General features: G+C 45.1%; 12 protein-coding genes and 1 long non-coding RNA gene across 22 annotated transcripts; 4 read left to right on the plus strand and 9 right to left on the minus strand.

Annotated features, from left to right (window-relative positions):
• Positions 1-1,842: 1,842 nt before the first annotated feature.
• fam83d (family with sequence similarity 83 member D) lies at positions 1,843-5,872 on the minus strand. Its single transcript, XM_079296927.1, has 4 exons — positions 5,206-5,872; positions 3,540-3,707; positions 3,239-3,363; positions 1,843-3,053 (listed from the first exon to the last, which is right to left on the minus strand). Exons 1-4 carry the CDS (start codon positions 5,689-5,691, stop codon positions 2,216-2,218), a joined length of 1,617 nt encoding a protein of 538 aa, XP_079153053.1. The 5' UTR covers positions 5,692-5,872; the 3' UTR covers positions 1,843-2,215.
• Positions 5,558-6,778, plus strand: LOC306797590. Its single transcript, XR_013773137.1, has 2 exons — positions 5,558-5,673; positions 5,851-6,778. It is a non-coding gene; the product is annotated as an uncharacterized lncRNA (long non-coding RNA).
• A 1,682-nt stretch (positions 6,779-8,460) lies between these two features.
• Positions 8,461-21,959, plus strand: zhx3a (zinc fingers and homeoboxes 3a). 4 transcript variants are annotated; one of them, XM_079296924.1, is made up of 3 exons: positions 8,461-8,590; positions 16,450-19,348; positions 19,889-21,958. In XM_079296924.1, exons 2-3 carry the CDS (start codon positions 16,647-16,649, stop codon positions 19,920-19,922), a joined length of 2,736 nt encoding a protein of 911 aa, XP_079153050.1. In that variant the 5' UTR covers positions 8,461-8,590; positions 16,450-16,646; the 3' UTR covers positions 19,923-21,958. The 4 variants fall into 4 exon arrangements, with proteins under 4 accessions (XP_079153050.1, XP_079153047.1, XP_079153048.1 ...); XM_079296921.1 differs by having other exon boundaries at positions 16,450-21,959; XM_079296922.1 differs by lacking the exon at positions 8,461-8,590 and adding an exon at positions 9,133-9,193 and having other exon boundaries at positions 16,450-21,959.
• A 162-nt stretch (positions 21,960-22,121) lies between these two features.
• top1a (DNA topoisomerase Ia) lies at positions 22,122-33,358 on the minus strand. Its single transcript, XM_079296926.1, has 21 exons — positions 33,232-33,358; positions 32,747-32,771; positions 30,549-30,645; positions 30,287-30,389; positions 29,292-29,338; positions 29,092-29,187; positions 28,917-28,989; positions 28,645-28,733; positions 28,390-28,505; positions 28,184-28,305; positions 27,956-28,078; positions 27,463-27,650; positions 27,211-27,355; positions 26,831-26,974; positions 26,431-26,616; positions 26,282-26,350; positions 24,784-24,898; positions 24,576-24,703; positions 23,888-23,982; positions 23,642-23,791; positions 22,122-23,478 (listed from the first exon to the last, which is right to left on the minus strand). Exons 1-21 carry the CDS (start codon positions 33,244-33,246, stop codon positions 23,376-23,378), a joined length of 2,229 nt encoding a protein of 742 aa, XP_079153052.1. The 5' UTR covers positions 33,247-33,358; the 3' UTR covers positions 22,122-23,375.
• A 1,622-nt stretch (positions 33,359-34,980) lies between these two features.
• cyld2 (cylindromatosis (turban tumor syndrome) 2) lies at positions 34,981-40,277 on the minus strand. The gene is made up of 14 exons (XM_079266021.1): positions 40,250-40,277; positions 39,413-39,919; positions 39,179-39,308; positions 38,492-38,739; positions 38,229-38,397; positions 37,611-37,743; positions 37,328-37,432; positions 37,048-37,127; positions 36,846-36,912; positions 36,630-36,762; positions 36,424-36,532; positions 36,197-36,315; positions 35,905-36,109; positions 34,981-35,625 (listed from the first exon to the last, which is right to left on the minus strand). Exons 2-14 carry the CDS (start codon positions 39,848-39,850, stop codon positions 35,393-35,395), a joined length of 2,169 nt encoding a protein of 722 aa, XP_079122147.1. The 5' UTR covers positions 39,851-39,919; positions 40,250-40,277; the 3' UTR covers positions 34,981-35,392.
• A 1,544-nt stretch (positions 40,278-41,821) lies between these two features.
• On the minus strand, positions 41,822-45,309 carry LOC306775571 (glutathione hydrolase 7-like; the record flags this gene model as incomplete). The annotated part of the gene is made up of 12 exons (XM_079266025.1): positions 41,822-41,965; positions 42,043-42,160; positions 42,582-42,670; positions 42,766-42,896; positions 42,987-43,074; positions 43,199-43,380; positions 43,501-43,574; positions 43,659-43,726; positions 43,796-43,913; positions 44,008-44,159; positions 44,232-44,402; positions 45,277-45,309. 12 exons carry the CDS (start codon positions 45,307-45,309, stop codon positions 41,822-41,824), a joined length of 1,368 nt encoding a protein of 455 aa, XP_079122151.1.
• tp53inp2a (tumor protein p53 inducible nuclear protein 2a) lies at positions 45,044-47,552 on the minus strand. 5 transcript variants are annotated; one of them, XM_079296938.1, is made up of 5 exons: positions 47,408-47,552; positions 47,136-47,244; positions 46,423-46,627; positions 45,877-45,976; positions 45,044-45,709 (listed from the first exon to the last, which is right to left on the minus strand). In XM_079296938.1, the coding sequence occupies exons 3-5, from the start codon at positions 46,529-46,531 to the stop codon at positions 45,460-45,462; spliced, it is 459 nt and encodes a 152-aa protein (XP_079153064.1). In that variant the 5' UTR covers positions 46,532-46,627; positions 47,136-47,244; positions 47,408-47,552; the 3' UTR covers positions 45,044-45,459. The 5 variants fall into 5 exon arrangements, with proteins under 5 accessions (XP_079153064.1, XP_079153063.1, XP_079153065.1 ...); XM_079296937.1 differs by having other exon boundaries at positions 46,423-46,630; XM_079296939.1 differs by lacking the exon at positions 47,136-47,244.
• A 1,543-nt stretch (positions 47,553-49,095) lies between these two features.
• On the plus strand, positions 49,096-52,543 carry snai1a (snail family zinc finger 1a). The gene is made up of 3 exons (XM_079296934.1): positions 49,096-49,403; positions 49,900-50,418; positions 51,058-52,543. The coding sequence occupies exons 1-3, from the start codon at positions 49,328-49,330 to the stop codon at positions 51,240-51,242; spliced, it is 780 nt and encodes a 259-aa protein (XP_079153060.1). The 5' UTR covers positions 49,096-49,327; the 3' UTR covers positions 51,243-52,543.
• Positions 52,544-67,469: 14,926 nt separating this feature from the next.
• On the plus strand, positions 67,470-81,554 carry myh7ba (myosin, heavy chain 7B, cardiac muscle, beta a). Its single transcript, XM_079296920.1, has 44 exons — positions 67,470-67,498; positions 67,804-67,967; positions 68,379-68,482; positions 68,580-68,723; positions 68,906-69,062; positions 69,179-69,206; positions 69,482-69,578; positions 70,094-70,117; positions 70,211-70,303; positions 70,414-70,477; positions 70,575-70,673; positions 70,757-70,860; positions 70,933-71,071; positions 71,167-71,285; positions 71,627-71,776; positions 71,926-72,096; positions 72,178-72,357; positions 72,454-72,586; positions 72,667-72,743; positions 73,065-73,152; positions 73,239-73,356; positions 73,451-73,574; positions 73,713-73,849; positions 75,561-75,816; positions 75,907-76,149; positions 76,319-76,495; positions 76,580-76,725; positions 76,805-76,895; positions 76,971-77,360; positions 77,446-77,572; positions 77,661-77,779; positions 77,902-78,098; positions 78,185-78,368; positions 78,571-78,736; positions 78,864-78,988; positions 79,097-79,212; positions 79,311-79,503; positions 79,614-79,817; positions 80,061-80,186; positions 80,370-80,540; positions 80,630-80,734; positions 80,825-80,920; positions 81,038-81,172; positions 81,418-81,554. The coding sequence occupies exons 2-44, from the start codon at positions 67,871-67,873 to the stop codon at positions 81,427-81,429; spliced, it is 5,826 nt and encodes a 1,941-aa protein (XP_079153046.1). The 5' UTR covers positions 67,470-67,498; positions 67,804-67,870; the 3' UTR covers positions 81,430-81,554.
• Positions 81,555-83,370: 1,816 nt separating this feature from the next.
• trpc4apa (transient receptor potential cation channel, subfamily C, member 4 associated protein a) lies at positions 83,371-95,740 on the minus strand. Its single transcript, XM_079296925.1, has 18 exons — positions 95,608-95,740; positions 91,332-91,460; positions 91,088-91,204; positions 90,900-90,957; positions 90,720-90,775; positions 90,403-90,531; positions 88,608-88,809; positions 88,311-88,496; positions 88,071-88,213; positions 87,827-87,958; positions 87,681-87,739; positions 87,409-87,594; positions 87,147-87,237; positions 86,903-87,043; positions 86,365-86,476; positions 86,136-86,248; positions 85,704-85,910; positions 83,371-84,419 (listed from the first exon to the last, which is right to left on the minus strand). Exons 1-18 carry the CDS (start codon positions 95,731-95,733, stop codon positions 84,282-84,284), a joined length of 2,325 nt encoding a protein of 774 aa, XP_079153051.1. The 5' UTR covers positions 95,734-95,740; the 3' UTR covers positions 83,371-84,281.
• Positions 95,741-96,420: 680 nt separating this feature from the next.
• On the minus strand, positions 96,421-99,477 carry sla2a (Src like adaptor 2a). The gene is made up of 8 exons (XM_079296935.1): positions 99,297-99,477; positions 98,663-98,760; positions 98,467-98,566; positions 98,284-98,370; positions 97,810-97,913; positions 97,536-97,688; positions 97,308-97,437; positions 96,421-96,825 (listed from the first exon to the last, which is right to left on the minus strand). Exons 2-8 carry the CDS (start codon positions 98,733-98,735, stop codon positions 96,702-96,704), a joined length of 771 nt encoding a protein of 256 aa, XP_079153061.1. The 5' UTR covers positions 98,736-98,760; positions 99,297-99,477; the 3' UTR covers positions 96,421-96,701.
• Positions 99,478-100,912: 1,435 nt separating this feature from the next.
• On the minus strand, positions 100,913-127,266 carry ndrg3a (ndrg family member 3a). 3 transcript variants are annotated; one of them, XM_079296928.1, is made up of 17 exons: positions 127,126-127,266; positions 117,300-117,383; positions 115,231-115,263; positions 107,825-107,930; positions 107,575-107,695; positions 107,396-107,458; positions 107,240-107,300; positions 106,212-106,298; positions 105,191-105,247; positions 104,674-104,777; positions 104,291-104,356; positions 104,151-104,202; positions 104,017-104,064; positions 103,891-103,926; positions 103,751-103,802; positions 102,419-102,457; positions 100,913-101,888 (listed from the first exon to the last, which is right to left on the minus strand). In XM_079296928.1, exons 2-17 carry the CDS (start codon positions 117,354-117,356, stop codon positions 101,716-101,718), a joined length of 1,155 nt encoding a protein of 384 aa, XP_079153054.1. In that variant the 5' UTR covers positions 117,357-117,383; positions 127,126-127,266; the 3' UTR covers positions 100,913-101,715. The 3 variants fall into 3 exon arrangements, with proteins under 3 accessions (XP_079153054.1, XP_079153055.1, XP_079153056.1); XM_079296929.1 differs by lacking the exon at positions 102,419-102,457; XM_079296930.1 differs by lacking the exons at positions 115,231-115,263; positions 117,300-117,383; positions 127,126-127,266 and adding an exon at positions 111,700-112,014.
• A 1,029-nt stretch (positions 127,267-128,295) lies between these two features.
• phf20a (PHD finger protein 20, a) lies at positions 128,296-139,207 on the minus strand. Its single transcript, XM_079297002.1, has 17 exons — positions 139,072-139,207; positions 136,986-137,092; positions 136,325-136,496; positions 135,904-135,988; positions 135,476-135,552; positions 134,812-135,385; positions 134,644-134,694; positions 134,301-134,552; positions 133,929-134,123; positions 133,744-133,839; positions 133,012-133,161; positions 132,468-132,649; positions 132,278-132,377; positions 131,090-131,285; positions 130,518-130,959; positions 130,074-130,254; positions 128,296-129,686 (listed from the first exon to the last, which is right to left on the minus strand). Exons 2-17 carry the CDS (start codon positions 137,066-137,068, stop codon positions 129,544-129,546), a joined length of 2,979 nt encoding a protein of 992 aa, XP_079153128.1. The 5' UTR covers positions 137,069-137,092; positions 139,072-139,207; the 3' UTR covers positions 128,296-129,543.
• Between the last annotated feature and the right edge of the window lie 153 nt (positions 139,208-139,360).

Here is a 139,360-nt window from a genome sequence, read left to right on the forward strand (position 1 = left end):
TGAAGAACATGACATGCATGTGAAACTAAGGGATCACATCCTGCCCTGTCCTCAAAGCTTTCACTATGTTGATTAATGTGAACAAGACCAACAGGGAAAACCTCATTCCTTAACCAGAGAGTTGCTCAGAAAGAAAAGCTGTAAGCTACGATAAAAGAATGAAGTTAAAACATCAAATCCTGAATCCCTGTCGAGATAAACAATATCTCTATGAAACAGTGGGCAGGTATCACAGATCAAACAGCTCTGGATGTTAGAAGGTTGTGGGTTCCATCCTTATGAGGCACAGTTCATTTTGAGTTTCAACACCCAAAGGTGAAGAAGTGAAATATGCTTTGAAGCTGTGGTGAAGTGTGTGAGATCAGACGGTGTTGTTAAATCCGTATGTGGTGCTGTGAATTTTAAGGTTAAACACCCGAAGTGAAAAAGGCAAATATGCTGTGAAATTGTGGTTAATTGTGTCCTCAAATAATGCAGTGAATTTGAAGATCTACCACCCAAAGTGAAGAAGTAAAATACGTTACGTAACACAGATGAAGTGTGTCATATCAGATAGCAGGTCATGGGTTCAATCATAAAAAAGTCAGAGGATGTCGAGAAAAGTCATTAAAAAGTCAGAGAACATTGTGTCATAAAAGTCATAAAAACGTTATATGATAGCATGTCGAAAAAGTAATAGTATAATGTCAAGGTCACTGTGGAGCATGTTGAAAACACTCATAGTATGATATTTCACAGAAAAACAAACAAATTGAGTAGCATGCACAGTATAGTATGTTTAGCAAAATCATAGAATAGCATGACAAAAATTGTATAAAAAATAAATTAAAAAAGTCACAGTATAGCATGTCGAAAAAAGTCATAATGAAAGTCAATGTACTGTCGGAAAAAGTCAAAAGATGCGACAGTATAATTTGTCAAAAGACGTTCATAGTATAGTTTGTCGAAATAAGTGATATTAAATATGTAAAAAAAAGTCACCATGCAAAGATCCGAAACATCACAATAACGTCTAATTTGGACCGGATTTAAAAAATAAAATACATAACAGAAAGCTTTTGAAAAATGTGACTCTTAAAATAAAGTACTTAATTAAAAAAAATGAATTTAAATAAATTGTCCTGAAGATTTCAATTTATTTGATTCAGGTGTGAAACCACTTGTTTCAGCTCTATTCTCTCGGTTTACATCATTGTTGGACAGTGAACTCATGTTCGGATTCTGATCATATTGGGCTCTTCGGTTTATTTTTCTGTGCCTTCGTATGGATTCGTTTGCTCAAAAGATTTGTCTCGTTGTGGCGCTTCACATTGCTGCTTCTAATAATCGTCACGATCACTGAACACATGAGACATACTGGTTTTAAACGGTCTCAGGAAGAATGAAGATACGAGAGTCACTCCATTCTTGGTTAAAGGTTCAGGTTTCTCTGGTCTCGTTGTCCACTTCTCTCTTCTTGGAGAACGTCATGTGAAATAACTTCTCTGACTCACGTATTTCTCCAACTGTTGGGTCTCCGTCCCGTGTGTGAATATCACACTCGAGTCGAGGGCGGCGCTCACCAGAATACACGTAATTGATCGGTTTTAAATAGTCATAGAATAGCATGTAGAAAAAAGTATTAATAATAAGTAATGATGCATTGGGTCCAGTCTTCGAGTCGACTTGACACATTTTGTCTTAATCAGTGATTGCTGCACTGTTCAGGCAATCACTGATAAAGACATTAAAGGTGGTGGTGCCATCTTTAGGAAAAGCTCATGAGCTTACAGTGAAGCTTTATGAAAAGCTGAAATGGAACACAAATAGTTTGAAGAGCCAAAAATACAATAAGCATTCATCAAGCCAAATACGACTGTTTATTAAGAAAGCACAGTGAGAGACAGCTGCTCTCTTGTATGTTGTTCGGATGCAGTTATCGGCTGAAATGTGATTCAATTGTCAAAAAAAAAGAGCTTCAGTGCATTTTCACTCACACTGCAGCAGATATTTTCCAGTTGGAACCGGCTCAGCAAATCATTTTCCTTAAACTGACATGAACAAACGATGAATATTGCACGTGTCCTTGGACAAGAAAAAAAAAAAGATATTACCGATGCTGCCTTACCATTACTCGAAAAATAAGACAAATAGAAGAAAGCTAGAATTCTACTGCACAAGCCTAAACCGTTTATATGAAACAGAAGATCCGTCTCCGAAAATCCCTGAAGACAGACTAGTGTACACATCTGGTTCTTGGCCAGGTGCCCATGCCCGCACTTTCAACAAGCAGTCTGGGGTTTGGTTCCTGCTCACAGCTTTTGTGCACCCTCTGCCCGCCGTGATCGCCAGGCCCGTGAGTCACGTTGGTGACGTCCGCTAGCTCTCGCCTCTGGGACAGGGCGGTCACCATGTGCTCCAGCTTGCAGCGGATGGTGGAGTAGTGGTAATGGCGCTCTTTGGTCAACATGTGGAAGGAGTCCTTCAAGGCGGCATCTGGAGCTGCCTGGGCGGGCGAGCTCTGTCTGGGAGAGGTGGCCTGGTTTAGCGCTGTACTCTTTGGTGCGATGAGGTCGGGGCGTTGTGTGAGCGGGAGGTCAGTTTGAGTGTCGCTGTCCGTCACCGACCGGCTGGTCTGAGTGGCGGCGTGGCGGGAGACGGTCGCTGGCTCTTTCTCCGCTAGCTGATCTGCGGGAAAACGTTGCGTGGTGCTGCCGGCCAGGATATCCTCCTGCATGTCCTGCTGCTCCGTCCAGTCCTCACCGATGGTGGAGGAGTCGGACGCTGGGCCGGTTTTAGGATGATCGGGAGTGGAGGGTTCGCACGGGGGCGGGACAGCTAAGTTCAGGGTCTTACGGCTGGGTGTGCTGGTCAGGTGAGGGGAAGAGGCGGCCGAGTGTTTGATGAGGAGATGCTCGTAGATGCCGCTGTTTCGGACACTCGGAGGCCCTCGAGTGTTCATCGGTAACGACTGGGCGTAGAGGATGCGGAATTCCTCGTCAAATTTCTCCGTTATCTGACCGGAAAGCTCGATTAGGTTGCTGCTGTTTAGTTTGCCGTCAGTCCAGTTGTACCTGCACAGGAATGAAATTCAACATGCATGACTTACTGAAAAGTAAGCAGCTACAATTATCCAAACCCAGCAAGAAAAATGCATGAACTTAAAGCCTGTTAAATCTGCGGGTTTGAGGCATCGCCATGCCGCACAATCAGCAGCTAAAGCATTTAGATTTAGGTAAAATGGTAAGCAGTCTGTTACCTGTAGGAACCTGTCGCCACTCTGTTCCCATCAATCAGCATGAACCTCTCATGAACCTCTCCAGTGATCCTCGCTCCAGATCTCATGTAATAAGTTGTACCAGTTATGGTTCGCACTCTCATTTGCTGAAAGGATTTTAAAAAAAAAAAGAAAGAGAAAGAGCAACAACAGGATTGAGAGATAAGTGCAGACCCACCCAGTGTCATATCAAATATTAAAAGACGTTATTTTAATTTGATGCCATGTGATGTTCGTGCTGTGCACACAGAGCCACACCCAGCTTCACTGAAACAACACGCACCAGAAGGTCATCCAGGCGAACGCCGACATTTTTGCACATCTTGAGGAAAGCAGGAGCACACGATTGGTCGAGCAGGATGTAGACGGGCACTTTGCGGCGGGAGCACGCCTCCTGAAGATCCTTAAAGATATCCAGGTCTGTCAGGGAGTCTGTAACTATGGCAATCACCTGCAGTGGAAAATTACAGAGGTAATATAATAGAATTCTGCGGCCGTGCTCTCACAGATGTAAGCACGTGACTGTGTTTTTTTTATTATTGTCAAATGCGAGGCCTTATTCAAACAGCGAATCGCTCCGACACACACTCCCGGTGACGAGCGTGCTATTGACTGTGGTCTGTTACCATGGATATCGACTACAGTAACACTTGGGTCAGCAAACAAGTTACTTTCATGCTGGAGACAAGAAGGTTGGGCACGCCTCCATTTTTCTTTTCTTGAGCTTAGGTTCGCACTGAGAGATTTCTCTCTTTTCTTCACAAGGAAGAATGGAATTTCACATGCTGCAGTAAAGGTTGTGTGTCGAGGATTAGACACGGATGTTTATGTAGCTCCGATTTAACCGGTGTTTATCCACAATGCAGTTGTCAGGAGTTCACCACCTTATCTGGATGACAGCGTGTGGGTGATTCTTTTTAGGAGAAATGTGCACAAACAGATTTCAATTTCACAGAAATACAGGATCAGGCTGTTGCTGTGAGCCAACGTACTGTAGATGCGTTGTTACGGTCAGCGGCCTCGTTGCACAATAAAGAGTGTGTGCAGCGAGTGGTTTAACATCACAAAAAGACAGACGACCAAAAGGTTAAACTCGGCTGAGAATATTTGACGAAGGCTTCAACTGGTTGCCGGCACACCGTATATATACACACACACACACACACACACACCACATTTTAGCTGTAAACGAGAGGAAATCCAGCATTTAAAGCTCTCTAATGAGGAGGGAATGCAAGCTGTGATAGAAGGGAGCAAAGCAAGTCGAGGCACATCTGGCACGCAGGCCCTCCTCAGGCCTGAGGTGCTGCTGGAGCCACGCACTCCCTTCACGCTGGAATGTTTCTTTTCAAAAAACAGGGGCGAGACTGACAGCTCCAGTCAGGAGCATCAGCATGAATATTCATGCGGTTGTTTTGTTTGTTAACCGTTTGATCCTTTTGATCACTGCTTTCTTTCTGATCAAGACTTCAAAAAAACCTTCCAAATGTTGGCACTGATCAAGGACATTCCATGAGGACAATCTGGCATGCGTTTTAATAACACAAAGAAGATTTAGAATTTGAGTTCTGACAATAAGGGACTACACACACTGCGTTATTTTGTGGGTATTTGATAAAATGTGAATTTTAGATTATATTTATAAAACATCAATTTGAATTTGACAAACAGCCAACAAAATAATCCTGTTTTAGGAAGATACCACACACACTATGCTGTCATCGTATCGCTGTAGAAATATTAGGCTGTAATGTGAAAGTAGGAAATACAAAAATGTACTAATATTAGATATTATCCAGCATGTCCCTTCAGGAATATCAGCATGGTGCCAGCAGAATATCTCTAAAGGAAACTATTGAATCAGTTGCCAAATAACGAATTATTAAAAAAGGTGGTGATTAGATAAAACAGGTGTGCCGCTGTTCTTGTAATACTTTATTTGTGCATACCTCTGTGGCACTTTTAATCATTCGCCTCGCCGCCTCCTTGCAGCTGTATATGCAGTCCCCGTAGCTGGGCTGGAAGTGGGCCACGGCCCGCGTGACGCCCCGGTACGAGCCGGCGGTGAAGCCGGGCCAGCCGATCTCCAGCACCGGCGGCTCCACGTCCGACACCTCGGGGAAGTAGGTGACGGTGGAGCAGTCCATGGAGCTGCCGAGCGACTGCTCCAGCGCCTGGTCCTCCCCGTGGAAGGACACGCAGCGCGGGGGCACGGCGGCGCTCCTGATCCGCTGCATCTCGTCGTCCGACAGAAAGTTGGGGATCCTCTCTTTCCCGAGGAAGTCCAGGAAGTTGTCGATCCCTCCGGACAGCAGCTCCTCCAACGCCAGCCGGTGTCTCTCGTTGTACACCTCCTGCAGGTTCAGGTCCTCGACCCCGGTGGGTTTCGGACCCAACCTCAGAGGAGAGTCGTCCAGGTACTGCGACATCGCCATTGCTGTGGATGTTGACACCCTTTCTCCTCCCAAAAAAAAAAAAGAGCTCCTCTGTTACAGGTGCCAGGTAACGTTTTGACCTACAGGGAAACCAAATTCGTATTTTCCTTTTTTCCCTCGGTTCCGGTCCGTCGTGGATTCGTATTGGCTGCTGAGAAGTTGTCGGACCAGAATGCCGTCTCCGGACTCGCTAAGGCCGACTGTCAGTCTAATGTAAAGCCGATCTCATTGGCTCATTTGGAGGCAAACAATCCTCTCGTGCGTGCCTCTGCTCTGCCCTGATCCGGCTGCACCGCAGAGAGCAGAGAGGAGCAGGGAGCGCTCACTCTGACGCTTTTTCCTGGTACCATAGAAACAAATAAAAGTACTCACTGTTACTTGCTTTCTTTCATTTTAAAGTAACACAGACAGGTAGAAACACAGAAGCAAGTCAAAGGTATTGAAGATAAGCAGCACTCCAAAAGGCAGTCGGCTACATTTGTATAGACATGCTATGGTTTTTATTTAAAACATCTGACTGGGTCATGAGAATATTCAGCCCTGTTATGGTCACAGAAAAAAAGTGTGCTTTAAAATCATGTCTGTGTTTCGTAAACCAGTGCACAAACTGTGGGTAACCATAGCAACAGTATCTACTCATCATGGATGCTGTGCATGAACTTAATCTGATCACGAACGACAAAAAGATGGTGTATAATGTAAACACATTGTCACTTCTATCTAAACATGAATGATGCTGAAGATTGGTCAAGTGTTGACACCTTTTGAGGCTATATAACCTCGAGCTTTGGCCGACATTTCTTCCAGGAAATGTAACCGTAGAAATAAACTGTCAACCTTAAACAAACTAGCATGTTTTTACATGATTAGATGATAATCAAGAGAAACATGTTCTGTACCATCCAAGCTGTATTCAACAGCCCTGCTGCTCATGGGCCGACTGGGACTTAAAATCAAACCTGCAATAGAGGAGATAGTGCCAACAGAACCAGAGGAATCCGACGGATACCCACTCCCCCAAAAGCAAAGACTGTATTGTTCCAAAAATGCTAACAAGTAAAAAATAAAATATTGTATTGAGCCATGACTGCTGGTATCCTTTCCATCACTTGATCAGTAGATATACGTATTGTTTTCACAAGAAAAGTTACATTTTGTCATAGTAGAGGCACGTGTCTTTTAGTCCTATTATACCAGATGAACAACAACACGACTCACTCCAGCGCACCTGCTGGGTTTTTGTTTTACCCTTGAGTTATTCATCTTCCTGATAGATAATCTTTGTTTATCCTGACCATACACAGCCACAGCTACAGGCACCCTCTGAACCCAGTCAGGACAAGCTGGGAGGGAAGAGCAAATCCATGTTTCCTAAACAATGGAGGCCGGTAGTAGCCCTATATGTCCATACTTTACAACGTTATGTTGTATATGCTGTAGGCCTCTGGCTGTAGTCCCCCTACCTGTTATACACATAGCTAAGTGTACGTCTAAATCCGTCATATTAGGGTACTATAATATTTCTAAGTAGGCACATAATGTACTCATAATGCTTAGTGGTTTCAGAGTAATCTCATCATACTTAATACTATTTCTGTACTAGAATCAGAATCAGAACCGTTTATTGCCAATGTATGTTTTACATACAAAGAAATGATCATGGCGGGTGGTGCATAACATTAGACAATAACATGAAACAATCAACACAGTGCAAGAAATCGAAACATATTCAAATTTACAATATAATATAGAAGAATATAAAATAAAGTGCACAGACGAACAGATAACAGTACTTTAAACAAGTGTAATGTAAGTGTAATGTAAAAGTGACAAGTGTATTTACATATGAAGGGATGTGCCGGTTTTTCTCTAATTTCTGTCCTATTAGACGCTCATTCTAAACATGTCCCTGTTTTGAGCCTCTGCACTTTACTCAGCGCGCTTTTACGCACAGAAGGCCCACGAGGTCACGAGGGTTACAGCCATATAGCCCATATTCTGCACAGCAAGACATAAGTAACTGCTGATTCTATCAAATGAAAAAGTGGCATCTTATATTTAACTATGAAAGTGGACATGTACAACTAGGCTACATTTACTGTTCATCTGCGTCGACGGTCCACCACTTTTACGCGTGTGCGTAAAATTCTATTTTAAGCCGGTGGGCTAATAGGCCTGCGCTTTAAGGCAATTCCCACAACGATCATGAGATCTTTTTTTTTTTCTAAAAACGCCAGCATTCTATTGCAAAAAAAACAACAACATGTGACCTATTTAAGATTAAGAGGACCCTTTGGTTGCTGAATCTCCCTGAAACGGCAGATCCCTAAACTCCTTTAATATCCCAAATGTGCACAATGCAATCCATCTGTTCAGCCTGCTCCGCGGCGCCATTGTAGCTATGTATAACCCAATCTGTTAGAGCACTCCCTTACCCCTATAACGACTTACCCAAATGTGCACTGGGCTCAGTATACGTCCCTCTCCCCCCTCCTCCCTTCTACACACACTCGCACACACATCCCCATCTCATCCCCGCCCCTCTCCAAAATGTTAGATGAAAGGGCTTTTGGATTTTGGATGACGCTCCGAATCACGTGTTCATAGGAAATAGGCTACACTCGCTATCATTTTTTTGGAGCTGCCTCGTCCTGCACTGCCGACCATAGTTGTTTTGCCGTCTCCATACAGTGTGGCTGAGAGGTGGAAAGGTAATGTAATGTAATGTACCTTGCCGTGGTCACTGAAGGGTTCACGCCAGTTCACCGGGTTCACTTGAGGAGAGCTCCCACCCCCTGCACGCCTCCTCTTCTTCTCCAAACGCAACGATCGGAGCGAATCCAATATTATTCATTGATATATTAATGTCGGATTCCATTTTTTCCCACCGACTGTTGAGGTAAGGACACATCTACTCTTCCAGAACGCGAATGCCTCTCTTTATTGGCGAGGTGCGATCTCCAAAGTTGTTTACTGAAATTAAGCCTCGCCACTGAATATTGAATTTGCATCTGGTGCTGTAGTCAAGGCAGTTTATATGAAGTCGCCAATGTATAAAATGGCGACAGGAGGTGGAGGAGGGGGGTGGAGGATTTTTGGGAATATTCATTAAGGTTATAGAGTGCCAGATCGGCGTTGGCAAGTAGGCTCCGAGGCAGTGTGTTGCCCCACAGCCTTGTGAATGGAGTGAAACGGGTTAATTCGTCAGTTTGTTCCAGTTACAACAACCGATCCACCGTCTGGCTGGATTTGCGCTGCTTCTCGCGCTATACAATGTGGCGTATCTGCTTATTTTATTGCACAACGCGCTGTATTTCCCCCACTGTGCCGTGAGTGTGAGTGTTTTACAGTTGTGAAATACTTCTGAACACAGTGCCATAGCAGACTTAACGACTGATTAAAGAAGCCTCCGAGTCCATGTTCAAACTGCACGCCAAGTATCAATTTTCCTCTATTGATCGCTTACTCGCTGCACATTTCTTCCACTTGCCCGAGCTGAAAGGTAGGCCTGTGTTTCTATGCATATGACTCCTTTTCTTTCATTTCCTCCTCTTCCTCCTGTCAACATGTGCTGCTGCCCGACACGCGCGCGCGCACGCACGCACACACACACACACTGAAACATATATACAGTACAGTAAGAAAAACTGCTCATTTCAGGAGCACGCAGATATTTAGCAAACTGTGGATTATCAGTTTATCAGTGAAGCATAGAATACAAAAACATCAGTTCTTGTATGTCACGTTTTCGATCTGTACATAAATATTGAGCCAGCTTTGAATGCCATGTGTCTCCCCTCTGCCTTTAGGGGAGGGACCTCTGTGCTGACTAATGTTGCCTCTGACGATCATGTGTGAGTCCAGTGTCCAGAACACAAGAGTCAACCCCATCATATTCAAGCAACCAGCTAGACAGGCATTGGTCATTTTTGGAATTTATTTGAATCATTTGTAAGCTTGTCACATGTAATGTAGGTCATGGAAATGGACCGTGCAACGCTTCTGCTGCTGAGGTTTTCCCGAGAGTGTAGGCGTTTGGACTGCGGAGAGTGACTCCAAGTGTGGAGTGGAGTCCAGCGGATGATAGTTCATTTTCAGGCGTGTGTGATGACCGGACAAACAAAAGGTAAATGAGCTCTCGCTGTGCGGATCGGGCAGATCGGGTTCAGCTCGGCCCGGTGAGTTCAGTGTGTGTGTGTGGAGGATTTCACTCCAGCAGGACACTTACACTGGGGGAATGTCAATTCCCTTTGTGGATCCCTGGGAACGGTCTTCCATCTCCCTTCTCGGAACTGCTCTAATGAGGCCAGGCATATTGCCTTTCATCCCTCACTCCCTGCAATTAGGCACAGCTCACAGTTTTCATTATGGCCACAGCGGAGTGTTTGTATACACAGACACACTGTAGTGGGCCAAGACTGCCCACTCCCCTCATCAGAACGGCGTCTCTGCTCATGCCGCCCCTCGTATACCTGGAATACTGTACTTTTCAGGATTTAGGTGTTCTGATTTCACTGTAGATGTTGTTGTGTGCCTCCCACGGCTCAAAATGAATCCCCTGCCAGAGAATACCGGGGAAGGTCATCTGGTCATGATTTGCAGATTTAGTTTACATAGAGAGTCTAACATTCCTTGAGTTCAGAGAAGAAAATCAATCTAATCTTCGGCCATCCGGATTCATTTTCTAGCCGTTTTTTTTTAAAATGCAAACAAGCATTCATGATAGCGGCATACCTCATAATCCTCGTAAAAAATCCTCCGAACCACAAATCCTATTCTCCTATTTTTCCCACCAGAAAGGACGATGTTTTATACAGGTTCACTTTCATTTGGGTCTTTCATCCTCTTGGGTGTTGCTTTTGTCATTGGACCAATGCCGCATCGAAGCCCAGACCACTCAAAAGCCTCACTAAAACAGCATGTTTGCACAGTTCCAACCAAAAGAAACGCCCCAGCACTGAGAGGGGGGGGGGGGGGGGGGGGGGGGGCGTAGTGGCTAGTGGGGAAAGAGCCCCTGCCACTTTCTCTGTCCCATGCAAGAAAGCTTTGGTCAGCGGGAGCTGGCATTTGCCAGGCTTTGGCAGTTATATTAGGCTGTGATGTCAGCCATTTTAGGATGGACAGTACAATGTGCGGTACGCCGCCATCTTTCTTCCTTTTCTTCATTAGTTGCCAAATGAATGCCTGTAGTCTTGGCTACAGAACTGAAGAAGTTATTCATCAAAAGTGATTTAAAAAGGGTCCATGACTCAGTTTTGTTTTTTTCTCCCTCTGCGCACCATGGTTTATTTGTCTGTCATTCATCTGGGCCACATATAGAAGGGTTTGGAAAAACAATGTAAGATCACAACATTGAGCGTTCCCCCTAACACAAAACAGGACCACGCAACAGCGATGCTCCGACAGGCAGAGTGCAGTAGGTACGTACTGTAGCGCCTCAGTCTCCTGCCGTAGACAATAACACTGACTGGTACAGCTGCATGCTTGCTTTCATCAGCCGCGGTCATAAACGTAAGAACAGGAGTTTTTTTTGCTGGAATTTTCTTGTCGCTACGACCTGATTGAGAAAAAAGAAGTCCAGTTCTTGTTTCGGACCTCACTCAAAGTTATCTGAAAGAGACGTGACCCATGAATGGACTTTTCAAAGATTGCTGGCAGAGCATGTGGATTAAGTTTGTCCTGCACCGGATGCAGTCCAGGGAATTCCGTGTGTGTATCTTGAGGTTGGTGGGTGTGGGCAAGTGACTCCGCTGTGTGTGTGTGTGGCATGGTGGGCAAGGGGAAGAGAGGGGTTGCCATGGTGATGTTAACACGAGTGGCACCACCGACCGGTATCCCAGTGGACGAGGCTGCAGTCATGGAGGTGAGGGTGGGGGGAGAGAGTGTGTGTGAGTCTGTCTGTCTGTGTGTGTGTGTGTGTGTGTGTGATGAGGAGGAGGAGGAGGAGGACGAGATGACACTAATAAGCACACAAACACACCCATGTAGAATTAAGAAGAGCCCGCAGTGGCGACGGGAGACTACAATGAAGGCACGGCATGTCTTCAGCTGGACAAGCGGTGAAGATGGCGCGGACCCGTGTGCTGTCTTAGCACTGTGCTAAGGACTCTGATGAGTCTGAATTGTTTTTCAGCACACGTAACACTAGAGCCCGACACTTATTGATGCTGGCAGGCGTACAGTGCCATTCACGCGCAAATATGTCCCCAAACTGAAACCTGTCCACCCTTAATGTCAATAAAAACCCACATTAGTCCACCGTGGCGGCATGATGGACACAGGAGACACCCAGACATGCTGGAAACGGAATAATCACGATTCGACAGTCCGCCGTCTTAAAAGCTCCCAGCGCTAGATCACGTTTCCTTTATAAATGAGGCGCCATTGTTCCCAATCTCTTCTCTGTGCAAGACAGTAATTGCTCTCTGTCTCTGGCTTATATTTGGGTGTCCAGCTGATCCACTCGCATGACGTTAATCTATTTAATGGACATTTGGTAGAAAATGTTCCAGTTAAACTGATTTTTTGATCATTGAAATGCATCTGTCAGGAGTTCCCCCTCTCTGCCCCAATCCCCGGGCGGATGGCAGGTCCTTTTTTTTGCTGATATTTGACGCAGACTCACAAGACAGCCCTGGATCACTGTCAATGCAAATTACACGCAAAACAAATATTGTCACAAAGTGAGAGAATTTATGCCAGTTTTTTTTTTTCCCTCACCGATTGTCGCATCAAGAGACTCCTTTGCCAGCTCTTCATTTCAAAGAGAAAGATTTTCAGAACGGTGCAGGTGCTAAATGTTGCGGAGGTGAGGAGGGAGTGTGTGAGGAGTGGTGTGTGTGTGCCTACGAGGTGTCAGCGGGGAGGAATATTGAAACAGTTGAGCCTGTCATCATCATCAGTCATCCTCGCACTTCCCTCCCAAACGTCTGAGTTTTGTTTTCCTTTGTCCTTCCTCCTCCTCCAGCCTCCACATTCTCATTCATGTGACAGGTGGCACAACAAAAACACCAATCTCTGTTTAATGCCAACTGTAGGTGACCCGACAGTCTGAATCAGTGGACTGTTTTGAATTAAATTTAAATGTTTAACAAACACTTTGCAGCCTCGCCTCCCTTTCCGCTGGTAGCAGCTCATTGTAGATCGGGCATGTTTTTCAGGTTGTAATATTGTAATTACTGCAGCAGTTTATGGGGTGATGGAAGGGAATACATGCTGCTTTCTTTCAATTGGGTTTGCTGAAATTGGAGCAGCGCACTCAGCTGTTTACCATGTAAAAGCATAAAGAATATAATTAAATATTAATGAGATGTAAATATAATATTGTCATGGAAATGACAGTGTAAGAGCACATGAGGGAGGCCCTCCTGTAAATCTTAAAAGCCGCTATTAAATGAGGCGGAGCGTATAAATCCCATCAGAATTTAAACTAGCTTAATCCCATTTGTTTTGAAACGCTTGTTTTTGTAAAGTTGAATGGTGCAGACGTGGTTTTAGTTCGGCGAACAAGGCCCCTCTGCTTGCGCTAAGCGCGGGTGTCCAGAAAGCACAACCGAGAGCTCTGCCACTTTCCCTCACTTCAGATACGACTCCCCTGGTCCGCCGAGATGAAAAGAGTTTCCTCCCCCTGTGCCACAGATCCAGTGCCAGTGCGAGGACATACGACACACTTGGGACAGTGATCGTCTGAGCGCTGGCTGAAACACAAGGCCGGGCTTTTCAGAGGCAACCATTCAGCGGCTCCCTGTCTGGGAAGCCCTCGTCTTGTGTCCGATTGCACGTCTCGCTCGCCCGATAAAGCAGCCCATTCTTTTGATAGGTGACCTGATTCTTTAGGTCTCAACTTTTAGGTTTTCTCATGCAGGAAGTGGGTTTTTTTACTGGGAGGGGAGCTTCTGTACGGCGTCTGTCTCGTCTCAGACCGGCGTCCCGTCCCCTCCGACTAGTGAAGCAGCCCGCCGCCACGACCAAGTCACCTTTTCCAACACTATATTTTCTGAAACATCCTGACATGCGGTGCGCTATCCGTGATACAAACAAAGCGAATCTCTTCAGCACAGCTAAACTGAGCCAACACCGATTTGTTCTATAGCATAATGGCATCTCTCACACAGATGTTTCAGATGTGCATGACTACATCTCTCTGCAGCGTGAAAGCCGACTCCTAAATCCCTCGTTCAGCGGTACAAACTCAATGAACGCCCGTGTCCTCAACAGGGGTTAATCGAGTGTGCCGTCAGAGGATATCATGACCTCTCTGGCGGCAAAACATACAGCACATGCCCGCATCTGGATGCAGTGAACTGGGATTACTGCATAAGATGCTGGTGACCTAGTTTTTGTTGTTTTTTTGTTTTTGTTTTTTCTGTCAGAAAGCAACAGCCGTCAGTCAGAATGAAAAAAAAGAGGTAAATACAAGGATACTGTCTGGGATCAGCGTGTACCGTTGGCCATGTGAGGGTTTTAATTCTGGAACCGGTTCATTTTTTATTTGCCGGCCATGGTGAACATGCACGCGCGGGTGCAGTAAAACGAAGGTCTGTAAAAGTGCAGGACACTGTGTACAAATGCGGCGTGACAGAAGAGAATGTGTTGACAGTATGAGAAATTGTAGTCTTTGTAACAACTTTGCCTGCAACAAGACGCGACACAAGATGTTGAGGTATGCTGATTTCAACAGAAAGCAGGTTTTGGGTGGGATCAGGGTAGAATTTGTGCAGCTGATGTTTTTCCTCAGAATGATAAATTTACTGGAGACGGTAAAGCTGGAGTGATATGAATAGATGGTGATAGGATGAGACTAGTTTTCAGCTGCGTGTCACACATCAATGCTTCTTCACTGTCAGAAAGGAAGATGAAAATGATATAGTGTGTGTGTGTGTGTGTGTGTGTGTCAAAGGTTCATGCAGAGGGCAGTGAGTGCAGCGCTACGTCTTCACTTTGATATTTTTTCCCATTTGTTTTACATGTTTTGTAATTTCCGTGTTAAAATGAAGATTAAACAACAGCTGTATCGCTAATGAACCACTGGCTGGAGCGTATCCATTGTCCTATAAGCTCTGTTAACTATTTGTGGCTTTGGTAGAGGCATTTGTTTGACTACATAATGCGGAGAAGAACGAGGAGAAATCTAGCAAGACTGCAGACAGTGTATCCGTCCTCATGACTGGAGTTTTATAGGAAGGGAAAGGCTGTGGTTTGCTAATGGATTTGTGCACCCAGTGATTGTGTTGGTATGCATGCATGCGACGCCATGCTGCTTGTTGAACATGTGAAGGATAAAATCGTTTGAGCCTGCCGCTTGTAAAAAGCTTCAATAGGTTTGCAATAACCTTCTCAGACCTTATGAGACTGTTCCAGGCCCTTAATTGTACTGTCCATGGCTGACTGCTGGCGCGCACGCACACGCACACGCACACGCACACACACGCACACGCACGATGTCTCATGATGTCTCTTCTTGACACAACATTATGCCGGGAAGGTACACTGTAACGTCCGATGTAAAACATATGGCTCCCATCCAAGTGTGGCAGTAAAATGCTCGATCTCTCCAGTGAAGTCATTGAACCTTCATATGTCTGTTTTACAACATCAAACCAAAGACAAACAGCACATCACGACACCATGTGACATTTTTTTTATCATATAAGAAAAAAAGAAGAAGAAAACAATATCCCCCTTTAAGGAAAAACACATTGTTCAAAACAATTATACCGGTAAGACAAGTTTAGGAAATATTTTTGTAGACAAACAGATACTCGTTTGCATATTTCTGCATATTTGTGGTTGCTGCAGACAATGTGAAACAGCTGGTATGGTGAGATACACCCGGCACTATCAATTGTGAGTGGTGAAGTGCATCCCACTCAATAGGTGCAAAATCTCCAAAGTAGTCTGTGGATGATATTTACTTACTGATATTGTTTCTTTCCTGGAGGGAAGCAGCTGGCAATCTGGCAACAAATAACACCGATTCAAACACACCACATTCATGTGACATTAACTTTTAGTTTTAGTCTTGGTGCCAAACGGCATTATTATGTTTTAGCTTTACTAAAAATAACTATGTGGACACAGGCCATCACTAATAAGAGGAGTCCAAACATATGGCAGCAGTGAATTCTTCATTTCTGATTTCCATGCTCTTTTTTTCTGAATTCATTAAAAGCGACAGCGAGACAGAAGTCTGTAAATCCAAGTAAATAACCAGAACATTGACAGGCTGCATTGATAGGAGTGTGTAGGTGTTGTGACCTAAAAGGTTTCTATTATGTTACTTTGCAAATGTCCTTCATGTATTTAGTGTTGAATAGTTTTCAACATTTAGGAAATCAGCCATAATGTTCATGAACTCTGAAGCCAAATTAAAAAAAGAATGTGTCTAGTGAACTAGATCCACTTTAGTTCTTCTGGTATGGTAATTTAATGTAACCTTTATTTTTGATTATTAGCATAATGCAAAAGGATTAAAAAAGAAAAGCCAGAGGCTCTTTTACTTTAGAGCTGTGATTGCTGATAAATACCACCTACACTTATCACACTGTGTGGGCCTTTTAGCTTCCTCTACACCCTGCTTACTATAGTATGTATTTATGAATGTTTCATGTTTTTAATGTTCTGAAAGCAGAGACTATAAAACTATCCATATAAGACATGTTTTTAATTTTAGTAATTTTGACAATGCCATTTTGTTCCGTAATGAAAGATGGGCTGAGAGAGAGTCACATGTCTCCTTTTTGTACTCTTTCCTCACAGGTTCCCTGGGAGCTGTTAAACTTGTCCATGTGACAGAAGTCCTGCTGTGGCAGAGGGCATGAAGCAACACTGTGATACCATAGTGGCTGGTCCATGACACCAAACTCCATTCAGCCCTCTCCACTCTCCACCCGCCCTCTGTTCTCATCATACCGAACAAGCAATCACTCACTCTGCCATCTACACAAAGCTGCACAATGGCCAGCAAGAGGAAATCCACTGTACCCTGCATGATACCATCCAAATCCAAACATGTGCGTGAGGAAATCATACTGGGCTCGCTACCAGAACTCCTACCAACAATCCCAGAAGACAGCATACTCAGCATCTCCGGAGAAGAGTCTGGCCATTTCTCTCACAGCTCCTCCAAATCAGATTGTGGCAGCGAGGTGCAGAAAGGAGGCACATACAGCTGTTCAAAGTGCCGTTTCGAGTCCAGAGATCTGAACTACTTTTTGGATCACATGCACAATTGCCACTTAGACTTCAGGGCTCAGCCCACTTTCTACTGCCTGAACTGTGGGGTGTCAGTTGTCCGCTTTGAGGCTCTGGCTCTGCATAACGCTAATGCCCACCCTAAGATAATGGAGGGCTTGGTCACTGCCTCCCTAACTGTCAACAAGAGGGATGGAGTAACCACAGTGGAGCAAAGCCTCTTCACAGACAGCGGAGAAGTCTTCAAAGAATCTGGGATCTCCGTCACCAAAACACCGATTGCAAAGATGATGAAAGCCAAGGGGGAACACAAAAAGATTGTGGTTTCTCACACCGTGGAGGTACGGAAGATAGACACTGGAAAGGATGTAGACCCCAGCATGATGACAAATGTGCCTGAACTCCAAAACGGGGCTCTCAGTCTTTCTGGCGCCCCAGCTATGCCGAGGACCACTGTCGCTCATGTGATTAAAACGACAGTGTCCAACCAAGTCTTTCACCAGCACACTCCCTCCCTTTACTCCCCCGCCTCCTCTGGTTCCAATAAAGACCTTCCAAAGGTGATGATCCCTCTCAGCAGCATCCCCACCTATGATGCCGCCATGGACACCAGCAGCTTTCTCAAGACATCCTTTGGCAAGTTCCCCTACCCGACCAAAGCCGAACTCTGCTACCTAACGGTAGTTTCCGAGTTCCCAGAAGAGCAGATCAAACTGTGGTTTACTGCCCAAAGGCTCAAGCAGGGCATAAGCTGGTCTCCTGAAGAGATCGAAGAGGCCAGGAGGAAGATGTTCAACACAGTGTTCCAGGGCGGAGCACCCCAAAAGCAACCTGCTGCACAACGGCACGTGAATCACATTGTAACCCACCACACTGTCCATGGAAGCGCAAAAGGACCAAACTTTCAGATGGCCAAAGTTCCCTACAGCACTATGACAACCGGGCCTGGCAGAGTCACAGCCACACAAACAAGCATGTCAACAAACCCACATGTCACTCGGGTTTCGTATTCTACTCCAATTGTTCCCCCGAAGTTTCCATCCATAGTCAGAACAGCACAGGTACTGACCAAGAATACTCAACCCACTGTGGAGCCAGACAAGAGGAACGGCCTCGGCCTGGACATGGCTGGAAGCAGTGGTTGTGTCAGTAGCACCAGCAGCAGTCGAAGCAGCAGTAGCAGCAGTAGTTGCAGTAGTAGCAGCAGCATTAGCAGCTATTCCAGCAGTAGTAATGGTGGTGAGATGGTGGTCACCAGGAAACTGCTGCATAACAGCAGCCCAACCAACAGCATCGCCACTTGCTCGACCAACATCAGCAATAACGATGCGCACTGTGTTGCTAACACCAACGGGAAGCCAAATGCCCAAAGCAGCAGTTTACCGATCGGATTGGAAGGTTCAAATGGTACCAAGAGCCAAGTGAACATCGATAACACCAGCAAATCCAACTTCACCTTTAACAATCATAACAGCGGCAGCATCAGTCCACAAGAGCAGGCCCACGCCGCGAAGCCTGACGACGAACGCAACAACAATATCCACAAGACCAACAACAGCAGTATTAGCGATGAATACCCCAGTACTACCTGTAATGACAATGTCCCGAACCTGAACCATACCAGCAAATCCCCAACTGAAAACACCAGCACTACGATCATTACAAAAAGCAGCTCATCTATTTCAGATGAGGGTAAATGCAACAAGGACTTTCCCATTAAAGGTATGTCAATCTTACAGCAACTCATCAACGACGAGGACCCGTTTGCTGGGGACAGAAGCTGTCCAGAGCTGAAAATTGACCCCATCAAGATCAGCTTCAAGAGGGTGAAGATGAATGAACCAGATACTACATGTGAGATTGTACATCAAGATCATAAGTCTGACAAAACTGAGGTGTCTCCTTCTCAGAAGTCTTTCTCACCCCCCTGGGCCAACAAGTCCCCCCAGCAGCTGCTCATCCTCCGGCAGGTTTTCTTCAACACCCGCTGGCCCAGCAGTCAGCAGTACGAGGACTTGAGCGTCCAGACAGGCCTTCCGAAGTCAGAGGTGGTGCGCTGGTTCAGCGACAGCCGGTACAGTCACAAGAACGGACACCTGAAGTGGCTGGACACCTATCAACGACCGCCCGCAGTAACGGAGGAAGTGAAGAGCCGCGGAGACGCTGGAGCCGAGTCACCGAAGAACTCTCCAGCTGCCAAAAAGAAACTTGTGGAGCAAGACGTGAACCAGCACCTTGAAGGAGAAGCAGGACTGAACTCGGGGCAGCGGGTTGTGTGGCAGGATTCATACTCACCGCTGCTGGGTCTGATGGGGTCCGAGGGGATTGTCGAGCGAGGCCGAGCTGAGGAGTCAGCGCAGCCGGGAGTCCTGCAGGATTCCTGGTCAGAGATCGCAGAGGACCACCACCAGCAGCCAGTGGCCAGTCAGTCACTCATTGAACAGACTGACGCCAATCAGGCCAGGTACTTCAGTCCAAATGCTCAAATTACAAAGTGTGATAAAAGCTCCCTAAAGTAAGATACACTCCTCATTCGCAGTGCCTTGCGATAATTTACCAGCTTAGTGCTATTTAACAATCAAGACAGCAAAGTCAGGGGAAGTGATGAAAGCATGACAGCTGGTTGTTTGTAGTCGTGGTTGCGTGATGTACAGTAAAAAGGAGGCAGGAGAAGTGTGTACAGGTGCTCATGCCGAGTAGCTTTTTTCAGGCAATCAAAGGTCTGTGTTTAAGAAGCTATTTTTAAATAAGTTGAAGTCTGGCCCGCTGAATTATAGATTGAGAGCGCATGCTAATAAAAGTGAATAAATCATGACGATTGTCTTTGCTGAGATGGATTTCCAAGAGGCGAGTTAACCCGTACACAGGCGTCTTGTTACAAGGCTCCAAGAAGTGCCTCACTTGTACAACAGTCATACAATACAATAGGAACTTTCGTGTCACGTCCTCACGATTTGTGCATGTTGCGTTTGCGTGTTTGTGTGTGTGTGTGTGTGGCCGATAGGGATCGCCTGAGGATGGAGCTGCTGGAGGTGTGATGAAGAAGCAGGCCCAATCTCACCAGAGGAACATGACGTTTAAAGGCTGGTTTGCTCCCCTGGCCGTGGTCTAAAAAGAGTGTTCATAATGACAGCAGATGTGATTGTAGCTGGACCGTTGGACTGACTGTAACTGTGAATACCCCCCACCCCTCCTCCTCCTCCTCCTCCTCCTCCTCCTCTTCCATCACTTCCTGCCATCGTCAAAAGAAAGAACTTCTCACCTTTGAGTCCTGTGATGTTTAAAACCTTTCATGCTTCTTTGTGGTGTGTGGGGAGGGTGCACAATGAGGTCAGTACGAGGGATCAAAGACGAGAACGAGAAAAGACGCACACTGACTGGAAAACTGACTTGAATGATGGAAGATAGGATAGAACCGAGAGATATTGTTGTTGGGTCAGAGGGAGAAGTTATATATATATATATATATTGATTGAAACTGCACTAAAGAGGGTTTGTACCAACTGGACAAACAAACGATGTGTCAAGGAAATGTTATTGTTGGCTTTGTGATATTTTTTACTTTTTTTAGCAACCAGTACTTCAGCACTGCCTTGAATTTTACTTTTTCCGTTATTTGGTTTTTCAATTCTATTTACTCTTCTATAGTCACTGTAAGTCCAGATGCAATCAAACATGGTTTCTTTAGATCTGTATAAATGTTGGTGATCACTTTGCAGTTCAGCTCCACGCAAGAGACTATATACACAATGCACTAATGAAGACCGCAATGCTAAAAATCACACTGCCCCACAGCGAAGGTATTGACAGCTCCATCAAGATCAATACACTACACTGCCCTGCAAACTGAACAGAGAGAAGCCTGCCACGCTAACGTTGCCTTACTCAGCTCTGTCCGTGTGTTTATATGGCCTGTCTGTCCATCACCTTGCTTTCCAGCTACTGTGCTGTCCTTGGAAAAACAAAAAACAAAACAAAAAAACATGCCATCAATGGTCACTGTTCGTCTATATCTGTGGGAAAAAAATAATAAAATCTTGTGCTGCTTTCTGTACACTTGGAGATGTTTAACTTTAAGCTGTAATTGTATCAAATATTGTTACTGGCAAATTGTTGTTGAAAGCAAAATTATCAATTTGATCCCTCGACACTGACGGAGTGAGATGTTGTGCTAGCTAGAGAGCCAAATGAGGAGATCTTTGCTCTCCCCTGAATTTTCTTGTGTTTATATAAGCATACAGTCACTACATGAATCCTATTAAGCTGCATCTTTGTCAAGCTGCTAATAGCTCAGAACGGTGCTATACCATCCAAAGTGAAATTGGAGGTTGATCTCCTACCAGCAGTGTATGCACTTGTGTCGAATGTTACAAATTTATTTTGGTTTGAGATAAATGGAATCTGGACTTACGGTGTTATGATCACTTAAAAAAAAAAAAAAGAAAAAAAAAAACTTTTATGAAATGGTCCGATCATAAAGCACCGTTGTATCATCCTTTCTACACTTCTGAATCTTTACAGAATAAACTGAATACTCACCAAGCAGCAACGTCTCATCACTGCTCGGCACCTTGCACCAGGAGGGAATAGGAATTAGGCCACAGACACCTTTCAAATTATTCAGTGTGATGAATGTGAAACACACAATGCACTGGTGTTGGGAGGAATGCGTACAGCCCCACCTGCTGGCGAGCCGCTGACAATACAGTGTGTGCCGAGAGCCGCATTACGGGGAGGAAACATGAATAACCTGACAGGCAATGGCTGCAGAATGACCCGTTAATCTTGTCTGCAAGGGAACGTGAGGTATTTAGTTTGTATGCAGGTGGTGACCAGAACCTCTATCAATTGAAAGGTGTGCGCGCTTGTGGACAAAAATCACAGGAATGTACCGGATAGTAATGAGTCCAGTCACACTGTGGAGCGATTATTAAAGTAATGTATTCTTTAACAGTGGCTGAATCTAAAAGACTAGATCTATTAAACTGATGATTGTTAAACCTTGCACATAATGCTGAGAATATACAGTCTGAGCTCTTCTTACAATTTGAGGATCAAATGTATTATGAGGACGCTGTAACTCAAGCAAGACCTCCGCAAAGGCTGCAGGTCCAAGAGCAGCTTTGCTACTTGGGGTCCTTGTTCTTACATCTGTGTGAGGAAAAAACACTTCCTTCAGAAAATTGAATTCCCTAAAATGTTCAAGGGTCCAAAAAAAAATATATATACATGCATAGTAAAAGGTACTTGTAGGGTTTTATTCATTTTCCAACCTACAATGAGCATAAAACTCAAAGAAAACATGATCAAAGGCTATGACAAAAGATAAAACAGGAATAAGATGTCAACTTTACAGCTACTTACATCAATGTTCCTATCATAAAATTGGAATAAAATGAACTGATAAAATTCACATTAAATGTTACATTATTTTATCCTGAATCTTTACACCATTAAAAAAAAATAAACTGCCTAAATTGTAACAGATTGGTGATTTTTTTTTGGCAAAGTCAATATCCCTCACATACCCTTTTTCTGGGAAGAAAAACACTTTCCATTTAATGACTTTAAATACATTATCTTCAAGTAACAGATACAGGAGGTTGTTTTCTTTTTTTTTCTGGGAGCATTTGTTAAATTAAAATCAGATGTAGACAGAGCTATGCAGAGATTCAGAGGATGCTTGCGACTTAAAAAGAAAAAGGACACAAATGATTGGTTCACATTTACACCGTAAAAGAAGTCCCTGATGGAGGCTGTAAAACTAAATATTCACATTCTGCTTGCTTAAGTAAATATTGACATGGTTTGCAGTATTGTCCCCCTTTGCCTGCCAAAACATCCTCTTTCATGCTTAACAATTCAACATCGTCCAGTTTAAAATAGTCACCCAATCAATCGATTCCATGGCCGAGCCCCTCACACTCACGCACACACACACTCGCACACAACTCAGGCTAAGATCTCAGTTTCCTCGAAAGGCGCATGGGTGTAGTTAAGGAATTCATTTGCTTTAACTTTGTCTATTAAAATATAGAATTCATTAATAATAATACATGGGAGGGCTAAAATACAGAGCAAGTGAACAGAGAAAATAAAATGTTTCAAAGCTTTTTTTGTGTGTTTTTTTTTTTGCTGAATACAGTAGCGATAGGACCACAGAGTTCAAAGTTCAGGCAATGTCAAGTTTTGTCCCACGAGGAGAGACAAACGGTAAAAAGGTTCCACTTACTGGGACCATGCCTTGATGCTCAGTCGTGGGTATAGTTCAGCCTTGATGCCTGATCTCAGATCAGATGTTTAGACTACCCACAACACCCTCCTGCCACGTCATTATGGCCTCATTATCTCGCATTACCGCGGCGCAGCTGTTTTCCTGATCAAACTTCCCGATCAGGTCTGGCCATCGAGCAAAATTCAGTGACGCTAAAAAACAAAGTATCCGATAAAAAAAAAAACGTGTATCATAGTTTAAAACCACAAACTGGGATTTAAAATTCAAAGTCGTCGTCGGCCATGTCCATGGCCCAGGCAAACTTCTCCCGCTGGGTTTTGTTGTAGATCTTCTCCACGGGAATGCTCCACTTCTTACACCTAGACACAGACCAGGACGGGCAGAGTTCACTTTAAACGCTCCTCATTGAGGTACTGGTTAGATTTATGTCGAACAACAGAATCCACAGAGGGAAAGTCAACCGCGACGCCAAAGCAACATGAGTTAAATTCTTTAAAAACATTTTGTTGTACATCATCTTACCAAGCCACAGAGATGCGAGGGTCCAGATAGTTGAGCTTGGAAGTGCCGAGAGCAATCTGCTTGTTCTCCTGCCGATCAGTCGCCTGCACCTCCAGCTTCATCAGTTGCTCTTCTATCCTCTCAACCGCCTTCTTCCTCGTCTCCACGGTCCTTCAGAGACAAGCGGCATACGGTTGGTTAAAAAAAAAAAAATAAGGTTGACCTCGGAGACGGCAATTTGCAGAAAGCAAACTTTTGGATGCTTACTTTTTGGATTTTTCATCTCTCCGCACTTTGGCATCAGCCTTTGAGCTCTTCAGTTCTCTCTTGGCATCAGAAAGCTGGCCCCGTTTGACATCAATCTAAGAAAGAAAGAACAATTAAGTGCCGATTCTTCTTCTTGCTAAATTGACAGCAACCTAAAAACAAACTAGATTGCTTAAAACTGAACGGGCAAATGAACGTCGTCTACAATAACTTGTAAATATGCCAAGAACTAGTTTGTAGAAATTAAAAACCGACAAAGCTGGACATGAGCTGCAATTTACAATTATTTTGACAATTCTAATCTATTAATCTGCCAATTTCTTTCTAGAATCAATCAATAGTTTATTAAAGTATTGGAAAACAGTGAAAAATGTCCATCCCAGTTCCTCAAAGCCCATCATCATATTAACATATTAAAGTGGGAAATCTCCATATTTTAGATGCCGAAACCGCATTTCCACATGAAAAATGCTTCATGGATTATTATAGTTTGATCAAAAAATTAAAAAATTAAAAAAGTGCATCTCTCTCATTAAGGCTCAGTCCTCCCCAACCGTGGGCCAGAGTTCGAGTTAAACAATTGTCATCATTTTGGTGAAACAGGAGATTAACGAAACAAACCTCCATCTCAGCTTTGCCAAAACAAAAAGAGTGAGTCTGTCAGAAGTATTCAAAAGCACTCGTTAACCTTAGCCTGCAGGTTCTGCATAGACTTCTCAAATGTCTTTGGTGGAGCCCGCTGATGGTTACACAGGATGGCCACCGCCCTGTTGGCCCTGTTGTAGGACAAGACCTTGGCTGGAACGTTCTCTTCCGCTAGAGAGAGAGGCGGAGTATGAGTTTTCTGTATGCAGATCGATTCATTTTAGATGCTTTGACTGCAGGTGGAGACGTACCACTCGTGAGCTGCTTCAGCTGTTGTTGCAGGGTGATCGAGGCGTTGTAGGTACGGAAGACTTTGGCCGTCAGTCCTTCCATCAGCTCCTGAAGATGTTTGTTCAGAACAGAAGTCTGGGGGAGAAACAATCAAACTAGTTTCTGAGTGCTAAAAAAAAAAAAAAAGACAAGACACCAGGGCCCTGTACTACGTAGCAAGTTGAAAATACCCTGGGTATCTTTTCGTTATCTGGCTTGATTATTCCCAATGACCATAATCCCTCTAAGCGGTCCTACGACGGTCATCAACCAGGGGTTTCTCAATCTGACTGCGAGTTCACAGAGAAAGGGGGCGGGGTTTGCAGCATATGACCAATCGCAAACATTGACAAGTCTGTCGTCATGTTTGACAAACAAAGAGCAAACTATAATATCAGACAAAGAACACAGTTGCACCTTACAAAACGCTGGAAGACTTTAAAAATATTGACCAATGAACTTCAAGGGGGCGGGGCTCCGCACATTAATAGACCTAACTCAATAGCTGCTGGGCCAATCAAGAAACTCACAGGATACTAACAAGAGCACCTGGAACACACCTCGTCATTCAAATTGAGTGCTACAAATGCAAAAGACAAGTGTGTCAATACACAGACTATAAATCAATACATTATGAGATATGTTGAACCATGCGTGAAAAACTATTTTTTAAGTTGCTCAACGTGGGGCGCCACCATTTCCAAATGTACAGCTTGTCCAAACATCATCAAACTTGCCGGTTATTTTTAATAAAGCTGTTTAAACATATCCCCAAATGCCAAGAGACATGATTGGCAGGACTTTGTAGTATGCAATTATTGAAAGACTACAAACACCACCATGAGAAAACGAGTGCGTGTGTGGTCCCACTCCATCAGACACAAACCATCTGAAGTGACTTCGCTCGGCTCTGAAGCCTGAAACACGCTTGCTGCTGCCGCCGTTGGCAGGAGACCCAACTTTTCTTTTTTTATATCTCAGTGAAAATGTTTTTAAACGAGAATATTTCAGACAAAAACATGTTGTGAAATCTGGAAACGATTACATCCGTCTTTTCATGAATGCTGACTTTACAACGCTCGGGAAAAACAAGTCTTAACAATCCTACGCAGCCACCACTGCAACCTACAGTCTACAGATCGTTTAATAGGCTACTCATATTAGTTTAGCCTAGATATATATTAGATATTTATCAAATTTCGATGACAACATTAAAAGTAGGACTGTACCGAATGGTTCATTCGTAAGATATGACTCGTCAGAAACGTGAGCCTCCAGCTCGCCACAGACGTGCCGAGTCATTGAGAGGAAACTGAAAATCTCCCAATCTCAGACGAGCACCTTTAGACCTGAAAGTACTGCACGACTGAATCCTGCTTTGGAGTACAGGCCTCTGGTATTTTAGAAACAGTCTTCCCAATTTTCATTCCTGCCAAAAAAGTATTTATAGTTCTCTATCCCGGGTTGTGTTTCGCTTACATTCAGGCGATCAAACAGGTCATCATCAGGCTCCTTGTTCTCCATGAACAACTGAAGATTCTTAAAAACCTAGAAAAAGGCAGAACACACATGAATACACAAGCAAAGTCTGCGTCCTCAAAACAATAACACTGATTTACAGTTCTTACCCGTTTCTCCACAGGGACTTTGTTGTAGTAGCGAATGGAGTCTTTACCAAGGAAGTCAAACTCCACCACAAACTCTTGACCATCGTTCTCTGGATAGAGTTTGGTGTGCTCGACTCTCAGCGAGCAGCAGCCCACGGTGTCCGCAGTCTCGCCTTCCTCCTTCTCGTTACCCGCTCTCAGTGCCAGCTAGAGTGGTATCAGGACAGCTGGATTAAAGCCAGCTTACAAAAGACACCGCCCTCACTGCGGCTAGCGTTTAAGCACCGACTAAACCCCCGCAAGTAACAGTCATTGTTTGAACAAAAAAAAAACTCCCTAAAGCATTATACACTCTGCACAATGTGCGAGGGATAACGTCCGGCAAGCCGGTCAGTATTTGAAACTGCATGATGCGCCTCACCTTGTCGATGAAGTAGAGGGCCACGGCCCTTTGTCTGATCCTCATCTCTTTGGACTTCCAGTCTTCGCGGTACTGGGTTCTGATGCGGTCCACACATTTCTTCAGTTGACGAGCAGTTTCATACTTCTGCCAATCCTTCTCTCCCTGCAGCCAAACAAATGAGTAACACGTTAATTACACGGGGCCGTGCTTCAGTGTCAACATGCAGACGTATGAATTAAATTAGGAGGTTTTTACAGAGCGCAGCATAAAAACAATGAAACATTAACTCAGTTACATGCAGCTTCTCGATGAAGTTGCCATGATATGTAGTCATTAAGCCCACACAGAAGGATGTCTAAAGAGGTCTAAAACGCCTTGTGGTGCAGTACTCGGCCCACCTTGATCCTTGAGCTGGGGTTCAGCATGATGTATTTGATCGAGCCTTGAATGTTCTCCGTCCACGACACCAGCCAAGTGACCTTGTTGTCGTGTCGAACCTCTTTCCACTTAGTGCCTGGAGGCGGCTCCGGGTGCTTGGAGTCCCTGTGAGGAGCACAATAATAAAAACGTCTCATTGTTGTACCAACTTAAAACATATCCGTTCACCGGCATCAGAACAGCGAGGAAAAACAAAACAAAAGGAAACTGACTTGCTGCAGTTGACGATGACGTCTTTGGGCCTGATGCGACGTTTGAGCATTCCCATCTTGGGATGGTCTCCACGGCCGCGGAACAGGCCCGGGGGCTCGATGCGAAAGTTTGCAATGCGTTCCCTGTGGTTGTCCATGACGCAGAAGCCGTACAGCTGCAAGAGCCGCTCATTCTCCTCCTTTAATTTCTGCAAAGGAAAGGAAAGAAAAAACACATAAGATCTCTGATGGTGTCAATGTGAAGGAGCCCACTCCGAGGCAAAATACTCCCAGCTAGTGAGTTTGAAAACATACGGCCATAAAGTAACCGTTTATGTATTACTTCTTCAGATCCTCATCACAAAAATGTTTGGGATCAGGGTTGACTTAGACTAATGTGGCTGCCTAGCGTTTTATCAACTATGGAATAAAACAAAAAGGTAACACATGTGACCTGTATGGCTGGTTGATATTTTGGGTGTTTTCCATAGTTCGATACAATGTAATACTTTACCAGTTTCTCATCCTTTGACTTGTTCTTCCTGGCTTCAGACTGAGCCTTGAAGTAGTCGCTCATCTCATTAAAGTCGCACTTCTTCAGGTCTGTCAACTTCGTCTTTTCCTCTGCATTCATTTCCTGCATCCGCAAAACATGATGTCAAAAACAGAAACTACTTCACAAGACTCTAACAAAGTCACGAAATCTGTGTCCTTTTATTTACAAGTGCCCTTTTCTTCCTACCTTCCTCCAATCTTTAAAGAAGTTTTTGCGGAAGATGTCCTTTGTGGTGTACTCGTGGTCCAGCATTTTGGCAAAGAACGTGGCCACCTCCTCTGTCTCTGGGCTTAGCTTCATGTGCTTACCTAAAATGAAACAAAACCAGATGTGTTATTGCATGGTTCGACGGTTTAGTATTTGACTGAATCCATTGAGAAAGACAATCTCACCGTCATAGTGAAATTTGACTCGACTAGGAAGCGGCTCGTACGGTGGTGCTAAAACGGGTCCTTTGTGTTCCAGAAACTTCCATTTGACGCCGTCTGTGTATCGCTCCTCCTCCCACCTGGAACCAAGCACATAATTCAATCCAATAAGGAGTTTGAATATACCAGAGAAACATTACGCGATCCAACAACAACACGAAATACATCCGCCTCAGCATTGATAGGCATCGTATCGTTCAGCTGGCATGAATAACTCACCATTTCCACTTCTCCTCTGGCTCTTTCTTTACTTTCTTTTTTCCATCAGTGGCTGCCCTTTTGTTTTTTGTCTTTTTGGGCTTAATATCCTAAAAAGAAGGGGGGGGGGGGAAGAGAAACAGAGTTATTTTGCTCACATGTTTGCACAAAAATGGCAGTATCAGCAAAAAAAAACACAGACTTAAGCTTGTCCAATTATGCCTCATTTTGTGCTTTCCAGAACATGTTTGAGTAAAAGGGGCTTCTTTTCATCAAAGTCAGCCTTGGCTTACCTCCTCCTCTGGTTTCCTTGTCTTGACCTTCTTGTCATTTTCAATCTTAATTTTTTTGGCCTTGATTTCAGAGCTGAAAAACAAAAACTTGCATTACAAATTTGGTCCCAGACACCTTTACAAAATACCCGAACACTCTGAAACAGACACGGAGGACATGCAAGGAGCCGCTCACTCGTTCTCGTCGTCCCGTTCTCGTTTTAGAGACTTCTCTAGTTTAGGAGAGTGGTAAAAATTATCCTGAGGCTCAGACTTCACTTGCACTGGAGGGCTGCAAAAACAAAAAACACACATTCAAAATCAGAAACGGCTTTGTATAAAAAAAAATACATCCGATGGTAAATGCAAGACTGAAATAAAAATGTACATACATACCTGGCAAAGCCATTCTCCTTTTTGACTTTACCATCAAGCGGCTTCATCTGAAAGATTTACACAAAGTTGTTAAGAAAAAACATGTAAAGCAGACAAATATGTCTGCATAATGAAAGCTTCATCACGGTCCAGTCGTTGTCAAATACTGTCATTTTGATGAGTAATCATTTTCTAATTCTGAACTAACAGGGTGGGGAGCAGGGCCGTCCATCAATCAGAGGCTCGATCCCCGACTCCGCTAGTCGCAGGTCGATATGTCCTTGAGCAAGACACTTAACCCCAAAATTGCTCCCGTAGCTGTGCCTACGGTGTATGAATGAGATAGAACCTGAATTGTAAGTCGCTTTGGATAAAAGCGTCTGCTAAATGACTGTCATGTAACATTTCAGTACTTTCTGCATCAGACACAGTTGGTTGGTTCCGAGTGGCAGAAGCTAACATCCAGACCTTTGAATCAGACGACTCCAACAAGTTTGAGTCGACTGAAACATTAACGAGTTGACAATTCTGTCTGATCTCAGGCGAAGCAGCAAGAGCATCAAAACCATTTAGTTACATCGGACTCAGAATACATTGCATAGAGTTATACAGGAGTGACCAAGAATCTGTCTGATATTATACACTAGTCGCCCTATTTGCAGACCAATTGGGTAGACTGCATTTAGCAAAGGCATTCACCAACCAAATTCTGGTGATGGGGCGGAAAAAGCGTCACACATGTAGTGATCCATTTCTGATCATATCTGTGTCCTGGCTGAAAGGACATAGGTCAAATATTTCATAATTAAAACAGAAGGTGGGAAATAAGTGTATATGTTGTACATGTGTGTACATTGCCGGTTAAACAGCTGTAAGCCAGGTAGGTACATGTGCATGATTTGACAGAGCTTAATATCGCAGAATGAGTCATGATGAACCCCAAAAAAAAAAAATCACAGCATTACATGCACAACCACATGTCCCTTCCTCCATGAATTATGTGCATGGTAATTCACCTTCTTCTCCTTGTGCTTATCCTTGTCTGTGCTGCCATCTTTCTGCTTCATCTTCTCCTTCTCCTTGTCTCTGTGTTTTCTGTCAGCGGACTCCTTGTGATCGCTTGAGTTAAAGTATAAATACAAAGACGTATGACGGTTGTTTCACCTTCCACTATTCAATGCAAAGAATAATAATAAAGTGGTGCGTCTTATCCACTTTGAGCAACTATACCACCAGAAACATGCATTTATGAAGAATGTGGAAGCACACACACCATACCTGTTGCCATGCTTTGATTTCTCCCGTTCCTTATCCTTCTTGTGGTCCTTATGTTTGTGTTCCTTCTCTTTGTACTTGTCTTTATGCTTGTGCGAGTCTGAGAAGAAAACAAGTGTCAGCTTCTTCAAGAGTAAGAGATATTGACTGAAACAACCCAACAATGTACTGAAGAAATGGTATTATTATTATTATTATTATTGTCTACCTACATGTAGGTACAATATCTATCGAATGACCATAGTATGATCATTATAATTCTATACCGAGAAAAACAATCTTATCAACCGACAACTTGGGAAGCACCAAGCCCCCCCTGCAGTGTTCTTACATGAATTAAATGGCTAGACACTAGGTCTGAACATGCACCACAATGTGAATGACTGCGTAATCTATTACGCAGTAGCACAGCGCCCCATACGAGCCTCGTTGTTTATGAGACAATATGAAACAACAGACAGGTTGAAACATGTCAGAGAAGACAGCCGGCTTTCACCCTCTTTTAGTTTGTAAACCACAGCTGGAAAAAAATCATCTTAGGGAAGGAATAATGACAATCATCAAAAGTGCAAACACTAAATGAAGCCTACGTGCTTTAGGGTATGGACCTGTCAGCAAACAGCTTTGCCAACATGTCGTAAAAATAAATTGTTCATAATGTTCCCTGTGTACGCCAGAACAAACCACCTGAGTACACGCTCACGCTGAAATTCTTTGATCGCCGAGTGATTTGTTCTCAAAAGAATCGCTAAGCCTAAAAACAGACTTGGAGCTTTGTGTATCGTTGTAAAACTAGTTGACTTTCTCATTTTCAAATCGTGGATAAACAGAGTTGATGTGTGTCGTCCTCTCAGAATTAATCCAAATCACTGCGATACAACTTCAACGAACAGGAGCTTTTGCACTCTGTTACACACGTCATCATTGTGATGAACGCTCCACAGAAGAAATAAACATTCAGAACAGGTGACTGATGCGATTGACTAGCAGACAAGTTGTGCTAAACCATCACGTACGCATTAAAGTACAATTTGTACCGGTAAATTAAATAGTTTGAAATGATGTCATTGTGTCAACGTTGGTGGTTAATCTTGTGAAGTTAGTCTAGTGAGGCGGGAATGAATATCCTTCTGGCTAATACAGGTGAAGCCGAGGTGCTTCATGTCTCAGTCAAGTGTCGCCCCACTGCCTATGAATGAAAACCAAATAAGTGGACTCCTGCTAGTTGTGTAGATGATTCTTTTAAAGCATTACAGATGCACAGATAAGTAAATGTCTGATCAATAACCCATCCGTCGCTGTAATTTATACAGAGAGCTGAATCACTTCCACTGAACCAGACAGTGCATATTAGGTAGTAAAGTGTTTATAAAGTGTATATAACTCAGGAAAGGAAAGTTACTCCTGCTTAACTGGACTTTATTAAATTAAAACTTAAGTTTTCTTGGTATAGATGTGGGTGGTGCCCACCTCGTATGCTTGATATTGGTTTTCTTGACCTTTAACAGACAAATCCTAATAGCATGAAATATTATTATAATACATTTTATACTTTTAAGATGGTCAGGATGCTCAAATAAACAAATGTTTCATCCTAACTTGTGTGATGACTTTAAGTTGTTGACATTTGAAATGTGGATCAACGTTCACTTTCTTCTTCTAGCATGTGGGAAATGTTCAGTCCCTGTAGCTATAATAAAAATAACGTGAGGCATAAAGCGTTAACGATCGTGTCTAAATAACACAACACACTTCTTCGTCACTACGTGAGATCTTAATGAAGCACTATGCCTCCTCCACACAGCCGTCTGCACTTCATAGCCAGGGTTCAGCTACAGTCAGGCCGCTACACAGGAAAAAGAAAATGGCGCAGAGACTAAGTCCTCAACCCCCAAACCCTCACTTTCAGGAGAGAAATACGACATTAAAAGCCAACCATAAAGACATTATAATCCGACAAACTGATAAAACACCTCGAGGTGTGTACAACTACCGATTCGGATCGAGACAATACGCATCGGAAAAGCTGTTATTAGACCTCCCTTTTGAACAATAGGCGCTTGAGAGTGAGACAGAGGACTTAGTCTCTGGACGCCATTTCTGTCCTCTGCTGAGAAACTACCCGTAACGTTACATTTAGAGCAGTGAAGACATGTCAAAACACCCATTGTAACCTGCCGTATTTTATGTCACAAACTTACCATTGAAACGAGAGCCACAGTCGATCTGAAAATAAATCACAAAACAGACGGATGTTAAATATCATAGTGGCTAACTAGCCGGCTAACTAACTTTGAACTTGCTGGATAGCAAAGGGAGTTTGGTAGCTACCATTGCTAGCTTAGGCTAGCATTGGTACGCTGGCTGGTAGTATTGCTTTAGCGGCTGACACCGAAGCTAACGTTGGCTAACAGCTAGCGCCACATTAAATGTGGCGCTAGCACACTTTAACCTGGAGTTAATGACCAGCTACTCAAACCTGAATGCTAACTAGACAGCACCTCTCAGTGACACCACAAACAAACACGTGATGAAACGTGTCAAAAAGCTGTTTACAACATAATGACTCGGCTAACTCGCGCTAGCAGGTACTGTACCCACAGTTAGCCAAGTTATCTTTGTCAAACCAAAGCTAATAAAACAGTGGCTACATGTTATAACCGTTCACCACGAGAGATGGCATTACCTGGTCCCCACTCATTTCCTAAAGTGTTGTTTGATTGGAACAATCAAAAAATGAGTAACGTGTAGGGTTACCACACACCGGCGAGGAGATGCAGGCAGAATGAAGAAAAGACACAGTTGTGTAAGAGATTTAAGTCCAGATTGTACGCAACTGCGCATGCGCCTCAGTTTCACTGGTGGAGAGCAGTGTAGCTCCTCCTTTCGATAAAAACGTGTTGCTCCTTCAGGCCCACGATGGTCACACACAGTCCTCCTGAGTGAGGCGCACATGTGTCAGGAGCACAAGCTGCTCCAGACTCAGTGCTCTTCTTGTTTGTAGTCACTTGATCTGATATCTGACTGACATCAAAAGAAAGAAGCAGCTCTTTGTACATGTTACTAGTAATAGTAACAACATTCACATCATCATGCCTGAAGAGGTCTGTGCTTTCAGATACTGTATATGCCCATCATATTATGCATATCAAACAATACGTATTTTAGTGATTTCAAACACGGTGTAGGCCAGAATGTGTGGCATGTAACAGACACGAGCTGTCTTACCCTCCACAACCATTAGAGTCAACAGGCCTATCACATAACTCAATAGAAAAAGACTAGTTGAGGGAATTGAACTTCAAAAGGTGTGGTTCAGAATAATAAACTGGCATGTCCTAAAAAAGTAGTGTTGCATCATCTTTAGAGGATAAATGAAGAAGTGGTGTTTTTACGGTTGACAGATAGACGACTGAATAACTTTAATTGAATCTATCTGAATACACATTACAGCATCGGGAAACACCAGCTTTTTAAAGTATTTTGTACATTTATTATGACATGGCAGCTTGCACTTTAACATTTGTTAAACAACTTTTATGGCAATTTTTATATTATCTCATCATGAAGGTTTCCCCCCTCAGAAGTTATGAAAATAATGTACATGTGTGGTTTGGTGGGCCTGTATACTTGCTGGTAATAAGAAAATTATATTAAAATAAATAAATGATTAATTAAGACGTTCACAGCAAACTCATATTTGTCCACAAGAGGGCATTGCAGTCCATAATATTACCTCAAAGGACTCACCTGTCCTCACAGAACCTGCAAAAAGTTAAATCGTTTACAGTAAGTTCAACACAAAGTACAACATGTAGGGGAGAGTAGGGTCGGTTGGGTCAGGTGGGCCGTGTCTTTTTAGCAAGTTAGAAAGAAACTATGCCGATGTCATTCACCATGCTCACTCTCAGCCACACCTTCAACCTCAAAGTGGAGACCTAAATGTTCCTCAGTGTAACAACAGTCAGACATTCAAGAGGTAAAGAAGGCATTGATGAGGAGTTGAGTGTAATATTTTACTGCGCATTCAATTCAATGTGGCATGGACGTTACAAAAAACACAATGTTGCCAAAGCATCAAAAAACAAAAGTACACAATAATATAAATATCAACACAACACGATTGTTGTGTAATAAAGATATATGTACAGTATTACAATTACATTTGAACAAACATGTATGTGTGTCTAGGTCATTCACTGTCAGATTGTGGCATGTTGATGCATATTGGGCAGCAAGATATGCCTCTAATAGGACTATTCTACATTTTGAGAAGTCATTGAGCTCTTTCAAAATCTGGGATTACAGAGTTGAATTTGTCAAAATTATCGTTCCTCATTTCATTTAATGTTTTACAATTTAGGAGGAAGTGGCTCTCTGTCTCAGCCTCCCCTGTACGACAGTGACCACACACCGTTTTACTTTGGTTGCCATGATTGTGTGTGTGTGTGTCTTCCAGTTTGTGGTCTGAGCCTGTACTTGATCTCCGACAGTAGAGATTTTCTGCCAATCCAAGGTCTCTTTTTAGGGACAGACAACATTCTAATCTACGAAAGCGTCGTCTTTACATTGTGTTGTAGTTAGTCTGACTCCGATTGGTGTTTGGAGAGCAGTGTTTAAGTGATCACAGTGTGTCTGAGAGGGGGCAGTTAGCCTCAGCACAGACTGACATTCTTTTTTCTTCTTACACATCTGCATCAACTTTAACTACGATCATTCATAGTCGTTTCTCTTCAGCAGTATTATTTTCCTCCGTGATGTTAGAAGCATCCGTTTCACTTCCTGTATGTAACAACAAACACAAAATCCAGTTGATTGCGCACAGATGCAAGGTTATTAAGGCACTGTTATTGGAACGGCATGTCCTCGTCCTCACAAGACTCCTGCTGGTTTGGCTTTGAAAGTGGCGCGGCTGGGTTTTGGTACAGAAACATGTAAGAGTCACACAGCAGCCTGCGCACTAGATCAGACGCCTGGGAGGGGTTGGAACAAGCCAGCTCATCCTCCGGCTGGGACAGGAAGTCACCCAACTCCGGACAAGCTCGGATCACAGGAATGTTGTAGCCGCGTTGATCGTCACCTGTCAGAACGAGTGGCCTTGAGATTAGATCAGTTTAAGAAGAGATAAAGACCAGTCGTAGACGTCAGTCTGACTTTATCCAACACTGTCGAAGCTGCCTTATCAGCAAATAAGGCAAGTCACGGCAGAGTTTGCACGAAGGCAGAGTTTGCATGAACATCTGAATAAAACGATTTCTTAATTCTACAATGCCACCAATGGAAGGAAAAAGATGTCTTGCTTAAACCAAGAAACAACCAATTCATTTCAATAAATAAAACAAGCTGAAATCTATCTTACCGCATCTGTCTGCCATGCTGTCGAAGAAGAGCCAGGAGTGAGGATCAGGGCCGAATTTGACGAAGGACACATAGTGGCTGGTTTGAATGCAGAGCACAGCAAACAGCTGCATCGTGTGCCTGGGCACAGGAGAACCAGAGGCCGCATCTGCTGGTACTGCCAGAGCTTTGGCGGAGTGACCCTGCCGGGAGGGATGGGCGTGCACCTGAAAGAACAATAAGTAGAGAGTTTAACATGTTTCCAGGTTTGGTCAGCGAGATACTGGACATCTACAATGGCTGTCTGGGTGTACCTGTGTGTTGCAGGTCGAGCAGTACTGTTTTATTCTCCCTGGCTGCAGTTTGCGATCTGGTAGACACTGAAGACACTCGTACTCTGCCAACTGCCCACAGACGAAGCATTCCCTTGGAGCTGTTGGGAAAAGTAATTAATTAATTAATTAATTAATTAATTAATAATAACAAAAATAATTCATATGCTCCAGGATTTAAATCAATGCAGACTAGCTCCGTTTCTTACAGTTGTACAGGAGATCTGTGACGTCAAGCTCGGTGGAGGGAATTATGTGAGAGAACATCTTATACTTGTTTCCAAACCTCGGCATCTGAACTATTAGACAGGACGGCATCTGAGACACAAATAGTAAAAAGGCACATTAATGTACAGAATAAACCTTGATAAACCACAAAAGGCTTCTTTTCCTTAGAACAGGAGCAAACGCTCACCTCCTCAAACTTGAGGTCCCCAGACAGGCAGGACGTGTCCAGCAGCTGTTGGACAGTGGGCATCTGTCCCATCTGTTCTTTCTCCAGAAAGATCTGGAAGGTGTAAGCACCCTGACATGTCTCTGGTCCCGATCTAAAAAAAAAAGGAAAAACTGAATTTCAGTCACTTTACGCAGTCACACAGGATATTTAACACTGGGCGGCTTAAGATCCTACCTGAGCTTGAGCAGCGGCTCCATGCAAAGCACCTTCTCAAAGAGGACTGTGATGAACTCCTCTGGGTCTGCAGTAAAGTAGAGCAATCAAACACATGCAGAACTTGAACAGTGGGTTTCATTATGTAATGCTGCAATGACGAAAAGACACATTGTTGGAATATCATTTCTAACAATGCATGTTGCAAGATACGAGCGCGTACCTTTCTCCTCTGTTCGGAAGGTGTCGCAGCCAAGCTCTTTACGGAAATTCATCACACTCACTGCAGGCACGAACCCGTGTCTGCAATAAATACATACAAAGCTTTAAGCACATGCACTTCTTTGTGTTCACCGGTGGATTACCCGTATCATTAAGACAGAGAGTACTTGTTTACCATCTGAGATTATGCAAGATGTCATTATGTTCCTTGTATTGCAGACTACTAGATGATAATGCAAGGCTTTTAGAGAAACAAAGTCTTGAAGACAGCGTTTATATACCTGCGCAAACGGTTGACTATTTTTCTTAGAGTGCAGGTTATGGGTTTCTCAGTGTCAGCAGGTTTTCTGCAGATGTTGTCCAGGGTCACGGATGAGCCGAACAAACTGAAGACAGAAAACCACATTGTTTTATCAACTCGCCACTTATCTGAATACAGTTCACCGTGCTCATTGAGTTGTACATGTTCTCATAATAAAACTGCCTGAGATAACGAGAGACTAAATTAAATCAGAGTGCTCCTTGAGAATCGTTTGCCCACGAGAGGCGTTGAACTGGTTTTACCTGAAGAGCGTGGCGTCGAGGTAACAGGAGTTGATGTGACCCTGAATCCCTTTCATTCGCCCCACTAACAAAGACAAGGCCTCGGATTCAGGAATAGGAGGTGCATCCTCCTCTGGGTCCTCAAATGGAGGAACTGAAAACAACACGCAAACGTACAATAACAGATCTCAAAATGGCATTTGAACGCAGACCTCAGCATTTTACTCATAGCTTTAGATTACCGGGCTTAAACAGTCACACAGGTCTCTGTGAACACTGATTAACCTGCTTTTCCAAAGCAGGAAGTTCACGGATAAAAACACTGCCCACAAACTGTGCATTGTTTCAGGAGCATTGGACTCAATTTCTCTTCAGAAGGGTGTGAAAGGAAGTCAGACGTTTAAATTTATGTTCAACCCGAGTGTGACATTACATTCTGTGAGGATGTGTGAATCGTAAATGACACGTGATGAGAGGAATGACAAACGCCTCTCCCTAAAGCTTTATGCACTAACTTTACACAATACTGGCTCCCTGATCAAAAGTTAAGAGTTTGCAAATTGTCTTGTATAACACAGCTAAAAATGTAAAATGTAAAATCAGTATGCATGTCCCACCATACTGGGAGAAGTGTCTAACCTGGAGGTGCGTCGGCGGGGTTGAGGTTCTCCGTGCCTGTAGACGAGCAGACGAACCTGCCATCGGGGCTGCACTTTGTGACGGGAACAAACAAAGCTCTGCCCATTTTGCAGGTGAAATACCTCTGGCCTCGGTGCTTCCCATCAGAGCAGCCGTTCACCTCATAGTCCTGAAACAATGAAAAAATAAAAAATAAAAATGAATCAGGAAGATGCCTAGAGCTGAAAGAAAAACGCAACTCTGCAACATTTTAAGTCACTCACCAATTCAATCCCAGCCCATTTATCGGTCTTCCCTTCCGGCACCCCCAACCACTGGATGACCCCGTACACTGTGACCCCCGAGTTGGACACCACCTCCACCATGGAGCCCACCTCCAGAGACACATGAGACGTGCTCGAACGTTGGCTCTGAATGACACCCTGCTCTGTGCAGTTCTCCCCGACTTGTCGTGCATGAGATCCTATATTCGGCATGGAATTGATGCGCGTCACCCCTTTTCTGTTTAAACCTGTGGAGAGGTACGGAAGCCGAACGGTTAGAAGTCACGAGACATCGTTTTTTTAGACTCGTCACATGCTGCCTCATCAGATTGACCTCAGGCTGACACCGCACAGGTCTACTACATATGAGGTATGCAGACAGCTGAGAGTTCACTATGTGCCAAAGCTCCAGACCATGTGATGAATCTGCGGTTTCACATATCGCAGCAACAGGACCAGTTATTCCAGTTCTGTACTGGTACCACTTCTTTTGAGCCCCCTGTGGAGTCACATGCTTCCTAGATATCTTTCAATAGAAGGATTTAATTATCTGAATGGAGCAATTTTTAAAAGGGTTCGGTACATTATCCTAAACCAAAGGGATATATTTTGATCTTGTGGGGAAGAAGTGGCAAATGTTGACGTTGAAAGAGTCAGGGAAGCTGTGGCTTTCTCCACTTTACTTACCCTCACATTGGCCGTCTTTCCATTGCAGACCATTGGGAACTGCGTAAGATGGGACCACCTGGACGATGTCTGCGGCACTGAACAGGGGAAGGGGTGCATGTTTCTTAGATGACAGATTGTGATCACTGTCCTATAGAGGAGAGACAAAGAAAAACAGACACTCAACACTCTTGCGTATTGAACACAGATAAACACCCTTGTGCACTCAAAATCAGACGGAACAACTTCACCCACCACGAACTCCACTTCAAAGGCGAGCATGTGCAGGTCGTCTTTGTTCTCCTTCCTCCCAATTTGCATGAGGTTCTTCATCAGCCCCGGCAGGTGTCCCTGCTTGTGCTTCACCACCACCAGGTCGTCCTGAGACAGCTCGCAGATCGCCGAGAACAGCTGCGGGCTGCACAGCAGCTCCAAGCGTTTGGTCGCGGGGGAAACGAAGAGCAGCAGCTGCGCCTGGTGTCGGGTCAGAGGGTACGTGTCCTCCCGCCTCACGACACCTCGGCTCTTGGGGCTCCCCGCGGTGCCGCCGCCGCCGTACAGCAGCCCCGTCAGCTCCCCGCGCTGCATCTCCGCCTCCACGCGGCCGATGCATCCTCGACAGAAGCCTTTCCTCGACTTCCCGTGTATCACGATGAAGAACTTCTCCTTCAGAACAACGGCTTTGGGCTCCATGTTGCCACTACAGTGTAGTCTGTTAAACGGCTTTGAAGCAGGTGAATGGGCTTTACAGAAGCCGTTAAGCTGTAGGAACAGCGGCACATTAGTGTACATTGTATCTAATGGCTCACAGCGACACTTTAAAAAGGTTACGACGTGGGGAGAAACTTTATTACACACGAATTACGATTAAAACTGTTCAACAGCACTCGCGATTAACTTAGCAGTTCGCCTACAATTGTAATAAGTATATGATTAATACAATTCAAACACCTCTAAGCGAGCGAAACTTAAGATACACGACACATTTAAGTTAAACCAACTTGTTCTGCAACGTTGCACATTTTTAATCATTACATTTCATTCGAGAGGCTGTTCAGCCTTTGGAAAAGTACAAACCGCTGACTCACTTACCGTTTTTATTTGTCGAGGGAAATTACTCCGCGGCGGATGAATTAATTGCCAACAAAAGCAGGTGGTTCCGAAGTCAAGAGCATCTCTTCCTCTTGGTTTGTAGATGAAAGAACCTGCGGGCGCTTAAACACTGACCTGCATCTGACAGACAACGCCCACTTAGCAGCTCACAACTTCTCCGCCCTGAAAATCTCGCAACGAGATGCATGACTAAATTAGATAAGAAAAATGGATGATGTTGACTATATGTTTGAACTAAGAGTGGCTGCTAATTTCACATACAACTGCCCATCCATATGACCGCTGGGGACAGTTATCTCACAGACAGCCAGTAAACTCTAACGGTGTGCAGCAAGTGGCCCAGAGGAACCTGGAAGGGAAATGCATAAAGCTCTGAGTTACAGCATTGATTTACTGAGACTGGACAGATATTACTGTCGTGAAGCATCTCATGACCTTTGACTCTTGTCTTCTAGTGCTTTCCGACATAAACTGCACAGTTTATCTGACATAGGCCTACATTTATCAGCTTAATTTATCAGAATAAACTTGTATAACAAGTCTTGATGTTCTGTGTCTTTAGGCTTCATTGTCATCTTAAAAAAAAAAAAAAAAAAAACACACGGGAGGTCACAGTTTCTATAAGGTACGTTGGAATATTACAAAAAGTAAGCGATTGATTGAATGCAACGTTCTGAGTGACATACGTTCGTCTGCGTGCAGGCTTAACACGTGTGACATAGCTGCACGTCCTACACGGCAACACAAATGGTATGCAGGACAGACAGTATCTTGAAGGCACATCAGCTTTGCATAACAGCCCTAATTTTCAGCATGCATGCGTGACCATGTGACCTCAACCGGCATAAAACCGTCGCCTGTTATCCAGCATTCGCAAATCCATCACGACATGTCAGCTTGGAGCTCAAGTATGATGGCGATATTCCTTTGAAGACATTGCTTATGGCTAGACAAATGTGCCCTCTTTAATAGAAAGTACATGTTGGATGACTGCCCTCTGCTGGCTGGGGATCACAATAACATGAGAGTATCAAACAGAACAACAACTATACACTTACATCATGCAGTGGAACAGTAGCTCATCCAGATGCCATAACATGCTGTTGGAAGATTTTTCACAATAAAAAGTTCATGAGAACTGTAACAAACGATCAGATAATTGAGGCGTTAGGGCAGTGATGATGTCTTTGTTCCTCAGGATCCCCTGGACAACAGAGTTTGTCTTCGCTCTCGTTACTGGGCGGCCCTTTCCAAACCGCACCCTCTCCTCTGGAAACTCAGCTGATGGTGAAGTGTTAGGAAAGTAGGAAATTACTAACATGAATAAATGATGTCGATAAAGGAAAAGGTCAACTTACGGTCAACAAGACGTCTGTTTGGCTGACGATTAGGGAGGAGTCCTTTTGGGGAGAGGCTTTCATTTTTCTCTTTGTGGAAGGACAGTGCACTGATCAACACCTAAAGCACACAAAAAGTCACAATTTGTAAATGTTGTAAAAATCCTAACTTCACCCATTGAATCAGAATCCAAACCTTTATGATGTAAAGTGGTCAAACCTGGGTGATCACACTCAAACCCTGTTGTCCACCTGAACTGCTTAGTGCCATGTAGATCCCACATTTATGCCGCGCTGGCACCACTATTGTGGGCATGAGAGATGTTCGGGGCCTCTTTCCTGGCTGGACTCTGTTGTTCTACAGCACAAATGGATAACAGTGAGCCTTACCCAACAGAAAAATACTTTGTAAAATGGTGCGATTTCTAATGGTACCCGATTGGTTAAGCGTCGCCCTGAGGTTTTGATTGGCCAGGAGAAGTCAAGGATGAGGCTGTTGAGAATGACACCCGACCCAGTCATGATTCTGCTCCCAAATGGCATGCTCAAGGAACTGAGATCACACAGACAAAAAAAAGATAAGATAAAAGAATGTCAGTGCACCCAGCAGCACATTCCACACATATCCTGCAGATCTCACACCTTCACCTCGCAATTGACACGATGAGTCCATCCGGCCCCACGACGACTACTTGTCCAGCCATCGGCTCTGTCCGTAAGGAGTGGACGTTGGAGTGATACTCAGGTGGAGAGGTACGGGAGGAATTGATCCTCTGGCGAAGCATTTCAGCTTGACTCGTACTTTGGCAAGAGCAGAGAGAAAATGACACCTGTCGTACTATATGTTACCGTTAATGTTCCTACTTTCTCACATTTCATAGACAGGAAATCAGGAAAAAAGTCTGATTAATCAATAATGAAAATAAATCTATTTGCCGCACTATTTGCAAGTGTGACTCCTACATGTAGTTTACCTCAGCATGTCAGAGAGCCGCTCACTCACTGAAGAGTTAGAGGAAGGGTCACCCAAACCACTGGCTATAGCCAAAGCTCCTTTCAGAGCCTTAATAGGGAGAAATAAACAATTGATGTGTCGGAGATCTACCATTTCAGCCAGGCCGTAATTGTGAAAAACATGCAAGCTTTGCATTCCAGTACCTCGGCAATCCAGTGTTGCGTTTGATCTTCTGTGTCACTGGTCCCATTGAGCTGGAGGCCCTCCAAAAGGTTGAGTGCCGATATCAACGCTGCACCAGTCGAGGGGGGAGGAGGAACTTGGATAATAAATTCTAAGACAAGATGAACAACAATATAGATGAAGGTATCAAGAATGCATACACGTTCATGCAGTCTATTGTGGAAGAAAGCCTGGTATTTACCATCGTACAGGCCTTCCACTGGCTGCTCTACTTGTACACTGTAGTTACTGATGTCTTCTCTGCTCAGGACTCCTCCGTTTCTTCGCACCTTTGAATGAAAACAGCATCACTGACACTGGAATAATAGCAGTCGCTAAAATATTAAAAGCTAATTTCATTCTCCAACTTTGCCCACGACACAGGAACCTATTTGATGTCTGGATGTCTTTCACCTCATCCTCCATCTCTCGTGAGAAGTTCCCGTCATAGAAGTTTGACAGACCAGCCTCGAGGACTCCAGCCAGACTGGACGACCTCAGAAACGAACCAGGAAGCAGAGCTCGGCCACCTGGCACGAACGTGTCCCTGAAGCGTTGCGACAGCCGCTCACCTTTTACCTTTAAAATGGCCTCGGCTGTAGAATTACACAAATGAGTCACATGCTGGTGTTTTCGTTTCTCAGAACACACCACCACGTTATATTGCGAGTAATGTGGTTGAGTAGGAAAATGTAAAGAGGGATGGTTTGACTCACCAAGACTGAGAGACACATTGAAACCTTCTTTGGCAACAGCTGCGGCTCTCGTGACCACATCCTCCCATGATAGCCTGCCGTGATTTTGTGGTAAGATATCCGATTTAAGGGTGGAAACTAAACACACACTCATTTTCACTCCGTCTCAACTCTTTTACCTCCCATACAAGCTGTGAGCATGTTGTAACCCTCTGAGGAAACCTGGCACGCCCACTTGCAGACCTGCCTAAAAAGGATGAAATAAATGATACGTGTTAAATAAAGTGATTGACCCCCTCCCCCTCCTCTACATTACCTTTAGTTCAGGAACCTTTTGCAGCATCTCCTCTGTAAGTGCTTTCGGTGCAGTTCCCTGAAAATTGATCACCCTGGTTTCATTCCTATGGATGTCATGAACCAGCATCAGCCCACCTCTACAGAAAGAGAATGAGCAAAGGATGAATTTGAGACCAGACGGGTCCATGTGTATTTCCCACTGAGCGTATCAGCATTCAGTCAGTCACGTACCCGCCAACACCTGACACATGTGGATGCACAACACCCAAACACAGGGCGGCAGTGATGGCTGCATCCACACCGGATCCACGATCACGGAGGACCGTCTGGCCGAGTGCAGTGCAGCGCTCGTGATCCGAAACCACCACACCTTTCACAAACACCTGAGAAGTAACTGTCATGAGGATAGACAATGCAATTGTGGTAATAGTTGCATGTTATGTTACACTACATACCAAGCTTACACCCAGATAAATACGCAGGATCAAAGCAAAGGTCACTCCAATGGCAAAGGTGACAGATACAGCAAAGACGCAAATGGCTGTGTCCTGACTGGAGCGGTCCTTGTCTGTCTCTTTGAGGTCGGACAGGCTACAGTCAAACACATTTGGGCTACCAGAGGCCAGCTGTTTCAGAGGGACGTCCTTTGGGAGATGGCTGAGGTCTGTGGCAGCAGCAACGAAACAATATTCAAACCGTTACCACAGTAGAAATATTTTGGGTTTGCAAGCCACTTAATAATTTCAGCCCAGGTGCTCAATCCCTGCATATTTCCTCCCTTGACGTCTAATTAGGTGAGTTGCACACAGCATCACGCCAGGCGTAAGTCTGGGAGAGTAATACAGCAGCATGTTGTGTGTCGATAGCTAGGATTGTAAACCATGTCTGCTACATTTGTACCCTCTCACCGTTTTTATTCAAGTCACAGGTGAAGTCATTTGAGCCATCAGCCAATTCAGATGAACCAGCAAAACTATTGTAACTGAATATCAGCTGCTTGTTAAGTTTCGTTTCAGGAGAAAATTCCATTTTCATTGTACTCGCACACAGACTAAGTCAATTCACGAACACAGTTCTTCACGGGCCTCCTGATTGTTAAAGTCCATAAACTGCACCCCTCCCTTAGCTAACCATGTAATCAAACACAGCAGGCGCAATTACCGCCCCAACCAATGAGATCTCAACATTTGCATCAGTCAAATTGTGAGCAGTTCACTGGCATTTGGACATTTTAAAATTTGACAAAAGAAAATAAAAGCACAAGCTGCAAAGTCAACATTTTTATTGCCGTATAAAAAAAAAAAAAAAAAGGTTTTCAGCAGTTACACAAAGCGAAATAAATGCACGTCGATACGCAAAGAACAGGGCTTTGTCCAAAATGCTAGAAGATACATTTTGCAAAGGATGCACTCATCCACATGCACACAAACATGAACACATGAACACACGCATCTCATTTCATGAGGTGAACATCTTCATTTCAACATTCTTATACAGTACCAGTATATCTTTAAAGTCGCTGCCTGTTGTCATGTTGTTGTGATGGGTTACATCTAGAGCAGATGTGTAGCTTAAATCTGCACGAGACAAAAATGTGTGTGTGTATACGTGTGTATTGGAGTGTGAAGTGCAATGCGTCTTAATTATTTCACGCTCAACGTTTGCAGTTTTACATCCAGAGCCTCAGTGGCTGAGGTTGCGATGTCCTGGCTGCTGGAGGTGGAAGGAGTGATGCTGCACTCCTTGGCGAACGCGGTTCTGGCGCTGAATGGCGTTACGAGACATGTGGTGTGGGTCAGTCCAGGTTTTAGCCTTCTGGATGCAGGTTAACTGTGTCACTTCTAACACAGCTTTCGGCTGAGAAACGGAGCCTGTGATGGCTTGACTGCTGCTGCTGCTGCTGCTTTGAACTGTGGGCTCTGGATTTAAAACACTGGAGGGAAACACAAGCAAGTGTGTGAGAGTCTAACAACCTGAACAAGTTGGTGCTCGCCAATATGCATTTATGTGAAAAGGAATTGGAATAAAGCTGCGTGTTCATTTCCCCCTTAAATATAACATAGTAATGATTTCTTGAAAGGATTCCTCGTGTTCCCTCACCTGATGTCACTTTCCACGTTTGCAACGGTCTCTCCTTGGAGAGCAGAGTTTGATGACTGGGTGTCCGTCAGCTCTGCACCCTGGTTCTCTGCTGAACCTGCTTCGGTGGAGACAACACCCAAAACAAATAACAGGGGAAATATTGAGGGGAAAAAAAGAATCCTCCAACATTACATATGAATGTTAAGAAATATCTCTTTAATTGGCATTATCAGCTTAAAAAGGTCCTCATCATCATGCACAGCAATATGTTCATGTGGGATGATTCTGCATATAATACCAGTTTATGATTCATGAAAATCAATACATCCTTGCTGTTATTGTAATAATGATTTCAACCATACTGCAGATGCCATACTTTGTCCAGAAGAAACACTGCATAGTGATATATATATATATATATATATATATATATATATATATATATATATATATATATATATATATATATATATATATATATATATATATATATATATATATATATATATATATATATATATTATAGTTATTAAAAATTAAAGAATGACATGCGCCATGACTGACCTTGACGACTCACAACAAGCCACCCTTCTTCCACCGCTTCACCAGACTTGACATCTTCAGGGGTCTCCTCATCTCCCCCAAAAAGCAGACGGGCGATCGTTTTGAACATTGCTATTTTCTCTCTGTCTTCCCTCGAGGTGTTAGTCTGAACTCGCTGTTGATACCGTCTTCCTTCCCTTCTTTGTTCAGCAGAAAGAGTCTTGATCTGCTGAAGACAAGAAAAATACTGCTCATTACCACCTTCAGTCCTGCTAATCCCTCTTTGACTGTTTGGGAGTGATGCAAAGGGGCCCATCCTCCATTATTATTTTTCAAAATTCAAGCAATCTGGGTCAGCTGACCAGGATGTCCAATGACATTTCTTTATGATACAGTGATTTGAATAATGATGCCCACTCCCCCAGCATATCATTGTTCGGGTCCATCTGTCTCTACATATATGGGGGAGGGGCTCCTTTTATCAAACATCTTGTCAGTGCGAAGCCTGGCCTGCACCTTTAAATGGACTGAGGTGGCTCCATGCTGAGCCATTGACCTTAATTAATAATTTACATTTTCTGCAACGTTGTTATGATGCTATAGTGTTGTATTTCCCACTTCCGGTTATGCAATGACGTACACATCACAGACATAATGAGAGAAATAACAGGATTACAAACACTACTGCAGCCAAAGGGATCAAGTGTCCGATGAATCAAACATGTCTCACTCACTGAATTAGGTAGAAATCCATTTTTAGACTTTTGTTTCAGGTCTTTGGGTCACAGAGTCCTCAGTGGTTTGCAGTAATATGACGCTCTGCTTCAAACGGCTGCAACCAAACTAAACCGAGACAACCAATGACAGTCTGCAGTATACGTCAAATCTTAAGTTGGGATCATCGAACAAAATGTCAACAAAATGTTATTGGGTAGTCGATGTATTGTCTAACCGGTATGCAGTCATGAATCTCTGTAAGTGAACTGCAGCGTTGCGGTGTCCTTACCTGCCGTTAAGTGTGTCTCAGTTTCAGTCGCAAAGCATCGTGTCACTTTGCAAATGTTCACCGGTTTCCTTATTTATTTATTTTTGCCAAGTAAATCCTGTAAGTGTCACAGTCTAACAAGAAGACTGTTGTTCTGCATTTCAAATCTTCAACCGATCACAGACAGGAGACCCGCCCTGAGTCCCCGCCCACCACGAGTAACCCACCAATCAGAGACCACGACGTACTGCGCATGCACGTTGATTTTACATTTGTTGTAACAGTCTTTGCTTTCTATATGTCCACCCCAACATCTTTGTAGGAAGACTATGGATTCATTTCTGATTTGTATTGTTTCATTGAAATAGAAAGGGTGTCAGTTGAATATGGATTTATATTGTGACAATGGAAATGGGTTTGATGTCGTACGCTGTACAAATGGCCAGTGATCTGACAAATTACTTTAAAAATTGCACAAGCAAGGCTTTTTTCCACACTGCTAAAATATATGGTATTCCTGTGGGGAACTTTCAGAACACAGTGGCAGTGTTTATGTACATAGGCTACTACTATGTCGTATTAGTCCTGTTCATCTGCCATAGCATCCCGTACAACACGATTGTATGGTCGCTGTGAGTTTTCTAATCCTTCTTAAATGTCTTATTTGACTGTTATAAATAGTTAATCTCCACAGTATACTGCAGTTCAGTTGCCCACTTTTCAGTGCTTTAGTGAAGATGAGGACAAAGTCTGGTCAGTGGGACATAAACACCCCAACAACTTTTACTGTAGCTGTCTCAAAACGTCAAAAATAAGAAGGCATATGAGACAGAGTCACAGTGAAGACACGGTTTGGTTGAGATCACCTGAATCGATGCTCTGATTGATTGGGAAACCTCTGTAACAGCGCCACCCGGTGTTCATCAGCCTTGGCCAGGTTGTAATATGACACTTTCTTCCAGAAGGTGGCGCAGTTACTCTACTGTTGTCAGAAGGCTGAGACGACATGTGTATGAAAGTGTTGCTTTTTTTTTTATCGTATTCGATGCGATAACATGTGGCAGGTCTGATGACTTACCCTGCACGAAATAATGATTCTTATCTTCATCAAAACAATGTCATGAAAACTCCAATTTAGTAGAAATAGTGTTCCACATGTTTTCATGTTTAGACCGCGCCTCTAAATCCCCCTAAAGAAGGAAACAGCTGGTGACTGAGTGCAAGGACCAAAGTTATACAAAGACATGCATGCGAGGTGAACTGGCCTTGAAATGAAAGATATATTTTAACGTGTCTGTGTTTATCTATGCACTGTGGTGGACTATCGACCTGTCTTGGTTGCAGTGGACAGTTTGATGTTTTTAAGCACACATTCAAAACAGAAGGAAGTCCGTGCAGCAGCATTCATATAAGGTGCTGCAGTGAGCTGTCCGATTGCTGTTCATCGGGTCTCTAAATAGCTGCACAAGCGGTCACTTACACAACGTAATCACAACAATTTGCTGCCGGTCTTTCACCGTTTCTGGTCTGCTGGTCAACACCAATGGACTCCCGCGGGTGGACGCAAAGACGCTCGTGTTTTTTGTTGTTGTAGAGTGCGCGAGCATGTAGGCTTCATCCTGCGCACTTGAGCAGTGATATGGGAGGTTGGGGAGGGCCCTCGGGGCGAGCACACCCCTACCGCCCGTGTCAGAGTATCTCAGAACAGGCCAGTATTTAGTCATTCTGCATGAAAGCTGCACACACACACACACACAGACACACACACACACTTGTCTGCTCAAGTCCTCTTTAACTTGTGGACTGTAGGAAGATATATTTTTTTCCGTTTCCTGTGGATCCGAGGACCAAGATTTGATTTACTTTTTTTATTCTTGTAGAAACTGTGCGTCGTGACCACAGGATACTTTTACGCACAGTTATTTAACTCTCACAGGGACAATGCCTCGATCTTTCTTGGTCAAACAGTACTTCGCGAAACAAAAGCCAAACTACAGTGAACTGGAATGTCAGAATGGTGAGTTGTGAATCTTTTTTTCTTTATTCTTTATTTTGTGTTACTTATTAAAGCGCAAGTGTTAACAACACTAACCATTGCACATTGTGTCTCTAGCGTAGTTGCCAGTTTAGTTTGGTTAAATGTACCTACATTCTGGATAAAATCACAGTGTTTAGCTTTGTGTGCCTGGTTCGGCTACAAGTCGGGGCCCGTTAGATGCACTTTCCCCCCTTTCTGCAACCAGACAGAGCTCCATTCATGTTACAAGCTCTTGTGAATACGTGGGAGGAAACGGCCCATGAAACCTCGCCATGCCTCCAGCTGTATGCTCAGTAAATGCTGAGAAAAACACGAATGAATCCTTTCAACCAGTAGACAGTATAGATGTAGTTGATGAAAGTTGATAAGACACATTTCAAATGGTGAAGTTGTCTGTTCTATATTTCCATTGAACAGCATTGAACTTGTTGTCTACTGTCTGTAAGCTTGAACCATCCTCACCCTTCTCCCTCAGACATGTCACTGGAGAGGTATCCACTTGCTGAGCTCTGCTCAGGGGTCAACACCTCCATTGCCACCTGCTTCACAACAGGTCTGGTGTGGGACCTGAGTGTCCTGCCCGCCCTCTACCTGCCCACCTCCAAAACAGAGCCCTCCGCCACCCCGGGCCCCCTGGACCTCAGCTCCCCTTCCAGCCTCAGCAGCAGCGCCAGCAGCTGCGGAGAGGAGGATGAAGGACGCACCTCAGACCCCCCCAGCCCCGAACCTGTACACACATACGCCCCTCGCCAGCGGATGAAATGCACCGGCGTCATCCCTCACATCAGTCCCCCCGAGGAGGAGGAGGAGAGGGTGGCCCCCGTCACGGCAGCCAGGCCAGCCTTCCTCTGCAAACACTGCCCCAAAGAGTACACCAGCCTCGGGGCTCTGAAGATGCACATCCGCTCACACACCCTGCCCTGCGTGTGCACCACATGCGGAAAGGCTTTCTCCAGGCCGTGGCTGCTGCGCGGCCACATCCGCACACACACAGGTAAGACCCATGTCTGCAACGTAACAAGACACATTCACCCCCCCATCTGCTTGATTCCCACTTTATTGCTAATTCACGAGCGAAGAAATCAACCCGGTGTTGCCGTAAAGCTGTAAATCTACATTTGAGCGGCTGACATTGTCTTCATCAGTTGAGCTGTGATGTGATGGTGCAGGATATCCATGACAATCAGGTTGATGAGCTCAACACTTGATCAGCAGACAGGCTATCCCATAGGGAAGCCTTCTGTAGACCCTGCACTCATTGATTCCTCATTGTGTTTAATGTCCCAGCAACAATGACTCGTCAGCTAATTATCTTATCACGGCTGCTGGGGAAGACAGCAGATTGGGGACACTGGGCTGACAAAAGGTTTAAAGAATGCCTGAAGGCTCTGCTATCACAGAGCACTTTGTACCTGCAGCAACTTGTTAGCGTGCTAATCTCATTTGGCTCTGATTGAATCATGCTAATGCCGTCAGGCTCTGACCCCTCCAGCCCACCATGTGATTCTTCATTATCTTCAGAATGTGTGTGTGTGAGGTGTTAATGGGAGGCTCTTGTGAACTCAGAGATGCTAACTGTTGTGCCGGTCAAGTTATATGACGTGTGTTTTTGCTCCCTTCTTTCTCTGTCCAGGTGAGCGCCCGTTCTCCTGCACCCACTGCAACCGGGCCTTCGCTGACCGCTCCAACCTGCGAGCTCATCTGCAGACCCACGCCGAAGTGAAGAAGTACCAGTGTGGCGTCTGCTCTCGCACCTTCAGCCGCATGTCGCTGCTGCAGAAACACAGCTCCTCCGGGTGCTGCTCCTCCGCGGTGTGAAACCCAGCAGAGAGAGAGAGAGAGAGAGACGGTACCCAGTCCGAGCTCAGGGCAGTGGAGGGCTAGTGGCCGCGGAGAGGGGGGTCTGCACAAGCCCAGCTGGCCTGTTGACGACCTGTTGGGCCACAAAGAGCATGAAGTGGCCTTCTTCAAGAGACCCGGAGGGAATCGAGCCACATTATGGATCTGACTTTACAAGCCGTTTAGCTTCTTTGCTCTGTGAAAAAAAAACCATCCGAGGTGCAGAATTTTTTTTCTTCCAATCTATTGGTCTCGAGGCCGGACCAAATCTGAACTGAGAAATGCCGACGCTCTCTTGATATCTACGCCCGTTGTTGCTATTGTGCCCATTCCAAAGACCAACTATGTAGTGAACTCATTGGGGTAAGCGGTGTCCTTTCCTGTCTCCGTCCTGGTGCCGGCCAGCTCAGGATCATAGCCTAGACACAGCTGCTGAGAGGTAGGGGTGCGTGGGTGGAATAAATCTCTCAGCGTGCCTCAAAACACACACAGACACACACACACACACACACAAAAGCAAATGCACACACAGCTGTCCCTGGTACTGTGGTGTAGATAGACGAGGTGCTAACAGGTGCTACAGCCATGACCTTGCTAGCTGATAGCAGGTGACTTCCACTGCCCTTGGTTTGCTTAAGAGAAAAGAGGAAGCGTGTCATCACGAAAGAATGGCATCAGTTAGTCCTTTTTTCGCCAGTGAGGATCATTTTAAGCCTCTTATTTTGTCTACATCCAAACCATCTCTTTAATCTGATGATTGTCCGAGATAGGAAAAGCCATGATGTCTGTTACTTTTGCAAAGAAGCTTCACTTTGCAGCAACGTGGATTTCAATGCAAGCCATGCACTCAAAGTTACCACAGTGTTAATAATACCAGCCAAAGCCATATTTTGTAACTGAATGAATTTGTGCCTTGAAATTGTATCGCTTTTTAAACCAAAAATGTGCCTTTTTTACCTCAGTATTTGTGGATTTAAAATAAACATTGATTGCAGTATTCGTAGAAAATAGCGGCAAACAGTTTGAAATGCAAAAGGCTGGGACCAAAGACTTTTAAGGTTTACACCATGGAGACATGGTCAACTAATATGAGATCCGAACCCTGTCAATGGACAGTACAAAGATACATTTTTTCCTTTCCGAAACATTTTATGGCAGTGTTTATAGTGCAATGTGCAGATGATGTGTTATTTCAATTTTGTACTATGCTTGTTTGTTCACTCCTATTTCTTGTATGTTGTAACTGATACATTTTCATCCAATAAAGTAATTTATGTTTATTACAACCTGCTCTGTCATATGCATTGGCATGGGAAATCCACACTTGTACAGTTTAATCTCTTCTTTGATACAATGTGGAGAAAAGGGGGCAGTCGATTCGTTGGTTATAAAAAAGGTCTGTTTGATCATTAACTGGGAGGCTTGTGGTCGTCATCTCGACATTAGGTGTGGAGAGTGAACTGACCATTGTTGTGAGGCTGAATTGCAGATGTGCAGGTGAGCACACTGCGTGATGGAAGGGAACAACTGACTGCACCTGCTTCCAGTTTGCACCTGCCGTCTACTTGTCACTGTGCAAACACGGCTCGATATGTGAATGTGTGCGCGTGTGCCGGTAAAAGAGAACTTGAGTGAAAGTCAACTTCTGTTTTCAATCAATCCCAAGATCTAAAATGAGTTCATACGCGCTCACCACGGCTCTTGAAATGGCCTAAAGGTGGAATTCTAGTGAGCAATATCCAGTGTGTGTGGATATTATTTTCCGTCTGAGGGAGAGTATACCGTTCTCCTCCTCCGCCTAGACAGTGAGTCAGAGTCTGCACAGGCCAGAGCTATAGGTTCCCATGGCTCCTCTGCTTTCAGTCAATAAGTCAGGCCACTAGTTAGTCAGTTTGTTTGTGTGTGTGGGCCAGCACAGAGTGAGGCAAGCTCTTCCACGGCACAGTTCCTTATTTCCTACTGAGTCAGGGATATATGCCCACAGCTACTAGCCAGGACGACCATTGCAGCACGTAGCAGTGACTCACCTTTGCACACTCACTCCTTTAAAACTAAACTGCTTATCCAGATTCCCAAACATCTGCGGCCGAACACCAACCGGGTCCAATGTGGAAATAATGTACGGGTCCTTGTTTGTGGTTCCTTTGGCTGTGATGCTGCTCACGTCTTCTACCCAGGATGCTCTTGGATAAAAGGGCTGTTAAAATCTCAGCTGTTGGAGGTTAGCTTTGGACTATGATGTCAGCTGGTATGTCCGGAGGTGAGGGTGTTAGCTTTGCTAGCAAAGACAATCTAAGTCCCTCATTTAAACTTTACTCTCAAGTTTGCTCGTTGTTTGGACTTTTTCAGATGATTTTCATCGGCGTAGTTTCTCTCGTCACCTCGTGTTTCTAGGCTACAATGATGAGGTGAGCAGCTTTTTAATTTGCTTTATTGTTTTATGTTCTACAGATCAACATTTCAGCACATCATGCCTTCTTCTTCTTCTTCTTTCTAGTCTAACATGGTCACCGTTGCCACAGAAGCAGCTGAGCCTCATTTGGCCAGTAGAACCATTTAAATCTTTGCTGCATCACAAGTTACTGTACTTATTTCTGCCTTTTTATAGGGAAAGGAAAACACAACACGCTCCCCTTCTTGTTCCTTGGGGAGATTGGAGGGCCTGGATCTGAAATCTGAGAGCGTTTTCCTGCTGTGTGCTTTACAGTGCCAGAGCACTCACTGTAATTTACCAAAAGTGGCTGCTATTTATGCCATAAAGCATGTGTTTAACATTCCTCAACCCCACTGTGTTTGTGTATTCCTCTCTCTCTCTCTCGCTCGCTCGCTCGCTCCCACTCACTCTCTTGACTGCCTCCTCGACTGTATTTCTATTTGTGTATGTGTGTGTGTAGTGAGTGGAAACGGTCCCTACAGAGCCGCAGCCCTTTCCCTCTTCACAGAAGGATCATCTCTCCCCCTCTGAGACAAGGCCGACAGGAAGTGGGAGTTTACATTGGCCTACTTTACCCAAAAAAAGCAGCCAGGGTGGAGGAGCTGCAGAGCTGTTTCTGCTGCTGCCGCCACCACCACTGCTGCACTTTGCCACGACCAGCGCCATGTCCCTTCCCCCCCCCCATCAGCTGTCCCACCCATGCCTGCTCTCTTTCTCCGAGTTTTCGGGGTGGAGTTGGGTGGCCAGGAACTATAGAGTGGCCTTCGGTGCAGCAGCAGTTAGGGCTCACGGCCTGGGAGACAGGAAGGAGCTGTCAGCATCCCATAAACAGGACTCATCCTGCACTCATGACACATGAGACCTGGAAATAATTCTCCCAGGAGAAATCCTTCAGACACCCACTTCAAATCTAGACTATGGTTCAGCCTTGTGCTTGTCAATGACTTGGTCCAGATGAACCACACTAAATACGCGCAGACTGCTTTCCACTCTTGTGACTGTCACCTGAGAGTCATTCTACTGACACGTTACAGTCACTTGATAACAAGCTGATTATCAGCAGCAGCACATCCAAATGCAGTGTGATCGCATCACCATGCTACTTGGGAATAGCTATGTGTAAGCTATTACCTTAACAGTGGGATCGGCAGGACAAGGCAGCCGTCTGTTAGCGTGGAAGCAGAGCCATCCTCGTGCTTCGCGCATAAGAATAGAAAGACTGTGCCTTTTTGATAGCATTGAAGCTATCATTCGATCCTAAGCTGTGCTCCCACAGCGCCTCTCACCTCGTGTGTTACTTGGCCTCCTCCACCAAGAATAGCGCCTCTCAATGTCTGTCACCTTGATCGACAGCACTTCATTACTCTCTAGCGTTTCGATGTGTCAAGAAGTTCAGTGGGAGTTTTTTCTGCAGTGTCGTCGCACTCTTAACACAGTAAAGTTCAGAGTACTGATGTTAATGCGGGAATGCAGAGCTAATTCCTCTCTGTCGAGCTGCAAACAGACCCGAGACACAACCGCTGCATCTGGTAAATAAGAAGGCCAACAGCGGTAACACCACAAGTGCACCTAGTGATGGATTTGATCAGGCTGTGGAGTTGCCCCAAGGCTGGATTGGAGAAGTGGCTGGGTGGGTTAGGGGATGGGGGTAGAGGGTGCATATTAAAGAGTAATGAATCACACACTCAGTCACAGGGTCGCCGGCTATGAATGTGCTCTCTGTTGGTTTTCCTGGAGCCTGGAGTTTACTAACTGATGACGCAGGCTGGACTTGATCAGAGACATGTGTTGCTGCGGACTCGATGCCAGTGAGAAGCATAGAGAGCGAGAGAGAGGGGGGGGGGGGAGGGTAGAAGGATGGATGGCGCCTGAGCTCTCTGCTTTTCCTCTGTGTGTCCTTCTGGGCATTGCCTCACACTGGGGCTGGTGCGATTGGAGAGGAGAAGGAGGGAGAAAATAAATCCTACTTCTACCCTAGGACAGGAAACAAGAGACTCTCAGAGAGTATCCTGACCCAGCTTTCTTAACTGTTCTTACTCCCAAATTCTTGTGCGGCATCCCAGCGAGCAGAGGAGCAGCCCGTCTGCTGTAAACAACAAAAACAAAAAACAAAAGCAACCAAACGTGTGACTCTTCTTCACCAGTGCACAGCCATGGTAGCGGCTCTGTGACGCTGTCCTTACAGTAGGCCTGGTGGTGCTTTGAGCTAAATGCTAAGAATGCTAACATGCCGATGTTTAACAGATATAATGTATACCATGTTCACCATCTTACTTTCGAAGAAGCTAAGGGGTCACCAGAGTCGGTAGGATTCATCATCTGGACACACTGAATGTCTGTACAAAATGCTTGGCAATCCTTCCAATAGCTGTTGAGATATTTGAGTGGTGGGCCGACCGAACAACAGGCCGACACTGCCATCCATGCTGCTAGCATGTGTCAAAACAGAGAAAGTCACCCCCACCTGTTCAGCCCATACTTAAGACTCCTCTCCACCTGACAGTGGAGGAAATATCACCTGTTTGCCACATTGGAACGCACCTGAGCATATTTTCCCAGACAAGGTGCAAAAGGACGTTGAGCTGTTGCCTGAGGCCCTGACAAAAGTATTATGAAAGACTTAATCTAGATTTGTGTCCGCCTGTCGGGGCATGTCATGGTGTAACAGTGTGTAAACAGCATTAGGCAAAGGGTTGGGAAATATCATATAAGGTTTCTGAGTTGTTGAAAAGCTCTGTGTGAAGAGGAGAAACACCTACTCGGGCAAGCAGGATCACGCCGTGACTAAATGTGTCACACACGTGTATATCGCTGACAGGAAGAGGATTGCTAATTGAGTCACGACGGTGTCATTTCCCATGAACAGCCTCACAAGTTCACAGATTCTTAACGCCACACCAGTATGAGAGATGGAGGTGTCGGCTGCTCCCCATTTGTTCCAATGGAGATCAAAGAAGGTTAAAACTGGAGATAGTGTGCACCAGGAGCATGTCCTCAAAACACTCCGAGTAAACACCAACAATCTGCTTCATGTACACACACACTCACACAGCACATACAGTACAACAGCTGTCACACTGTCTCAAACATCCCCAGAGTCAAACACACAGACGTAGGTGAACACACAGGCATATACAGTGGGGAATGCTCTTCTGTGTGGGAGGCCTAAGCAGCTGGTTATGATGGGAAACACCCGACACTCCCACCGACACCCCACAGACCGTCCCTGTCATTGTGACGCACTGGGGGCTGCTGATTCCCCAAAGCCTCCGCGGCTCCAGACCTGGGGGAGAGCTGACTATTCATCAGCAGGCCAGCTTTCAAACAACTCCGAGCTCACAGAGAACCACTTGATCCTGCACAGTTGGTTCCCAAACAATAGACACACACACACACACACAGGCGAGTGAGGAAGCACTCGCGCAATCCCAAATCTATGCACGAACACTGACACATGCGCACAGTCCTGCACATGTTGAAGCCATTATCCTGTTGCTTGTTAAGTCATTACTCTGTAGCTTGTTATTTTCTCAAGCAAGAGAAAGCAATCTATCCACAAAAGAGTGCTGAGAGATTTGCCACCCGACTGAGCCTTGGGATATGGGAAGTTACCCTGAAATCTGAGGAATGCGGTGAGGCCTGAAACCTAAGGAACAGAGAAAAAAACCACAACGTGGAACAGTGAAGCTTCTTTCCCGGAGTCTCCAGGTCGTAGCTGCAGCCAAGAGCGTATGAGATGTCCGCGGGGAGGGAGAATTATAGACATTACTGATGACGGTGCAGAAAACGTTTCAGTCCACCAATCGGACATGGAGGAACTGACATAGTCTGAGAGCTTTGACATATTCACGGTGGATCTCAGACATCTGGTTTCCATTTCCCTCCTCTCCCAAGACAGTGAGTGCTGGCAGCGAGGCCATTCAATGAAATCGTCTATTCGACTTCCTGTGCTATCAGTTTAGCATAAGTGTGTGCAGAGTAAAGCAATGCTCAAACACATAGGCGGTTATTAAAGTGAACTGCACTGCTTTCCTTCAGGGTGTTTTTGTTGGGGTGTTTTTTTTCAGCTCCCCACCCCCAAAGCCCTGACGCCACCCTCAGGGTTTATTAGTGGGAACACCCCATGAGCAGCCATTTTCACAGCATCCTCTCCACTCTGCTCCACACGAGGAAGAAAGCTGCGAGCCAGCACACTCTCACCACACTGCTAATGAGTGACACATGCCCCCTAGCTCCTCCACTGACACCTAAGATCAAAGCCCTGGAAGAGAAGGAGACTGGTTTAAACATTAAACCCGGACCCTCCGTCCCCATCCACCTCCTCTTTGACACCCGTGCGATATGTCTGAAGGCAGCCAAATGGTGACGCACCTGTCCTTTCTACATTTAACACAAGCAGCGGCGGTGTGGCTGTCTCATGCCTCCATTCACGGGACAGACGTCAGGGCGAAGCAATGTGTATTCCAGCTGTGTATGATAAGAGCTCAGATAACACAGTTCACACAAATTGCATGTCAATGTGAGAGACATGAATGAGACATTGTGCACAGTCAAAAGTATTCATAACGCCAGTAGGCCTACAGTGCAGATTAACGGAGGGAAAGGAATGATGGAAATCTGATTGCAAAAGTCTGGATCAACCCTGAATCTCTCATTACACCCCATGATCACTGCAGTCCTTTTCATGAAATCAATTGCTTCATCCATCTTCTGTCTGAGCAGTTTCCACACTGCTGAAGGGCGTCGAGAACATAGCGGGCAGAAGGGGGGGGGGGGCGGTCTGGGCAAAGGCAGGAAATCCCAGTGCAGCATGAACTATTTTCCTCCATAGTTCCACCAGAACAGCTCTTTGTACCACTCCCCCACCCCCCTCCCTCAGGCCTCTGTCTCTGACGACCAGCCACTGCTGTTCTACGAGGCAACCGCACCACCACCACCACCACCGCCACCACCGTGGAAAAAACAATCCAAACCTCTGTCTCACACACACAAACACACACATGTATTCAGTTCACTCGTGGGCCGTTACGCAGCAGTGCTGAGGTTGTGGAGTGTGTGTGGGGGGGGGGGGGGGGGAATCAAAGCTTGGGGTTCCCCTCCATCTCAGTCCAAAGTCCCGCTGTGGTTAGGCCATAGACAGAGAGGCACCTTACTCTACACAGAGCCCTCAAATGCCAAAAACACTCAAGTATACAAAAGATGAAGCACACATATCCTTTCCTGCTGCACAAATTCAACACAGGAGGAAAATGATCTGTGGTAAATCAAGTCCTTTTTCTTTCTCGTCAAACATTCCTTGGCAGTAACTCTCAATCCCCACACAGTATCACTTGATCATCGAGGACGCACATGCTCTTCATGTGACTCCAATGAGGAGATGGCTCTGTTGAGGCATATCGAAACAACACTCAATTCTGTCTGTGACTCTCCATTCACAGTGACACAAATTCCACTTCGTTAAGACGGAGCGGTTGGAGGAATGAGGGAAATTCAGGTCAGTGACACTCGTGGCGGACCGGGGAAAGCAAATATCAGCGTTTGACTCCCTGCCACAGCCCGACTACTCACTGAAAGTGTGTTTCCATATTGCAACATCTAAAAATCCAGATACAGTGCTGATTAGTTGCAGGCCTGTGATTGACTTGGATTTATTTCGTGCACCAGTGAGACCCCATGCAAAGACTGAGAGGCCTCCAAAAAAGCCCACAGCCAGGCGCTTTTTTTCTTTCTTTCCCTGAGACAAACTCCAAACTGTAGGAGAGCCAAGTGTGAGTATAGTGGGTGGGAGCAGGCAAGGCACCTTGCAACAGCTGGTCTGAATTATCCGTGGGGTCGGGGGTAGTCGGCTCTGCGAGGTGGAGGGGAGGCGTGGAGACTCCTGGCGCCAGGATCGGGCCAGCAGGTCAGGGAGGATGACGATTACCAAAATACTAGCAGCCATAGCCCTGCAGAGAGGGGGTGTTCCTGGCTCACACCGCTTACAGCTACAGGATGGGAAGGCGAGTGGACGACCGTGGGGGTGTGTGTGAGAGAGGGACGCTCCTACTTCCACTTCCTATGAGATAGCCCCTTCCTGTCATTGAGAAACACAGAGAAACACCATGTTAATGACTGTTGGGTGGAATTACCTTTATTCCACCAGTAAATACAAGGCAACTGCATCAGGGCTCGCATGAGCCCAACACAGTCTTACAATATGCTCATACAGAGGAAGTTTTATTTCGTAAAAACGTGACTTTCTTTTGTTTCTGCTAAAGCCATAAAAACAGCTGCTTGCAAGGTGCCGTTCACTCACAAGGTTCCTTTTGTGCTTCCTCTCAGACTGAAGTGACCACATGTGAAGAGATTCAAAACTGAGGCCAATGCTCACACACAGCAACATGGCGCTCTCCGCTGGTGACGAAGTAGCACTGCACCAATAGACACGGAGGAGGATTAGCGTAATGACACAAAATGTCATCGGGTAGAGTGCTGCGGTGGCATTCACTTATTCTAAAATAGATGTTGAAATAATCACACGTCAACGTTGCTTCACCAAAGACAACTGTGATAACATCCCTTCGTCCAAATTTCAAAGGCATAATGCATAAGAATTATGCTGTTATATAATTGAATATTTATGATAAAATAAGCATTTATTTCACAAGTAACAACAAATAGTGTGAATGAGGCAGATATCTTACTTATGCAACTTCACATCCACTTGTTACATCCAGATTCATAACAAGGTTGACTGGCTTGTTCATGAAATGAAAACAAGTTGACATGTGCTTGTAAAACTTCAGAAGTTACTGTTGAACAACGTTCTTTATCAAAGCTCATGGACAGATGAACAACAGTAATTGGCATCAGCCCCAAAGGCCCCTGGGTCAAAGGTCACTGGAGGAATTTTAAACCATCTGTGAGATTAAGTTCAAAACATCAGGTTCAACGGCGTATGAATGGTTCAGCCGCATCTTCATCTCGCAGGTGTCAATGACAAGATTATTGAAATCGAACAAACATCATGGCCACTAGAAAAAGAACAAATGCAGGACGACAAGCAGTTTCATTTGTTCAACAACACATTTGTGTTCTTTGCTGGTTTTAAAAAACCCAAAATTGTTCATCCTGAACATGAGAAAATTAGACATAACTTTCAAGACTTATCGGACATTGAGGGCCCAAACGATCTTCATCATCTCGTCTCACACCGACGTCATCAAAAGATCAATTTACCCTTTCGTTAAACGTGACATAATATTCGTGCTGCCTCAGTGTCATATGGAGACCTCCACTGTGGAATTGTGGATCAAACAGAGGCAACAAAGTAATATGCACAATCGAGAGGAATTGGGGACCGTGATTAATGCTCTGTGGCAGCAGAGGGTAGCATTCGTCAGCGGTTTCACCAAAAGGGCAAATGTGCTTCAAATTATACTGATATACAGTGACTAAAGGACTCGTAACACTCCCTCAAAAGGACGTATTTGACCCTCAACAAAATTCCTGCAATGTGTTTTTGCACTTTCAGTTTGTCTTTCACCTCTGTTCGGTCAGCCGCAGGTTAGAAGACTCCTCACAAGACTCCGAACTCTGATGTTCACACTATTCGGATACCGCCAATTAGCAGACGACAACAGACCGCTAACATACTGTCGTATTGTGTGCTAAATGCCGTGTGAGAGAAGAGTTGGATTGAGACACGCACACAGTGCCAGCTGCCCAAGTGTCTGGCCTGCTGCCGGGAAGTAGCACTTCTTCGAATGCCAGGCTGATCCTTCGGTTACGTCTCGGAGAGGGAAGCAGGAGCACAGGGCTTTCCCTCAGGACTGTCTTCACCTGCTCCTGCTCCAGCTTCTTACTGCTCAACATCCTGGGGCCCCACATAGCTCCGACTAGCTGTTAAATGTTGTCAGGTTCTCTAGGAGGCCTGCAGTGGAAGCTTGAGGTGAGAATGAGGCTCACACCCTCTGCTGGTAAAGCGACTGGAAAGACCTAGAGCCAGCCAGCTTAGTAAAGTTCTCACGCAAATGAAAGAAACAATCCACATCGATTAAACTTCTTCTTCCTCAATCGCTGAAGGGAAAAAGGAGGAATCCATAAAAGATTAAAAGAGAGAAGAGATGCCACATGGCAGCCGCTCCTGGCTGGAATTAAACCCAGGACGCCTTCATATCTGTCAGCTGTTGGCGCCTTAAACCAGGATTCCCAAACATTTTAATTTTTAGACCCCCCACATTCACATGAACATCACAGTTTTGATTTACTTTGCTTGGTTTATTTGATGATGAGAAGTACAGAATTACAGTCAATCACACACCACGACAACAATGTCAAGCATGACCCCATAAAATCTGAGACTTATTTCCATTGTGGTCCATAATGTAAGGCTGCAGGTGACATCCTACCACCAACAAAACAACCCAGTAAATCCATTTAAATCCATTTATCATCATCAAGTTAGCGGCCCCTGAGTGGCATATAGTCATGAAACGGGGCCCCTTTGGGCAAAGGGCTGAATATTATGTTGAGCAGGACATTTAAGTTGGTAGGGGACGGACATTTTTGCACAGAAATGACGTTTCTCGCTGGCGTTGTAAATTGGTGAGCAAGCAGCAGTACACTTGGCTACCTTTCGCTGACGTTAAAGTGAGTTAATTTGCCAGCTAAGTTAAGTTGTTAGCATGCTAGCTACTCATTTTACACAGACCCAACTTCAACATTCGCTTGTAATGCCTCAGCGTGAGTCTACAGATACACACAAAATGCCAACGATGGCCCTACACTGTAATATACTCAGCTAACGTCTGAACTCCAGGTGAAACATGAGGACGTTAACTGAGGTAGAAAGCAAACTTACCGATCAAGAAGAACAGTGTTGGCGGGTCGAAGTGAAGTTCAATTGGCCGGCTGTGAAGCTTGGTCATTGAGCGAGGAAGTGACGTCACCATTGAAGACCTGCCTTGATGACAAGACTTCAAATTGTTCGAAAATTGCATTGTAACTTTACTAACTTCAATTAAATTAAATGCCAAACAGCTTTTCCAGTTTAATCTTAATATGGTCATAGAAGGCCCACATAGTATGTGCAAATGAAAATGCAAAGTATTACATTTTAATTTTTCACTGAAATTACACCTTCATGTGTGATGATAATTTTTATAAACGTCCCCTATGGGCATATCAATATGATATTAATGAGAATGTGAGATTTAGATTCCCGAACATTTAAAAGAGAAATGACTGCTGAAGAAAGGGTCAAGAGTTTCCAACTTCATAATAAGCCGTTGAGTCTTCAGTTGTTAAATGTTAAGAAATCGTTGATACACTTCGATGACACGCTGTAACTGCAAAGTTGTTCATAAAACAATTTACGTCTGGATGCTCTGCAGCCTTTTTCTCGAGGGTTCTGTCACAATTGGACCCGTCTTTCTGATGCGTGAAGGAGATGTAGAGTATATCCACCAATTCAAATACATTTTCCCACAATCGGAACAGTTTGAGAGCCGAACCACTGGTCTCTGTTCCGTGTGCCTGCTTCAGCTGATATCCCCCCTGATGGATCTGTGTCAGTCTGCTTGCCTGGCAACCACGTGAATTAATTGTACTCGCAATCTGATGGCGTAACACATGTGCTGCCAGTCGGCCGCTTCGCTCTCTGTGTTTAAGCAGTTGCCACAGACGACAGGTGACGAGAGGTGGTGATAGTGTTTGTGTGTGCACTTTGGTGTAAGCGTGTGTGTGTGTGTGTGTGTGTGTGTATAAAGGAAATATAGGAGGGCTTGGAGCCTGTGTAAGCTGTGAAAGAGCCGCCACGCAGCTCGCTGAAATGCCTCTCATTGTGACAGCGGCTCTGTCTAAACAGCAATCACGGTCAGAGGGCAAGCATTGCCACCTGCATCGCCGGTCGTCTTTAACAGACCCGCAACAGTAAATTAGGTGAAGCTATGTCTACCCGGACAGTGAGATTCTGTAGGTCACTAACTGAAGGTCTTTCCAAGCAGCTCGACAGGTTTCCCTTCCAAGTCTATTTAAAGCCAAGCAACTGAAGTCACGGCCCGCTGTTTAGAAACGCTGATTTCACTGGAACCTGAATACGAGCGATTAAAAACACATCTTTGAACGAGTTCAACTGTTCTGTATGGCAAGGCTAGTACAAATCCACAGTGAAAACATTGGTATATAAGTTCCAGGCATGTGATGGTAAATAGATAAACTCACCGCATCATCAATCTTATTTCCATTTCCATAAATTCACAATTAGCAATACAAGGATAACATGTTGTCGTGAATTATACGAGTTCGCTTTATCTGCAAAGATCACAGAAACCTGCATCAACCTGTCAAACTGTATTCTAGAAATAAAATGGTGGATGAACTGAGTATGTGTTTACTCTTCACTACATTACTGCCTGTTATCACACATTACACAATGACTGTATCGCTCCTTGCAAAGGATTGCTCATCATAGCGTGTAGCTGCACAGGCACTGATGTGTATCAGTGCCTGTGCAGCCTTGTTAACCCTTTACTTCAGCTTTATTGGGCAGGAGGGGGGCTGCAGCGGGGCTCTCACAGGGATCCTGGAGTGCGTCAGATTGTCTGCGGGCCTGTGTTTGGATAAGGCAGCATGCCCATTGTCTCTGATGCCCCAGCTGGGTCATGGTATGCCTCCATGCTCCTGAAATAGAAAGACAGCTGAGGGCTGCCGTGCATACTGAGGGCAGGCCGGGCCCACTGACCCAGACCACAACTTAGGACAATGAGAGACGCGGTATTGTCTGGAGCCAGAGGCTAATAGCTGACGTATCAAACCCCCAAACAGCTCGCTGAAAGACTGATTAACTTCGCTGTGTGTTATTACTGTGTGTGTGTGTGTGTGCGTGTGTGTGTGTGTGGATAGATGTCAGGGGTTGGAGTGGGTGTGGAAAAGTAATTGGGGCTTTAGAGAGTTTGTGCCACGCGTCAGTCCGTCTCCACTCTGATGAACCGAGGGCTAAGACCTGAGCCCACACAGTTGCTGCAAGGTATTGTGGGCAGGCACGAGGCGATTACAGAAATATCCACCCTGCATGAATGCTTTGATCCAAAATGAAACACTGCTCCACCGCCCATTTTTAGATTACTGCTAGAGAGCAAAACAGGGATCTTAACATTTGTTCTGGTCAACATGCAAAATTATACAGCACTTTTTACAGAAGGGGAAAAAGAAAAAGAGTTCATAAAAGAGACAACGTATTACATTACAGTCATTTTAGCAGACGTTGTTAAACGTTAAATATACTCAGAGGAGAAGGAGAAAAGGCATATCTTGCTGCCCAATATGTATATTCATCATTGTGTACTTTTTATTTAGATTATTTGGCAACATTGTTTTTTCTGAAACGTTCATGCCAATAAAGCCATATTGAATTAATAGAAAGATAGAAAGATGGATAGAATGATAAAAAGATGGATGAGTGGATGGATGGGTGGATGGATGGATATTGTCCCAGCAGTCCCACCTGTGCAGAGGCCGAACATGGAGAAAGGTGTGACTGGTGCGATTACACAGTGCTGAGAATGACTGCAGTCATAATTCCCAATCTCTGGCTGCCTAAGCCTGCTGGTATTCTGTGCATGATGATCTAAAACAACTGTGACAGACCCCCAGATCAAGTCTTGGTGACCAAAATGTCGGCTCCTCACTTGCATGTCACCGAACTGTCGGCGAACCAATCCATCCGAGTGAGCTGAGGACTTCGTCCCAGCCTTTTGGGCTTGAAGACTATACAGCCGGATGCCAGTTTGGTCATTTTGTACAAATGTCTTATCATCAAAACATGAGCATAAATGGGCCTGGCCACATTAGGGTCTAAATGATTTTGAGGAACACTGAGGCCGTAAGGAGAGCTGTTGCTCGGAGGAGTCAGCTGTTGCAGCGGGCTGCAGTATAGCACTGCAGAGAGATGTGCTGCACTAACGGCTGCATACATATGTGTTTGTGTGTGTGTGGGTGTGTGTGTTTACGTGCCGGAGAATGTGGACTTATTTAAAGCCAGCAACTCCGGGGACTTTGGGATTCATCTCCTCCTCATGTGTTATCAGCATGCCAGCTTTTCAAATGGTGCAGCGAGTGACATAGTACATAAACCAGCCTCTGCCTCTCTGAAGAGCCCCTTTTCCCAGAATAGCCAGGCCCGCTCTATCTAACTGATGCCCAAGAAAGTTTGAGCCATCACGGAAACACCTCTCAGTCTGCCAGGGCAACAGATAACGGCATCAACAAAGATGGCCGTCCCTCAAGTCAAGACATCCATTTAGGAGTTTGTTTTCTTGTTTCTCAATGTGTGTGAAATTAGAACGAGAACCCTTTATGCCGCATAAAAAGCAGGCCCATCGCTTCTCAGGGTTTGTAAAAGTTAAAGCGTCTCAGTTGGCATCAGACGGGCGTCTTCGGCTTATCTAGGTGGCGTTGGGTAGAATCCGACGCAGCCAACAGTTAACAGTTACCAGTCAATCTCCCTATCAGGAATGCTGGACTCTGGCTTTGTCTATTCTGAGAAAGCGTGGTCCCGTTTCCCTCCCCCCGTGCTGCACTGTCACCCTGCTCTCATACCAGGCTCCCACCTCTCCCCTTGCTCTGAAGGTCAGATCTGGTGGAGCCTGAGTGTGAGAGGCGCAGCGCTAATGCCAGAATTAGTGGATACAGGGGAGCAGAGCGTGGATATATGTTAAAAAACAACTTTTTAACCAGGCCTTTAATGTAGTCATTAGTTTTATCATAGTATACGTGTTCAGCAATTGGAGTGGCATTTGACATGTGACTACATAAATAAAGTTTGATTGATTGCTTGATTGATACACAAAATGACAGCAGCAACATGTGACAATTTAAGACACCGTGCTACCAGTGGACAGTTTCCGAGATCGTCCATATTTTCCATCGGAGGCCCAAGGTGCTAAAGCCCTACATATTGCTGGAAACAGCTTCGTAGAAGCAATCTGAACAACTGAAATGAAATAGAAGATCGTTGAATGAATCCTCGCTCATGTTTATTGCTTTTAAATGATTGCAAGACTCTTTATTGCGTAGGAGCCCCGTGCCATGTTTCTCTCTATTAATATAATGTTGTGTATTTATAGTAGCATGTTTAATGCCGCACAGCTCCTGAAATAATCTCTTCTAAGGTTGCATCCTCTGTGGCCAAACACAATAGCAAACATCACTGTTGGCACTGAGCAACACGAAAGCTACATGGGCTGTTACTTTGAGGCCAACATGAGCTCATAAGCATCACATAAAGTGGGAAGTGTGTTTTTAACAGGAGGTCGGGGGTGAGTAAACGAAAAAGAAAATTCTAGATGTGTTCCTAAAACGACTGATTGTCACTTAAAAATGTCTTTTAATATTCCATGCACATAATTTGGTGGTTTTCCTTCAAATATTCCGTGTAATTTCCAGGTTTTGTTTTTGTGTGTGGACACACATGATGCACTGCCCTTCAAAATCTACGTAGTGAAACAATTCCCCCCAACAGGGATGCTCCAAATGCAACTCTCTCTCTCCTACTCCCTCGCAGTGTGTACAGTGCATAAAATAACTGGGATACAGAAATAGCCGGCTTGGGTTTAGCGCAATGACAAAAACGTAGCTTTCCTTTTGTGTCAATTGTGACACGCGCTCAGCACCAATCGGCGTCGGAGGAGGTGGCATATGCTAATGACGGACAAATGCCCACTGACCGTGACCTTGAGAGGCACAGTATAAAGCAGGGCACATCTCACCGAACTGTTATTTCGTTGTGGTCTTCCCGAGGTCAGCGGAGAACCATTGTTTGGTAGGTTGATCTCTACGCATTTTACGCACGGGTTGACTGCCCTTTAAAGTGTTTTGTAGAGTAAAAGTTTCAGTCAAGCAGTTTAGGGTTAACTGTTTGCCTTTGCTGGCACGGGTCAATGAACGCGCAAGAGGTTTTTATATTTGTATTCTCACTTGTTTACAGTGGATTTGCGCTCTTTACGCACAGGTAGTGATTTCATGGCCACGTATTGTTTTCATCAGACATTGAGGGCTGAAGTAAGAAAACCCAGCTTTAACATAAAGAACTACTGACTCTAATGCAACGCTTTGTTCTCTTACCAGAGGAGTTCCTCACCTCGTCTATCTCACTGGTGCGTCGGGTTGTTGGGGACGGCGAGGAGCTGCCACCATGTCGCGCTTTGACATGAAGGAATTCGGGGACGCTGCAGCGTTTTTACGCAAGTCTGACCTGGAGCTGTTGGCGTCGCACAACATCGCTTTTGACGGTAGGCCTAATGAGGAGAGTTCAACGAAAACGGAACATAATCAACAGATATTCACATCAGAAATTAATTCGGTTTTTGATTTAAACATAAATTCATACATCTGTTTTTAAATAAGGCAAACATTCAGCTGATGCGAGATTCCTGTTCGTTATTGCAGTTGCATTTGTTGCAGTGTTTTTAAAGACAAAATAGGTACAAACTATATGAACCTATTAAACAAATTAAACAATTTAAAGCAAAAGGTTACAATTCATTTGATTGTAAATGTGTTTTTGAAAGGTGCTTTATCAATATAGTTTAATAATTTGTCTTCAATAGCACACTTGAGTGAGGTGATGATTTGGTGTATTTCTTGTACTGTGGAGCGTGTTGCTACTTTCCAACATCCTCCTCTGTCTGCTGTACTGTTAGGTAAGAAGCGAGCCTGGGTCCCTGATGAAAAGGAAGCGTACATTGAGATTGAGATCAAGGAGATCACCGGTGACAAAGTGGTTGTTGATACCAAAGATGGGAGGGTAAGTGATCACCCGCTCTCTATGCAGTAATGAATGAAAACACGACAGCACGATCCCATGTTCCCCTCCTCATGTCTGCCTGCGTCCATCCCTTTAGACTCTGTCAGTGAAGGAGTCTGACATCCAGCAGATGAATCCTCCAAAGTTTGACATGATTGAAGACATGGCCATGCTGACGCACCTCAACGAAGCTTCTGTGCTGTACAACCTGCGCAAACGTTACGCTGCCTGGATGATTTATGTGAGTATCCTGTTATGGACTGACGGTACTTCCCCTCTCCCATGTTTCCATGTTCCCCCAAGAGGCAACATTATCCAGATTAAATTACAACTGCAAGCTTGAGCAATGACAGTGCTGGCCATTTTGGCTTTCGGTGATGTATCATGGTGTGTTAATGTTGTGCCATGTCCTGTGTCCCTCAGACCTACTCCGGGCTCTTCTGTGTGACGGTGAATCCATACAAATGGCTGCCAGTCTACACACCCACTGTGGTCGCTGCCTACAAAGGCAAACGCCGCTCTGAGTATCCGCCGCACATCTACTCCATCGCAGACAATGCATACAATGATATGCTGCGCAGTGAGTGCACACTGTGATATTATAACAACACACAGTGCACACAAACATACCAAAAAAACAACGCACAAACGCTTCAGTCATATGTTACAAGCCTTGTGTTATTTTCTTTTCCTCAGATCGGGAGAACCAGTCCATGCTTATTACGTAAGTATCAAAGTGAATACATGTCTCTGCCTCGTCACAAATGAGAGAATTAAGAAGTTTGTAACTGTAGAAGCAGCCAGATAACATGTACACCGTCCACACAGCCATTTTCTAATTTATTTTCTCACATTTTTTTCTCTTTAACTGAAATCTATCTTCACTTGGGTTTTTTGTTCTGTCTGTTTTGTGACATGCAGTGTACTTATTTTTGATTTACACTACTTTTGCCAGTTTTTACCTGTTGTATGTACACTTTGTTATTTTTTCACACATAGCGGAGAATCCGGTGCTGGCAAAACTGTCAACACGAAACGTGTCATTCAGTATTTTGCCATTGTGGCAGCTATTGGGGAATCAACTGCCAAAAAAGGAGTAAGGCTGATGTGGCAACATTTTTGTTTCCCAGCTTTTTTTTTTTTTTTTTTGCTGTATTCTTTTTGCCTTCATTTTTTGGTCCCAGGAATCCTTCCGTGTATCCCCTTTAAACCGTGTCCATACATTCTCCTCACTGTCAAAATGGTGAATGTCTTCACCCTCATGTGTTGTGAAGCCCTTTCCAGCCACTTTACTCTTTCTTATTGATTTTTAAACTATTTTTATTTTTCCCTTTCCATGTCATATTTTTTGGCTTTTTTCCATTATCTTTCCCTTTGCTTTAAGTTTTGGTTTTGACTTTTCTGTGTTCATTTTTCTTACCTTTTTCTCCCCTGAGTTCCCTACACCTCATCATATAAAACAAGGTGGCCATTGGTTTTCACCACAGCTTTAACAACCACGATCTAATTCTCCAGTCGGTTATGATGTTTCCCTTTTGCTTGTGTAAGCATTATTCAATCTTGCTTTATATGATATGAAACTCACAGGCTTCTCAACTTATTCTTTTGCAGCAAGGTCCTGCCACTAAACCAGGGGTGAGCTTAAGCTGCATTATGTTTAACAGTCATTTCAAATAAAATGCGAATTGTCAAAAATAATGTGGGCATCTTTACGTTTTACCTGCTCAGGGGACTCTGGAGGATCAGATCATCGAGGCGAACCCTGCCATGGAGGCGTTTGGTAACGCCAAAACGCTCAGAAATGACAACTCATCCCGTTTTGTGAGTACCAGGACAATCCCCTGTACATAGCATGCTGTATGTACATTCAAATTAGTTTGATAATTTGTTGCCCGATTTCTGGAGTATTTAAAAGATATTTTTTCCCACAGGGCAAGTTCATCAGGATCCACTTCGGGCCTACCGGCAAACTAGCCTCGTCTGATATTGACATATGTGAGATAATGGTCAAACATCGTGTCAATCCTGTAGATTCTCTTCTTGTTCCATATTGAAGACGAACACGCTGCTCTCTCTCCTTTCTGTCCTTCAGATCTTCTGGAAAAATCCAGAGTGATATTTCAGCAGCCCGGCGAGAGGAGCTACCACATCTACTACCAGATCATGTCACAGAAGAAACCTGAACTGTTAGGTTCGTCATTCTGGCTGCTTTGGATATTTCATGACGTACTACGGCAGGACTGCGATGCGATCCTGTGAACTCTTTTCTTCCAGACATGCTGCTGGTGTCCTCCAACCCGTACGACTACCACCTCTGCTCGCAGGGCGTGACCACCGTGGAGAACATGGATGACGGACAGGAACTGATGGCCACCGATGTATGAGCTTTTATTACGTCCGCATTGAGATTTGTGAAGTTGTGAGACAACTGATCTCGGGCTTCTTTACAGCGTGCCATGGACATCCTCGGCTTCCTGGCCGACGAGAAGTGCGGCTGCTATAAAATAGTTGGAGCCATCATGCACTTTTGCAACATGAAATTCAAGCTGAAGCAGCGTGAGGAGCAGGCGGAGGCCGACGGCACCGAAAGTAAGCGCCAGTAACGAGACATCCGGCACAAGAACAATTTGATTTAAAAGCAAGTTTGTGATTTTTTTATTATTTTGTTCCCGTTTGGTCACCAGGTGCAGACAAGGCCTCATACCTGATGGGTGTCAGTTCAGCTGACCTCATCAAGGGCCTCCTGCACCCAAGGGTGAAGGTGGGCAATGAGTATGTGGTGAAGGGACAGAACGTGGAACAGGTGAGGAGGTGCAACGTCTGCCGTCTGTGTTTTCATTATTTCGATAATCCGAAAGACAATGAATGAGATGATATTTCCGTGATAGTGGAAGTGGGAAATGAGGCACAACATACCAAACAACTAAAAGCAGAACTGCAGTATGAAATGTACTTTACAGGGTAGAAATAATTCAGTGTGTCCATTTTCACTTCATTGAGTGTGCCGATGACGGACGTCTTCTTAAACCTTGGCCGATCAATACACTCGCCGCTCCACACACACTGGAATCTGGTACCCAAGCAGCAGAGGCTATTCATGTGAATGACTGCTGTATTGCTCCTGCGTGTGTGTGGCTGCTGTAGGTTAACTACGCCGTTGGTGCTCTGGCCAAAGCCACGTACGACCGCATGTTCAAATGGCTCGTGGGACGGATCAACCGCACCCTGTACACCTCCCTGACTCGCCAGTACTTCATAGGGGTCCTGGACATCGCTGGGTTTGAGATCTTTGAAGTAAGCATATTTTGGGGTGATATCAACAGGTGCTCCGTTTGTGCCTCATCCTGTCTTATTGTGATGAATTAGCAATACTGCAGCATGTTTCCCCGTGCTGTTCTAACTTCTAATGCTCCCTCTGGACACCTGCTCCTCTTTCATTGCAGCTCAACAGCTTTGAGCAGCTGTGCATCAACTTCACAAATGAGAAGCTGCAACAGTTCTTCAACCACCACATGTTCATCCTGGAGCAGGAGGAGTACAAGAGGGAGGGCATCGACTGGACCTTCATCGACTTCGGGCTGGACCTTCAGGCTTGCATTGATCTCATCGAAAAGGTAAACAAAGCGGTTTGTCCATAATATAATTACAAACAAGTTTCAAGGAGAGGCGTATGTAACACTCCGCTCTTTCTCCAGCCGCTGGGCATCATGTCCATCCTTGAAGAGGAGTGCATGTTCCCAAAGGCCACCGACAGCAGCTTCAAAGCCAAGATGTATGACAATCACATTGGAAAGTCGCCCAATTTCCAAAAGCCAAGGCCGGACAAGAAGCGCAAGTACGAGGCCCATTTTGAGCTGGGGCACTACGCCGGAGTGGTAAGTGCGCTCTCACTCGAGCCCTGTGACAGTCTTTCAACGTTAATTCTTACACACGTCATTCACTAACATTGATGTCCCTTGCTGCTTTCACAGGTACCGTACAACATTATTGGCTGGCTGGACAAAAATAAAGACCCACTGAACGAGACGGTGGTGGCGTGTTTCCGGAAGTCCGCCAACAAGCTGCTTGCTTCTCTGTACGAGAACTATGTCGCCTCAGACTCAGGTACAGGAAACAGGATTCTAATGGCATACAGGGGCCATCTTAAGGAGGTCAAATTAATCAACCTGCTAATTACCTCGCAGTGTCCGAACACAAGATCGGCGGCAAGGAGAAGAGGAAGAAGGCAGCCTCTTTCCAGACCGTGTCTCAGCTTCACAAGGTGAGACTGACACCACAAGTTGAAATGGTCTTTTACGATCCATTACTGCTGTTCCAATGTTTTGTGTGGTGCGAGAGATTGCGGGCATCGTCGTGGGACAGCTGAGGCGGAGGCAGTTAAGACTTGCAGTGATGTTTAGGGCAATGATCACATGAACATCACTTTAAGTCTGTGCTGGCTCCTCTCTCCTTTACGTCGAGGAACTCAAAGCCCTGCAGAATAAAAACATTTTATCTGGTGATATTTTTGTTTTGTTGGAATAGTTAAGGTTTTGTTATTTATTCGTGTAACTTGATTCGCGGCGTTTTTCATTTCCGACAGGAAAACCTGAACAAGCTGATGACCAACCTCCGCAGCACCCAGCCTCACTTTGTTCGCTGCATCATCCCCAATGAGACCAAGACTCCAGGTTAACAAAGCGGCACAATCACGGCACATCATTCGGAGGTAAACAAATGCGACTGGGCTCATGTTTGAAACTTGGTCTGCACACAGGGATCATGGACGCATTCATGGTGCTGCACCAGCTGCGTTGCAACGGTGTGCTGGAAGGCATCAGGATCTGTAGGAAAGGCTTTCCCAACCGCATCCTCTACGCTGAATTCAAGCAGCGGTACAGGCCACGTTCAGATCACTTTTGGATATCATGGCAAGGACTTTGAGTCCCAGTAATCTGTCCTAAAACACTCTTTTATTCGTCCTGTCAGCTACCGCATCCTGCACCCCCAGGCCATCCCGGACGATAAGTTCATGGACAGCAGGAAAGCTGCGGAGAAGCTGCTGTCCTCGCTGGACATCGACTACAACCAGTACAGATTTGGACACACGAAGGTAGGAAGTAGCAGCTTGCGTAAAGCAGAGCTGTGAATGGCAAAATGATCTGCAAAATAAAGCTAAATTGATCGATCCGGTTATTCTTTGGTTCAGTGTTTTTTAATCACCGTTTCATTTGATCTTGGCTTCATGTAGGTGTTCTTCAAGGCAGGCCTGCTCGGTCACCTCGAAGAACTGAGGGACGAGCGTCTGGCCAAAGTCCTGACGCTGCTGCAGGCCAGTGCTCGTGGCAGATTAATGAGGAAGGAGCTGAATAAGATCTCAGAAATGACGTAAGAAGACGTTTGTTGACTATCACTGTTTTTTATAGTCCTGAATGAATATTAAATGTATTCATAGGCAGAGGAAAGCCTTTGAGCTTGATACTTCACAGGAAAATATAGACATGAGGACATAAAAAAGAAACGTCCCCCAACAGTTGCTCTTCTGAACAGGTTCAATGGCAACACAATCAGCCGCGAGCCTTTCAGCTTGTGATACACGATACCTCAGTGTTCACTCCCTCGCTCCAGTATGGGTGGCATGCAAGAGCAGTGTTATCAGCGTGTGTGAGGCGTGCGCTTGCCCTTGTATGGTTACCAGGCATGTGTGTGGCCTTACTGGTAATAAGGGCCCCGTCCATCTTTCTCACACACTCACACACAAACACACAAACACAGACCCTTCTCGCAGGTCTTCGGCCATTCTCTCCAACCAGCCTCTCTAAATTAAACAATGCTGACGGTGTCCTCAGAGCCAGGCGGCGACATGTGTCAAGTGGCAGCTGCTCGGGCCCTCCCTAAAAATACAACCCTCGGCCCCGCCCCCCCTCTGGATGCCCGATGGCCCCTGGCCCCTTTTGTCCGCGGCGCCTGTACTTGGAAGTGAGTGCATTGATGGGATGTGTGGCGGGTGACAGAGGATTAAAGTCGGCCGTCGGACAGAGGGCTTTAGTTTCTAAATAAACAGACGCTCACCTTTGAGAGGCACCCGGCATGGAGTCATGCCGAAAAATGCAATCAGCCCCCCCACTCACCTCCCACCCAGACGTGTGCACGCTCACTCAAACTCACCCTCTAAACACTGACAGGGAGTCCTTGACCAGTCTGCTCTGGGTCCATATTTAGGGCCGCGAGACGCCATTCTACTGAGACTAAATCAATCTGGTAACCCTGTTTGGTCACAGTCATGAAACATCAAAAGCAGCATAAGGTGTATGATTTCATTCCGCATCACTCCGTGTATGATTAGATACAAGAGAGCGGCTAGCAGCAGGATTAGTGCCAAGATGAGTAACTAAAGAAACAAACGGGGAACTCCAGGATGAATCTGTATGACCTTCTTCTGTTAACTTGATCTGATCTTCTGCTGGTTTTATGAGCGGAGAACTCAAGTACTTCATACATTCTACCACCAGTCATGTCAGAAACGTGTGCACATGCATTTAGTTATTTTAACATTATTATAAAAGTGGATATTGTCACAACTGGCAATGTTTAGTTTGGTTTAATGACGTTTGCATTTGTACTATTGGTGTCAGAAGCTACATGTTTCCATTATTTATCCAAACTTTTAGCTAACTTTTTGAACCGTTTATTAATTTCTTTGGCTAATTACTACAACCAGTGTTTATGCTGTTCTTTTAGCTAACTAGTAGAGCCATTCATCCATGACTTCTCTTTAAGTATTACAACTGTTTTTTTCATTTATTTTTTAGCAATTTTCAACCATTTATCCAATACTTTTAGATAACAGTTAGACCTTTCCACTCGTTAACTCACCTACTTGTTAACTACTTTTCACACACTCTCAATCCAAAAGTAGTTCAGTGTTTCAGCTGATTCCATATGTGGATATATGGATCCACGTATAAATCAAATCACAAGTCTTCCCAATATGTACCCTTGCATAAGTATCCCCTCGAGTAGAAGTACACTTAAAAACTTGAATGCCATAAAAACCCTCACTCTTCCAACGGATCCCTTTATTCCGCCGTGTTTTTAGTGCGGCTCTGATGATCATCCAGTACAACATCCGGGCCTTCAACGCTGTCAAGCACTGGCCCTGGATGAAGCTCTTCTTCAAAATCAAGCCTCTTCTGAAAAGCGCCGCCACAGAGAAAGAGCTGGCCGCTCTGAAGGAGGAGATGTCTAAGTTCAAGGAGGCTCTAGATAAATCGGAGGTCAAGCGCAAAGAGCTGGAGGAGAGGCAGGTCAGCCTGGCCCAGGAGAAGAACGACCTCTCTCTACAGCTGCAGGCAGTAAGTGGCAGTCCTCATGTATTCACACATTCATCTTTTGGAGAGACAGACAGTAGCGTGGGAATGTACTAAAAGCTTTCTCCCCTGTAGGAGCAGGACAATCTTGCGGATGCCGAGGACCGCTGTGAGCTGCTCATCAAGACGAAGATCGTGATGGAGGCCAAGGTGAAAGAAATCATGGAGAGGCTGGAGGACGAGGAGGAGATGAGCTCCAACCTGCTCATCAAGAAGCGCAAGCTAGAGGACGAGTGCGCTGAGCTAAAGAGAGACATTGACGATCTGGAGCTCACTCTGGCTAAAGTGGAAAAGGAGAAACATGCCACTGAGAACAAGGTATGGACATTGGAAGTGGAATGAGTGGCCTCCAGAGGGCGCTAAGAGGCCACGGAGAGAGCCACAGCACATTCACTGGATGGAGTATGTGTGGGGGGGCGAGTAATAAATGTGTTTTGGATTTCTCTTTTCGCGAGTGTCAAGTATATTTTCTTCTTCTGGCTTGCAGGTGAAGAATCTGATTGAGGAAATGGCAGTTATGGATGAAACCATACTGAAGTTGACCAAAGAGAAGAAGGCTCTTCAGGAGGCTCACCAGCAGACTCTGGATGACCTGCAGGCAGAGGAAGACAAAGTCAACTCTCTGACCAAAGCCAAGGCAAAGCTGGAGCAACAAGTGGATGATGTGAGTGTATTTTTCGCAAAAAAAAAATAAAAAAGCATCCTATACATAACGTGGAACATATTTGACCTTCCTACTGTGAAACAGCTGGAGGGATCACTGGAACAAGAGAAGAAGCTGCGTATGGACCTGGAACGGGTCAGACGTAAGCTGGAGGGAGATCTGAAACTCTCCTTGGAGTCGGTTATGGACTTGGAGAATGACAAGCAACAACTTGATGAGAGGCTGAAGAAGTGAGCTTTCATATATTCACAGAAAAATATGATCTTGCTGTTAAAACAACAATGATTAACAATCACTGTTCTCTACCAGGAAAGACTTTGAAATGAATGCGATCAGCTCAAGAATAGAAGATGAGCAAGCCTTGGTCAATCAGCTCGAGAAGAAGATAAAGGAGCTGCAGGTGGGAACAAGTCTCAACCTCCAATAGAGTAGAAACATCATTTTGACAAAACAACTGACTTATTTTTTCTTCCAGGCTCGTGTAGAGGAGCTGGAGGAGGAGCTTGAGGCCGACCGGGCTTGCAGGGCCAAAGTGGAGAAGCAGCGTGGCGACGTGGCCCGTGAGCTGGAAGAGCTGAGCGAGCGCCTGGAGGAGGCTGGTGGGGCCACCTCGGCTCAGATCGAGGTCAACAAGAAGAGAGAGGCGGACTTCCTGAAGCTGCGGCGAGGCCTGGAGGAGGCCATGCTCCACCACGAGGCCACTACGGCGACCTTGCGGAAGAAGCACGCCGACAGCGTCGCAGAGCTGAGCGAGCAGATCGACAGCCTGCAGCGGGTCAAGCAGAAGCTGGACAAGGAGAGGAGCGAGGCCAAGCTGGAGGTTGATGATCTGGCCTCTACTGTGGAGCACCTCTCCAAGGGCAAGGTAAAGAGGATAGACACGCCGAGTAGCATGGAACCAAACCAGATCAATCCCTCAAAAATCTAACATTTTGATCACTCGTCTGCAGGCCACTTCAGAGAAGATGTGCCGCCTGTATGAAGACCAATTGAGCGAGGCTAAATCCAAAGTCGAGGAGCTCCAGAGGCAGCTCAACGACACCAGCACCCTAAAAGCTCGTGCCCAGGCTGAGGCTGGTAAGGAGCTTTCGTTTTATCATAAATCCCACTAACAGATTTCACAAAACAGGCGAGTTCCACAGGTAACGTTTCCTCCTCCATGTAGCCGAGGTGAGCCGGAAGCTTGAAGAGCGGGAATCCATGGTCTCCCAGCTCCAGCGTGCCAAGAACTGCTTTGGCCAGAATGTGGAGGAGCTCAAGAAACAGCTGGAGGAGGAGAATAAGGTGAGCCCCACGTCACTGCTTCAGTCAGTGGTTATTTACAAAACTGGTAGCTACCTCTGAAGACATTCAGAGTTCCTCCACTGCCACTAACCGCCGTCTACCATCACGATTGGTCTCCTAAGGCTAAGAATGCCCTGGCCCATGCACTGCAGTCATCTCGACACGACTGTGATCTTCTGAGAGAGCAGTACGACGAGGAGCAGGAGGCCAAGGCTGAGATGCAGAGAGGTCTGTCCAAGGCCAACGCTGAGGTGGCTCAGTGGAGGACTAAGTATGAAACTGACGCCATCCAGAGGACTGAGGAGCTGGAGGAAGCCAAGTGAGTGAGATGAGTTTAATTTACAGACTTCGATGGTAATGATCGTTTGACTGCGTGAGCGTAAATTGTGATTGCCTTTTCATTAGGAAGAAGCTGGTGACACGTCTGCAGGACGCTGAAGAGAAGGTGGAGGCTTCAAATGCCAAGTGCTCCTCCCTGGAGAAGACTAAACATCGGCTCCAGACAGAGATCGAGGACCTGGTCATTGATCTGGAGCGCGCCAATGCTGCTGCTGCTCTCCTGGACAAGAAGCAACGCAACTTTGACAAGGTATGGGCTGATGGCAACTACTGCAGAGGGTTGCTTTTGCTGTCCTCAAGGGAAATCACCCTCATTAGTCAAATGAATAATAGTTAATGTGTGCATCTGTCTTATTGCCTGGTGACTTGGTAGGATTGGGTTCTGGTACCACTTACAACCATGTATATTATTTTGAGACTTCTGCTCCACTGTGTCTTATTGTTTTCTCCAGCTGCTGGCTGAATGGAAACAGAAGTATGAAGAGTGCCAGTCAGAGCTGGAGAGCTCTCAAAGAGAGTCTCGTGGCCTGAGCACAGAGCTCTTCAAACTGAAGAACTCCTACGAGGAGACCCTGGATCATCTGGAGGCCATCAAGAGGGAGAACAAGAACCTCCAAGGTACCCGTCACTGTAGCTCACATCATGAATACCCAGTTAGAAGGTTGTATTGAAACAGATCTTCAGTGTGTTTGTACCTTGACTTTATAAGAAATATAAACATTTGTTTCTATCGCTACTCCCTTAGAGGAGATTTCTGACCTGACAGATCAAATCAGTCAGGGAGCGAAGACCATCCAAGAGCTTGAGAAAATCAAGAAGAGTCTGGACATGGAAAAAAGTGAGATTCAAGCTGCCCTGGCGGAAGCTGAGGTAAGCAGTTTGCAGAGTTTCGCTCACATCTTCTTGTGGTCTGGGGTATTTTTTGAACCGAGGTGACCCACAGAATGTCTTGAAGCATTAAGTGTATTTCTGTCTCAGGGGACTCTGGAGCATGAAGAAAGCAAAACGCTCCGCATCCAGCTGGAGCTTAACCAGATCAAGGCCGACATTGACAGGAAGCTGGCAGAGAAGGATGAGGAAATTGACAACCTTCGGTGAGATCCATCGATTACTCTTTTCGTCCTTTTGATTCTAATCCCATCGGCCACTCCATACAAACTATTTTCTCTCTGTGATGTCTTTCAACGTTTAGCCGCAACCACCAGAGAACCCTGGAGTCCATGCAGGCCACCTTGGATGCCGAGGCCAAGTCTCGCAACGAGGCAGTGCGCCTGAGGAAGAAGATGGAGGGCGACCTGAATGAGATGGAGGTGCAGCTGAGCCATGCCAACAGGCAGGCCTCAGAGTCCCAGAAACTCCTGAGAAACCTGCAGGTTCAGATCAAGGTGAGCCCGTCTAGAGGCCGGTTGATGAACTTTCCCGTGTCAAGATTCATTAGCACAAGGAAAAAGATTCCAATCCAAATATTTTGCTTGTACATCCTCTGTGACTACAGGACATTCAGTTGGAGCTGGATGAGACCATTCACCAGAACGACGAGCTGAAGGAGCAGACGGCGGTGACGGAGCGCCGCAACAACCTACTGTCTGCTGAGGCGGAGGAGCTCAGGGCTCTGCTGGAGCAGAACGACCGTGCTCGCAAGCTAGCTGAGCACGAGCTGCTCGAGGCCACCGAGAGAGTCAACCTGTTGCACTCTCAGGTAGGAGGAAGCGGTTGAAACATAGTGACATAGAGTACTTCAAATAAATAAATGGGCTTAAACAATGGTCACTTACTTTCTGTAGATCTGCAAGAAGAGGGTATTTTCATTGTCCCGGCTAGCTAGTCTTTCTAGATCTGTAAAAGGTTAAGATAATCTGATTACAGCTGGTGGTTACTCGTTTTAGATGAACTGACATTTTAATCCTGGAGGGGATTCTTGAAACGTGCTCTTTTGATGCAGAACACTGGACTGATAAACCACAAGAAGAAGCTGGAGAATGATCTGTCCGTGCTGTCAAATGAGGTGGACGATGCTGTGCAGGAGTGCCGCAATGCAGAAGAGAAGGCCAAGAAGGCCATCACCGATGTAAGATCTGTAAAGAATAAAATACAAAGTGCATGATACCATACATTTACAAAACCGGATAAAAAATGGATAGACAGGGGGTTGGGCAGTGATCTTGTCCAGCGAGTTTGTGATATTCTGTAATTAGATCTGTGCTGTAAGATCACTTAATGCCCATTGAACACTGATCCTCTTTTCTTGTAGGCAGCCATGATGGCGGAGGAGCTGAAGAAGGAGCAGGACACTAGTGCCCATCTGGAGAGGATGAAGAAGAACATGGAGCAGACCATAAAGGATCTGCAGATGCGTCTGGACGAAGCCGAGCAGATCGCCCTCAAGGGCGGCAAGAAGCAGGTCCAGAAGTTGGCGGCCAGGGTGAGAGATGAGACCAATGAACCCATGATAACCCTCATGAGTCTCGTTTGTAATGAGTGGATTGGTTTATTTTCTGGTCTTGCTGGCAGGTCAAAGAACTGGAGAACGAAATGGAAGCTGAGCAAAAGAAGAGCCAAGAGTATCAGAAGGGAGTACGCAAGTATGAGAGGAGGATCAAAGAGCTCTCCTACCAGGTAAACCACCAGTGTGGCTGCACATAAAGACATGCCGAGGCGTAAAATATGAATCCATGTTATTAAGAGGCCCCTGTGCTGTCTGTGAAGGGTGAGGAAGACAAGAAGAACCTGGTGCGCCTGCAGGACCTCATCGACAAGCTGCAGACCAAGGTGAAGAGTTACAAGAGGCAGACTGAAGAAGCGGTGAGTCCACTATCAGCGGTTTCATATCATTGTAGCGTCAGTGATCAACTAGCCTGAGCACCTTTTCAGGTCACTGTAGAATACTAAATGGGTTTCTCGGTTTCCTTCCGTCTGCAGGAGGAGCAGGCCAACACCAACCTCTCCAAGTACAGGAAGCTCCAGCACGAGGTCGACGATGCAGAAGAGAGGGCGGACACGGCCGAATCGCAGGTCAACAAGCTCCGAGTCCGCACCCGGGACCAAGGCAGCAAGGTGAGTGAACTCCATACACGTCATGTTACAGTACGCAGCCAAATGTAATGACCTTTTAGAAGTATTTATTAAAATTAGCCAGCAGGCTGCATAACGACAACTAATCTCAGACGAGACTGGCTGTAATCCTCTGGTGACGACGACCTCACGTAGCCCTCTCATGTGATCTCTCGTGCGGCCATGAGTTAACTCCGTGACATTGTGTACGTGGTTGCTAATAAACAGCCCTGTCTTGTGTATTTCAGCACGCCGAGTGATGGGAGGCTGAACGCTACGGCCAAACATATCACAGCCAGCCAGCTGCAACAGCTGTGCTCAACTGTGACACACCCAAATAAAGACTTCAAAAAATGTACTTTAAGCGCGACTGTTCTGGGTTGTCCCCCCCCCCCATATTGTCGATGTGTGATGAAGATAGAAATTCCACAATGAAGGTCTAAAGAAGAATTTATTATATTAATTTGACAAACAGCTGTTAAGTAAGGAAAATGAAGTTCAATACCAGCATTAGAGGAGGAACAGGTGGGTGAAAGTTGGTTACAGAAGTAGCTATAGTAGAATGTGAAACCTAAAACATTAATCTTCTCTCCGTCGCTCAAGAAAGAGATTAAAACATTTGTGTGCTGGGGTGAATTCTTAACATAACCGTGGAGAGATTTTTATGCATTATTCAATGCAAACACACATGAAAAAGCATGGCTTCTTATCTAAAATGAATTCAGAATCACGATTTCACACCATTAACTGCGTTCACATCTCTTAAAAGTCGTTCCTTTCAACAAACAGTAGATGCTATCGATCATATTCCATCAAAAGAAAAAAAGCACCACATGGTCTGAGTGAGTTGAGGACTAGATGCAAAACGTATCCAATAACAAACCGTCTTCATGCCGAACATTACATGAACCTCCGGTAAATAAAGTCTAAAGCGTCAGTGATCTAAAATAAAAACAACCAAACCAAGTGTTTTGTTCAACACTGTGCAGCATGTTCTTGGCCGAGGGGATCACACGTCACCATTTTCTATACAAATCAGTAAATTAAGTCTAAGGCCTACGAGGAGCATCACACCACAGAGCAGAAGTGTTGAGAACCACTTCCCTTGTGCATCGTACAGAGGGATCACTCGAAGTCGAGGTTCAGAGATTGTTTCTATAGCTCCAGAAGAGCGCTCACAACATTCATGTTTCTCTAACAATAGCGTCATTGACTTCCATGGTGGATGACTGGAGTGATGAAGAGGTTGTGTCAATGATAACACACGGTCAGTATTAAGAGTATACCACCGCTGCAGAGGTACCCCATGTCAAATCAATGTTATCGAGGAACCACGGCAATTATCTGAGGCCTCCAGCAGACAGACTGAGGATCTGTGAGAGAAGCACTTGTAAAGTGTACCTGCATCAACGTCACTGCAAAGCACAAAAGAGGAACTAATTCAAAGTATGTGCACACACCAATCAAGAGATTTAAGACATGCTGAATGAAAGCTAGAAAAAAAAAAAAAAAAAAAAAGGAAAGGAAACATTTCTGGTTAATTAGCTTTAAAGCAAATCAAGGCTTTCAAAGTGTAAAGGACGTTTTGTGTTTGCATCCCAAGGCGGCATATCACTAGCAACTCATGGCATCGGGATAACTGTAGAAATGCCCTTATACATTCACATGAACATTTATTATGACTCATGACATGCTGGGAGTAAAACGGTACACTTGTCATTAGAAGTGGTTTGATCTGTACGGTGTCGGGACAAAACATGAGGTAGCTCATCTGTGTGCGCGCGCATGTATATATGTATATATATACATCTATACATATACATATATAGTCGGGTCCGTTTCATCCGAGACATTAGCTCTGCTTCCATAAAACAGCTGCACATTCAGGCCGTGAAACACGCCAACAGTCGCGATTATGCCATGCAACCAGAGCAGTCACATCCCAGCTCGTGGTCAGACATTTTGAGAGACCAGCGGAAAGCGGTCGACGCTGATGGTGTCGGGCAGAAGGCGAATTCACAGAAACTTTGTCTGGGCCGGAACAATGAAAAGTGGTTTCTTTAACACTGGCGTCTGCATAGTTTATTCTCTTCCCAAAGCATCTCTCACAAATATGGGTACAAGTTCTGTTACACAAAGGAAAAATGTTTTGTTTTTAAATCAACTAAATGTGGTAAAACATAAACAATAAAAACAATGTAATCTGTGCAATGTTTTATTCTACAGTTCATCCAGAGCTAAAAATCCATTGTTTTCAACAAGACAAAAGTAAATCAACAACAAAAGAACCTGGTAAAGAAACGAGTCCCTGGGCAAAGAAGCCACAGCAAAGTGGATGGTGTCCGGTGAGAGGGGCCGCCTTGGGGTCTGGGAAAGTTGTCAGCCGGCCCACGAGCTACCTAAACGTGCCGAGTAGAGCCAGAAAGCACCAATCAACAACAGCCACCTAATAAAATAGACCCACAGACGGGTTAAATGAAAATGCTGTTCATTGAGAAGACCCCCTGCTAAAACTCCACCAGTCCCTCCCCCGAGCCAGGCAGTAGAGAGGCATGGAGTCCACAGAGAAGAGTGCCGGTAGTGGGAGAGTGAGACCGGTGACACTCCTGCGTTCAAACCGGGGCCATTTTCAAACAAAGTCCACGTGAAAAGAATCTTTTTTTTTTTTTCTTCTTCTTTCTAACATATACTTTGTTGAATCATACACTTTTTTTCTCCATAGAATTTTATATAGGTTATATAAAAAAGGCTCTATTTGAAGTTCACCTAAAGCAAACAACCAATGCAGGTGTCATTACGCAAGGTCCCGTAACTGTGTGTTTAAACGGTGACGGCGATCTGGGGCGGGCAGACAGGTTTCCACCTCTTGCTTTGAAGAGGTTTGGGAACTTAGTGAGTCGATGACGTCCAATCACGCGCGAGACGACTGCGTCGATGCGAAAGATACAGACAGAAAAAACAGGAGAGTCTTTACATCCAGAGCTCCGTCACAAAGCACCCGGATGAGCTCAGCGGAGTCTTCACCAGCTTTAGGTGTCCATGCTCCCTGTGACCGTCTGTCCCGCCCCACCACACCCCCACCGCCGGGCACTGAGTGTGCACACACAGGAGGTCAATCTTCCAGCAGGTCTTTGTCAAGATCCATGAAGGGCTCATCGATGTAGCTCGCTATGGCACACAGAGAAGTCCTATCTGAGCCCAGCAGCACCGACACCGTCTCCTTCCAGTAGCTGAAGGGGATACAGGAGCTCTGAGGAGAACAGAGCGCATTTAGAACAATCATTTTCACATAGTGCTCGTTATTAACAGCCTCTTAATTAGCTAACCACCATATGTGGTAATGGTTGATATGACCTCGTTTAACGGTGAAACTGTCAGCGAAGTGTACCGTCACAACTAATCGCAGCTACCAAAGGGATCACAACCATGCGTGTACATGAGTAAACATCTACAGCTTTTGGTTGTTTTTTTATATGCACGCTTGTGAAAATATTAGGAAGCAGCCATGATTTTTATGTTCAGCCACTTGGGGGCAGTGGAACCAGCAAACACCAATCACTGACATCACCATATGAAGTTGTTAGGCTCACTCGTCAGTCAAACGGTTGCCTCTTTACACATCCAGCAGTTACGAGCAACACCAGCAATACTTTGGAGTTCCGTTTCTCTCCACCTGGTGAATGTTTTGGCTCTTCAGTGTCTAAATGCTCCAGTACGTCACTCACTCACGGTGTATTGGGGAGACTTGGGATCTCTGGAGTTGAGGAGGAACCCGTATAAACACTCATTCCTGGCAATCAAGATTCTCAACATTAACAAGTAAAGTAACAGAAGGCTTTTATTCTGAAATATTTGCAGGACAGTGTAGAGGAAAATACACTGACTTGCACTGACTCTATAAATTATTGGAGTACCGGCTTTTAATTGTGGGAATAAAGTTAAGAAAGGTCTGGTAGTAGCAGTGTAAGATACGCTAATGACAGGCATCAGTCTGGTCCAACTCAACAGGACAGAAGTTATACAGCACAAACAAGATGTCTGTCTACGTTGACGGAGATAACTTGTCAATATTTGATCTGTAAGATTCAGAACGAGTTCTGTTGAAGGGGGCTGGAGCAAAGTATTCTGTATCAGATTAACTCAACACAAATTCACAACATCAGTCAATACTTGCTACTGAACACGACTACATTTACATGTGCTGTATTTGTTTTTCAAGTCCTATTTGAGGTTTTCTGTGTGCAGCCACTTACTCAAAGCACATACACGAGTATTCATTATGAATAAACGGCAATACGAAGTTTGGAAACTGCTCCTTCCGCGCTTCTGTTTCAGCCCCATAACACAAACAAGAGTGTTTGCTTATCCCAGCATGCAGACATCCAATGTCCCCGACACAATGTTTGGAATGAGTGAGAGAAAAGTGACTGAGCGTAAACAGTAGACACCGAGAGGAGGACTCGCACATCGTGCTGCTGACTTTAGTGAAATGACGGTATTTACTGATGCTTTAATTATGTAGAGAGCCACTCACGTTCTCCAGACAGGTGCTGTCTTTGTCCTTGTTGAGGTAATGCCGCTGCCAGAAGCGCAGTAGGTTGTGGAAGTTGTTGAGCAGGAAGCCCGGGTACTTCTCGGCATACTCCTTCTCCCGCAGGGCGTTGAGGTAGAAGGGCAGTTTAGCCTTTCTTCTGGCCAGCATCAAGACCACCAAACTGGTGTTCAGACAGCTCACGTTCTCCTGCAGGAGAAACGGTGATGGATGGAGAAAGGAGCGAGATCTGAGCGATGCACCATTTTGGATCAAAATACACGGACACACCTAACAAATAAAAATCTATTTAAATGCTGATTGTAGCAGACGTTACCATAAGTTTACACATTTAAATAGTCCACAATTTGTTTTGTTAAATCTGTGAGTCAAATAATAATAGTATAAAGTGATAATGTTAAAATGAAGCAATACCTGTGTGAGTGTCTGTACGTTGATGATGTTGATGAGTCGGAAGAGGAAGGACAGCCTGTTCTCAACTCTGGCCATGTAGGACAGCAGGCAGCATTCAGACAGCACCTCCACCACTGAAGGACACGGTGAAAATGTAGTTTAAAGTATATTATAGGAATCAAAAATCAACGCAATACACTTATTTCAGTAACTTCTCGTCTACATCTGTAGACTTTCCATCCCCGTTTACCTTTGACATCTTCAGTCTGGCTTTCAAAGCGGTCCAACGACAGGACGATGCAGCGCACCAGCATGTTGGAGTCCACCAGAGAACTGTTGATCTGCGTCAGGAAGGTCTGAAACTACAGAAGAGATGAACCATTAGTGGTGCAACGGATCAGAAAAAGAGATCGGATCACGGAGCAGATCAACACAAAAGAAAAAAAGGGTCATTGATGATCCCTATAGACAGATACAGATCCCTTTGTTGTTTGATTAATTGTCGATGTCCTGATGGCATGTTTTACTGAATATTGGCAGATAATGACAGTCAGTAAAACTTTATTTCACACTGTGATGGTTGACGTTAAACTGTGTAATTAATCCGCGGTTCATATGCGTCCAAAGCCCTGAGAGGGGATCTGTAAGGATGCTCTGTTACACCACCACAAAGTATACTATTACACACACTTGTTCATCCATCACACAAGCTGCGAAATGTAAAATTGAATTATTTTTCTATACCAGCAAACGCATTTTAATAATGCATTTAAGGTGTCCAATCATACCTTCTCCGGAGTGTTGACATATTTGTTGAATCTTTTGAAGGCATCAATGTTGAACTTCATGAGCTCTCCCAGCAGATCAAAGTAGCTCTGCAGGACGTCTCTTGACGTACAGCCGCTGTCTATGATGCAGAACAGGATGTGCTGTCGAGGGGACGGAAGCGGAAAGTCAGCAGCCGCTCTTTCATGACAAGATCTGTGCAACGTGGACAGTCTCCATGGAGAGTGTGCTGGCTGCAGGTCTCACCTCTAGTAGTCCCCTCTTCAGGAGGAACATTTGGTCTGCATAGGAGGTCGCTCCTCTGAGGAAACTTTCCACCGCCCTCGCCTGCCAGAATCTACATACACAACGGAGTTATAAAAAGCAGAACTAGAGACAAATCTTGAGAAATCCTTTTTAAAAATAGAAGAGCGCCTGGTGCTCCGGAATGGGAACTCTTTCAAGAAGGCTGCCGCTTTAAATATCAACATATTTATCTCACGCTTCTTAATCTTTGGCCTATGCTGACCTGAACGACGAGTCTGGAGGCTCCCTCTTCATGACGGTGAGGAGGCGTGTGAGGAGGCCCTTCTTCCCGTCACACACTAGGCTTCTGTCTGTGTTGACCAGTGCTTCCACCTCTGGGATGTTGGCCTTCATGGATATGGCACTCAGTTCATTCAGCTCCTGGCTATTCAGCAGGAGGTATTTGTTCCTGAAAGACAGATAAAACATTTTAACAACAGACATAACTTGTCAGGAGAAGTCAGATCCAAGGACATTCCGTTACGGGTCGCTTACTCATGGTGATCGCTGAAACTCTGAAGTAGCCGCAGGAACTGGATTTTGAAGGATATTTCCTGCACAACGAGAATAAAGAGTGTTATTGGTTAAATGTTAAACTTGAAAAGGTTTAATTTAATTGCCAGAATATTGAAGGTTCATACCGGACTGCAGTCGCAGTTCTCGTTCTGGCCGTGGACCACATGATTAGAGGCAGTGTATTTCCTCCAGATCAGCTTGTCAAACAGGTTGTTGAGTCCCGGGATGAGACGGAACTCAGCCAGCATCTTGTGGACCTGTGCAGACACACAATACAGGGCTCAGTGAAACACTCAGTAAAACTCTGTTCTAGATGCAACACCATCTTATATGTGAAGGAGGGAAGAGACGACGTGTGCCGTTAAGTACCTGGTTCCTCTGTCGGCCCATAAGAAGAACACACAGCACATAGAGCACTTCCACCTTATACATGATCTCATGGACGATCTTCATGGACTGGGGCAGTCGGTGTCTCAGAGGGCTGGTGGCCAGGGAGCTCTCATCGGACGACTCTGGAGGAGAGGTAAAAACATAAATCTATCTCAAATCGGAGGCCACGGGATTTTAAGCAACGTGAAGAACCGGCAGCACGGCCGACTCTCGTCTCACCTGTACTGCTTTGTTCGGCCTCCTCGGTCGCCATCTGCATGAGGGCATCCAGCACCAGAGCGTTGTCCAGCCATGTGTACCAGTCCTCCAGCTCCTGCAGGAAGTTCGCCCCTGTGGCCTCAGACACCTTTCTAGTGGCCAGCTTACACAACCGCTCAATGAAGCCAGGGATGTTCAGCAGGGTTACTAGTGGGGAAAAGGTAATAACATTGATATTTTACTGATCAATTTTTTTATTAAAAGCACAGAATTCATGACAGCATGGAGTCGTTACTCTGCACTCTGAAGACAACCTACCCTGGTTGACCTCCGCCAGCGATGGGCTGGCGTTGCGTTTCTGCTGTGCATTTTTGGCCAAAAGGGTGTGCTTGTCGTCGTTCCCGATATCCGGCTCCGAGATGGTGACGGAGAGGATGCGGCAGAAGTTGGCGAGCTGTTGTTGGTCAAAGCTCTGGACCAGGCCCGACAGGTTGGGGATGCCTTCTAACTGGATCATCTCCTGGAAAATGCAAACATATAAACGGTTACCAAACTGAAAGTAGACATTTTACATTTCTCTCACTGAAGATTGACCCTGACTGAATCTGCTACTCATATTTCAATAGATATATAGAACGATATTTACCCATAAAACATAGAAAATGTAATTTTGATGTTTCATTTGAAAACTAGCAACAAACAATCTGCATTATAAATAACAGGGTAAGTTTTAGCACCGCTATTCAATAAATAATAAAATTTATGTCATGATGTTGCAGAGGTTAGAATATAAATGTCACTTTTAAAAATGTAAACTGTTGCGAAACCATCGCAGGTAATGTAGATCATGTGTATTATCTAACCCAAAACAGTCCTAACGACATTCTTTTGTCAAACTGCTCCTAGTTGTCTTCATCACCACTTAACACTACCAGGACCAGACATATGAAGGGTCTACAAACCCTCCATATGTAGACACCACAGTACCGTGACGGAGCAGCAGTAGTTAAACATTTAGAAGATTTAGCAACACTCGTATAACACGTCTGGGTTTGACTACAGAGTTTGTCAAGAAATATAGTAAATCGCTAAACTTTCATTTTACAGAGCTTAGCAAACACATGCATGCAATTTTAAAGTACCATACTTTTCGGACTATAAGCCGCTACTTTTTACCCCACGCTTTGAGGCGTCGGCTTATAGTCCGGTGCGCTTTATATACGGATTTTTCCATCGCTTTTCTCCGCCACAACAACCGCAACTTCCGGTTCCGGTCTAACACAACATTTACTAGCTCCCGACACAGAACAGTTGCTACCAGCAACCCCTCTGCTACCAGCTGTTACTGACAGGGTCGCTACAATATGGATGAAGTACCTTTGACCGACCTCTCACTAGGACTGTTAACAAAAAAGGTTGAACGGCAAGATGCTTTTAACAGTACATGTCCGACTCCCTAGCTTCTAAGCTAATTTTGAGCTTGTGTTGTCCTCATTGCGCTGTCCCCTTAATCTCATAGTATCCCAGCCTTTCAGAACCCATTGGTGATGGTGGATTCTTTCACACTGTTCTGCGCTGTTAGGATCCACTGGCAGTCTTGAGAAAAAGCTGATCTTCTCTGCTCATAGCTCTGAATAGCATTTACGGCTAACTGGCTTGGCCAGTTGCTGCGAGCACAACAGCTATTCAGAGCTATGAGCAACAACAGTTATTGCCTCATTGCTTTTCGTTTGGTAGCCTTGAGAGACCTTAGTCTCTAATGCAAGTATGTCTGCATGAAAAGATGTACAAAGATATATTATATATTCGCTAATGCTAATCACGGTTAGCATTTCCCCATTGGCCGTAATGTTAAAATTTGCTTAGAAGCTAGGGACATGTTATGATGTTCATAGAAGACAACTTTAGTACTGTTGAAATCATCTTGCTGTTCAACGGGGACACCTGACGTTATCTTCACAGAAAAATTAAGATTAATAATAAATTTGACTTGACTTTTAAGTAAGAGGAGCTTGCCAAATGTGCCGTAAATCATAAAGTAACTTCATCGGCCTCTGGAATGGCCTTTAACAAGTTTTACATGCTCATGAGTTAATACAAGTATAACTCTGACCTTTTTAACTCCAAGAATATCTTCAATTAGGGTAGCCGTCTGCAGGAAGGTCTTCTTGTTGGTCATCAGGGTGAAGAGAAACAGCACAAAGTCGTCCCTCGCTGCCAGGCTTTTCGTGACCCCCTCCGTCTATGAATTGAAAGAAAAATACATAAATTAAACCACGCCCACTCCTGTCTGTAAACATGATTTGAGACAACAGCACAAACCAACTGCAAGGAAAATACTTCTAGTTATACACACGTGCTAATTTGAAGCAAGATAGAATACACCGTTGACATTTCTCTGGTACGTACAACCTGTAATAGGATACTTACACATATACAACAGTTGTAGAGAACACTAAGGCAGTCCTTGACCAAGTCATCATTCACTGTTTTAACACAAACACAGCCGGTAGTCTTATTGTTAGAACAAATCATATTATGATCATGTACAAAAGTGTTTACTTCCAAATAAAAGCAGGACATATTCACACGTGTGATGTCATTACTTACGACTGTTTTTCTTCTTCTGCATAGTTAATGTGGGTCTCATCAAGATCTCCACAAGCAGCTTCAGGGGAAAAGAAAATGTCGTCAGCGCTGTGAGCAAATACTGTTTTTAACATCAGCGTCTCCGCATGGAGGTGTACTACACATGACAACAATTAGAGAGCATCGAGCACTAGGAATGTTGAACTTACATCGACTCCACCGAAGAGGTCAAAGGTGTACGTGTTGGGAAAGGTGGATTCCTGAGCGGTCTTCCTGTCCTCCGTGACAAAAGACATGGCCTCCATGGAGAGCTGGGATGATAATACCTGTTAAAAACCAGTGTCCACATGTCTTTACATCAGCCAGGCTCCCAAGTAAAACAGTCAACCACAAGTGGCTAAAACCAGTTAGTTCTCAGCATCGTTGTTATATGGTCTAGTCCCGTGTGGCTACCTTGAGAAAGCTGTGAGCGTTGGAGAGGTCACTGTTTGGATGGCTGCTCTCGTAGAGCCTCTGCAGCAGAGTAGGGATGCCATGCCACTTGGCCCGTTTATCTCTCTCCTGGAGCAGGCCTCCTGGGAGCTGAGACACATAAACAGAGGAAACATTAAACAGTGCAATAAACACAGTAGAAATGGTAAAAATTTGAAGTTTTTAAAAGGTCTACTTTTACTTGAACTAATAGATGTCAGGCTGCAATCTTGAGAAAAATGCATGTATTTATTTTGGCCATAGAATCATTTTGAAATACAGGAAAGCACCGTGTGATTTGTAGTGAAACAATGATATGCATATAACGTGTGCATTGCATATGTAGTCGATCAAATTGCATAATAAAAAAAACCTGTCTCAGTCAATCTTCCCCCATGGAAAACACGTTAACAACTAATCAAGAACAAAGGCTCCCAGAGAATAGGAAGGCTGTGAGTATTCTTTTAAATGTGACTATTGTTGAGACATATAGCTGACTATTGCAACAGGGAACACAGAAACTGAAAGCAAACTGAGCATCTTTTTATTTTATACCTGTAATAAACTGTAGGACAAGAGAGTCCTGGCCTGGCTCGTAGTCCACGGGTGCAAATGTATTGTGGAGCAAGGACATCATGTGCAGCTGAATATTAAAGATTATGTCACCCTACACCAAATACAGTGTTGTAAGCATTGGTGTGCCGTGTTGAGTTCTTCTCCTTTAGAATAAACTTATGTGGGGCATTTTGAATGAGTCACAGATAAAGGCATTTTAAATATTTCTACAAGGCTATTGACTTTACAAGTGATGAATGTATGCACACCTTTACTGTCTGTAATGTGAAAGCATTGTAGTTAAAAACAGATCTCTTGACTGTGCATTCAGTAAAAATCTGAATTTTCTATACCAATCCTATAATCCAATACAATCCAATCGGGTTTAGTCTCCTTCTATAAAACGGTGCATTGTATAAGACCTGGCCAGAATTTTAGTTAAAAACACTCCAAAATTATCAAAAGAACGTGAAGTAGTAACCGTTTTGACGTTACACCAGTTACATCAATGTGCTGGAGACGCCGACTGCAAACCAGCAAAGCTCGGCACGTACTTTCTTGAAATATTACTTGTTCCTCGAGAGGCGACAATGAGTCGCTGTAGGGCCAGTCTGCCCTCAGTCCAACATGAGAGGACGAAGAAATAGAGCAGCCATTTAAGATATTGCACATGCTGAAACCCTTTAGTGAAAGGAGAAATACTCAGATTTTCAAAACTCATACATGTTATTACTATGATTTAAGAGACACTCCAAAATATGAGTAAACATGAATAACTCGCTCCCAAATCCAAAAGCTAAAGTTCTGAAACTCAAATGTGTATACATTCCATACAGTCCATTGACAATGAATTCAGTGAAGATGTTATAGATGACACGTTAAGTATATGGGCTCATTTACTGTTTCAGATCTATAAAGGCCATTTGGGTATTAAAAAAAAAAACATTCTTTGTGTCCACACGATCAGTCTCCCATTCATTGTCTATGGAGCAGCTCCAGACTTGAGACTAGGTGACATCACAAGTTTGAGACCGTCTTAGGTTTCGGGCTTTAAAAGAGAGCAGCTCATGTTCACTCTGCTGGGGCTCGGAATGAACATACGGGAATTCTTGGCATCAGAGACATTCCGCTCCAAAAACAAACCAAGTAGTGACTATAAATCCCTTTTACAGTTGAAAAAAAAAAAAAAAAAACAGCCCCCAAAAACTGTCTCCAAAGTTAAAAACTCTCACTTGATGACAGCAACTCCTCATATTTGTTGTTAATGTGTCTCAAGGTTATAATGCACATCTGTATTTCAAATTGAATTAATGGATTTTTTTTGTGTCACAAATGGTTGCCACATGAAGTAAGAAACTGTTTTGGGGGAAAAAGGACAAAGGAAGTAGCCTTGTTGAACATTATTTTGAGTTTTTAACCATAGCCTTTGACATGCTAATTATGACCGACTCCCTGGAAAGCCATTCTTTACACTTAACAGTAGTATATTTTACTTAGTGATCATATTATGGGAGCTGTCTAAACACTCTGAGCAGCATTAAAACGCGACAAATGCCGTATTTTCAAGTTGATCAGGGATTTTTGTATATCAGGTTTAAGGAGTCGTCATAATGCGTCATACTAGTCTTTCACTTCAAATTGCAAGTCAACAAGGAAGTTTAAAGGTACTGACTGCACAGGGAAAAAAAAGGTTTAATCAGTTTTGTAATGTAAGGGCTTGAGTCACGAGGGTGCAAGTAAAAGTGTGAAATAGAGAAGACACTAACTACACTGATCTCTTACAAATTGTAAACACATCCCTTCTCTCAGGTGTCTTCCCACAAGCCCTAAAAACTGCAGTTATTAAACCACTCCTAAAGAAGGCTAGTTTAGACTAGCCTTCTGGGGCCTCTTCTGTTCAACATCTACATGCTTCCACTAGCTCAGATTATGGAAAACAACAAAGTGTGTTATCATAATTATGCAGACGACACACAAATCTACATAACTATGTCACCAGGGGACTATAATCCCATACAAGGGCCAGGTAACTGCATTGAACAAATCAACAACTGGATGTGCCAGAATTTTCTTCAATTAAACAAAGATAAAACAGAAGTAATTGTTTTTGGTACCAAGGACGAACAATTGAAAATCACCACTCAGCTTCAATCACTGATGTTAAAACCCACAAACCAAGCCAGAAATCTAGGTGTAGTTATGGATTCAGACCTCAACAGCCACATAGACTGATTTTGTAATTATCAGTCTACTATCACCTGAAGAATATATCAAGGATTAGAGGACTTATGTCTCAACAGGATTTGGAAAAACTTGTCCATGCTTTTATCTTCAGCAGACTGGACTACTGTAACGGTGTGTTTACAGGTCTCTGTAAAAAGTCCGTCAGAAAGCTGCAGCTGATTCAGAACGCTGCAGCTCGAGTCCTCACTAAGACCAGGAGGGTGGATCACATCACTCCAGTTCTGAGGTCTTTGCACTGGCTTCCTGTCCAACAAAGAATTGACTTCAAAATCCTGCTGTTGGTTTACAAAGCACTGAATGGTTTGGGGCCAAAATACATCTCTGGTCTGCTGCTACCTTATGAACCATCCCGACCCCTCAGGTTGTCTGGGACCGGTCTACTTTCTGTTCCCAGAGTCAGAACTAAACATGGAGAAGCAGCATTCAGTTTTTCTGCTCCACATATCTGGAACAAAGTCCCAGAAAGCTGCAGGTCTGCTGAGACCCTCAGCTCATTTAAATCAAGATTGAAGATCTTTCTGTTTGCTGCTGCTTTTAATTGAACCACATTCAATTAATATATTAATCAATTTCCTGCATTTCTGCATTTTATTTCTGTTGATGCTTTTAATGGTTTTATGTGAAGCACTTTGAATTACCTTGTTGTTGAAATGTGCTATACAAATAAACTTCCCTTGCATCTCAGGACGACGTTAATATCGATAAAGACCCGTCAATATCACAACAGTTCAATTTAACGTCAACCAACATTAGCGTCATAACCGAACGAATAGGCACTCCAACGTTACAAATGTCCAATTAATGTTTTATTCCACGGAAAATTAAAAAAACGTGCTGACGTTAATTTATGAAAACAGCTGTTGTTGCCTGTCCATTTATGGAAACGTTAGTTATTGTGGTTTCTGTGTCGTTACGTAATCACCTGAGCTGTTCAGCTGGTTTAGCTTAGCCAGCTAGCTAAGCTAACGATACTCCGTTTGCTAACATTAGCAAACGTTACTGCCGTTGATTAACGTTCCGTGATTTTATAAGCGCTTCAAAAAACAAACTAACGGCTCTATAGTAGCATTCAACCTCCAATGCACGAAAAAAACCTTCAGTTGAACGCGTTTCTATAGCGCAGTTAACGTGGCATACTGTGCTAAGCTAACGTGGGGCTAACAACAAAAGACCCACTTGAAGCGGAGCTAGCTTCATACACTTTGTTGTATAATGTTAACGGTTATTTGCATGGTCAGCGAGAAAAATGTCAACACCCAGAAACTCAATGGCGTCAACGTTTAAGGTGTTTTGTTGTAGGTAGTTGTAAGGCCAAAGCTGTGACTAGATCTGACGGCCAGGTCTCATAGACAACAAGCTTCATGTTCAGGCTGGACTCCAAGCGCGAGACCGTGGTCTCAGTCGACCCAACTGTCGGGTCTGTCTTTAACGGTCGAAACATTTCCTCGTTTCCTCTTACCTCCGTCCCTCGACTGAAACCCTGACCGGTTATTTTACTAGTCGTGAACTTCGTGACGATACTGCCGTTGCAATGTCTCCGTTTTCCTCCGGTACTGGGGGACTCGGAGCCCAGAAGCGTCGCCATTGTTTCTTCTTCCTGAACTGAGCTGTTCAGGGCAGGAAGTGGAGGGCTCTGATGACGTATTCGAGGTTAATTAAGCGGAAGCCCACCCTGCAAGAATCAAGTGGCTTCAATATACATTCAATAACATTATATTTAAACACATAGATATACATTATTAAAACAAGAAAATACAGTCGAGACTCTCTTGTGTTTAGGATGGATTTAACGTTAGGTGTTTGGGTGCTGTTCTTGTTTGTTTGTTTAACTCTTTGCACTACAATACTCTTAAAGGGTTGACCTTTACTAAAGGTAAATTACTAAAGGTAAATTACTGTTTTTTAATTAGTTAATTTAAATTGTATTCTATTTCATTGTCTATATTGTGCATTTTATATTTTATATTTTCACTCTGTTATTTTTACTGTAAATATTGTGCATTTTCATTTTTATATTGCATTTTTATATTTCATATTTTTTACTCTGTCATTTTTATTGCTTTACCTGTACCATAAATGCTACTGTAGCAAAAAAAATGTCCCCTTGCAGGACTAATAAAGTAGCTATCTACCTATCTAGGTGATCATATACAGTATATGCATGCGCTGCTCATTTATTACACATAGCTAACATATTTTATTGGATTCCAATAACATAACCATGACAATGATCATATTACAAAATAATTTACATATTTCATTCAAACAGCATGTAATATTAGAATATAAATTAAGAGAAATATTCAACTTTTGAAATCAAATGAGAAGAAATATCTCATTGACTTTAAATGTTCAGCTCACACCTCTCCTGTGTCTTCTTGACACATGTAGTGTCTCAGCCCTCCTGCTAATCCAGGGCGGTCTGCAAAGTCTATTGGTCGTACACATGACCTCTTCCGATGGCTCTCCCAAACTGCAGATGAGACAGGACAGCATCTGACTTCACTCTATCCTTCTGACTTCTTTCTCCCAGACTGATCCACTGTCTTCTCCTCAAGTGTCCCAGCTGTGATCGTTGCCTTCGGTCATTTGGAGGTAGGAGGTGATGGCCTCCCTCAGCCCCTCGCTCACCAGAGACTTGTCTGACTCTGTTCTCATCTTCCTGAAGATCGCTGACCTGGAAGAGACAGAAAGGGGATTTCCAAAGACTTGGATGAGTAAAGGGGTCATGGTATTAGTTATAAAAATAAAAAATGATGCTGTAATTTTACCACACTGTCCCAAACATTGTATTTTTAACTGCGTGTGTTGCACTTTATCAAATAATCATAATCTATTGTGATTATTTATCTGAAGTAGCTTCACTGAACACTATTGCTTAACATCCTGCTCTGCACTCACACATTTCACACAATCGAACCTAACATCCAGTACAACCACAGTCTTATGCCTGTTGGCATATCTGCTGCCATTGTGTGCACGCTCTTCTCAATCAGTTTACTCAGCACTGAGTCACAATCAGCGAAAATAATAAGCTGCACAAAGATTTATCGATTGCTCTCCAACTAGTACGCCACCAGGTGCTGCTGCTCTACTGTAATAGAGTGACATCTTGTGGCAGTCATCCGTGGAAGCGAGGCTAAAGGGAGTCTGGCCCACCTGCTAATGTCCTTCCAGTTGAGAGTAGGCCTCCTCTCAGTTGTAGGTACAGGCCTGGCCTCTCGAGCGTCGTCTAAACCCTGGATGAAGCAAGGCTCCCTCAGCCGACAGCACAATCCATCTTCAATCTCTGTGAGAGGAGGCAACATTTTAATATCACTCTTCTAGAGTTGTCTCTGGTATGTTTAGGCAAAAGAAAAAACAGCATTTTGCATCCTCGGTGCAAACCTGAATAGTGTTCCACCAGGTGATGCAGGGTGGGGAAGGTGACTCTCGGTGATATGTAGACCCAGCCATTTCGGAGGTGAGAGATGCGGTAGTGCTTGACACAGTCCAGGTATGAAGAGTTGCCCCTCCTCAGGACAGACAGCGAGTAACAATCTGAACATGGAAGTAGCACGCAGTAGCAGTTAAACGACGCGGCTCTTGATTCTTAATTGTCTTTTGATTGAATATGTTTCTAATGCAATCCACAGTTGAAAAAAACATCCCTCTAACTAACCTTTGCTTGTCTCTGACTCTCGGATCAAGAAGGCGCCACTGTGGTTATTAGGCTGCATGAGCAGCTCCACTGCTTTGTCCCTGCTGATGCCTGTGAACAGCCACCTGAACAGAGAAGAAGACACATCAGGACAATGAGAAAGAAAAACAAAATTCGGTTGTTGTTTTTTCGAGATTGGAAAGTCCACTGGAAACAGTATCAGAGCACATTCCCCACTGGAGGAGGACTGAAACTACAAGAGGCAGAGGCTGATGTCATGTCACCGGAGAGAACAGCAGCCTTGTTCCAAACCTCCGTCTCCACTGAGAAAAAGGTCACCTACACAGAGACTCCTCCCACCTGTCAGGGGACTCCCGACCTTTCATTTCACCTCTGTACAACCTCTCTGCTGTCTCTCTCACTCACACACACACACACACACTGTGATGACACAGGTGTCTTAACGCACGTTTTCACAGCTTTCTTAAGACCTACCTGTGTGTCAGCCTGGCTGTGTAGTTGGTGGGAATGTAGCTCTCACGGTTTGTGGTTGTGGATCTCACCATCATATAATCACCATCGCTGCAGGAATAAAAATAAGGCAGTCATGACTAACTGTATCTGTTTCGGGTGAAAACGAGGGCCGAGGGGTGAAACATTAAGAGCTCCATCACGTACTCTGATATGACGGTGAGTCGTTCTCCAGTGCACATGGTCAACTCTGTACGCTCAAAGGACGGGTAGTCACAGAGGGATACGAGCACACTGTCCTGGGAGGCTTTAGAGAGAAAGAAGGAGATCAATAAAATAGTTCAATTTGTTACATTTTTTTGTTTTTTATTTCGTGTGTTAATGTTTTGGCAGTATAACCTACGTGGTGATCTAGTTTCAGGTTGATTTTCTAGGATTGTCCGGTGGGTTCTGCATCTGATGGGGCAGGTCCCCATGTTCTCTGGCTTCTCGCACTTGTGGCTGAAAAGAAGAGAGACACAGGTTGAGATGGGGAGCATAATTAGAAAATGTCTGTTGTCAAAGGCCTTCAGCAACTTTCACATTCATAATTTAATCATCCCCCTTGTTATCAAATTATGACTGCCACATGGGAAGCAGTTTACAGGTACACTGTTTTGTAGCCTGGCAGCAAAAATCTAGATGATACAGGAAGGTGCCCAACCACAACAAGAGGCATTGCTATCCTGTGCTAAATGTCCCTGCTGCATGTTTACGAGGAATAAAATCTATTTAACGTGAGCGATAGATTAATAAAACGAACAGATGAGGTTTTATTCGTATGGTGCGTACTCATCATGGCAGCAGCAAGTAAGAATAAAATATCTTAAATCCAATCTAAATAGAGTTTATTTTAATTTACACATATTTCATTTAACACAAGAGATCAGGCAATACTATTCTGGAGGTAAAAATCAGGTCTTTCAGCAACAACTCAAAAAAGAAATAAAGAAAAGTGCCTGTTAACCAAAATACCATCATCAAAGCAAGTAACGTACCTCCTTCAATTTCTGTATTAAAAGTGTTCGTAGTGAGTCAGATCCTCCTCAGATCAACTGGTAAATTCCAAATCTTTTTTTGCTGAAAGATGCTCGTCTGCCTTCAGCACACACACACATGGGTCGCTGTTATATATGTGGCTGAGCTCAGGGTTCCAACTCGGGCCTGTTGATCAATCGGAGTGACTGTGTTTCCTCCTCTGCACTGTTCCAATGAAGGCGGCTGTGTTTTTGCAGCTGACTGAAGAGACGAGGCCCCCTGCGAGGCCTTTATGTATGTCACCCTGCTGCGGCTTCCTGTGACGCTCAAAGCATCTCGACATCCGGACTCAGAACAGCTCGCGTTGATCTCTCATGATGCACAGTGTTTTTCAAGTGGGACTCAAAGTGCATCACTTGTTTATGGAATGAACTGTACGTCTACGTCAGCACCTTGGTGCAATGTGATGGCTTTCAGCTTTGGCATCAATTTCACACAGAGAGTTGATGTCTTTAAGGCTTTAAACTGGTCCACACTACATCTTATCTGCTTAGATGTTGCAGCTGAACTGCGATGTCTGGATAGTGGAACATGGTGAGCACATTTGCTCCTCGGTCCAGTGCTCTGACTACATTCAGTTACTGTCAGCCATGCTAAAATTCAGATAAGAGTTAAACCTCTGCAGAAGCATGACGAAGGATCACCTGCCTGCCTACTCCTGTCCTGATTCATCAGCAATCATAAAGCTCATCCATCATACTGACACTGCAGTAAACAGTCGTAGTGCAGCAGTATGACTGGGGATTTTGTACTCATCATTTTGGTGTACAAAAACACAGTCGAAGAAAATCAAAAATAGAATTTTTTTCAGTCTCTGCTAAGAGAGCCGTTCACGCTCACAGTCCTGATGATTTAAAGCAGTAACAATGTTCTCTGTGATCTCGAGTCGTCTTTAATCAGATGGACTGTGAGTTGCTTTAGAGTCAGAGGAACTACTCTGCGGATGGGAAAAGATAAATAATCTTTACCAGAACAGGCCTGTGTGCTGTAATCACTGAGAAATGCATGCTGGTGCAGAATACGGAAAGAACGTTTGATCAATTAATGTCATCATTCCACATCAGCGTGGGGGTTATCTTTCTCAAATGGTTTTCTAAATTGGTTCACCAATTACTGCAAATAACCTGTTATCTGTGCGCTTGGTTAATTCCTCTTTGCAATGAATTGAGGCAAATTGTAGCATTGCATGAGGAAAATGACATATCAGATACCAGAAGTGGGTAATACATCAGATTCAGTGTTTTATTCTGATGGCAGTACATCTTTACAGTTTGAAACCAATCTCATCTCATTTGTAGTGCAGCTGAGCTGTTTTTTTTTTTTTTTTTTTTTTATAAATGTGTGCTAAATATAGACAGCCCCATCTGTGACAGAAGTTGTCACACTGTGGTTGGAAACTAACTCACCACTGTCACCTCACTTTTCCACTAACAGGAGAGGAAAAGTACAAGCACTCGCAGCGCTGAGACACACTACTTTCTTTCTCTGTCATTCAAATACATGTACTTGTTATTTATGTGCATTTCGTTGGCTGAATTATTGGCAATGTACTGACAAATGAAAACACCAGACATGCTGTCATGTTGTAGCTTTTATTCAGTCATAATATAAATGAGTTGAATCAGCAGACAGTCCTTCAGTGAAGGGACTTGTACTTTTCACTTCAGAACCCACTTGTTGCAGGCTGTTAAAACAAATCACTGAATAATCTATTGAACTGAACAAAAGCATCTAACACAAAGCAGAAAGAAAAGTAGACTAGCTCAGACACAAAAAGAATACAAAATACACAAATGTGTGTGAAGTGAAGGAGTTGACGCACCGGTACGTGACTTTACACTGAACGCTCTTTCACGTTGTTCAAAAAGCAGCTCTCACCACAGCTGTAGCTTCGTGTTACTGACATTGTGCTACAGTCTGCGATGGTTCTTACATGCATCTCTTTCCCTACATATCTGCAGCTACAGCAGGTTCCGTGATCTCTCTGTATACTTTGTGACTAAATCGGCCTCGCGTTGCAGCAAGTTTGGGATCAAAACACAAAGATTCATTGACTCAAAATCAATGTTAATGTTTACATAAATAGAAGGGGGTTGGGGTTGGACAGTCAATAATAATGGTTTAAACATTTGAATACGCAACACATTTGAACATGGTTATGGTTTCTGGTAAGAATGTAACACTGCATTAAATATTCAATATTTAATAATATGCATCTGTTAATATATTTATGACATCTTCTCTAATCACATAGTTTATTACAGATCCTCCTGGCGTTGAGTAATTTAGGAGCGGTGAGAGAGCGAGAGAGGGGGGGGGGGGGGGGAGAGATAAAGAGAGGGCACATGAGTTACTATCGGAATGTGCAGAGGGCGGAGCTTAGCAGGAGACCTCCATGGTCTGGGGTCCGGCCTGGTTGTCCAAGGCCCCGGTGACGCTGCCCTCCAGCAGGCTGTTGAGGTTGTTGCGGCTGCGGCTGCTGTCCATGGAGGTGATGCTGGAGGAGGAGGCGGTGCGTGAGCGAGCCAGACGAGTCATTCCTACCGACGCCACTGCAAAAACAAGGAGAGACGCGCATTAATATTCCACTCACACGGCGCAGGAGACTCAGCGCAGTGTGGGAACACTCGGACACAACAACAACAACAGAAGTGCGCACCATGCAAACAATTCTCAAAAACTAAGACTCATAAAATAAACAAAATATGGAAACAGAAAATCATTGGGTGTGTGTCCACTGTTGGAGGCACAACAACGTGAAAAAGCAGTGAAACAGCAGAACACGGCAATCCAACTGAAGTGACCGAGGACGCTTGTCATGCAACAAAATAGGACACAGAGGACAGAATCCATGCTAATGGGACAAAGTGAACTCCTGCAGGGAGATGAATGTATGCAGAACGATCTCGCTGTGTTTAGAACGGCGACTGTGTCCACCACACCGAGCGGCTGTTGAATACCAAAATGAGCCAGTGCTCTCTGGAGAATGTCTGCATACATTGACATTCATCCGCTGTGCAGAAATACGAGGCCAGCGGGTTTCAAAGCGTTCTAGTCTGACTGCTGCTCAAAAAGCAGATACCTGAATCGTTGCTCAGGTGACTGAGAAGAACGTAGGGAACTGTAAGCAATGATTAGAGAAGGAAGGAAGAAGAAGGGAGAGACATGTTGAACATATAGCTCTAATGTTGCTTTAATCCACCTCAGTGCGTTTCTGATTGAAGCTGAAAATCCGTCGCAGATTGTGGCCATTGAGGACAGAAAACAAAAGCCGTTTGCTCCCAACAACAGGTAAGAAATCATAGCATGTGTGCAAACTAGAATCTTAATTTCCTGTACTCTCTGGCTGCTTCTCTTTTGCATTTCACACTGCGGCAACGTGTTAATGAGAGAAAAGCAGCTTTCAGAAACACGCTGAGGTGTTTGAGATTTATTTTCCACACTTTCGCTGCGTGAAAGCACTCTTTTTAAATCAGTTTTAATCCTGCAGCGGCATTTACTCAACAGGGGGACTCGGTGGCCTTTAAAGCAACACTGAGGCACTGACATACTGGCTACACCCGGGGGTGCCTCCCACAGTGAAGGGTTTGGGAACGGGAGAGTGCAGAAGAGAATTAGCGTGACAGAAACACACACACACAAACACACAGAGAGACATGCGTCATCTGTATGCCCAGAGCAACGATTTCATCCATCCATAGAGGCTGGTGGGTGCATCTGAAAGTCAGTGCGGTCTGACAGAAATGTGTTGTTTTTCTTTGCAGATGAGTGACCTGGAGGCCTGTTTAAGTATGCATGTCGAGTCTCTCTAGAAAGAGACTGCACCATTAAACAGGTCTGGATAGAAAAGAAAAAAAATCACACAAGGCAACAAAAACAAACTAACGCTTTTGACGCCCACTTCGAACTGAACAGAACGTGAATTGCTGTTCAGCATATCTCGAGTGCCACTGTCATTTCAGCCACGCTAGAAGCACTCACACCTCACCTACTGAGGCTTGTGGGGACCACACACTGCAAAGAGCAGAGAGGAAATGGCGTTAGCATCCTCTGAGGCGCTCGGGCTGCCTCTCCGTGACCTGGCTGACAAAGAACTGTGTCTTTTCATGCACTGCTGGCCACAGTCCAACCCCCCCCCCCCCCCCCCCCCCGTCAGCAGGGGTGTTGAGCAACAGCTCTTTGGGAGACTGCAGTGAAAACAATCCTCGTTTAAGTTACTGCACTCACGTCAACAGGCAGGAAGTTCTGTGAAAAACAGACAAACCTCGACCACAAACACGTCACCCCGAAAGGTGTGAGCCTGTAAACAATTCTTGGACATTCACTATAGAGTCAACTAGTTTGAACTGGTATTATCTCATATTTAGATGTTCTTACTCACAAACCAGAAGCAGCTAAACACATGTGTACTTACTGTAGCCCATTCCCTGAACAAAGTACTTGAAGGCCTCGGCAAGTTTCCCTGGCTGTGAACAGATAAAGTTATCAAAGTTAGAAGATAATTTAGACAAAGGAAGTTGCTAAATGACTAAACCTAGAACCTTAAAAACAAACCTGCACAACTTGGGGCAAGCCTCCACAATCAGCCATCTGGAGAAAATGATCCGTCTCATTAATAACTTCTTTGTTCAGTCAAAAGAAATATATATTTTATTCATCAAGAAATGCAAAAAGCGTCACCTTCAGCAGTGTGGTCTTGACTGGATTTAACCTGGAGTTGCACTCCACCTGAAACATGAACAAGAGTCACTACAGAGCTCAAAAAACGCCTCCCAAAGATCCTTCTGTTGCTGAGACGACGGCGTGTAACTCACCACAGCCTCCACAGCGGGGGACGTGTCACCGACCACCAACAACGCAGGGCAGCTGGATGGGGAAAGAACACGAGGCTTAAATATCTTCTGGAGCACTCAAGAGACAAATGTCCATCAGTCTCCTTAGCCTCAGAACCTACGTTAATGTGTTAACTGTAGCCTCGTTCAGACCTACGATTGGCCTCTCGATCTCCAGGTCCCGACGGCTGGTGCAGGGAGACAAATTAGGATTTAATTAGTGGAGCAGGAACAATGCGATCCGGCTAAAATGTAAGGCGACTTGGCAGGAATCCGGATTTTCTGTGCACCTCAGAATTTATTATTATACCCTTGTCCTTTGTAGTGTTTGATGCATTGCTTCTTTTTTTATTCAGATCTGGCTTACTACAAGTTTTGATACTGGAAGCAGAATTTAAATGCCTCCACTGTACCTATAAATGCGATCAAGAACACAAGAACTGAGGGGAAAATGCTGCTTACAAAGCTATGCATGTACAGTGTGTACTTATGTATTGCTTCATACTATTGGTAGGAGCCACAGAAGAGGGCCAGGTTGTCCTGGTTGATGTCTTGGGCGATGTGGAGGCGGTAGCTCTGGATCAGCTCCGTGTTATCTGTCAGCTCGTCCTGGTGAGCAGAGAAAAACAGACGAGTTCAAATGAAATAAGAGGGAGAGACGACATAAAGGGCAGTTAAGCAGCATGTAGTGAATGTGCACGTGGACGTCAGTCATCCAGACAAACCGTGGGATCAGTATATACAGTAGGCTTAGCTTCAGCACGGCAGTTATTAACTCAGAGTCTGTAATCTCCATGTCACAAATACCAGTCGAGATATCCAGGAGGACAGAAATAGAATAATTAGTAAATGCTTGTTATAAGAGCGAGATGAGGTAAATGGTACCCAGGGAAATCAAGAAAGGCCTCCTGAGGTTCTGTCTCACATTGTCAATAGAAAAAAGGTCACCATCACTATTTAGCAGAAAGGGAAATGACAAAAAATGAGCACATGGCGAGTAATGTACTGCAGGAGGAACTCACAGTGCTGAAGTGGTGAGACATGATGATATCCACCAAATCACTGGTCCATCCAGACAGCTGCACACGAGAGGAAGACGCATCACGTCAAGACAGAAACAACAGCAGACTTTGTTTTATTTACGCAGAAACCTCATGGTTATGGCTGTACCAGCATGTCTGTGTTTACATGTAGTGGATGCACTGACAGCTCTGTTTGATTTTGACTTTTATAAAGGACGCAAATACACAAAGAAGTCATATTTGAGTTTTAGACCTAGTAGGTGTTGTGGCACATACCGTCATTAAAGAAAAAATCTGTAAAAGAAAAAGCAAAGGATGTCTCCGCTCTATCATTGTCTTGTTGAGCCAAATAACAAGAGAACAGATGAAATGTGGGGATTGTGATCTGTATGGGACATATCGTGGTTCCATGACTGTGTGCCACAATAACGGGCCAAACAATGTTCTCCCCTGAACAACCTTGTGCAGTACACACAACAATGTACAGTTCACAGCATTATTAAAGTCCAGTAGGACACGACAGTATTGCACTTGTAAACAAACTATTCTACTCAAAATAAAACAGTTTTTTACATTGTGAGAATTCTGGCTTGCTGAGGTAAAAGTGTCTCAGGCCCATTTGGGGTTCGCAAAGGTGTCCGACATATATATATACACACACACACACACATATATATACACACACACATACACACACACACACTATATGTACTGTCTGTGGTGTGGAGCATGACATCAAATGCAATGCCAGTAAGACTGCTATCTTGATCTGTAGAGCCAGAGAGGGCAAATGTCGACTTCGAATTGTCTGATAACGATCTTGGTGTCTGTGATGAAGTAAAGTATCTCAGTCATTTTATAACGGAACACATGACCGACGATAATGACATTTCCAGGCAATGTCGTAGGATGTATGCACGAGCAAAGACTCTGTGACGCATGTTTGGTACGTGTACAGATGTCTCCGTTCAGACCATATTGTACAACACTACGCTTGTGGGCAAACTACAAAAACACTGACCTTTGAAGCTGCCCAGTCGATCCAGCCTTCAGCACACGGGTCCACGTTGATCAGAACCAGCCCCTCCACCAGGGTCGGGTTGTTCAGCTGAGAGGAGAGGAACACACGTCAGTCCCAACTCCATACGGACAACTAGTGGACACTTTGACCAATAAGACATGGCCGTTATCGAGCATGACGCGTCTGATCCAGTCAACTCAAGGAATCATGCCTATCAGTAGCTACATCTTCACAATTAAAAGTTTTGAAATGCTTTGCGTATTCCCTGGACATTGCAGATATCGGATAAAACCACTGCAGTGTTTTGGCGGTAAAACGTGAAGCATTTCTGTTGATTTAAATGAAGATATGAAACACTGAAGATGGAATCCTGGGCCTTTAAATTAAGGAGTGCGATTTCTGTAATTGCTTGAAGACAGAAAAGAGGGCTTCAGGGGAAATCTAAGATCCATCCTGTCCGATGTTGAGGGAATACTGCTGCTGCTGCTGTCAATGTGATGCAAATACAATGCAGCAACAGCTGCTATAAATCCATCAAGGGTAAACTCATTTCGTTCCAAGCCGGTTAGAGAAAATGCAATTCAGAATAAATGTTCTTCATTAATTCCAAACCAGAGCAGACTCTCCATAAGGAGGCTGGGAATGTGCCTGCTAACCCCTACACCTTCCCTGTTTTACCCCGGACCACCATCTTCTCTCGCTATTATTCATCTTTCTGCTCTACTGTACACACATCGGGCTTATTTCAGCCCCACTGAGCTGAGTGCGGAAACAAGATGTAAGCAACTGAAAAGGAGAATCACAGAGGGGATTCATCATTTGGGGAACGGCAGCGTATGCAGCAGACTGTAGAGAAAGCTGAAGCCCCGTGTGGGCTTGATGGGAGGCTTTAATGTTCAGCGTTAAACAAGCTGTGTGGCCCTGAAAACCTTTAATCATTACAGGCGAAGCAGAGAGGTCGAAGGGGGTCAGATTAGAACGAAATAACGGGGGTTGAAAGTGTTGATCTGGTACAGACGGGGACTCACCGCAAAGCGGCTGAGGATGTACGCTCCCGCTCCCACGCCGATGGCGATCACACTGTTGACCCTGCGGAGAAAGCACTGGTTTACCGCGGGACTGGACGTGAATAGTTAATCCAAACACATTGTCATTGATCGGCTGGCAACACGGGAGCCACTGACTTGAGCTGAGTCATCACGGAGGGCAGCATTTCAGCCAACTCGTCCATGGTCGGGTAGCGGTACCTGGAGAAAGATGAAAGGCATGTGATTCCTTGCGTTAGTACGGGGTCATTTCCTCATGTTTGAATCAAACAGAGAAACTGAGTGAATCATGAATTTAAACACAGTGTGACACGCACCCGCTGGGGAAGGGAGGAGCACCCTCCTGCTGGCCGGGCGCGTCCACGTGAACCACCGCAAAGTGCTGCATGATCTCCTGCATGTCCTCATAGTTGAACAGGGTGTTGAAGCACGACTTGTCTGGAAAAGGTGCAAACAGTTCAGGGGTTTAAACTCTGTGGAGGACCTGTGTGTGTGTGTGTGTGACTGCACAGACTAAAACATCCAGGACATTGTGTATCGATGACCCTATTTTTTTGGCGGACTCACGGTTGAGGCCGATGTCGTGATAGGTGAGGATGACGGGTTTGCTGCCCTTTGGAACGCCTCTCATCGTCACATGGAGAACGCCATGAGGAGTCTCTATGTCATGCTCCTGCAGCCACAGAGAAGAAGAAGAAGAAGAAGAAGAAGAGATAACTGTTTAGGACTGATGGAACAATACATGGTGTGTTTTATGTAAAAAACCTAATGTTGCACTACTTTAATGTGACGTCTGTGGCCAATCTTATCACATTTAAAGTTCTGGCGTTAATGCAGAAATAAACAACAATTACATCTTTGTAGCTAAAGCCTTGTGTAGTTTTGCCTCAGAACTCCAGAATCATCCAAAAATGATTAAAAACATGCGAAGGAGTCATTTAGTTGACATATTCCTCCACTACGATGAACCGGGCTAATGTAGTGTATTAGTTTCCGTTAGTCAAACTTTCAAAGTAGTTCAAACAGCGGACTACATCCCCCAGCATTCTCAGTAGTGTCTGCACAACACAGATTATCACCAGAGGACGTGTTCCAAAAGAAACAACAATGTCCATTGCAAGTGTTTTAAACTATGTTTGGGACGTCTATGCAGTTGTACGGCACTGAGAGATAAAGTACATCAGGCGGTGGCAACACAGACAATAGTATAAGCAGCATAAAGGAATCTAAGTATTGTTATATTCATTGGATTTTAAAAATAATAATAAACCAGCTTTATGCTTTCAGCAGCGGAATGTGTATTATATTGTGTGGGCGTTTCCCTCTATACATTAACATTATCTCAGCCAAGCACAAAGCCACAACAGACATAAACTCAGAGCAATTACAGCAATTTATGCCATAAAAAAGAAAAAAAAGACAGAAACAATAAATTATATGAAATGCCTGAACTAAGCTTGGACACAACAATCAGACACAGGAGACACGTATTTGGTAAAGTAAACACCCAATGACCACAACATGATCTCAGATTGGGGATGCAGAGCATGCTCCTCTTCCCCACCACACATTCCTCGTTCCCCCGGACAACCAAAGCACAGAATGGGCCGTCTGTGAAACGAGTCCTCTTCTTTTATCCTAGGGCCTGAGACGCACAGCGCTTTCATAAGCATGACTCTGCAAAAATGACTGTATTTGCAGAAAGACCCATTAAAATTCAACGAAGTCACACCAGCCTCACTCGCTCTCCATCGCTTCCTTTTGAATATATTTCTTCATCGAGCACAAGGACGCCCCACGTCAGTATATCACAGTGCTTCAACTGAAAGCACATTAAATGGCTTTCGGGTCATTTTCAACAGACTCCTAATTTGACTTGAAGACACGGAAATGTGATGAAGATAAATGGGGGAATTAGATAAAAGATGAGGCGGCAAAAATAATCAGACGCTCTCGTGAATGTTGTGGCAAAATCAGGAAGTGATGACATATACAGGAAGTAAAGTCAGTTTCCAGAATCACAGCATCACACACACACATTCTCAAGGTCAGCATGCCTTTGTGCTGCATACGAGGGTGTGCATGGCGCAGCTCTGTGTGTGTGTGTGTGTGCTGCTCCTAGCAGGACAGCCTGGGTGGGGCCCAGCGCCTGCCTGGTCTCAAGGCCCAGTGGTCATCAATAATGAAAGAGAGCGAGCCTGGGCGGACGAGAGACACACACTCACAGGTTATGGCAGACAGACACAGAGGCTGTGACTCTGACTGGTTCCACTGCAGACATTTTGTCTGACGGATATGTGTCACAGTCCCTTCAGAGGACATACCGGAAAAGGTATATTCTCAAGGACAAGGCTGCAGTAATTTGCATCTGCAATCTGTAAAAAAAAAAAACATCACATCTAGTCAGTACCAGAATGAGATATTTTCATGCGAGTGGGTGTTAGTCGCATGAAACATGAAAGCTGTGCGCACAGAGCCACCGTCACCGACGATGTGCTACAGTCTGCTGATACCGTGATATAACCTCCCAACAGGAAATAGAATAAACCCAGAAGAAAGTCTCCTGCTGACAAGAAGCCTTGTGTTTATCGGAGGCCTTTTCACAGATAACAAAATGATTCTTCTGCAACCTCGGCCTGTTGTGTGCGTGTTTTTTTGGGGGGGGGGGGGGGGGGGTAACAACCTGTTATAGACTGAGAGGAATCTCATGATGGCTGTGTTGCTGCTGATTTCTTTCTTTATTAGACAAAGACAGAGTCAAGGACACTCGGTCTAGAAATGGAGGCTTTGCGCGAAGTAAAAAGGCAAAAACACATTTGTGCAAACGCCTGCCTTCTGTCATGTGTGTGTGTGTGTGTGTGTGTGTGTACGGCGGAAGCAGGCGTGTACGCCCCACCGGTAACAGAAAAAGGTGAAGACATCAAGTAAGAAGATGTAGAGATGGATAGCACAGGGGATGGGGAGTCTGGAAGTGGATGAGAGGAAATAGAGCGTGAAAAGCGAGCAGGGACAGAGTGACACGGGGGGGGGGGGGAGTCCTGTAGGACTAACAGAGGTATGTGCCTTGAAACAGAAGGGGCACTTTGCTTCAATTCATCGTGCCTCTCCAGCCAAGTCCTGGCACAAACAAGGGTGGAGAGTCGTGGAGAAAAGGGGCTGTGGGAAAGGGAGTAAGGGAGAGGACTTTTTAATTTATCCATTTAGCTCTTGGCATAGTTTAAAAGCGTATTGATCGGGGAGCGCTGCCTCTTTCGCAGACAGACACATTGGTATTTATGTACACACAGCAGCATCTCAAGGAAAACATACATAGGGTGGGGCTGCTAGCCCGGACAGCTAGAGGGGGAGAAAGAAAAAAAGAGGGAGCGCACTGCAATGGCAGCAATCCCTCTTCATCTTTGGTTAGTTGGACAATAAGTGTGTGTGTGTGTGTTGTAGATGAGACTGGAATACTGAGTAGGGGTTTGTGCTTTGAGGAGAGGGGCTCCAGGAGGTTGACCGGGGAAAACATGGAGGTAAGCACTTGGGTTTGGGCGAGGGAGGTGAAAAAAAAAATATCATGCTGTTCCTCTTCCCGCAATCCCTCTCTTATCAATCCCACCTCCCACCTCCTCCTCCCTGTTTTCGACGCCCTGCCGGGAATGACATCCATCACCCCTGAGAGCAACATTACAGGGCAAGAACCACCCAACAGCCTGCAAATGGATGTAATGTATACACAAGCACATACACGTCTCTTATGCATGTTCTCCAGTACAAACTCAAACTCAAGTCTCTGCAGGGGAGGGAATGAGCCGCCACAGTGGTTTTGGTGTGTTGTCGCTAAAGTGAGTGTGTGAGTGTTTGTGTGTGTGGGGGGGTGAGGGAGGGGGGGTGACCTCCCTGTTTTCAGTGATAACAGAATGAGGAACACAATGCTAGCACTATGCACCATCCACAGGCAAAAACACATTCCTGCAGTTATATGGATAAACACGAACAGCTACACATTTGAGATGTTCAGAAACATGCATCCTAAAAAACACACAAGTACCAACAATCGTGCTGATAGGACAGCCGTGCACTGACACGCACGTACGCATCATTTTGGTTGTGGCATCTGCAGATTACCGTAAGCACTGCACACATGCATCTTTCGTATCACCACAATAAAATTCACCACTGCACCCTCAGCATGTTTAGGCTGAGCAGACTGCACACATGGGCACTGACACACACAAACTGAACAAATGTTCACCCCACACTAGCAGCTGCCCGGAGAGAGAGAAAGCCCCAAAGTGAAGGTGGTGACAAGCAAAGCCAGGAAAAGACCCGCACCAGCTTTTCCCTTCCTCGAGCCAGCTGCTGTCACCTTCTTTCCAAACCCTAATCTCAACCAGCAGCCCCTGCTGCATGGACCCAGCCAGGTGTGTCAAGGCAGGCAAGATGCATTTGTCACTCACCACTCCATTCCCTGAGCATGCAATCTGGTCCAGGTCCAGAATAGCTGACATGTTTTTCCCACGCAGGAGAGGAGTGTGTTATGCTATGTGCAAGTGTGTGCTGGGCAGCTTTGAAGATCTCCAAAAAGGAGAAGGAGGAGGAGGAGGAGGAGGAAGGCGGGAGCGCTGGTCGGAAAGGGAGGGATGTAGGGTGATGAGGATAGAGCAGCAGTGACAAGTTGAACCAAGAAGAGAGGGAGGAGAAAGACGCAGCGGAGTGAGGAGGAGATGGGTAAACAATCTGAATGGAAAGCAGAAGAAGAGGGGCTGGATAAGATGCAGAGAGAACGAGAGAGAGAGAGAGAGAGAGAGAGAGAGAGAGAGAACAAGAGAGAGAACAAGAGAGAGAGACACGAGGTGGGAAAGAGAGCAGGAAAAGAGACCGAGGGGGAGGAGAGTGAGACTGCAGTTTGAGCTTTAGTAGTCACAGCGCGTACGTACATCCAGCCACCGTTGCGTCTAATTGGACTGCGGAGGGTCAGGTGGGTAGAGGGAGAGGGTGGGGCTCAGAGGAGAAAAGTCCTGTAAAAATGGGCAGGCTGCTGACGTCACAGCGCGACACTGATGAAGCGAGGAGAGAGGAGGCCGACTTGGACGGTGTTCTGCATCAGCAAAATGGCTGCTGGTCACTGAGACTTTAGCAACAATTGTCTCGAGGTTCACTTTGGCCTCACCTTGCTGAGGGAGACGACTGAGTGACCTCGGCATCCACACTAGAAACACCTCAACATGAATACCCAACAATAAGACCCGGTTAATAACTTCTATTTGACAGATAGTTACCCAGCAGAGCGTGAACTGCAGCAGTCTGATGTACACAGAAATAGCTTTGCAGCAAATGTCGGCTCGTGTGTTGACATTCAGAAGATAACCCTCGTTATGTTCTCGGCTTACCAGAAAATAAACCCACAATGAACTCCTATTTTTATTTACATTGACGACCCCACATGAGCGGATCCATTTCTTCTAAACCTGCCTCTGAAGCATTTGATCCTCGTAGTTTATTGATCTCTGATTTTTTTTTCCTACACGCCTTTCTTTCAGACAGGCTGGTCTGTGCAGCCAACGGCACACATGCAAGCAGCACAGAGTGGGCGGGATTAAGGAGAGAAGGGGCGCTTCATTGGTTCGTCTTTGTTGCAGCATGTTTGGTTGTGTGCTGATGTTTCTTCTCTGAATGTTTCCTGATCTAACACACAGAGGGTGCCACTGACACAACATGCAGTGTGTGCACATTACGAGAAATAAATAACGTGACGTACGGTTTAGACAAATAAAGTAACACAGGTATGAAAAATACACATATGGTCTGTACAAAAGGATGCCACAAGAGAGGAGCATCAGTAGTCTCCTTCAAGCCAGATTGTGGCGAGAACATGACTAATTGTACGTACGCAGAGATGTTATGCCAGATTATGGTGGACATGTGATTCGTCACATCGGCTCATGGAGATGATGTGTCGTGACTGAACTTATGTTTCTATCCTTCCTCGACAGAGCCGGTTTGTGTCACACACTGAGTCATGTCTCAGCAGGACACTGCAGTCAGAGGAGAGACGCTCTGGTCTGCAGAGCTTTGCATTGACACAGCCAGCGTCGAAGGTTTTATGTCCGAGCATATTATAAAAACGCACGAGCTCAGGGAAAACATTTGGTATTAAACCGTCGAGCACATGACACAGCATGTTACATTACATGGTCAACTCTATCCTCTTCTCAGATGGTGACTGAGCAACACCTGTGCACTCCTCTACATTTCTGAAATAGACGATAAACACATCACATGAGCATCGTCCTCCAGCCACACAGCGAACAGACTTATGGCGCCCTCTGCTGAGCGCAATGAGACGGTGATTTAAAAAGCCAAAGACGTGACCTGGCAGCAGACAGTTTCTTCTAGTATTTGTGTTGGAATGAATAAGAGAAGAAGTAGAATCAAAGCCACAAAATGTGAAACCTAGTGAGTGAATACTATCAAATATTACAATCTAATAATGACAACTATGAGCTCACGAAACATCACATGCATCCAGAGTCCATGGATACAGCTCAGCCTTTTTGCTCCCCCACAGCAAACACCATCAACCAACTAAGATGTTCCATTTTTAAAATGTACAGTCGGTGTTCATGGGTGGGTGAGGCTGACTCACACCTTCCTCCCCTCAGTGATGCGAGCCGCTTAAGAGACACAAGACTGCAGTCTCTCTCTCTCTCTCTCGCTCTCTCTCGCTCTCTCTCGCTCAGAGTGACGGTCGTTGAAGTAGCGTTATTTAAATGGGCTTTTTTTTTTTACAAATACCCATTGAAGAATCAGCAGTTTAAGGATGCGTCTTAATCATTTCTTCAAGACTGACCGTGTGAGGTCAAAATGGCTGCCATGGAAATAAGGTCAAATACACGCAACCCTCAATACCACTGGTATCCTTTAAGTGCAGCTACAGCAGCTGAACTGAACCCAAAGAGGATGTGCGGAAAGAAACACGACACACTGAAATACACCGAAAATATGAGCACCTGAGTGTTCATTGTTTTTAGTGAGGAAGCAGACCGGACTGGAGCAAGTAGCACACCTGCTCCAGCAAACATGCTCCCCCCCCACCCCACCCCCTGCCTGCAGCAGCTATATTTAGCTCTGGTGGGATGCTGGAAGCAGCCATGACTGCAGAAAGTGAGAGAGGGATGAAAGATTTAACCCTTTGCGGCCGCGATGCTTGTGAAACACGGCGTGGGGAGTGCTTGCCTGTGGGAAGTCTCATGCAAGGAAAAGATTGCACAGCGCAGAGGCAGAAGGCCGGCAAAAAAAAAACATCAAAGGAAAGGCATCTGGAACAGAACCCACTCAAGGCTGATACTCTGTTTCCTTGAGTGATAATTATTCTTACATTATCACATAAAAGACCTGACTACAATCTTACTGTGGAAGACACTAGCTGACACAAGAGGTCTGAAATCGATGCACTTGTAGGCGACATCTCTTCCTGACATTTACTGGAAGAGGACACACTGTGAGGGTCTCTGGAGGCAACAGCACAACTCACAACGTTGTTCCTAAAGCCGTACGCAGGAAGACAAAAACGGTCCGATTCCAAAAAAGACCAAAAGTTCCCAAAAGTGTGTTTACGTTCAGGTATTTTGCTGTGTTGCAGGACTTGACAGTAGAGAGTGACACGGGGAGAGAGAGCGGGTTGACTTGCGCTTAATGCTTCGTGTTTAGAACGACAAACAAACACAAAGCTAATCTCTAAATCTTCCTTGCCCTAAATAAAAGAAATAGGCCACCGATGTGATTGTATGTTGGCTTTTCATATCAGTACAAAAGATCCACATTCCATAAATGTAACCGTTCAGTGTGCATCCATGCCAGACAAAGAAGCCCTGACCATAATTCCTGATATTAAGCTATTGGCTCACCACAAAACAAGCCAAGAATCTACATTCCAACAACACAACAAACCATCCGGGCTTTGTGTCGGAGCAGTGAGAAACACTCACCTGGCAGTCGAAATCCTGAAAGTTGCGCGTATTCTGCAAGACAAAGTGAAAGAGGAGAGTTAAAATATAGCATAGGCTTATATACCATATACATAAAGCCAATAATAATAATAATAATATCTATTGTACTTGTAGATGGTCGGCTGTGCAGCTGTCACATGATGCGTGTGTGACGTATTCATGTGGGAACAAATAGAATACATTTGTCCCACGTTTTGATGAGCTCTTAATAACTTACGGTTGCCAATATCACTCGTGATAATTAGAGCTCAACATTTGGTCATTATGCTCCAGACTACAATCATGTCTGGTCTGTTCGATTTCACCTTATTGTAGTCGAGGGATTCAGGTAAAGAACTGTACCTGACGCACATTACAGCTTTAAGATGTAGATGTAGTTGTTTATGGATCTATCTATTGCTGGTTGAACCTCGTGCTTTTGAGAAACAATTGTGTTCGTCTATGCATCTTAAATCCTCATCATTACCACTTAGTTTTTAACATCATAACTTCGCTCTTTGTGCATGCAACACGAGTAACGTTGAAGCAGTGTTACTGAGAGTATCGTCTCAGTTGCAGCAGGAAGCTGCAGGATAGACGGGTAGAAACGTGAGAGTGGGCAGCAACGACAAAGGAAGATTCTTTTGGGGATTGAGTGGTGGGCCAGACCAGTAGGGTACATGTTGGTGGGGAAGCAGATGGTGGCTTTGAAGCACTCCCTTTCTTCTTCCTGCTGAAATAGCTGTGCAGCGGAAAACAGAATAAAAACGTGTTTCTGGCCAAACGTCTGCACTATTCCATCGCTGTAATGCAGTTTTAGAAATGTGAGAAAGTCCCACATGAATACATGATGTTTGACAATTTAAAATATAATCCTGCACATCAAGAAAGATGCATTTTGTCATAAAACTGTTGAAGTATAAGACAATATGTGATTGGATCCTCTTGGATAAATCGAGTCGATGGATAAAACACGTCAGGTACATTATGCATAATGGTACATTTGTGCGTTAAGCATAGCTAAGCTACCTAGCTAGCGAGCCAAGGTGACGGCCATGTTGGTGCTGGTGACGTACAGAGATGTAGCACACTAAACTAAATGGACAGATTATCTTTTGAACTGACAAACAGGGTCATAAAATATTTCTCTGAAACGCCTCTCGCTGTTGACTTCCATACATATTGTCCCACGTGGACACCAGAAGGGGAGACACTTTGCTTTGTTTTACTGTCGTGAATCTTTTTTTATTCCAACTGCGATCTTCACTGTTGTTGTGGCTACTTTGCTGCTGCTCCATCTCCTGGTTGGTCTCTTTAAAGAGCTGGCCACTAGGTGGTGTGAGAGGTCAGTCTCGCTATCCTTCATTCAGATCTTTTTCTTTATGACGTATACTCGTCACACGAGGCATCTACATGCAGCTGCTCCTCTGCAGACCCGATACTCCACCGCTCACTTCTCCCGTGAGGCGCCGGACCCTCCTGACTGTCTGTTTTGTTCTCTCCCCAGGCAACTGTCACAGTCTTTCTAATCAGCTGTTGAGACGGAGCAGGGAAGAGGAAGAGGAAGCCGAGGAGGAGGAGGCCAGATGAGGTTGGGAAGAGCTTTGATCAGCCACTGGGCTTTTTTTCCCCTCCTCCATGCTTCCTTCTGTTTTATGCCGTCGCTCACTTAAAAATAAAGAGACGAGTTTTCTTTAACTTTCTCCTTTGATGTCTCCTCATTCTTGCTTGTCTGTCTCTTCTGACTGTCTTGTGTTATAGATGCCGTCTCTTCCACTCTCTTGCCTCATTCAATCTACAACCTTGTTTTTTCTCCTTTTGACTTGCTCTCTCCCTTCTTTTCTTTCCCCACTCGACACAGTCAAGCGGATGTGAATAATTCACTTTGATGAACAGGACTGCAGAGTTCTCAGCGTATGCATTTGCCTGGGAGGACCGTATGGGGTGCTCAGTCCCTGTAAATGTGCACCGCGTGTCTGTTTAGTTTGTATGTGTGGTTGTGCATGTTGGTTCAGGTGCAGGAGCCTGTTTCCTCAGCAGCGCCTGACCTCCTCCCCCACACAACTCACCTTATTGGTCAGCAGCGGCTTGATCTCGGTCAGCTGTACGTCCTGCAGCTCATCCATCTTCCTGTCTTGTCACTGTAAACCACTCTGTGCAAGGAGAGAAAAGAGAGAAGACGCATCACGTGCTGATAACAAGCGTGGGAAGTCAGGAAAGCTAAACTTTACATTGTGAGGATTGTTTTGCAGCTTCTGAAGGGGGACAAAATGCCCATCACTACTTCTCAAAGTCCAAGACGTCAGAATCAAAGTCAACGGTATAAAACAACGAAAAATAACAAACAGGAACCAGGAAATGTTTAGCAGTTCTAAACAAGTAATCGACTAATCTATTCAGTACTAGGTGCAGTTGATGGCAACACAACCTACTTATCCGATACTGATCGATCAGTGTGGGACTGAAGGAGGTGGCAGCAGGTCACAAGTCAGCCCCGATAGTATTTCTCTTGGAAACCTTGCCGTCTTGACTCCATATTGGCATCCTGCGATATGTACAGTACATGATGACACATGAGCCTGTTCTGCAGGAAAGGTCACGCTTCCAGTCCACACAGGTGGTGTGCAAACACACACACAAAGATGGATCACCGCAGCTTTAACAAGAAGCTCTAAAGTCCACCTCATTTGTTTTCCCCTTGAAGCCAGCCGTGTGTCCCTGCACATAATTATTGAACAAGAACACAGACAGACGAAAGTTCCCCCCCCCCCTCCCCCACTTTCCCTGAAATGGCACCTCTTCTGCCTTTCCTCAAGGTGAGGACAGGAAGTGGTTTTGAATTACCTGCCACCTGCCCAGGAGAGAGTCTCATGTTGCACATAACAGCAGATGGAGCGTCTGCTTCTTTTTAGGTCAATGCTTACGACTGGAAGACAAAGCCAAAAACGGCCCGCAGCGCACCACAAACAGCCTTGACACAGAATGATGCACGTAACGCACAGACAAACAGGAAGTGAAAGGGAAAACTGAGCAGAGGAATAGCCAATCGGAGGAGCGGTTGCGATCACTTCCTGAGTCGGAGCCGACCTCCTGGAACGGCCTGGAGACTCTGGTATCAAATAACCTTCAGGGTTGGTACAAGGTCCCAGCAGACAGCTGTCTGTTGATGCATGAACCGGGTCAGAGGTCATCCTGCTCTGGAAACAACCAGGGGAGCAGACGGGTACAGCGGGGCACAACCCTCAAATGAAAAATAAACAAAAACAGGCAGAAAACATCGAGTGGGGAGTGAAAACATGCCCAGCTAAATCCCCTGCTGACAAATCCGGCTCAACGGCGGAGCGAAATAATATTTAGACAAGTGAGGCGAGGAAAGAAAGAACAACAAATACTCTGCATGCTCGAGCGGATTGAGCGTATTGGCCTGGATCAATCCAACGTTTCCTCAGGCTGCCACAGTAAGTGGGATGGAGGCCAAAGCTGCTTTAATTGTAAACAGCCTAGCCGGGTAATCGAGGTGTTAAGCGAGAGCGACGGGGTCAGGTCTCGCTTGAAACCATTGACTCCTTTGGGCTCTCTCAGATCTCACACACCCTTTTAAACCAATGCACCAAAAATCACTTGATTTAACAATAGATCCCATTTAGCAACATGCGCCATCGTCTCCACCTCCTTCCCTGCCTACCCCACGCTCGCTCTACCGTTCAGCATGCGCAGCTGTTGCCATAGAGACAAAGCCGGTTGCCCAATGTTTATTCTAAGCCGGGCTAGCCCCGAGGGGACAGATGTGAGGCGAGGGGAATAAATAGCGGTAGACACGAGGAGAACTCGAAAATACGCACGTTCAGCAGCATTTACTACCCCGTCTGACAATTACAGGGACTCAAATGAGCCATGCAGTCATGTCGAGATATGACCGCAGAGCTTTGTGGGTAAGTGAATTCCAGTTTGCAATCTGTGCAGCGAGCTTTTGTCCCACATTCACACCAGACCATCAGTGGATCGGGACGGGAGAAGAGAGCCGACGATGGAGAACAAGTCCCTCTGGCCTCGAGAGCCGCCTGCTGTACCGGATCGCTCTCACGTCAGAATCCGTTGTACTCGGGTCTCCTGCTCTTGCAAATGAGTAACACGCGAATTGCATGATGGACTCTCACACGTTATTTCCCTGAATAGGTTCTTCGGGTCCATTTCCCCCGCACAGTGTTCATCTCAGCGCTTCATAATGCCACGCAGCGAGGGCCGAGGAGGCTGAACAATCGTCAGCAGACACAAACCACGCGAGGCCCTTTCTTTTCAACGCCGCAACAGGTAAACCGTCAGCGCTGCCTTCTGGGAGACTGAAGCGTCTGCAACTCTGACACAATGACTTACAGCAAAGACGTGTTGAAGTATGTCAGCTTAATAAACGGATAACTTATTTAGCATCCCTCATAGGTCTCTAGCTGGCACACATCATCATCCGGCCTCTATGGCTGTCAGGAGAGAGAGGACACGCCTTTAGCTTACTGCTAAGGAGCAGGTGTGCATCTATGGGCACAGACACCTATGCTGAAGATATACGGTGTTTCTGCCAACACAAAGAGAGCCCTGTAGCTGCCATGTCAGCAGACGGTGCAGAGTGATCGATGAACACATCCTTTACTCCTCTTCCTCCATCTCTCCCCATCTTCATTTATCCATCTCCATCTCACCGTGGCCCGTCAGGCAGCATGATGGACGACTGAGAGCCCAGCTGTGATGCTGACCCTACTTTTAGCCCTTTCAATTTGGCCCCCTTTTCCTCTCGGTGCTCATCATTCACATCATGGCCGTGCACAGACTCTCTGACCTCCTTCTTGCGCTCCATGTTGACCTAGATGAATGTCACCACAGTGACCTCATGTTAACCTACCTCTGGGTCTCCATGGAGAGGTTCACCGCTAATATTTATATTAAACTCAATCTGCCACATAAAACAATATTGTGAAAGTGTGATGAAATGAGCGAATGCTTGATTTCCATGTAGACATATATTTGTGTCAGTTCTAGTGTCATTTTAACACTTAATGGAAGCTGTGAAACAGGACATGGTGCAAGGTTTCTAGCTTGAAATCAGTCCGTAAAACGCTCAGATTTAAATGAATGTTTGTGGACGGTTCAGAGAGAGCATTGCTGCTACTGTATGTCCGAAATGTAAGGGGGTTGGGTCCTCCAAAGTCTGCATTTTTAGACTGAACACGTCTTAACGGACCAACAGTACCTTTCCCAAATAAGCCTTCTGTTGCCCAAACATGAAGAACGCTGATATAAACTCCACTGTACCATATGAAACATGGTCCTCAGAGCAAAAGGAGCCGGTTCAGTCGGGGCTACAAAGCCTCCGAAGGACTCATCTTAATTAATGGGCTGTGCTAATCAAAACATCCTGCCCTTGATTTTGGGGGCACAGCTAATTGCAAATTCAATTCCAGCAAGAGGAAGTAGCCGGGTGTCTTCCGCCTGTCTGCTTTCTCTGGGAGCCAAATTATTCTAATGACCGTTACTATTACAGAGGAACACACACACACACACACACGCACACGCACACACACGCACACGCACGTCCTCTGTCTTCAATCGACCCTTCACCGGGCTTCACATCACAACAGAAAATAGGCCAGCACGACTTCCAGTCATCCCAGCCGCCGGCCAGCCACTCAGAAAGCCTTCGCTTCCGTGTCCTCCCTTCGTCAGAGCTACAGACCGGGTGAAAACAACAAACCCCTGCACCGTCACCGCTGCGGTGACGCCTTCCTCTCAGACCTCGGGAGACTTTTAGTCATCAGAAATTTCTTTCCCCCTCCAACTTGTTTTTGCAACCAGGCCAAACCTTTTTTTGCAGTTTACAGTCTGCGGAAGCAGCAAACCCCGCCGGAGTAAAGCTAATGAACCGTGACGGGTCTCAGTTCCAGATTACTGCTCTAAACCGGGGCGGTTTGGTTGGAGAATTAGAAGCAGGAAGTCTATTTGTTTAGCAAACAAGTCTGGTTGAACAACCAGGACACTTGGATTCTGTTCTGCCCTAGAGGCGGAGGGGTAACACCGGATTGTGAACTGGAGTTTGCTGTTTTGTTCTGCAGATCACCTCCTGTTGATACTGTCAGCAAACACACACAGCTGAACGCGCACATACTCCGAAATCACACACTCGCACACAGCTTCACGTCTACTTAATTAAATGGCAGCTGCTCTCCAGAGGCTCCATCATCCTCCTCCTCACAGTTTACACGAGTCTCTTGACACACGATGACAGAGATTTCTTTTTCTTCCTCTTTTTCACGATGAGACACTTCTCTTGATGTCTTCTTCTGTCATGACTCCATCAAAACAGTCTATTCTTATCCAAAATGTGGAACAACACCCACCTCTGCTGTTGAAGCCAAACTGAAAACACTTTTAAGACGTGATGCTGCTCAGCTGTACGGTCACATAACGGCTGTGTACACACAGATGTGTGTAGAAGACTGCTGAATATGAGACAAAGCAAAAAAATTTACGTTGAAAAGACAAAAAGAAAGATAAGCAACTCAATCTGCAAAACTATTTTAAGACCATTAATACGAGGAACGGAACACCGACCTCCGTCTTTGAACCTTCCGAGATTAAAAGGATCTAATGAATGCTAAATACTGCATTACTATAATTGACTCTTCCCATTATTTGGCAGACCCACATTTAATATCCTGAGCCAGCTATAACTCACAACACAAGTGACAAAGATGTTGAAGAGGTTTTACTTGGGATGGGACACGAGATATCTTCACACACAATAAATTGCGGGTGCTGCTGTGAAAGTATAAGACACACAAAGCCAATGCCATGACCGTGAAGTGACACATTCTCACGGTGTGCACGTCTTTGTCTCTTAAAACGTGCGTCTAATGAACCGCACAACTGCATCTTTTTTAACAGAGGAAACCCCGAACTGATCGCCCGTCACTTGAATTGTTCTGTGTGCCTGAGAGGAAAAAGCTGGTTCACCAGCAAAGACACTCATTAGCACATAGCAGCCACTGCACTGATCCCCCCCCCCCCCCTTTTACACCCACCCAAACCCAAACCTCTATACTCACGCAGGATTAGGGTCAGCCTTTGTGGCGCTCACAAGCAGACAGCCATGTAAACAGACACACAAACTCCATCTAAAGACCAGGCGGCAACCTCCAAGCCAATTAGGATGTCCCTTAAAGTTGCATTCTCTCTACTGGCCACCAGGGGGCGACTCCTGTGGTTGTATAGAAGTCTATGAGAAAATGATGCTACTTCTCACTTGATTTATTACCTCTGTAAACATTGTAAACATGAGTTTATGGTCTCAGTCTCTAGGTTCAATTCCTCTTCAATAAAGACTGATTTTCATTTGGCATTTATGGTCCATTTAGAGTAAAACTGAATATAAAGCCGGATATGTTTTAGGGCGATACAGGTCGCTCATAACAGCCACAAACCTTTGGGTGACGTCATGCTGACTACGCCCACTTCTTATATACAGTCTGTAGACACACAGTCTCAGAACACAGCATACACACACGCACACAGTAACACATACTGTATACACACGAACACACCTCTCTAATCCTGCAAAGCAACTTGAGTGCAGGACCCCACCCATTACTCTCCGAGGGCTTTTAAAGAATTACCTTATTCCGCGAGGGGCCACTTTACCTGATAACGGTCTGATGAGATTAAAGAGTTCCATCGAGCTGAACTGATTTATAACCACATATCTATCGGCATCATCAGCATGCTCATGAAAACACACACAGCCGAGGACAGAGTGGCTTCCTAAATACGGTGTGCTATGGTTCATAAAAACTATTTGTCATATCTTCCAGCAGCGGCATGCTAGATTTACTGTGCTGATCCGGAGACCAACAGCAAGATTTTTTCCCCACTGGTGAAGTAATAATATTTCGGACCAGCAAACTGGAAACTCAATTCATCCATTAAGTCCGTGTCAGACAAGGAAGTGTGTGAGTCATGTTATGAATTTTTTATGTGTATGATATGCAAGGCCTCTGCTCAGTACATTGTACTGTAGCCACACAGTCAGAGTCGAATTTGGTCATCCTGCAAAAGTAGTCCCTGCACTGAGCTGCATATCAATTTTAAATCTCATGTGTTTTTGTTTTTGAGTGGATAAAGTCACCGTACGTCACCCATTTGCACACACACACTCGCGCACACACAGACATGTGAATTGCGTTTTTCATCTTTCCTTCGACTCCAAATAGAAGCCTGTAGGGAGCTGCCACAGCAGATCCTTTCAGACGATGATAAATAAACTAATAAGAGAACGCGGCAATACAGACAGCAATTTAGATAGCTGTAGCTACATGACACACATCATCAATAAATCAATACACACACTAGCAGAGACAAGTCTCACACAAACGAAGGCATGGAGGGAGGATGAGGTAAAACAACAACATATCGTCACGGGGGCGGCGAGAGGCCGATGAGTCGAGATAAATCTGCTGTGAGGGGTCAGAGAGAAGTGAGAGGACTGAATGAGCCTCCTGGCTCCTCCTGGTCTCTGCTATAAATAAGACTGAATGGCTGCTTCTGTCGGACCTGCACTCAGGGCTGCTAACAGAGTACCTGCCCCTACGCCGCTACGCTAGGCTAGCTGCCGCTCAGTCTGTGGGGATTTCCTCTGCCTGGCTTAGCTGTGCAGACAGCGAAGAGGAAGATAAAAGTGCGTTGAAGGGGGCTACGTGTGTGTGTGTGTCCTTGGGTCTGTGGTTGTGTCTGAGTGTGTGTGTGTCCTGGGGTCCCAGCTGGCTAATGTGAGTGGGCAGTTTCCAGAGCAGCGGAGTCCTGCTGGAGGCTCTCACCAGGATCTGTCGACCGCGGTCAGGCTGGCCGAAGTGCAGCTGCGGAGACAGCAGAGAGGCCATCTGTGTAACCCGGCAACTAGCTCACACACACACGCACACACGATCTCTCTCACACACACCTACAGAATCCCGTTCCAACAAGCTGGGGTGGAAACTTAAGAAACACTTCCATAAAATATTAACGCACCACGGAGACATGAGAGCCCGAGTAAAGACCTCTCGGATCCACCGAGCCCTTTGAATAGAAACACGTCTCGGCTTGTTTTCAGTGTGTGAATCAGCGCCGAGAGGCCTGTTGCCTCACAGGAACACGGCCTCTGCTCACAGAGTTATCCGTGTGGTCAGCTGGGCCGTCTCAATGACTGATTACTGACAACTCGATCTCCCACAGAAACGGCTTCTCTGGCATCCCACTTATCTTACGAATGCCCGACGTGGAGGTCGGCGGTGTCCTTGGCAACACCCCCCCCCCCACACTAACACACACACACACACTAACGCACACACAAGCCATCCTAGACTCCGCTGGTGGTTGCCTCTGAAATCAAATGACCTTTTCCACCATAATTTACATCAAGCTATTCTCTCCTCATCACAACAACCAATGCTTTACCGCTCGACTCTCATTAACATTCAGTGCAGCGATAACGCATCAAATGAGTCATAAAAAGGCATCACCAATAATTGGGGGGGGGGGGGGGGGGCACTGTCTCTGCCGTTTGCTCGGTCACGATAAACCACCACTGAAGCATTTAACTTTCCCGGGTGATCCCCAAACCATTAAAGCCGGCAAAGTATGAAATTATCTATGATAAGACGGCGTAAAGAGATCTGCTTCGGAGAGCTCAGTGTGCGCTCGCTTATTTGTATCTGTGACAAACGTCTCAGTGGAGAGCAGGAACGTCACACACACAAAGTGATCCTAAAGGACCGGCGGCACTGAAGGACGGTCCGGGGCCTCCGAAAGGTCCAGCTTGGCTCGTAGCCAAACACTTTGGATCAACAAGCTCACCAGCTGTGATCTCTCTGCCTCTCCTCATCACCACCTGCTGATCTTATTGCCGATGATGTTGATGAAGAAAATGGAGACAGACAAGAGCCGTCCCTTCAGCAGATGAGGGTGTCTGATGAATGTGTGGACCCCGCCACCACTGCACACAAAGCCCGCAAGCAACTGTCTCTCGTGTTTTTGTCATTTCTTTGTTTTCTACAAGTGTATTTATCCTCAATTTCATCCCCGAGTAAAGACCGACGGAGCGAGTTCAGCTGGGGTCAAGGGAAATAGAAGTAGCTCACCTGGAATAGTTTGCATCAGCTGTTTTTGTGCTGAAACTCTCGGGCCCGGTGCAGCTTAAATTACAGATGCAGTCCGGTTACAAAAACACACAACAGCAGCGCCAGAGAGCTTTTCCTCATAAAAACCTGGGGTATATTTCCAACTGTGAGAAGAAGTCCCCGTAAAATGTCCGTGTCTGTGGCGCAGGTTGTGTTTTGCTCTGCTGTAAACTCGGTAATGCTGAGGTGAGAGTGAACACCAGGCAGACTGACTGTCAGCACAGTGGCTTAATTAGTGTCTCCGTCTCTCTCTAGTGAGCATTATTCCCTCACATCCTGACATTCATCCCTGCAACAAATCCTCTTCTAACACAACAGCACTTCTCACTTGTCCTGTGCTCTGTAATCCCCGAAATAATGCAGGTGTAAGTAGCAAAACAAGCCCGAAAGGCACCTTAATAATGTTGTTTCCTGACGGTGATACTAGATCATTCACTTACAGAATTAATGCAATATGAAGTGCTATTGCATTATGCTCCGGCAAGTTTGTTTTAATGTCTCCGAGGACTTAAATCCCATGAACCCATTCCAACTTACTCAAACGTCGTTGGAGGCGAACACGTTTCCTGTGTGTGGCTTAATTAACAACTTTGAACACTCCCTTTAGTTAGGCAGTACGTTTCCACTCGGCCTAATAATCAACTAGGAGTGGATTGCTTCTAACGATCCGGCAATAAACCTCAAACTATACCCACCGCCTGCTCGTTCTCCTGCGAACAAAACAAAAGAGAGAAGCTTTCTGTTCGTACTTATTCTGTTTTTCAAGGCTTCGCAACCGTCTGTTACGACAATGTTGTCAAAGACAACAAACGAGCCGGGCGGTTTCTTGTTGTGTCACCACTCAAGCCTTACTGATCATGTGACACTGCTGGAGGGCATTGTGGGAGACAGGACACCTTTTTTTTTTAAATACATCCCCAGATGTGGTTATTTTAGAGATTTGAGGAAACACCTGAAGCCCCCCCCCCTCTCTCTTTTACAATTCCCACCTGGGTGACCTTCGCATGGCCACCACTGACATTGTCACATGTCACGTGGTGTCTGAATGGTGTCACACCTGCTGCAGCTACATCATCATGACTGATCTGGTGGATAAAGATGGATCTGACATGTGTCGACTCAGACAAGTGTTTTGGAAAAATGTGCAGATTAATCTACAGAACAGTGAACCATGAGAGACAAGACACATTCAACACACAGTGTTTGGGCCTTTTTAAGTAGCGTTCAAGACTTCCTGTTCAAACTAAAAACAATATTAGTATTCCTCTAATAAACTTGGTTGTAAAGCTTGTATTTGATTACACATAACAATGAGTTTATAACCTAGAAACCTAAAACTGGTACCTTATCAGTATATAGGGATAATACCTGACGTTATTCCTGAGTTTGAACTGTATCACTGTGTTAAAATTCATCAAGCTTTGAGCTATTCGATAACATTTCTTCACCTGTTTTTAGCTCGGTAATTTACGATATATAACGCATCGTGACAGGCCTCGCTTCATTATATTAAGTTATTATTTAGCACGTACACAATCTAACATAGATAACATAAATAGTCGTCATGTCGCATTTAGTGTTGAGAGAAGCAGCGAAATGAACTCGATTCAATTGAGCTGCAGATAATGTCCTGTGGCATCGAGCACATCTGCAGATAAACGGGAAGAAACTACCGCGAAAACACGGATTTAAGACTCACCTATTCGGTAAAAATGAGTGTTCGCTGGCTTCCGGCTAATTCCTCTCCGAGTATATTGTTGAGTGTTAAAGAAAATGTTAATATTTAGGTGTACAGTACACGCTGCTCTCTCTCTCGTCTGCCTCAACTAGTATTTCGATGTAACTCTGGGGCGGAACTACGCGCTGCGTCGCAGACACCGCGGAGGAGCCAATGGGAGGAGGCGGTGCACGCCCACAGAACAGGAGGAACCAATGAGAGGAGGCGTTGCACAGCACAGACAGGAGGAGCCAATGAGAGGAGGCGTTGCACACCGGAGCCAGGAGGAGCCAATGAGAGGAGGCGGTGCTCACCACAGATAAGAGGCAGGGGGGAGGTCTCACTCCGCTCCAAAATGATGAGGACGAGACTCGGGGGAAGCAACATGATGCGTGCTCGCACTACCTGCTGTACTGTTACTGATAAATTAAATGTATTTAAACTGCATTCACGGCCTTAAAGTTCGTTTCATGATGTATGTACGAACTTTATTTCAGCAGTCTTGGGTTAAAATAGGCGGACAGCGCATGTCTGAGAGTAATTGCTCACTTTTGATAAGAGGTGGTGAGATAATAGCATTTATTTTTTATAAATTAAGGGTATTTGTCTTTGTCCCATGTTTGGTAATAGTCCAACGACAATGTTCGTGAGGAACATATTTGTCCTGATGAAACACCACATGATGCTGGCTCAAATTTTGGAGATCAACGATTAGAATTCCCATCAGGTTTCTATTTTCAATCCGATTATGTAACCAACCCAAATCTGCTACGTAATAGAAAACACATTTCATCAAAGTATGCACGCAATCTTCCATAAAAGTCGTTCTCGTTTACAGATTTCACCCAAACTGCAGCAGTCCAGTGCAACCAGAGCTCTGTCTTTGGTCACGAGCAGCTTTACTGTAGAGCTGTTGGTCGAATGCCTTGCTCAGTGGCACATCAGCAGGGTTTTCTCTAGTTGAGTGCGGCCCTGAGGCTACTACCCGCTGCCCTCAATTTCAATCTGATTGTATAAGAGCACAAACATGTTACATGAAATTGTGAATGATGCAACCGTTAACAGCAGTGGTGGTGATGTCAGAGGGATAAACAGGACGAGGACATCTTCAAACTTTGAGAAAAACGCCAAGAACATGCCCATGGTGATTAATAAGAATGATAGTTTATTTATGTACCAGCAGATCTGTTTGCATTGTTTTTGACATTTCCCTGCTTCTAAGCCACACACTTACAGTACAGTAGCATACAATAAATGGATTTGGAGGATGTTCAATAAAGAAGAGCACATTTCTTTGAATAACATATTTACAAACAAGCCAAATACTGTAAATAAATGGATGAAACAGAAAAGAAAACTTTCCATGTCTTCATAGTAGTATTTGTCAAAGCACGAGACGCTAGCTGAAGAAAAGACACGTCCACGTTACAGGTTTCAGTGAATCGTGGGTCAGCGATGCTAAACGGAAGTAAAGGATGCAGTAACTAACAAACAGAGAGATTAACTTATAAAACCGTAACACCCGTGAGCGGACCGTTAGAACAGAAGAAGCATTACAGTTTCCGACGGAACAGAAATCACACCAGTTACGTCTCTAAAAACGGAAAACAATAAGATGCCTTTGATTCCAGACAAAAATAGCTTCACAGTGTAGTAAAAAAACCAAACTCCTTGAGTAGATCAAAAGCAGAACTAATTATTTGTAGAGACGGCTTGTTTCAGTGTCTTCAAGTTACTGTCTGTCCACACCTGGAGCAAAGAGTTTAAATGCAGTATGACGTGGCGGGTGACCAAAATGGAACTTTGGGACATTGTTGATGCAAAAAAAAAAAAGAAACAGTGAGCATTTGAAAACTATTGCAAAGAACTGAACTGCAATTTGAAAATATAAAGCTTCTGCGTGTAAAGCGCTGTGTACTGAGAGAGAGAGAGAGAGAGAGAGCGAGAGAGAGAGAGACAGAGAGAGAGACACAGAGAGAGAGACAGACACAGAGACAGGGCGACGTTAAGCAGTAGCTCAGACAAAAAGGCATTCATTAGGTTTAGAGTTGCATGGGAACCATAGAAATGGAATCTGGTCCGAGGAGTTTCTCCTGCGTTTACGAGGTTACTTTTTGTGTTTCGTCCTGATTTATGATGCCAGCTTTCCATTACGTGTTCATATAAAACGTTAATATACGACACTGGCTGGCTGCAGCATCGGATTACACCACACAGAACCTTTTTTTTTTTTTTAAGTCTGGTCTTGGAGAATGTGCGGAACAATCCGAGCCTTGCACTAATCATCGTTATCTTTGCAGCCAGAGACCAGTGGCCTTTCCTCTGCTGCACTGCTCCTGCATGCCGTGTGGGGACCGACTGACCGGCCGACTGACTGACTGACGCTGTTCTCTGGCACCCTCATGTGGAGCTGAACAGGGCGATCTGCTGCACCTTTCCCAGCTGTGTCAGCAGCCGTTTCATGCGTTGTTTGAGCTGAGGCAGACGGGCCAAAGGTTCAGGAGGCTCCAGCTCCCCGGTGTAGTCCAGCCAGCTCTCCAGCACTGAGGGGGGGCAGAAGAACCAGAGGTTAGCAGAGCCCATGGTGACACACAAACACTATCCTGTTCTTAAAGACACACCGCGTTGGGAGTGTTTCAGTATGCTGGCTTTGATGCAATCCTCTCAACCACTAGTGCCCGACAATGTGCTCCGAGCTGTTGAATAATATCATGAATCATCAAACGCAAATGTGTCTTCATTGAGGGCTCAACTCTGAGTGCTTCTTAAATTGTACATGTGTGCCTGACCCAGTTCTCAACACTGTGTTAGTCAGGAATGACGAACCTTGTTAAAGCCTTTTAGGCGTCATCTTCAACATTTCTTTACATCTCGGCTCAAAGTTTCGTGCCCTGCTAAAGAGACCAGATCAATGCCTCCGTAGGTCTTACCGTCCAGCTCCCTCTCAATGAAGTCCATCCGGTGCGAGACCTCGTCCTGGACCGAGTCTATGTGGTCCAGCAGGTTGATCTGCCTCTGTTGATGCTGCCTGCTGTTATCGGAAGCCTCTCCGGGACCTCGTCCTCCCTCCTCCCTCGTCTCAGCCTGGGACCAAGAGCCACACATCGAAGCCTGGAGGCGTTCAGGGGAAATCGTCAAGACAAGATTTTTATAACAAGCCGGTTTAGACCTCTTTATACAAACACACAAGACACAAAACAACCAAAAAGATTAAAGATTGGTGGTCAGACAAATCCTTGAGTCGCTGGAGTAACTCAGATGTAACGTCACCGTCACTTACCTGCTTCGAATGTAACATTTTACAGAATGGTGTGAGCTCATTTCACTTGTCTACAGTGACCACACAGCCTGTGCTTTGTGGAACAAGTCCTAACCTTGTAGTTGGTGCCTGTTGATTTGGGCTTGTCCGTCTCCAGCAGGCTTCCGTAGCGCTGCTCCCGCTCCAACAGCTCCTCCGTGCTCCTCATGCTGTCCTCCAGCTCAGAGCCCTGTCGGGTCTCCACCACCAGCTTCCGCTCCACCGCCGGGTAATACGCCCTCGGCTTCTGGTAGCAATGTTCGCTGGTAATGTACGAGTCCTGGAAGGACGGGAAGGGGAAGGAGGAGCCGGACGAGGAGGCGGTGGCGGCTGTGGCCGCCCGGCTCAGCTTCTCCAGAGCATTGGACATTAGAATTTCCCCTCGGCTCATATCCTCGTCGGGAGTCGCGGGAGACGGAGCGGCGTCACTGCCGCGCCACGAGTCCGAGGCGCTCCGCGACCGCTCCAAGTGCTTCCAGGGCTGCCGCCACAGCTGCAGGTCTGGGTGGGTATTGCTCCTGAAAAGCCAAAAGGAAAGATTAAAATAAAACAAGTAAATAATAAAATGTTGAATTGAAACCGGGCGAGAAAACAATAATTTCTGTCATGATCCACAGTGTAATGCGAGTGTCTTCCTGCTGTACTCACTGTAGGATGCTCATCTTGAGCTGCAGCCCGTTGAGAATCTCGACCACGTGGTGCACGTCTCCCAGCAGCTGGTGGGTGGTGGTGATCTTCTTGGCGTTTTGGTGAGAGTAGTTCTCATCCAGGAAGGACAAGCCGTACATGTGACCGCTGCTCAACCACTCACGGTCGTACCAGTAGCGCAGACTCTGCCTCTGACCTGGAAATAACGAACAAATGTTTATCAAATGCAATGAATGCACTCGTAAGTAAAGCTAGTAAGGAGGAGCTACGCTGTGTCTGCTTGCTGGTGTACGTGGTTGGTTGATCAAAGAATGTATGATCAAACCTTGAAGCGCTCTGCAGTAGAGTTAGATATACAAGTCTAAAATAGTTTTAACAATTTACTTAAAGTATTTAAACTTGAAAAATCTATAAAAGAGCAATGTCTCCTCCGTTCAAACAACGGCTCCCTGTTAAACACCTGTGCTGGGTGAGACCATATCACGGCATTATGATTTTATCTTTATTAATAACACAACCCAAATCATTCCATTAACATTAACTACTCTTATGGAACACAGAGAACATTAGTCCAATCAGCAATACGAACAAGCCCAGTGCCGCGTCAACAAAATACTTCGGTCGACATTTCTCCGTTTTGTAGGCGGTGTTCCACTTGCTCCGGTCATGAACAGCAGCTCGCTCTCCTTCAGCGTGGCAGTGTTTGCTCCTAAAACAAGTTGATCTTTTCTCTTTATTTCCACATTTACTGTGGCCACGCTAAGCCCTCTATACGCAGATATTATTTCGGACTATTTTCTGCTTAATGCTGAAAAATTCATGGCCAGTACTTCAATACTTATACTTCTTATTCTTTTACAAATCAATGAGCCAAAAGACAATCTGCAAAAATCCTGAAGCTTCCCTGTTTGATGATAATGATCAATGCAAATTAACATGCTGAAAACTGTGAATTTCAGAATCACAACAAATCACAGCATTACGACACAACGCACTGTTAACTGTACACACTGTCATTATTCTTTTGTCCACTAGATAGCAGATGATGCTTCATTAGGAGGAGGAAGCCTGCAGCTCTCTACCAGACCAGCCAAACAGATGCTTTGATGTCAGCAAAGTTGAATTGTGTATACTTTAAAGCTAAAAGGTGGTGGTAGTGTGTTTTTCTCCCCCCCCCTCCCCCCTCACCTGGTGGGTCTCTGCAGATGTGGCAGGTGTATCGGTCTGGAACATTGTCTTCCAGCAGGCCCATGCAGGTGCCGTGCTGCCAGCACAAACAATCTTCACACTGAGGGAAGGACACGCATGTTTTATAGAAATGCAACCCGAAGATTAACGCAGAAAAAAAGAGCTTTCAATGCTTTAAAAATAGACTCACCTGGATCATGAAGTCATTCTCTTCCTCCACCTCACAGATACATCGCACGATCTCTTGGTCACTTGTGTCCACGGCCCCGGAGTCCACGCTCAGGGGAGGCGTGGTGACGTCCAAATCCACCCCGAAGTCATCGTCGCTCCACCCACAGCTGTCAGTGGACCAGTCACTGATGCTGTCCTCATCTACCGTAACAGGAACACACATATTGGTTCATTGTTTCGAGAATGACACGATTTAGCTCAATGCATGTTCGATTCAAAACGTGTCGCATTGTGTGAGTTTTAACAAAGCAAGCCGTAGCAGCAAAGAACAGCTCAGGATTCAATCAACCAAGCGTTTAAGAAGTATTGATTTCATCTGCAGCAGCAGCTTGTTTCACTCTGCAGGTCATGATGTGTTATGAGTAACATTCAGACACACAACAGGTATGATGCACATCAGACTAGAACATGATGGATTGAATCCAGAGGGAACGGAGGAATGGAGGGGAGAGGAAGCCACGTGCAGTACACATACACACACACACACACACACAGATACCCACCATCCACATGTATCTGCTGTGAGCAGCTGTATCCGGGCCTGCTGCCGTAGGCCTCAGGCTTGTGATTGTGTGAGGGGGGGAATTTGAGTGGCAAATTGGACTGAAGACCCAATACTGAGATGTCAATATTCTCCTCACTACCTGTGTAGTCTGTCAATAAAGGGAAGGGGGGGGGGAGGGGGAAGCAGATGTAGAACAAAATGTCAACTTTGGAAATGCTTAACAAACGGCCATCGGGGGGGGGGGGGGGGGGGGGGGGAGACAAACTGTGGCAAAACAAACATGGACAAATAACAGACTAGAGAACAGTCAGGGGACAAAAATCAATCGCGGCCCGTGTTCCAGGCATTTACATTTTTAACTGGCATTATCTGCCAAACCTACTGTACCTACATGTGGATGCCAACTAGGACTACAGAGAACAGTGTTTGATTTGTGTGTGGATTAGGCAATATCACAACTAAATCTGGCTTTTCATCCGCAGCCGCGTCGTCGTGTATACGAGGGCAAAAGCGAGAAGCCCCGACGTTAAAGGAACGAGTTGGAGCGTTCGGATTGCGTGACAAGAGGCCAGCGACAGATGCAACACTTCTCCCACACACTCAAGGCTCAGCCAGCACACCAAAGAGGAGTGAATGGAGGAGTGCTCAATGCTTTGCAGGAGTCACAGTGGGTGCACATGCAGAGCAGCAGATATGAGAGGAGGGCCGACACCGGGGGACCCATTCTTACCGGACTTGGCCTTCTTTTTCTTCTTCTTCTTCTTTAGTTTAATGCGGAGGAAGTCCTTCTGTTTCGGTTTCTCCTTCAGTTTGTCTTTTACCGACCCTGGGGACCGTTAGGTGGCAAGAGTTAAAGCCTCGCGTGTGCACAGTTATCACAATTCATTCTCTCCACTCGTACTGCACGACACCTACCAACGTCAAAGCCACTCCTGTCCGAGTCTTTGCCCTGCTGCTGGCATCCGTTCCTGTCCAGCTGGTTCTCCTTGCTCTTCTCCCTCAGCAGCGCCCTCTGCTGGTGGCCCTGGGCATTGACTGCAGGCGGGGCGGATGTGCGCCTGCCTGCAGTCTTCACCTCACCGCGGGGAGCCGTGGCCGGCCCGACAGAGTCTGAGGACAACAAACAACATCAAAGAAAAAACCCAAAAACCCTGATCTATATACAGCGTGGCTGGAAGCGCAATATCTACAAGGCAGCCTTGTTTAAGAAGATGATGCTCATCAATTAAAGCGTGTCATGATTCAGCATATCAATCAGGACGGAGGTGAAACTAGAGAGGAGCTCACGCATAGAGGCAGAGATGGTTCTCCTTCTTTTCGGGCCGTCCAAACCGGTGGGGGGGGCGGCCTGCTTCTCGGAGGCCCGGGTCTGGACCCCCTCCAGAGGCTGCTCCTCGCCGTGGTAATATTTCATGTGGTAGTGCAGCAGCTTGGCCTTTCGGAATGACTTCGTGCAGCCGGGAGCGCTGCACTTAAACGGGTTGTGGTCGAGGTTGATGGACAAGACGGGGGGAGGTTGGTTTTTGATGACTCGGTACACTGAAACAAGGAGCGACATGAAGTGAATGAAGTACATCAAAGGATGGCAGCGATGGCTGTATGTGTGCGATAGGTTCTGCGTTGTACTCACGTGGCTCCCTGCTGAATCTGTTGGGGTTGTGGAAACCCTGTTTTCTTACCGCTGCCGAAAGGCAAAAGAAAAGAGACTTATTTTATTCGCTTACGCCTTCAAATACGCCCGTTTCACAACTCTACAGAGCCAATGAATCGCCTGCTCATAGACTTCATCAACACTTACGTTTCACAGGCTGGGGAGGCGGCACATCCGCTGCCGGCTGAGCGATTTCCGATTGGACATTCGGCTTCTGCTCCGCGTCTCCATTGGACTCTGTGGTTGTCATAGGGACAGGCACCTGCTCCGTCTGCGCGGGCGACTCCGTGTATGGCTTTGTTCCACTCGGTTCCGTTTCCACCTCTTCCTTTTTCACCTCTCCGTTTACGTGACACCTTTCCTCGCTGCGCTCATCTTCTTCTTCTTTCACCGTCACCCCGTTTGTGAGTCCTGTTCCCTTTTCTACACCCCCGGCCTTGTTCTGGTCTGCTTCCTCTTTTATTTCCTCTTCCTGTTTGATAGCAGGCGTGGGCGCGGCCTCGACCTCACCGTTTGTTTTCTTGTTCTTCTCGTTGACCATCCCCTCGTCCCGCTCCTCGTCCTCGCTGTTGCTGTCCTCCTGGTCGGACGTGCTGCGTCTGGGCCGCTTGTTCTTGGGGCCTCCGTTCTCCTGGGGCCTCCGGTCCCTGCGGTTCGGGGCCCTCCTGACCATGTTCCTTTCAGAGGACCGAGACTTCCCTCCTCCACCAACACCACCTCTCTATTTGGAAGCAGGACAGAGAGGAAGTTGAGGAAAACGAGCAGAAAATGGCACTTTTTACGGATGTTTATGCTCACTTCTTACATGTACCTCTTTGATAAAAGGCTTCACGTGTATCCCCTTCACTGTCTGGATTACACCATCGTAGAACTTCACAGTGTAGGATGCTGAGGGGGATAAAGAAGAACATGTTTTACACCAGAGCCAGCCAGTCAAGTAGCCCATTAAACAGTTCTCTGTTGTTTGTGTGAGTTTTGTGCATCAGACAGATTTATAGTCATAGTTTCTCTTTGCTGAGCCAGTGAAAGCCACAGCTTCCTTTTTAAAAACAAAAGTGAAACTATAAACATGTGCTCCACATTGCACAATCTTGTACTGTAAGCACACAGCTTGAATAACAAGAGGAAAATCGTCCTCCAAAAAAAGATCTTAACCTGAAGTACTATGTCTCCATATATTTAAACTGTTTTAAGATAGATAGATAGATAGATAGATAGATAGAGGTTATTGGTACCCACCATCTTTGTTGACAGAAATGACCGTAGCGGGGTAGAAGCGGCAGTCGGACCAGCTAGCCAGGACCTTGTCGTTCACCTGAAAGTCCTGGAAGGAGGACGGAGATACTCGGTCAGGGACATACTGGAGCTGGTAAATAGTAACAAAACCAGCACTGTCGGCGCATCTTTATTAAACCGGCATCGTGGTACAATTTTTACTCGCGGGTAAAAGTAGCAGATATCCATTTAGCTTATGCAAATAAAACCCCAGTATCATGTTTCAGCTTTTGGAGAAAAGATAAAGTTTAAGAACCCCTCAATGCAGATATACACCACAAACAAAGGCGAGAGGAACACAACATAACCAATAAATAAGGCAGAATGTATAATTTCTTTATGTAACGGAGAACAAAGCTGGCGGGAGAAGCGCTGAAATGCTTACAGGTTCGGGAGCGTCGTCGTTCAGGCCCTGCCGCCTCAGCTGAACCCTCTCCACGGGCCTCAGGTACGGACTAGTCCAGTCAAACCACTCGTCGTACCGGTGGCTCCACTGGCGGTAATGGACAAGTACTTTCTCCTCTTCGTAGTCGACCTTCTCTATGTTGGCAGCATACCTACGCGACAAAAAGAAACTCAATGATGTGCGATGGGACGGGGAGAGGTTTTCAAGTTCCTTATCCTTTTTAAACATATAATGGAGGTCAGGAGAGATTAGTCAATCTAGAAAACGTCAACAACATAAGGAATCATGAGAGGATGGTGTGCGAATGGACACGCTAGTATAATGTTTCTCAGTACAGCCAAATTCACGTAGTTTGCTTTAAAAAAAATGTCACAATGACTATCTTCATTTCTATCTTTAGCATATTAACACCATCATCATGATTTATAATACGATTTAACAGTCACAGATTATTTTTTTCATTGCCTTCACTGCTTTTTACTGGCTTCCTTCTTTTTTTTAACATTTTGGTGGGACGTACAGAATGGCTGAACCCGGGCCCCAAAAAATGGAGAATGAGAATTTATGAGGGGGAGGGTGAGAGTGAGGGGAAGTGAACGGTCACTGGGATGGGGGAGGAATGAGCGAGGCCATGACTCACCAGTTTTTGAGGGTGTCTCTGGCCTCAAGCTGAGCTCCAACCTCAAAAGATATCCCTCTTCTGTTAGGGGGCGTCTTACTCATACTGCCCACATCAAGGCTCCCTTCCTGTACACACACACATTAACCAATAAACATACCAATCATATCTCAACCTCCTATGACTTTGTGTACAACTATTGAGAAACACACATTGTGCCGAACTCAAGCACACAACACACTCGACTATCAAGGCCTTCAGACTATCCTGCAATCGGCCTCGTCTCTCTCTCGGCTCGTCGCTAACAATTATTTTAACAAATCACAGCTTTGCACCATAGTAGCAATCTTTGGTGTGGCCCTCCCACTGTGTGAACAATGATGCAGTCCAGACTCGGGAGAAAAATAAACATATTACCAGTCTAACCACACACTGCAGCTACACACGTTTTAAAACACATTGAAAAACACAGTGGGGATACAAAAAAGTGACATAATCACGGTGAGCCATGTACCTCAAATGGTGATGAAATGTGTAACTAATACCAGATGTTCCAGTGGTTTGAGACAGCAGGGGGTGTCTAAGCACGACCTCACACAGGTTCCTCAGAGCATCTTTATCATAAATGAACAATATCGGAGTATTCTGTATTATTTCAGTCCCTATATCAAGAAGAACGACTCCAAGAACTTGCTTTCACTTCCTCTTGTAAGCCCCCATTGGTCCAGTCATCAAGCAGTAATGCACCAAGCCTATACTCAGTCAGATGGACAGTATATTTGGTGGTAAATTGGGTCATTGTCTCATCGAACAATGTCTCATCACACATGCAGACTGCGGGTCCTGCTGCTGAATATCTATGGTTTGGTGGAGGCGGTTAATCGTATCGTCTCGCCTAGAAAACGTCAACTCCGTCCGGATAACAGCGCCTCCTTTGTCAGGCAGTACGGAGGGGCGATATCGGCGCCCTTTATTAAACAGGTTTACACACTATATATATATATATATATATATATATCATATATATTAGAATCGTCTTACTGTTCTCCGCGTTACAGCCGACTCGGTTCCCCATCGCGGAGGCAGTCTGGAGCTATTGGCGTTCAAACCGGATATCTTCGCACTGCTCGGCGGCCCACGTGTTTTCTGGTCAGCCGATTTCACGCATACAGACACAATAGAAGACGGTGGAAAAAGACCCTAATGGCTCTCCGTCTGCGACAAGTCACACACACACACCTCCCGCGTTATCTGAGAGCAAACATAATATGATATTCAGTTTAAATGCAGTGTGTGTAAAATATAAAAAGGTGCGTTTAAATGGGCCTGCACAAAGAAACCGAGACAAGAGACGATAGCGACATAGACCGATAGTTTGTGATGCCACGATCACGAAGCAGGAAATGGATTAATTTAAATGTTTAACACTAATATTTTGCAACGATTCATTTCATCTTAGATTTATATTTGACTGTTATAAAAAAGGGAGAGAACAGCATCTGGCATTATTTTTTTTATTTTTTTTAACTGTACATTTAACATAAAATACATGTTTTATGTTAATATATATCAAACAGTTGACGACGTCTGCTGCTTTAACCTCTTTATTGTCCAGCCTTTTATAATCAGTGGGCGTAGCGCGAGAGAGGAAACCATCGCCTACGTCGGCGCTTTGGGCGAAGGTGACTGGCGGAAAGATTCTGGTGTGGGCGGAATACTCTCATCTGATTGGCTGAGCAGCAGGTCACTCACAAAGAGAGCTCTTCGGGGCCTCGCGCTAGGGCCTACTTTGTCATACTTTTTTCGCGCTGTGAACGCGCGGCGTGGAAATGCAAAACATTATAAACTTCCCCCCCAACTCAAGAAACCGACGTAGCCATTTAAAAAGCACCAAGTGGGGAAACAGACCCGACACAAGAGACAACAACAACACAAACATAACAACGCCATGTTTAAACGTTACGTTTTATTTGCTACTTCGTCACGTTTGTTTTGAACTCAAGAAGCCGACATGCGGCACCTACACCATCTAAAAACCCGTTGACGCATCCACCAAACCCGCCTCGGTCTCGGTTTAGGGATTATGAACTCGGTACGGGCTCCTTACCTGTTCTCCAGTCCCTCTTTGTCCGGTTGGGTATCAAATCTGCCGTGTAATCGCCTTCAAAGTGCAGGTCCCGCAGCCTCCGCCTGTCTCCTTCCAGATCACGCAGTTGAATTTCTCCCAGTTGCATTCACCACCCGCGCGGGCAGTGTGGCACTACATTACGCATGCGCCAACAACCATGGCCTTCAAGCATTTATCACCTAAAATAACAAAAGCTAAATTGTGTTGCTCTTAAAAAAGCCATGTTTGTGTATTGTCATTAGCATGTTAACATCTTTATGTCCACTTT

The sequence above is a fragment of the Melanostigma gelatinosum genome, assembly GCF_949748355.1.
Source record: "Melanostigma gelatinosum genome assembly, chromosome: 3".
In the NCBI taxonomy this organism is placed as follows: Eukaryota; Metazoa; Chordata; class Actinopteri; order Perciformes; family Zoarcidae; genus Melanostigma; species Melanostigma gelatinosum.

Coding starts and splice junctions, on each gene's coding strand:
- ndrg3a (XM_079296928.1), bottom strand. CDS start 117,356: ATGGATGAGCTGCAGGACGTACAGCTGACCGAGATCAAGCCGCTGCTG. Junction 104,357..104,673: donor TTCTGTGGCTCCTACCAATA/GTATGAAGCAAT, acceptor TCCCTGCACCAG/CCGTCGGGACCTGGAGATCG. Junction 103,927..104,016: donor TCAAGACCACACTGCTGAAG/GTGACGCTTTTT, acceptor CATTTTCTCCAG/ATGGCTGATTGTGGAGGCTT.
- trpc4apa (XM_079296925.1), bottom strand. CDS start 95,733: ATGGCGACGCTTCTGGGCTCCGAGTCCCCCAGTACCGGAGGAAAACGG. Junction 90,958..91,087: donor ACCTCTTCGGTGGAGTCGAT/GTAAGTTCAACA, acceptor TTTCCCCTGAAG/CTGCTTGTGGAGATCTTGAT. Junction 88,214..88,310: donor GGCCGAACAAAGCAGTACAG/GTGAGACGAGAG, acceptor CCTCTCCTCCAG/AGTCGTCCGATGAGAGCTCC.
- fam83d (XM_079296927.1), bottom strand. CDS start 5,691: ATGGCGATGTCGCAGTACCTGGACGACTCTCCTCTGAGGTTGGGTCCG. Junction 3,364..3,539: donor TTCGCCTGGATGACCTTCTG/GTGCGTGTTGTT, acceptor AAATCCTTTCAG/CAAATGAGAGTGCGAACCAT. Junction 3,054..3,238: donor GTGGCGACAGGTTCCTACAG/GTAACAGACTGC, acceptor ATTCCTGTGCAG/GTACAACTGGACTGACGGCA.
- cyld2 (XM_079266021.1), bottom strand. CDS start 39,850: ATGGAGCCCAAAGCCGTTGTTCTGAAGGAGAAGTTCTTCATCGTGATA. Junction 39,309..39,412: donor CCTTTGAAGTGGAGTTCGTG/GTGGGTGAAGTT, acceptor TCTCCTCTATAG/GACAGTGATCACAATCTGTC. Junction 35,626..35,904: donor CAGCATGGCAGACAGATGCG/GTAAGATAGATT, acceptor TCGTTCTGACAG/GTGACGATCAACGCGGCTAC.
- myh7ba (XM_079296920.1), top strand. CDS start 67,871: ATGTCGCGCTTTGACATGAAGGAATTCGGGGACGCTGCAGCGTTTTTA. Junction 68,483..68,579: donor TTGATACCAAAGATGGGAGG/GTAAGTGATCAC, acceptor CCATCCCTTTAG/ACTCTGTCAGTGAAGGAGTC. Junction 78,099..78,184: donor GAGGAGCTGGAGGAAGCCAA/GTGAGTGAGATG, acceptor CCTTTTCATTAG/GAAGAAGCTGGTGACACGTC.
- snai1a (XM_079296934.1), top strand. CDS start 49,328: ATGCCTCGATCTTTCTTGGTCAAACAGTACTTCGCGAAACAAAAGCCA. Junction 49,404..49,899: donor TGAACTGGAATGTCAGAATG/GTGAGTTGTGAA, acceptor CTTCTCCCTCAG/ACATGTCACTGGAGAGGTAT. Junction 50,419..51,057: donor CCACATCCGCACACACACAG/GTAAGACCCATG, acceptor TTCTCTGTCCAG/GTGAGCGCCCGTTCTCCTGC.
- tp53inp2a (XM_079296939.1), bottom strand. CDS start 46,531: ATGTTCAAAACGATCGCCCGTCTGCTTTTTGGGGGAGATGAGGAGACC. Junction 45,977..46,422: donor GCTTGTTGTGAGTCGTCAAG/GTCAGTCATGGC, acceptor TCTCCACCGAAG/CAGGTTCAGCAGAGAACCAG. Junction 45,710..45,876: donor AACGTGGAAAGTGACATCAG/GTGAGGGAACAC, acceptor GTTTCCCTCCAG/TGTTTTAAATCCAGAGCCCA.
- zhx3a (XM_079296921.1), top strand. CDS start 16,647: ATGGCCAGCAAGAGGAAATCCACTGTACCCTGCATGATACCATCCAAA.
- phf20a (XM_079297002.1), bottom strand. CDS start 137,068: ATGAGTAAGACGCCCCCTAACAGAAGAGGGATATCTTTTGAGGTTGGA. Junction 133,162..133,743: donor GAAAAAGAAGGCCAAGTCCG/GTAAGAATGGGT, acceptor CTTTATTGACAG/ACTACACAGGTAGTGAGGAG. Junction 131,286..132,277: donor CATCTGCAGAGACCCACCAG/GTGAGGGGGGAG, acceptor CGTTATTTCCAG/GTCAGAGGCAGAGTCTGCGC.
- sla2a (XM_079296935.1), bottom strand. CDS start 98,735: ATGGGGACCTGCCCCATCAGATGCAGAACCCACCGGACAATCCTAGAA. Junction 97,914..98,283: donor ACAGCCAGGCTGACACACAG/GTAGGTCTTAAG, acceptor TTCTCTGTTCAG/GTGGCTGTTCACAGGCATCA. Junction 96,826..97,307: donor AACTGGAAGGACATTAGCAG/GTGGGCCAGACT, acceptor TGTCTCTTCCAG/GTCAGCGATCTTCAGGAAGA.
- top1a (XM_079296926.1), bottom strand. Junction 29,339..30,286: donor ATAAGCACAAGGAGAAGAAG/GTGAATTACCAT, acceptor TAAATCTTTCAG/ATGAAGCCGCTTGATGGTAA. Junction 23,479..23,641: donor CCTCGCATCTCTGTGGCTTG/GTAAGATGATGT, acceptor GTCTGTGTCTAG/GTGTAAGAAGTGGAGCATTC.